A 144,179-nucleotide genomic window follows, 5' to 3' on the forward strand; every position below is an offset into this window, starting at 1 on the left:
GTGAGCCATGGTTCAACAAAAGGTCACAAGAGATTGAAACAGAGAAGTTTCTCTCTCATAGGTCCCGGAGGAAGTTCATGGCACAGTTCGAGGGGTTACAGGGGGGCAGGCAGAGAAAAGGGCAGGACCTGGGCACATACTTTTATTAGATTCAGTGGGTGGAATGCTTTTGGGGTTCCTGTGCTAAGACCAGATTGGTCAATTTAAACAAAAAAGAGTGGGGTTTGGGTGAAGTTCTTAGGTGCCCTCAATGGAGGTGCTGGGAGGCAGGCAGACTGCTGATGGGGAACTCATACCAGGAACTTGCACTGCCTGTGACTCTGGGGCTGTGATCTAGGGTGTGCACTTGCACTGGGGCTGGTGTCAGTGTGAGACCCCTGCAGGCCCCTTGGTGACACGAAATGTCTGCTGAGGCGCAATACCATGGAAGAGCCAAGCTATACTCTCTCTCATTTTGTGTCCCAGGGCATCAAGACCACCCAAAACTCTGCTTCTGTCTCTGCCCAGTAGCCCTCTGTCCAGGCAATCCCCAGATTCTAGGACTGAGCTTTGGCAAACTTCTCCAGGGAAAAAGCAGCTACAGACTCTTACCTGCTCTTTCCCTGGTTGCCTTCTTCACAGAAGCTTCCAAGTCTCAGCCTCTGTTCTTCCTGGTTCCTTCAATAAGTCACTGATGCATTTAAACAGTTGTGTGTTTTATGTTTCTTATTTTGTATTTTTCCATTTTTTCTCAGTGGGAACATTGGTGTACTCTAAGGTACCCCATCGTATCTTGAAATGGAAGTTGACTTTTTTCACATTAATCTTTATAATTGAACCGGGTTTTAGGGGATCGAAGTTTTCTATGTGTCGCTGAGTGAGTTCAACCAACATTATTTCTTAAATACCTTTCCCTTTTGGTAACCAGGGCTATGACTACTTCTAGAATTCTCATGAAAATAATTAGAAATGATTAAAGAATAAATGACACTGTAAGCTGTGGACTAGGCAGTCATGCCTACCCTTACCTGAAAGAAAAGATAATGCATTTTTCTTCTTCTTTTCACATGGTTGAAAGGACTTCAGACATCTGGAACAATAACGGTAGCATCAAAATGGCGACCTCAGCTTCAGAATCATCCACCTATGACCTCAAATTTCCATAGTGCTGCACAAGCTTTCAAACTTCACCATGTGTTGGATGAACAGAAACGAGGCTTGAAATATGATTTTACCCAGAAACTCAGAACATTTGGAAACTGATGTAGCACAAATAGCTATTAAAGTATAGAAGAAGGAACAGAAATTTAATTCAAAGTCAAAACCTGTTTCCAATTGGACGGGGTGGGGAGAAGAAGCCTACATTTCCTAGTAGCCCTTTCCCCAGATCTTTACATGCCCAACATCCTCCTCTACCCAAGAGAAGACCCTCTCCAGCCTGGGAATCCCACTACTCACACAGATGGGGAAGACCTTTCAGGCTCTTTGGAAATGTTCTTTTTCCCCTCTCTGAGTGTATGAGTTCTCTTTGATCTTTTAGGTACATTCTTTCATGAGTCTTCTGTTTTAAGGCTCAAAGGGGAGGGAAAAAAAGTTTTTAGTAACTAGTTTCAAATCAACTACTGGAAAACTTTTAAATGCTTTATTTACCTGCATTACATCTTTTCCTTCCCATTACTTCCTGTCTGTGCACATCCAGGTGCCGATGACCCACAGAAAACTATAATCTTTAACCTTGAGATCAGAATCTCAGGGCTCTGATGTGGCTCTAAAAACAGTTTAGGATGAGCCTTATATATATATTTATTTGGAAAGGAGGGAGTAAAACTGTCTTTATTTGCAAACAGTGTGACTGATTGTGTAGAACTAATCAGTAAATTTAGCCAGGTTACAGAATCAGCCCTTTTTAAATGTATTATTTAAAAAAATTTTCACTTGTAAGGTAGTACACAAGCATACTCAGGTATTTTGAAACTAAAAAGCCTCAAAGTTCAAACACCTGGAACTAAAATAATGCTCTATGTCAATTATGTTGCAATTTTTTAAAAAGAAAACAAGCCCCAACAGTCTTGTTGAAGAGTCTCTCTCACCGTCCCCCTGCCCCTCCCAGACTGAGGACCCCAGGGCAGCCAAGTTCAATTCTCTTCTCTGCTTCTCCACCTCATAGGTAATGTGCTTAGAATGCAGTTCCTCAGTTTATGAATTCTGTTCAGCATCAACCCGTGTTTTGTAGGCGAGGCCATGGTCTTACCCTCCCTTTCCATTCCCCCCTCCCATTTTCCCAACAGAGTGAAATTTGAATTTGTGGTTAGATCAGCAGTCATGGTTTGCCTTTATAGTTCTGCATTAATCTTTTCTGTTGCTTATACAGGCAGTATACTTTGTTTCTTTTTCTGTATGTAAGTTTTTATTCTTCCTATAGTTAATTTATATTTTTATTTGCTTAGTTTCTGTGTATCTATCACTATATATATATATATTTCTTAATGCTGTGACATACCTGTCAAATAACTAAATAATTAATTTTTCCTAAAAGACAAACACAGCACATCAATCAGTTCCCTCTTCCCCTCTCTAGAGATTTCTCTCCCATGGCTTTCAACCTTGCTGGAACATGGACCTGCTGTCCAGGGCTGCCGCACAGCTGTCATTCCGGAACATTCTTTCACTGCCCCCTGGGAATTTCCGTAGGCTCCTAAATCCTCTGTTTCCTGTATTGCATGTCTTCCTTTTTCTTCACTTACTTCCTCTTTTTTCTGGACCAGATTCTCTAGTAGTTTCCTGAGAAAGAGTAGACATAGGAGGTAAAAGTTTTGAGCTTCTGAATATCATAAAATACCAGAAATAATCAATTGTGTGCCTGAGAGTAATGTTTTAGGTGGGAAAGAATTTTGCCTCAAACCTTTGAAGACTTTTCTCCATCATCCTCTAGTTTCCTGTGTTTTGTTGGGAGTTTGATGCCACTTGACACCTAAGTGGTGTTTACTTGCTTGTCCTTTGTGGGAAGATTTTAGGATCTTCTCTTCACCTGATGTTCCTAAATTTCACTGATGTTGTGATTTGGTGTGGGTCTTTTCTTGTTTCTTGGGCTGGCCCCTTCAAATGAGGAAAGTCTTATCTTTTAATTTGAGGGGGATTATTTGTTTATACTTTCTCCATTTGCTGAAACTAGCAAACAAGTTTCTAATCACATCTTTATGGAACTGTTCAGACCATAAGGCTCATTTATGGCAAATAGTTTGCATGACCTATGACTTTGGAGAATGAGGTATGGGGAAAGAAATCAAGTATAAATCTAAAGAATGATTTATCTTACCCTTACTCGGTTTCTTTCCTGTATAAATCTTGCTTTAATAATTTTTTAGAGTGAAGAAATTCCTGTTGTTTTACTTCCTTTCCTCATTGGATGTTAATCCTTCTAATAATAATAGTGACATTGTGATTGTTAATAGCAATGACTCCTGTTATGAGTATTATTATGACTCAGGTTCCTCACTGTAAAATCAGGATCACAGTAGAAACTATTCCTTAATGTTGTGAATACTAAGGGAGTTTCACACATACAGTGCTCACAACCAAATACTGTACAGAGTAAGTGCTCAATAAATAATGCCCCTCTTTATCATAGTTTTTGATTCGGTACATGTAAGACTAGTATTATCTGCATTTCACAGGGAAGGGAACTGAGGCTCAGAGAAATTAAGTCACTTGTACAAGGTGGCACAGCTAGCAGGGGCTCTTCCTGTTCTGCTGTGTTCTAAATGTCACACAGCCATCCTAGTTTTAATTATAGAACAGATAATCATTATTTAAACTCTTTTGCAAATAACAGTTAAGGCTTTGGAGGAAAAATTATTTGGAAAATGGATTTAACTTACTTTCTACTTAAAATTCTCATTAGAGGCCACCTTGTCTTTGCGTCCATGTGCTTTTTCCTACCTATGGACACAACTCCCTGGCGCACCCATCTTAACACCTCACAGTGTGGCCAGTCAGGGTTGGGTCTCCAAACACTAGAGGCTGTGGACCTCCTTGAAGACACTCAGGAAGCACATAGAGATCTTTACCCCAAGTACATCAAGTGCCTGCTATGTGCAGCCTTGGCCTGGAACACACCTTCTCCACATGTGCTATTCCATGACATCACAGATAGCCCTGGGTTTGTCTCAGTTAAGGCTGGGATGATTTCCAGCTGTGGACAGGGAATACTGGTAACTGATGCCTGCAGCATGTGTTCAGCAAGCGAGACCCGGCATCCTCTCCAGGAGAGTCAACAGACTGGCCATCTGTGTTCTTTATGACACTTCCCTAAAAGAAGAGACTCCATGTGTGACTGTACAGGCAGTGACTGCATTTTTCCAGTCAGGCACATGAAGTTCAGCCCCTCGAAGCTCTCCTGAAATAGCCCTACATCATGGCCAATGGCGATGGACAGGGAGGCCTGGCTTGCTGCAGTCCATGGGGTCACAAAGAGTCAGACACAACTGAGCAACTGAACTGAACTGATGGCCAATGACACTGGGTGCTGAACACCTTGCAGACCCTCAGACTTGCCCTGGAGAGCCAACTCTGCCCTGGGCCCAGGGATGCCCTGGATGCTTGGCCCCCCGGGCTGCTGTACAATTCCCTCTAGTTTGGGACCTGGAAGATGTTCTTTTTTGATAAATTTGGACCCACTTTTGGACAGGCCCATTGCACCAGGCAGTTTTTGAACCAGAAATAATGTATTAGGTTGACCAAAATGTTCATTTTGGCTTTTCCATAAGATTTGATGGAAAAACCCAAACGAACTTTTTGACCAACCCAATAAATTACCATGAGAGGAAAAGTACTCTTGCCTCTCTCCCCATTGAAAACCTCTTAGAATTTTTAACAAATGGAAAAAAAGATCCAGCACCATAGGAGGTGCTGGGCTGTCTTGTGATCCTGAGCACATATCCTGGAAAAGAAAATGCCTGGGCAATCAATTCCAGATACTGGAAATACAAGAAACAAAAACACAACCTTCTAAATACTGGTCAATCTGTTTCCTCATCCTCACGCATCCTTTTCTCATGGTAAATCCAGTTTCTCAGGACTGCCTTTGTGGTCTTTACACTAATGAACCACCTGAGAGTCTGGAAGCCAAAGAGTCAGGCTGAAAGAACAGATGTCATTTCTATATGTGTTCTGACTCTTCTGGCCTCAAGATTTACATTCATGATACTGGACAGATGGATAGGCCAGAGTGAAACAGAGTGGAGACAAGGGTCTAAGTTAGGTGAGGCATCTGCCCACCTAATCCCTTTCCCCACACTTCCTCCTTAACATCTCAGCTCAATGAGGTGGTCATTTCTGTTCTCATATTGTAGGTGAGGTAACTAAGTCACTTAGAACTTCACCAGAGCACATAGAGGAGGAGCTGGGATTAAACTCAGTCCTGTGTGTAGTGGCTTCCCAGATGACACAAGTAGTAAAGAACCCGCCAGCCAATGCAGGAGACTTGGGTTAGATCCCTGGGTCAGGAAGATTCCCTGGAGGGGGGCAAAGCTCCCACTCCAGTGTTCCTGCCTGGAGAATCCCATGGACAGAAGAGCCTGGCAGGCTATAATCCATAGGGTCACAAAGAGTTGGACGCAAGTGAAGCAACTTAGCATGCATGCACCACCCAAAAAGTCTGTATAACTACCTGAGTCCCTCGTGGGAAAATATCAGATTAATAAAACTGCAATCCCAGGACTTCCCTGATGGTCCAGTGGCTCCCACTGTGGGCTCCCAATGCAGGGGGCCTGGGTTCCATCCTTAGTCAGGGATCTCAGTCCCATGTGCCACAACCAAGACCCAGGGCAGCCAAATAAATAAATAAATAGAAATATATATTAAGCAACAACAAAAATGTTTTTAAAGAGAGAAAAAGGCAATCCCAGAGGTAGGCAGGGAGATGAAAGAACTTTTCATTTTTGAATTCTAAATGTCACACAGCCATCCTAGTTTTAATTATAGAACAGATAATCATTATGTATCAAAATTCTTCTCTGCATAACAGTTGGTTTAAGGCTTTTGAGGAGAAATTATTTGGAAAATGCGTTTAGCTCACTTTCTACTTAAAATTCACATTAGAGCAACTATTTTAAGTACAATGAAATGCCGTTTTAATAATTTCATAATATATTTTTGTGATGGATAGCTACTTTAAATTTATATGCCAGCAATGTAAATGGCCGTAAGTGATTTTTCATCATCGTGAATGAACGAATGGTAAGTAGCTTGAGATATACCAATGCGAGGGCGATGCAGGCATACCATTTATAGTTGATTAAACTAAAAGGATGCTAATCAGTCTGTATATTTAATACATCACCCATTGGGAAAGGAGGTTGATTTGCTGAGATAAAAAATTGTTTTTGAGAGTTAGAATGAACTCTAACAAGGACTTGACTTTAATAAGTATTTTGGTGGTGAGAACACACAATTACAGTTGCTAAGGCTTATTAGTTTGACCTTAAGAAATAACTGTACCCTTAGAACCAAATGAAGGGAGGTCTGGGAGGAAGTCTTTATAGGATTTCCCAGTAGACAGACTGGCAATTGATTTTCTCCTCTGGCATAAGAAAGACTGACACTCATGAAAATATCAGCCCTGAAACTTGGTGCTTGTATATTGGCACCTAGGCTCTACATCATCAACTCAATGGACATGAGTTAGAGCAAACTCCAGAAGACAGTGAAGGAGATGGAAGCTTGGTGTGCAGCAGTCCATGGGATTGAAAAGAGTTGGACACAACTGAAGGATTGAACAACAACAAGGCTCTACACTACATTTTTTTCCTTTATTTTTATTAGTTGGAAGCTAATTACTTTACAATATTGTAGTGCTTTTTGCCATACATTGACATGAATCAGCCATGGATTTACATGTATTCCCCATCGTGAACCCCCCCTCCCACCTACCTCTCCATCCCATCCCTCTGGGTCATCCCAGTGCACCAGCCCCGAGCACTTGTCTCATGCATCCAACCTGGGCTGGCGATCTGTTTCACACTTTATAATATACATGTTTTGATGCTGTTCTCTCAGATCATCCCACCCTCGCCTTCTCCCATAGAGTCTAAAAGTCTGTTCTGTACATCTGTGTCTTTTTTTCTGTCTTGCATATAGGATACTTGTTCCCATCTTTCTAAATTCCATATATATGTTAGTATACTGCATTGGTGTTTTTCTTTCTGGCTTACTTCACTCTGTATAATGGGCTCCAGTTTCATCCATTTCATTAGAACTGATTCAAATTATTCTTTTTAATGGCTGAGTAATATTCCATTGTGTATATGTACCACAGCTCTCTTATCCATTCGTCTGCTGATGGGCATCTAGGTTGCTTCCATGTCCTGGCTATTATTAACAGTGCTGCGATGAACATTGGGGTGCACATGTCTCTTTCAGATCTGGTTTCCTCGGTGTGTATGCCCAGAAGTGGTATTGCTGGGTCATATGGCAGTTCTATTTCCAGTTTTTTAAGGAATCTCCACACTGTTCTCCATAGAGGCTGTACTAGTTTGCATTCCCACCAACAATGTAAGAGGGTTCCCTTTTCTCCACACCCTCTCCAGCATTTATTGCTTGTAGACTTTTGGATAACAGCCATCCTGACTGGCGTGTAATGGTACCTCATTGAGGTTTTGATTTGCATTTCTCTGATAATGAGTGATGTTGATCATCTTTTCATGTGTTTGTTAACCATCTGTATGTCTTCTTTGGAGAAATGTCTGTTTAGATCTTTGGCCCATTTTTTGATTGGGTCATTTATTTTTCTGGAATTGAGCTGCAGGTGTTGCTTGTATATTTTTGAGATTAATCCTTTGTCTGTTTCTTCATTTGCTATTATTTTCTCCCATTCTGAAGGCTGTCTTTTCACCTTGCTTATAGTTTCCTTTGTTGTGCAAAAGCTTTTAAGTTTAACTAGGTCCCATTTGTTTATTTTTGCTTTTATTTCCAATATTCTGGGAGGTGGGTCATAGAGGATCTTGCTGTGATTTATGTCAGAGAGTGTTTTGCCTATGTTCTCCTCTAGGAGTTTTATAGTTTCTGGTCTTACATTTAGATCTTTAATTCATTTTGAGTTTATTTTTGTGTATGGTGTTAGAAAGTGTTTTAGTTTCATTCTTTTACAAGTGGTTGACCAGTTTTCCCAGCACCACTTGTTAAAGAGGTTGTTTTTTTTCCATTGTGTATTCTTGCCTCCTTTGTCGAAGATAAGGTGTCTGTAGGTACGTGGATTTATCTCTGGGCTTTCTATTTTGTTCCATTGATCTATATTTCTGTCTTTGTGCCAGTACCATACTGTCTTGATGACTGTGGCTTTGTAGTAGAGCCTGAAGTCAGGCAGGTTGATTCCTACAGTTCCATTCTTCTTTCTCAAGATTGCTTTGGCTATTCGAGGTTTTTTGTATTTCCATACAAATAGTAAAATTATTTGTTCTAGTTCTGTGAAGAATACCATTGGTAGCTTGATAGGGATTGCATTGAATCTATAGATTGCTTTGAGTGGTATACTCATTTTCACAATATTGATTCTTCCAATCCATGAATCCATTTCTCCATCTATTTATGTCCTCCTTGATTTCTTTCATCAGTTTTTTTATAGTTTTCTTTGTTGATTTTGAATTTTTAAAAAGGCTCTTCATAAAGCTTTACTATTAGACGTAATTACATCAAAGGGGAAGTAGTTTAGCCTTGACCTGGCAGCAATGCAACCTTTTAAAAATCATATACTTGTGAAGCAACATGAGATTCTACTGATTCTTCTGCCATAAAAAAATTTTGGCTGGACTTCCCTGGTGGTCCAGTGGTTAAAACATCGCTTTCCAATGCAGGCGGTGCAGTTCCATCCCTGGTGGGGGAGCTAAGATCCCACATGCCTCTAGGCCAAAAGCCCAAAACATAAAACAGAAATAATATTGTGACAAATTCAATAAAGACTTTAAAAACGACCCACACTAAAAAAAAAAAAAAAGCTAAAAAAATTTTGGCCGAAATCTTTAATTGCAATGACTAGAGGTGAATTAAATAACATTTTTTTAAAGGAAGTCTACTCTATTTTCACACAGCTAATTTTTTTGAGGCACCCAGGATTGCTTTACAAATTGTTTTGATCAGATTTTGTCAGTAAAGAATCAGGTTTGTTTCAATGAGGGGGTCAAGCTCTTTGATGTGTATTGATCACCTTTGACAAAACACGTTTGCAGTTAATTGTTATAGCAATGTATTAGCTGATTTGGACATTGATAACTTTTCTTGGGAAGAAGAAAGGATAAATTTAGATGTAAAATTAGTTTAAATTGTTAATCCATAATTTATCCTTGAGTGTATTATTTTACAATTCTATGATACTTTACAAACTGGAAAAAAAAAAACCCAAAGCTTTATTATATAGATACCATTAAAGTCATTTCATTTTCTGTACTTTCTACATTTTACCAATTTTAATTGTAGCCCTATTATGATGTGTTATGGTAAAACCAGGCAGATCGTAATTTTGTCTGATATTTAAAAATGAAAAGTATGTAGGATTTAAAGTTTCTAAATATTTCAGGGACAACATTACACATATATGGAGTTCATTTATTTCTTTTTCAGTATGCATCCCAGTAAACAGCTACTGAATGTTTATTCAGTATAAACCACTGAGCTGAGTCATGATGTGGTTACAAAGAGGAATAAAATATAGCACCTTCTGCATGGGGAGTGTTTGTTAGGCTAATTATTTAGCTGCTATAACAAAGAGATCTAAAATACAGTGTTTTAATTAAAATAGAAATACATTTATTTCACCTCAGCCCATAGGCATATCCAGAGCTATGGGAGTGTTCTGCCACCCTGAACCTGTGGTTTCCCAGATTGATTGAACCATCAGATCTCCCAGCCAGAAGGAATGAGAGGTTCAGAACAAACACCTTGCAATTAAGAGGATGACCCAGAAATCACATATATTATTTCTGCCTGCTTCTGTCATTGGAGTGAATTTAGTTTTGTAGCCACATTTAAGGAATGTAGTCTCTAACTGGCAGGGGAACCCAACTAGGGAACTCCATCGCTGGTAAGAATGGGAGCTCAGTAATTAAAAGGGTCAAAATAATTTTTAAAAATTGCAGTATATTTGATTTACAATGTTGTGTTAATTTCTGCCGTACAGCAAAATGAATCTGGTAGATACATACACACTCTTCTTTATATTCTTTTCCATTATAGTTTATCTCAGGATGCTGAGTATAGTTCCCTGTACTATACAGTAGGACTTTGTTGTTTATCCATCCTATATATAGTAGTTTGCATCTACTAATCCCAAACTTCCAATCCGTCCCTCCCCCACATCCCTTCCCACTTGACAACAAGTCTGTTATCTGTATCTGTGAGATTGTTTCAGTTTAATAGATAAAACTTCATCTGTGTCATGTTTAAATTCTGTTATACATCTAAGTGATATCATAGTGTATTTGTCTTTTTCTGACTTCTTTCATTTAGTGTGATAATCACTAAGCCCATCCATGTTTCTGCAAATGGCATTATTTCATTCTTCATTGTGGCTGAGTAGTATTCCATTATATATATATATATATATATATATATATATATATATATATATATCACCTCTTCTTTATTCATCTGTTGATGGACATTTAGGTTGTTGCCATGTCTTGGCTTTTGTGAATAGTGCTGCTATGAACATAGGGGTCCATGTATCTTTTTAAATCGTAGTTTTGTCTGGATATATGCCCAGGAGTGGGATTACTGGATCATATGGTAGTTCTATTTTTGTTTTTTGAGGAACCTCCATAGTGTTCTCCATCGTGTCTACACCAACTTGCATTCCTGCAAATAGTGTAGGAGGGTTCCTTTTTCTCCACACCATCTCCAGCATTTGTTACTTGCAGACTTTTTTAATGATGGCCATTAATGATTGCTGACAGGTGTGAGGTGATACCTCATTATAATTTTGATTTGTATTTCTCTTAATTGCTGACCACGTTGAGCACTTTTCCATGTGCCTACTGGCCATCTGTATGTCTTCTCCGGAGAAATGTTTATCTAGGTCTTCTGCCCATTTTTCAGTTGTGTTATTTGCTTTTTTGTTGTTGAGTTGTATCAGCTGTTTGTATATTTTGGAAATTAAGCCCTAGTCAGTGACATTGTTTGCAAATATTTCCTCCCATTTCATAGGTTGTCTTTTCATTTTGTTTCTGGTTTCCTTTGCTGTGAGAAAGTCTGTCGTCTGGTACTGTTTTTAAAGTCAAAAGTATTTGCTGTTGCCTTTGGGGAAGAAACCTCACTTGTTCTCTGGCACAGGAGCCTAGGACTTGGAGGGTCGGTCAGCGTTCTCTGCGCTCACCTCATCCTGTCCTGTCTGCGTCCAGCCAACTTTGCTTCTCCCCAGATGCTTGTGAAGGTCCCTCAGGGCCCCACCCTTCGCAGTAAGTGACTCTCATTATAAAAGCAATTTGAGAATGGGCAATGGGATGTCCTCCAAACTACCATCCTCCCACACTGTCTCCCCCACCCCCAAACTTAAACTCTTGTTGGATCAGAATTAATACCCTGGGCACCATGAGCATCTCCAGTGGATCTGTAGAGGGAATGGCCCCATCTTTTGACATGCCACGTGTCTTCAAGTCAAAGGTGATCATTTCACATTGAAGAGAACAGACTGTGTGGGTCTGGTTTTCCATCTTCTTTAAAAGACTTGTAATGAGAGCCAGGTGGAAAGTTTCTGGCCTGTGATACTGCGCTGTACATGGGGGAGTCTAATCCATGCCGCCCATCTTGGTTCTTTGTCATGATGATTATTCTGGGATGCTCTGAGCTTTGGTTTGGTCCTTGACTAACCACGGAATTGCTACATGCCCTTCAGAGGTATTTTACTGTGCTCCTCCATGTCTAGCTGTACTACTGTTATTATATGATATCAGATTTCTCCACAAAATGCTTTTGCCATTGGCTATTCATTTGTGTGCAACAACAAGATGATTTACTGCACTGAATCCACTCTGTAGTATTTGGTGACCTTCACTGGGAGTTCAGCGTTCTTGGCAGCATCTTTCCCCTTGGCCACAGAGGAGTCCTGTGTTTCCCTGAATCCTTCCAAGAGTTGGGAATGCAACAGCAGCAGCCGAAGGAACAACAGACATGAATTCAGAAAAGTACAGGAAAAGAATGATCAGCTGAAGCAGTTCTCTTTTGATGCCAAACATTGTATAGGGTTCAGTGATAGGTTGGCTGCCACGTGGCAATTTTGAGCAGGAGAAAAAGAACCATATGTGTATTGACGTGTGATTTCATATTTTAAACACAGATGATAGATTTTTCACTACAGATTTGACTCATTGGGCCATATGAGTGATTACATTTACATGCTGAAATATATAATATATATATATATATATATATATATATAATTTTATTAAAGTATAGTTGATATAGGCTTCTCTGGTGGCCCAGCAGTAAAGAACCTGTCTGTAGTACAGGAGATGTAGGTTTGATCTCTGGGTCAGGAAGATCTCCTGGAGAAGGAAATGGCAACCCACTCCAGGATTCTTGCCTGGGAAATCCAATGGACAGAAGAGCCTGGGAGGCTATAGTCCATGGTGTTTCAAAAAGAATCGGCTAGGACTTAGTGACTAAATAACAACAACAGCTGATGTGCATTGCTGTGTTAATTTCTGATGTACAGCAGTGTGACTGAGTTATATATATATATATATATATACATATACCTGGGCTTCCCTGGTGGCTCAGTTGGTAAAGAATCTACTTGCAGTGCAGGAGACCAGGATTCGACCCTTGGTCGGGAAGATCCCCTGGACAAGGCAATGGCTACCACTCTTGCCTAGAGAATCCCATGAACAAAGGAGTCTGGCAGGCTACAGTCCATGGGGTCACAAAGAGTTGGACATGACTGTGCAACTAAGCATGCATACACACATATATACACACATTCTTTTTTATATTCTTTTCCCTTATGGTTTATCCAAGGATATTGAATATAATTCCCTATGCTATACAGTAGGCCCTTGGTGTTTCTCCATCCTAAATGTAATAGTTTGCATCTGCTAACCCTAAACTCCCAGTCCATCCCTCCCCTGCTCTCCCCCTTGGCAACCCCAAGTCTGTTCTCTGTGTCTCTGAGTCTGAGAAACCTCTATTATGTTTTTAACCAGACACAAATAAAACTTTAGAACTTCACAAAAAGAAATTAATCTAGTGGGTGGATGATGTCAGCACCTAAATTTCTGTTAATGCTTTCAAAGTGGGCTTTTTAAAAATGCTTTTTTAAAAAAATGTTCCACTGATTAGAAAACCAACGCTTGTTGAGGTACACAGCGTCTTTGAGCGAGCATTCCAAAAAAATGAATATGGCCTCTGGCCTGGATGTTTCTCTCCTCAGCATTCCTAGCTGACGCAGCCACATTTCTCCAGTTATATGTTCTGTTAGCCTCCAGACTCCTGGGCTGTCCCACCCTAACGCATTGACGTTGCCATACTACCATAAAAGTCCGCCCTGTGAGTAATATTTAAGAAACAAAGCAAATGGGCTGCATCAACATAAAAAGGCGGCCTCCCCTCCTGGATGGAAGAAAACATACCCTTCATACTCTGGCTGCCAGAGTTCCCGTCTTCCCAAAAGGAAGGTGACTTCCAAAGTGTAGAAAGCTTCATCCCAGAGCACAGAGACAGCCATGATCTCTGCTTCTGTTTTTAACTCTTTCCCCGAGGGTATTGTAATGCATCAAATCTTAACTCTAAAGCTGTGTTTGAGATCAAGAGAAATATTTAAAACATTTGTGCGTTCAGTTCATGATTCAGAGATTTATTTATAAGCCTGTTGATTTGAGGACACCCAGCTTTTGCATTTAAACTGCCGAAGTGAGTCATGTTTGTGGGAGGTAATTACTACCAGAAAGTACAACTGACTTGTAAGCTTCTTTTTAAAATGTCCATTCACAATCCACAATTACTGTAAATAACGGGCTATCAGGAATCTTGCTCAGTTTTATGGCTGTATATCTTTATTAAGCGTGCATTAGGCTATACCCAAACAGACTTGTGTCACAGAGGGATTCTTGAAGGAAAAGTGAGTCCCCTTTTGAAAGTATCAGTATAGGTTTCTGAGGATGTAGAATTGGAAAGATATATCTCAAGGTCTCTTTTGCATTATAGGGAACAAAGCTGAGAAAACAGCTGGCTCAAAAGAGAAATAACAGATTCCCGTTTGTGGAAAGTGTATATGTGGTTCATGCATCTTTAAAGACCAGATCCAACCCACTATCGTTATGGCAGGCACCTCCCTCTTTAACACCTCAGTGCCTCTCTCTGGCTGAGGCCTTGTCTTCCTGGGGGGCTCTCTGACTCTCCGCTTAGAGACTGTTGAAGCCCACGCCCCTCTGACTAGCAGCAGAGTGGGAAGCTTCTTCTGGTCACAGTGCCAGAGTTTTTGAGAACATCCTGTGGTCCAAATATCCGTGACAGGGGAGGAGGCCTCACCAGGCAGTGTCTGATAGCTCCCAGAAGGTGTCTGGAGAGCCAGTGTTGTACAGAGGAGAAGGAGTCGGGGAGGATTTGGTGTCTGGATTCAGTTTACATAGGGGACAGGGGTGGAAAAACACCAGGACAAGGTAGAATTTCCCTAGACCAGCTCTGGCCCACTTGCTGGTTTTACTCAGCCCTAGCTTTGCCCATCTTCAACTTGACCTTACTTAGCACAGCTCTGCCATGACACCAAGGCCTTCTGGTCTCCCCTAAAGCTCCCTTGACACCTGACCAGACACACTTATTTTGGTGGGTTTGAGACTCAACCAGCTCTATCACCAGCTTCCTCAGGCTGCCTATGACTCAGCTGTCTTCTCAAACCTGTTCACAGACACTCATTCATTCTTCACTCATTACTCATCATTCATTCAATAACCATGCACTGTCTCCCCTCTGTGTGCCAGACATGTTGGGTTCTGGAATGTACCTGGAATGTAACCTAGCCACCGTCTTTGGGGATCACATTGCTTGGCTGGATAGACAGCCATGAAAAGTGGCACTTTCAAAACCATGTACTTAGTGTTGGGGTGAGTGGGCACTCTAGGGACACATTAGGAAGGTGCTCTACCTGATTTGGGAAAGTTGAAAACACTCCCATGAAAGTTGATAACACCTTCATGACAGCTCATGTTTAAGCAAAGCTGTGAAGGAAAAGTAGGAGGCAGGAGACCTACAAGGAACAAAGGAAAAGAGAGAAGGTACAATAATCTATGAGGAAGGAAAGGAACAAACCAAAGTCTGAGATCCAGGCAGATACAGTTCAGAGAAGCATGATGAGTTCACAGTGGATGGGGCAGAAAGTGGAACAATTAGTGGAATGATGACAGCACCAGGGTGGGGAGACCAGACATGAAGGGTCCCAATTACATTCAATGTTAAGGTGTTGAATCAGTCGGTGGATGAACCCCATGTACCATGTTTCCATTAAGGCAGCCATTTCCAGATTTGTCGTAAGCTTGTGTCTAAGCATTCAAGTTTAATCCCAAACAGTTTAGTGGACTCAAGAAAGCCATTTGGCTGGCTTCCGTGCCCTCCTGTCTGTCCACAGTTAACTGAGGCTGTGACCAGGGCACGCGCACTGTTTGTGTCCTTGACTGGTGGTCTTGCCCGATGTGACCTCCTATGTTCAAACACTCTGAACTCCATCTGGGCCCACCACATAACTTTCAGAGCTTCTATTTTATGCATTTTTATCAAAATGTCTCTTGGTTAATTTTAACTCAAAATCTGGAATGTATACGAATATAGGAGCTTACCATTCACTCCACAAATATTAGAGTAACTACTATGTACAAGAGAATGTTCCAGACAATACAGTAATGACTGAAAAAGACTCAGCCTCCAGCTTTACAGAGTCAAAGACAGACAAATAAACAAGACCTCAGAAAGTGACAGTTGTTATACAGAAAACTATTATGAGATAATGTTTGTTCTATAGAAAAGGTAAGAAGAAGGGTCTGAGGGTCTATGTTGTTTTACTTTAGGACTGTAACATACACACACACACACAAGAATAGATGCAGGCTACCACACTCTAAGCCTGTATCAATGTAAGTTTCTTAATGACCTCAGGGTTCCAAAATTAGAGAATTCACGTAACTAGTTACAGATCATAGACTTGGATAGTTATGTTACCGACGCTTGTCAATTTCAGTTTTTCAAGAATCTTCTGATTTTGAGTTTATTAAATTCAAGGTGTGATTATAGTTTTAGCCTTTTAGTGGAATAAAGAGGATTTTGCCATAATCTTATGGTCTAAATGCCCCTGGTTTATTTTTTTAAGGTAAAGTCTTTTAAATGTATTTATTTATGGCTGCACTGGGTGTTTGTTGCTGTGAGAAGTCTTTCTCTAGTTTTGGCAAGTGGGGGCCACTCTCTGGTTGGGGTGCAAGGTCTTCTCATTGCCATGGCTTCTCTTGTTGTGGAGCATAGGCTCTAGGCATGTGGGCTTCAGTAGTTGTAGCTCATGGAGTTAGTTGCTCTACAGCATGTGAGATTGAACCAGGGATAGAACCCGTGTCCCCTGCATTGGCAGACAGATTCTTAATCATTGGACCACCAGGGAAGACTGCCCCTGGTTTAAATCTGTGACTTGATGCATTTCTGAATTAGGATTTTGCTTTAAGCAAATGATAGTTAAGCACTTCAACATTTATATTGTGTCTTAATTTTCCATTTGAAGGATGGAAAAACATTACAATCTTTTGGATGACAGTAAGGACTTTGTTTACTCGGAGGGACATAGGTCCTCCTGTATATGCCCAGTAGGGTGGACAGGAAAGAGGACTAGAGAAGCAGGACTTGAAGAAAGATGAGCTGAAAATTTCCAGAATTGTAGGACAGTCTGAATCCTCAAGTTAAAGGGACACCAGTAGCAAGCAGGATGAAGAAAAAATAAGTACAACATAGTGAGGCTGAAGAACATAAAAAAATAAAGAGAAAAACAGGGAAGAACAAATCTGACCTGACCCCTCTTTCTTTTATTTTAACTTTTATCTTCTGTTGCCTGTGCTTAGTCATGCTGGCCCTGCACCCTTTTGGAAATAGTAGTTCATATAGCCTGAAATATGTCCTATGCTCAAGGTTCTGACCTTTAAAGATGTAACACTTTTCCATTCATATAGAGATAAAAAGTTGCAGAATAGAAAATAACATTTGTGTTGTTGGAGGTTTACAGTAACTTCGCGACCTGATCTACCTGGACAGCTGTAAGAACAAAATATTTATACAAAGAAGAGGTTTCTTTGAAAACAAAGAAGTTTTCAACAACTGACTACACCCTCTTGCCTTTAAAATGCTCCCCTTGCCTTTAAAACTGCTTTGCTGAAACCCTCCTGAGAGTTCAGAGTTTGGGGGGCACAAGCTACCTGTCTGTTTGCATGGCCTCTGCAATAAACTTTTCTCTTTTCCAACTGTAACATTTTGGTTTGTTTGGCTTCCCTGTGCATTGAACACACAAACTTGTGTGCAGTAACAAAAACTTTAAAACCATCAGAGATAAAAGACAGATTCCATGCAATGTAGCACTCAGTAGACTGACAGTGGACATGTCATTATTACAACAATTGTGGGGAGACAGTAATATCTTTATGACCCAGGAAAAATTAACCTCCATCTAGGATTTTAGACTGCAAAACTATAAAATGCAAAAATAGGCATTCCCATAATTGCAAAGATTTAGAATGTCAAACAATCACAATATATATAGAGAGGATATATTTTTAAAAAATGAACCCAGAGAAAAAATATAGACCAGCTAACAGTGAACACCAATGTTGATAGGAATAAAAGGCAATATTAATATATTAACATTTTTAGTTTATAGTCTATCTTTTAATCTTATATCTAATAGTCTAATATGACTACTAGAAGCATTTTTATTGTTGTGTAGGATAAACCTGAAGTTCTAGATAACAGTATGAAGTATTTCATGGGAGAAGTTTAAACTACTGACCAACTTTACACTTAGCTTTAAAAACATCTTAACGGGCTTCCCTGGTAGCTCAGTGGTAAAGAATCTGCCTGCCTACGCTGGAGATATGGATTCAGCTCCTGGTCTGGGAAGATTCCATATGCCATGGAGCAGCTAAGCTCATGTGCCATGCTCTAGAGCCTGTGAGCTGCAACAAGAGAAACCACTGCAATGAGAAGCCCACATACTGCAACCAGAGAGTAGGCCCCCCACTTGCTGCAACTCGAGAAAAGCCACATGCAGCAATGAAGACCCAGGGCAGCCAAAAATAAATAAATGTTTTAAGATATTTTAAAATTTTAGTGGTAATCACCAAAAGAATAGAATCTATAGTTTTCAAACAAGTAGCAGGGAGAAATTGGAAGATGGAAGACCAACAGGAGACAGAAAAGAATATTGCAAAAGAAGTGATGGTAAACTAAAAGTACTAACGTTAGAAATATATGCAATAAATGAACAATCACAATAAATGCAAACGGATTAAGCCAGAAGTCAGAAAACTTCTTTTCTGTAAAGGACTAGGTAATAAATATATTCAGGTACTACGGGTCACATACAATGTCTGCAATTCTTTAAAAACCTGAAAATCATCCTTAGCTTGTGTACAGCTTGCAAGCAGTGTGGGCTTCCCTGGTGGTTCAGATGGTAAAGAATCTGCCTGCAGTGTGGGAGACCTGGTTTGATCCCTGGGTTGTGCAGATACCCTGGAGAAGGGAACAGCTACTCACTCCAGTATTCTGACCTGGAGAATTCCACAGACAGAAGAACCTGGCAGGCTACAGTCCATGGGGTTGCAAAAAGTCAGACACAATCCCTTTGCAAGCTGTACAAAAACAGATTTCAGGCCAGATTTCACTCTTGAGAGTAGTTGGTCCACTTGTGAATTAATTTTTATCAGACAAATATTTTTTCCATGTATACTTGTTTATTTTTTATTGAAGTATAGTTGATTTACAATGTTGTGTTAGTTTTAGGTGTACAACAAAGTATATCATGTATTGTTTTTGTTGTTTAGTTGCGAAGTCGCCTCTGACTCTTACAACCCCGTTAGACTGTAGCCCACCAGGCTCCTCTGTCCATGGGATTTCCCAGGCAAGAATACTCGAGTCGCTTGCCATTTCCTTCTCCAGGGGGATCTTCCTGACCCAGAGATTGAACATGCATCTCCTGTACTGGCAGGCGGATTCTTTACTATGGAGCCACCAGGGCAGGCCCTATATCATATATATGTGTGTGTTACACTGTGCTCAGTCACTTTATTCATGTTTGACTCTTTGTGACCCCATGGACTGCTTTTCTGTCCATGATATTATCCCATAAAGAATACTAGAGTGAATTGCCACTTCCTCCTCCAAGGGTTGGATCTTCCCAGCTCGGGAATCAAACCTGTGTCTCCTGTGCTCCTGCATTGGCAGGAAGTTTCTTTATCACTGAACCACTTGGGAAACTCATCACATATATTTAATTTTTCATATTCTTTTGCCATATAGCTTATTGCAAAATATTGAATATATAATAGATTCTTGTTATCTGTTTTATATATAGTAGTGTGTATATGTTACTCCCAAACTCCCAATTTATCCCTCCCTCCCACCTTTCACCTTTGGTGACGATAAGTCTGTTTTCTATGTCTATGAGTCTGTTTGTGTTTTGTGAATCAGTTCATTTATGTCTTTATTTTTTTGGTTCCACATATAAGTGAAATATGATATTTGTCTTTGTCTGACTTACTTCACTTAGTATGATAATCTCTAGGTCCATCTAGGTTGCTGCAAATGGCATTATTTTATTATTTTTTATGGCTGAATAGTATTCCATTGTATACATGTACCACATCTTCTTTGTCCATTCATCTGTTGATGGACATTTAGGTTGCTTCTGTGCCTTGGCTACTGTAAATATAGTACCGAAGTGAACACTGGGGTGCATTGCATGTATCTTTTCAAATTATGGTTTTCTCTGGATATATGCCCAGGAGTAAGATTGCAGGATCATATGGTAGCTCTATATTTAATTTTCTTTTTTTTTAATTTAGTTTTTAAAGTAAACTCCATACTGTTCTCCATAGTGCCTGTGGCCAATAATGTAGGAAGATTTCCTTTTCTACACCCTTTCCAGTTTTTATTGTTTGTAGACATTTTGATGGTGGCCATTCTGACTGATATGAGGTGATGCCTCATGGTAGTTTTGATTTGCATTTCTCTTTTTGATGTGATGGCAAAAGTGGTATTATTTCCTTAATTTCCCTTTCCCATCTTTCTTTGTAAATGTTTAGAAATGTAACAGATTTCTGTGTATTAATTTTGTTTCCCACACAGACAAAAATTTTCAGGGTGGAATTTTTAAAGTCAGCTCTATCTTTCTGACAAGAATCTTAAAAAATCACATAAAAGATTTATAATAAAGGGTGAGGAAGATACTCTATGCATATACAGCTGACCCTTGAACAACACAGGTTTGAACTATGTAGATCCACCTATATGTGGATTTTCTTCAATAGAAAATACCACAGTGCTGCATGGTTTCTGTTTGGTTGAACTGGGGATACAGAACCACAAATAGGGGCTTCCCAGGTGGTGCTAGTGGTAAAGAACCCACCTGCCAGTGCAGGAGATGTAAGAGATGCGGGTTCGATCCCTGGGTTGGGAAGATTCCCTTGAGGAGGGCATAGCAACCTGCTCCAGTATTCTTGCCTGGAGAATTCCATGGAAAGAGGAGCTACACCCCATAGGGTTGCAAAGAGTTGGACACGACCAAGCAACTTGGCATCCACACAACCACAAGCAGGGAGGTACAGTGAATAGGAGGACCCAGCTGTAAGGTAAATGCAGATTGAGCAAAGCGTCAGTGACCTTAACCCTGGGATCACTCAAGGGTCAACTGTATTAACCAAAAGAAAGCTAGTTGACAGATCTCAAAGCAAGGATTCAGGTGCAGGTACTTTATTTGGGAGATGATTCCAGGAAACACAGTTAGGGAGAAGGGAAGAGAAGGAAGCCAGTCAAAGGCATCATCAGCCACCTAGCACCATGGCAACTGAAGCTCCACCCCTTGGGGACTCTGGGAGACAGAGCAGAAGGCATATCAGAGCTTCTACCTGAGGAGCAAGGGAGCAAGAGTGTTTAGTGATCAACTACCCAACTATCCAAAATCACTGCAGATGGTGACTGCAGCCATGAAATTAAAAGACGCTTACTCCTTGGAAGGAAAGTTATGACCAACCTAGACAGCATATTAAAAAGCAGAGACATTACTTTGCCAATAAAGTTCCATCTAGTCAAGGCTATGGTTTTTCCAGTGGTCATGTATGGATGTGAGAGTTGGACTATAAAGAAAGCTGAGCGCTGAAGAATTGATGCTTTTGAACTGTGGTGTTGGAGAAGACTCTTGAGAGTCCCTTGGACTACAAGGAGATCTGATCAGTCCATCCTAAAGAAGATCAGTCCTGAGTATTCATTGGAAGGACTGATGTTGAAGCTGAAACTCCAATACTTTGGCCACCTGATTTGAAGAGCTGACTCATTGGAAAAGACCCTGATACTGGGAAAGATTGAAGGCAGGAGGAGAAGGGGACAACAGAGGATAAGATGGTTGGATGGCATCACCAACTCAATGGACATGAGTTTGGGTAAATTCAAGGAGTTGGTGATGGACAGGGAGACCTGGTGTGCTGCAATCCGTGGGGTCACAACTGAGCAACTGAACTAAACTGAACTGAACCCAACTATCATCATTGAGCACTGGCTCTGGGGATGCTGGCTCTCTGGCTTTCTAGGCTTGCCTTGTGGATAAGGAGAGTACCCTGCCACAGCCATAAAGAAAGCCTTTGATCCTAGACATGAAGCTGAGGGTATATGAGTGGGGTAAGGAGTGCTTTCCACTATACCAATACAACAGTATTAATATGAGTCAAGATTGAATGTAGGGCAAATGGCACTAATAGGTATAAAATGAGAAATGACATAACAATAGAGGGATAATCCACCAAAAGGCCAAACCAATCACAAATTAGTTCAAGACACAGCATCAAAATATGCAGAGCAAAAACTGACAGAATAGCATGGATAAATTGACAAGTGCACAATCACAGTTGAGGATTATAACAAACCTCTGTTAGGAATTACTACACTAAGCAGACAGAGGCTAGTAAGGGAAGCAGAAGATATGGTGGGAAACAGTCCACTGTGATGTGTGCCAGCTCAGCTGCTCAGTCATGTCCAGCTCTTTGTGACCCCATGGACTGTAGCCCACCAGGCTCTTCCGTCCATGGGGTTCTCCAGGCAAGAATACTGGAGTGGGTTGCCATACCCTCCTCCAGTGGACTCCTGGCCCAAGGATTGAACCAGGTCTCTTTGTGATACTTTATTAAATCTGCCAAGTCTCTTTTGCCATGTAAGGCAAGGCAACATATTCACAGATTCCAGGATTAGCACATAGACTTCTTTGGGAAGGGTCACCATTCTTTCGCCACACAAACTATGCAGACTTTTGCACCATGTATATTGGAGACAAAGAGATTCATTAGTGTACTCTTGAGATCAGGGCAAACATATGAAAGGGCAACCATAGACCTATTTTACTTATGGGCATGGAGGCAAAACATTCTAAGTAAAATTGTAGCAAATGAAATTCAGCAGTATTTATGTTCAGGTTGGGTTCATTTCAGGAGCAGAAGGGTGGTTTCAGAAGGGATTCCAAAATCTTTTGATATAATGTGCTACATTAAGAGATTAAAAAACCTTTCTGGTCATCTCAGTAATTCCATAAAAAGCTAAAAAAATAAACATTCATCATTATTTCAAAAAATCTTAGCAAAGTAGAAATAGAAGAGAACATTCTATACCTAATATTTAAAACCTACAATAATCACATGTATTGAAAACTTTATAAGCATTCTCACTAAAGTCAGGGACGAAAGACAAAAGATATTTTGTGTCACCACTCCATTCAGGAATGTACTAAAGGTTTTAGACCGCCCAACAGATTAATTAAAAGCATAAAGAATTGGATAGAAAGACATGAGCTATGTTTATATACATATAAATCCTAAGAAATAATTTTATTACTAATAATAAACCAATATAAAATTCTAAAAGTAATTTGAAAGTTGGTGCACATTTTTGGATATAACCTCAGCATAATCAATAACATTCCTCATGATCCATTAGAAAAGCAATATGCAAAACATACTTTTTGCAACAACAATGAAAACTATAATTTACCTAAGGCTAAATCTAACAAAAATGTACTTGATAATTAAAAAGAAGACACAGCATTATTGAAGTAATGGAAGTCTCAAATAAATGGAGAAGTCATAAAAACCATGTTTGGGATTGGAAGGTTTACTATAGTAGAGATAGCAGGTTGCTCCAGATCAATTTATAAATTCAATTTAAAATGTAATTCCATTTAAAATATCCTCAGAGTTTTATATAGAACTTGATGTGTCCTTTATATGTGGAGAAAAGGACAAGAATAGCCAAAAAAATCTTTAAAGAAGAGCAAGGTAAGGAAGAGATCAATACTGTTTGTAAAATTACAATGATTAATACAGTGTGATGTTAGCACAAAGATAGAGAAGGTACCCAGTGGAACAGAACACAGAGTTCAATTCCAATCATCCTGGAAAGCTTAATATTTGTCAGAAGTTGCATTACTGATCATTGTGGTAATAAAATGGTGGTGGGAAAATTAGCTATCTGTATGGAAAAATGTAAAATTTACTTCTTACCTCATTCCCCTGGCTGGATTTTAAACTCAGTGTGTAGAGCATTATTTTTAAAATTTAGAAGATAACATAAAATCCTTAAGACCTCAAGGTGGAGAGAGAACGTCCTTAAATAATATACAATAGCAGTTAAGGAAAAAGTTGACAAATTTGACTCCTTTAAAATATTAAAACTCTTTGCAAAAGTGTTAGTCCCTCAATTGTGTCCAATTCTTTGCAACCCCATGGACTGTATAGCCTGCCAGGCTCCTCTCTCCATGGGATTTCCCAGTCAAAAACAGTGGAGTGGGTTGACATTTCCTTCTCCAGGGGATTTTCCTGGCCCAAGGATCAAACCCATGTCTCCTGCATTGTAGGCAGATTCTTTACCACCTAAGTCACCAGGGAAGATCCATGTGTTAAGTCACATCAGTCATATCTGACTTTTTGTGATGCTGTGGACCATAGCCTGTCAGGCTCCTCAATTCATGGGATTCTCCAGGCAAGAATACTGTAGTGGGTTGCCATGCCCTCTTTCAGGGTATCTTCCCACCTCAAGGATCAAACCAGAGTCTCTTATATCTCCTGCATTGGCAGGAGGGTTCTTTACCACTAGTGCCACCTGGGAAGCTGCTCCATGAAAAAAGATGCTATTTAATATAAATGTAGTTAAAACACAGAATGAAAGAAAATGTTTACAGTGTTCCTAGTTGACAAAGAATTGGCTGTCAAAGTATATAATGATTGCCTTCAAATTAAAGAGAAAGAACTGACTTGATAAAAAAAAAAAACAGGCAAGGTTTTGGGGGGTTGGGGAGAAGGAGGGATGAATATGTGGAGTACAGATGACTTTCAGGGCAGTAAAAATACTGTCTGACACTATCATGATGGATACATGTACTTATACATTTGTCCAAGTCCATAGAATCTACAGTACCAAGAGAGAACCCTAATGTAAACTGTGGACCTCATATGATAATGATGTGTTAATGTAGCTTCATCAGTTGTAATAAATGTACCTCTTTGGTGGGGAGGGGTTGACAATGAATGTATGGGAACTGGGGGTATATGGAAAATTTGGGTACCTTTCCTTCTAACATTGCTATGAACTTTAAACTGCTCAAATAAATTTTTTTAAAAGGTCTTACTTTTTAAAAAAATAGGCAAAGTTATATGAGGTGACAGTTTATAAAAGAGGATTGCCTAATGACCAATAAACATGAAATATTGTTTCACTTTTACTGGTAATCAGAGACACATAAATTTTTTTTTAAGTTGCCATTTCACATCATGAGGTTAGAAAAATATTTAAAGCCTGACAGTACCACATGGTGACTTGGATGTAGATCAAGGAGAACTTTCAAATATTTCTGTTGGAAATGTTAATTTGTACAAAATATTTGGAGAATAATTTGACAATATCTAGCAGAGATGAAACTTGACATTCCCTGTGTCCCAGCATTCCACATCCTTTCTAGAGGAATTCTTGCAGGTTGTGGCACAAATGTACTTGTACAGGGATGTTTGTTATAGCGGTGCCCGTAATGACAATAGTATGGAAATCATTTGAATATCCATCAATAGGAGAATGAATAAACAAACTGTGATACAAGCAAGTGAAAAGGAACCCTACACAACTTAAAATGAAAGAACTAGAGCCACAGGTATCAATATTGATTAATCTCAAAAACATAATGCAGAAGGAAAAAAAGTTGTACAATGATATCTAGAGTATGATGCCACTTATGTGAAGCTATAATCCTTCAGAACAATGGTATATAATATTACAGAGCGCTCTAAATAGGCAGTAAAGTTCAAAAACTTAACATGAGAAAGATAAATGCCAAATGATTGACAGCAACTATCATTAGGGATGGAGAGAGGCGAACAGGATCCAGAAAGGACCCATAGGGGTTTCCACTTTATCTGCAATATTTAATTTCATGCAAAAAAAATGTGAAGCAAATAAAGTAGTACGTCAACATTTTTGATAAAGCATGGGGGTACCATTGTGCTTCCTGTTTTGTGTGCATTTCTGTGTCCATTCATTGAAAATGAGTATCTTGCATGTGCTAAACATTGTTTTAAAAACTAGTGGAAGTGCCAAATACCAACATGAATCAGCCATTTGTATAAGTGTTAGTTGCTCAGTCATGTCCAACTCTTTGCAACCCCACGGACTGTAGCGTGCCACGCTCCTCTGTCCATAGAATTCTCCAGGCAAGAATACTGGAGTGAGTTGCCGTTCCCTTCTCCAGGGATCTTCCTGACCCAGGGATTGAACCCTGGTTTCCTGAACTACAGGCAGATTCTTTATCATCTGAGCCACAAGGGAAGCCCTTTAAGAACTAGGGATAAAGCAAACCCTTTCAGCCTCCTAGACCTTATATTCAAGAAAGTGTTTAAGATATTTCATGTTTTTTAAAGGGAAAAAAATGAGCAAGAGAAAGATGTAGACGTGAAGACAACGTTTTGAGAAAGATTGGTTGGAATTGTGTAGATTTGGTTGTGCTTGGTGATCAGCAATTTATGGTGATGAGCTGTCTGTTCAGTAAAATGATTTTCTCTAGAGGGATTCCACTGCTGGATTGTAAGCAAGTACAAGAAGAGTGTGACTGGGTTGGTTCAGAGTTTTTTGCCAGGTAGGGAAGTGCAATTAAAAAGCAAAGATTCAGAGAGGTTTCTGGGAAGGTGGCAGAGCAAGAAGCACCAGGAACCTGTGTCTACAGCTAGACAGCAATTGCACTGGTAGAATCCACTCAGTGTAACTATTCTGTAACTCGAGTCTAGCAATATCTAGGGAAAGGCTTCATGGTAAATTGAGGTTAAGCTCAAATCAGTTTCAGTTCATAGTGTGGTAGCAGCTATATATCCTCCATCTTTCCAGCCCCCTCCCTCCCACAACCCAAGCAGCTTGTGTGTGTTCAAGGAGCAGCTTGTGCAGCTTTCAGGAACCAGAGGTTCTGTGCTCTGATTGCTGCTGCTGCTCATAAAGGTGCCGATGAAGAGGTGAGCAGGCATTGTTGCAAGCCCCTCCCACTCTGGCTGAAGTGACTTCCAGAGCATTTAAAGGCTGCTCCTTCTTTTTCTCTTTGTACACTTTTGGGAGCTGGACACTAAAGACTAGAGAATTCAAAATAACTGCACGTATGGGACAATTAGAAAGTTACCACACATATCCAGGGAAAGGCACAGATTCAGAAAAGACTTGAAAAGACCCTAAGTAGTTTACACCTCAGGTTGACTCTCACTTAGCATGGAGACAGTGTAAAAGAGAGAGAGAGAGAGAGAGAGAGAAAGGCGGGGAGGGAGAGAGAGAAAGAAATCACAAACCTTTAGAGAAGGGGGAGAATCTGATTTCCATATTTAGCACATCATTAGATGCAGTGTCCAACTTGAAACAAAAAAATCACAGGGAACACAAAGAAATAGGAAAGTATCACCCATTCAAAGGGAAAAATAAATAAATCAACAGAATCTGTCCCAGAGAAACAGCAGATGGTAGACCTACTAGACAAAGATTTAAAGTAGCCATCTTAAAGTTACCTCAAAAAAACTAAAGAAAGGTGAGAAAGTGAAGAAAATGAGGTATGAACAAAATGGAAATATAAATAAAGATATATAAAATGTTGAAAAGAGAGAGAGAAATTCTAGATAACGTGTGGAAGCAAAACAAGCGTTCAGATAAGCAAGAAGTGGTATATACATAGCATGGAGTGTTATATAGCTCTAAAAAGAAAGGAAATTCTGACATATGCTACAATAAGGATGAACCTTGTTAAATCATGTTATGTCTATGTGGAAGTTTTATGTTGCTTCTCTTACTCGGTGATTTTATTTTACTTATTTATTTTTAAGGCTAGCTTTTGTTTATTAATCTTGTATGACAATCTTTGTTTTTTTTTTTTTCATTTATTTTTATTAGTTGGAGGCTAAATACTTTACAATATTGTAGTGCTTTTTGCCATACATTGACATGAATCAGCCATGGATTTACATGTGTTCCCCATCCTGAACCCCCCTCCCACCTCCATCCCCATCCCATCCCTCTGGGTCCAGTGCACCAGCCCCGAGCACTTGTCTCATGCATCCAACCTGGACTGGTGATCTGTTTCACACTTGATAATATACATGTTTTGATGCTGTTCTCTCAGATCATCCCACCCTCGCCTTCTCCCATAGAGTCCAAAAGTCTGTTCTATACATGTGTCTCTTTTTCTGTCTTGCATATAGGGTTATGGTTACCATCTTTCTAAATTCCTTATATATGCATTAGTATACTGTATTGGTGTTTATCTTTCTGGCTTACTTCACTCTGTATAATGGGCTCCAGTTTCATCCATCTATTAGAACTGATTCAGATGTATTCTTTTTAATGGCTGAGTAATATTCCATTGTGTATATGTACCACAGCTCTCTTATCCATTCATCTGCTGATGGGCATCTAGATTGCTTCCATGTCCTGGCTATTATAAACAGTGCTGCGATGAACATTGGGGTACACGTGTCTCTTTCAGATCTGGCTTCCTTGGTGTGTATGCCCAGGAGTGGGACTGCTGGGTCATATGGCAGTTCTATTTCCAGTTTTTTAAGGAATCTCCACACTGTTTTCCATAGAGGCTGTCCTAGTTTGCATTCCCACCAACAATGTAAGAGGGTTCCCTTTTCTCCACACCCTCTCCAGCATTTATTGCTTGTAGACTTTTGGATAGCAGCCATTCTGACTGGCATGTAATGGTACCTCACTGAGGTTTTGATTTGCATTTCTCTGATAATGAGTGATATTGTTGCTCGGTGATTTTTAAGAGATTGAGTAGTGTGATTTTTTTTCCCTCCCTTTCTAAGCTGAATTCCTATTTCCACCTAAGGCATGCCTCTATGTATTGGCTACTATTGTATTTCAAAAAGTGTTTGAGACACTGTGCAGCATTCCTTAATTCTTTCTCTTACTTGTCACAATTGCATGAAAACATTGTGACTTTTTTTTTCTCTTAGCTTAAATAAACTCCAGGATTACTGGGAGAAAATATGCTAAATGAAATACATCAGAAATGAAAAGACAAATACTGTATGATTCCATTTACGTGAAGTATCTAGAGTACTCAAAAATCATAAAGACAGGGGACTTACCTGTCCAGTGGCTCAGACTCTGCTTCCAATAGGGGAGGTACAGATTTGATCTCTGATCAGGGAACTAGGATCCCACATGCTGTGGGGCTCAACCAAAAATAAGTAAATAAATAAAATAGCCTATTTAAAAAATCATAAAGGTGGAAAGGAGCTTAGTCATTTCCAGGGACTGGCAGGAAAGAGGAATGGGTGTGTGTGTGTGTGTGTGTGTGTTTAATGGGTACACTGTCAATATGCTTACAGGGCCATACGTTTTGGTAAAATTTGAAATTTTTTAAAAAGATTTTATGATTTTTTTTAAAAAATCACCATTCCCTTCTTACTTCCTCATTGCTGAAATGGCCAAAGGTATTTTTGCCATCCAGCCAAGGAGAAGCTGTGCTGAGGATACATCCAGTTGGGTTTACTGAGAGGTACATGTGAGGCTCCCAGATGCTGCACCATGGAATGAACCAATTTCCACTGGCAATGGTGTAGGAGTGATTTCTAGAAACATCACCACGCCGTTTGCTGACTCACTGGGCGTTGGTGCAGGTACCGAGCAGAGGCTTTATCATGACAGGACGGTGCCCGGTGGCACTCAGCACAGGAAGTGGGTGAGCACCAGAGAAGACACGAGATGTGAGGTGAGCAGAGCCAGAAGCCAGTCAGTGGAAAACTGTTCTAATCAGACACGTCAAACTGTAAACTGAAGATTTGGGTCAGAGCAGTGCCTGGTCAAAACAGAACTTTCTGAAGTCAGGAATACTCTCAGCAACACAGCATAAGTAGTTATACAGATATCACACATGTTTTTTTTTTGTCATTGTTGATAATTGCTCAAAATAATAGAATGTATAGGTGCAGCCTGGTGGCCAGATGACAGAGTGGGTACATCTATATGTGAAGCTGTATGTTTTATTCATTTCAGTTATCAACAATAATAAAATTGTGACCAACATTATAGAAGAAACACTGGATTATCTTTCCATTTTCTCTATAAAAAATATTACACTTAAATAACCCTGACAGGTAGTTACTTTGTGAAAATGTTACTTTTCTAGATTTTATAATGTCTGTGGTCTTCATTAACTTATTAAAACTTGATTTTTTATTTTGTTTTGATTATTAGAAGCAAATAATCATTTTCACATTTGACTTTTACTAATCACTGTAATTTAGTGATTTGTTAACTATTTTCCCCAACTGTTTAAACTTTAGGTCCTACAGAACCTGGACCTACCCCAGGACAACTTAATGAGTGTGATAAGAGGAAAACTTAAGAGGGGCAGAGAGAGTTCTGGAAAGGAAGACATTACTAAAGACAGAGGTGGTTCAAGAAGGGTTTCAGCTGAGCTGTGGTCAAGTGGAAGGATCTGAATTTAGAAATATGGCAAGTGGGACTCTAAATGAAGAAGGGAATTCTCCATGTCTTTTGTTTTTACTTTAATTTTTAAATTGGAGTATCATTGCTTTACAATGTTGTGCTAGTTTCTGTTGTACAACCATGTGAATCAGCTACAAGTATACATAAATCCCCTCCCTCTTGAGCCTGCCCCCAACCGCCCCCCCCCCCCATCCTACCCATCTTGGTCATCACAGAGCACTGAGCTGAGCCCCCTGGGCCATGCAGCAGGATCCCGTTAGCTCTCTTTTTACACATGGTAGCGTATATATGTCAGTGCTAGCCTCTCAACTTATCCCACTCTGTTCTTCCTGCCCTGTGTCCTTAAGTCCATTCTCTACCTTTGCATCTCTCTTCCTGCCCTGCAAATAAGTTCATCAGTACCATTTTTCTAGATTCCATATATATGTATTATCTTTGTAGCTTTTAAATAATTTCTATCCCTGGATCTGCCCACTCAAATATTCCTAGTCTGTTACTGACCCATCTCATCTACCTTCACATCCTTTCTGATTCCACATCCAAAAACATGTTTTGTGTACATGGCTTCAAGTAACAAATTAGTGGGAACTTGGTGAGTGTTAAGGAAGAGACTTTCCCAGGATGGATTCTGGGTCGGAGTTCAAACCAAGAAGTTTGTGGCACCCAGGCCCTATGCCATGAGTGATGCAGAAACAAAGCAAACTCTCTCCCCTTCTCTCAGTTGTGGTACAATCCGTGAACAGATTGTCAGAAACAGAAAAGTCCTATTTTTAAGCTCTAGGCTAGAGTCGCCTTCATCCATGAGAAGGAAACAATCATAATATTCAGAAGTCAGGGCAAGAAATTTTCACATGGGACAGTGTGGCCTAGATGGGGCTTCCCAGGTGGCTCAGTGGTAAAGAATCCACCGGCCAATGCAGGAGATGTGAGTTCCATCCCTGGGTTGGGAAGATCCCCTGGAGAAGGAAATGGCATCCCACTCCAGTATTCTTAGCTGGGAAATCCCGTGGATGGAGGAGCCTGATGGGCTAAGGTCCATGGGGTCGCAAAGAGTCAGACACAACTGAGGGAGTGAGCACACATGCACGCACACACAGTGTGGCACCACATCCTGAACTTAAGATCATGGACTTCAGAACATGCGTGTGCATATGTGTGTGAGAAAGAGACACAGAAAGACAGAGACTGAGAGCAGCCATGTCCTGCACAGGGACCCTGGAGGAAGCGCCACTCCCTTCCCCTCTGCAGCAGCTCAGCCTTCAAAAGTCCAGTGACTCACCGGCACTTCCAGGGGCCCTGGACTTTGGGTGACTTGGCCCTGAGCAGGTTCAGCATGAACCTAGCTGACATGAGTAGGGAAAGACAGCATCAGTGACATAGAGGGTCAGCCCCTGGGATCTGGAGACGAGGCTGGCGGCAGGTGGAGACTGCTGAGTAGTTGCTGAGTCCTAGAAGGAAGAACCGAGAGCCTTAACTCCTGGAGATGAGAGTCTGGGAGCAGTGACTTGGGACCAGGAATTCCTTCCCGCCACTGGCTGATGCTGTGGGTCCTGCTGAATTGCAGCAGAGCTCTTGTCATCTGACCAGAAGGCTAACCTCATGTCACGCTAATGATTGACGTCCTGCTTCCTCCTCACTCCTGCCCTGGTTTTCCGGGTCCCCGAAGGTTAGGGACTGAGCTCTGGCCAGCTCAGAGCTGTAAAATGTGTCACCATGGCCATGTGTCATCCCTGTGCTCTGCCAGCCTTTAGGACATCCTCCTTCTATATGACTTCCAGTGAGAATGCGGAAGACACACCACTTGCCAGGGGTTAAACCTTACAGTCAGAATATCTATTTGCCATCTGATGCAATCTCCCCCTTACAGCTCTCCTCCAGGATGAGTATAGTCATCCATTGTATAGGTAAGTGAGCAGAGACTCAGAGGTGGTACCTTGTGTGGGTCCCACGGATGATCATCTTCATTCTGGTTTTATTCTTCTGTATCTTAACTTTCATGAAATGTACTTTCTTGGTCATTCTTCAGAACTGGGGAGAATAATAGCTACAGGATTGTTTTGAGGCTTAAATGAAATCCTCAGTATGAAAGTGCCTGAAGTGAAAGTGAAAGTCGCTCAGTCGTGTCCAGCTCTTTGCAACCCCATGGACTATACAGTCCATGGAATTCTCTAGGCCAGAATACTGGAGTAGGTAGCCTTTCCCTTCTCCAGGGGGTCTTCCCAACTCAGGGATCAAACCCCAGTCTCCCGCATTGCAGGCAGATTCTTTGCCAGCTGAGCCACAAGGGAAGCTAAGAATACTGGAGTGGGTAGCCTATCCCTTCTCCAGCGGGTCTTCTTGACCCAGGAATCGAACCAGGGTCTCCTGCATTGCAGGCAGATTCTTTACCAACTGAGCTATCAGGGAAGCCTACCATGAAAGTGCCTACCACAAGGTAAATACTTAAATAACAATTTCTTTATTTCATCCTATTCTAACTTCTGCATAGAAAACCAGCTCTGCTGACAGAATCTGGACTGGCCACACACCTGGTCCAGCACCAGGGCATGTAGTAGGTTCTAATAAATACAAAGAGCTTCCCTGGAGACTCATCTGTGAAGAACCCACCTGCAATGCAGGAGACCCAGGTTTGACCCCTGGGTGGAGAAGATCCCCTGAGAAGGAAATGGCAACCCACTCCAGTATTCTTGCCTGGAAAATACCGTGGAAAGAGGAGCCTGGCAGGCCACAGTCCATGGGGTCACAGAAGAGTCGGACACGACTTGGAGACCAAGCAACAACAATAAGCACAACCTTGGGTGGATGGATGAACTAATGGATAGTCAAAGGAAGCGTTATATTTCCATTTAGGGTCTGCAAAAACCTAAAGACCATCATTTCCCCCCTCTACTGGGCTTCTCTTGAGTCTATAATCGGAACTCAGATCTGCTCGTTTGCTGGATTTCTCTCTCCTCATTCATCCTCACAAGTTCACAAGAACACGCTTCTCTATTTTACATGTGCCTCATTGCCAGGTTCCAAGTACTCCTAGCTTGCCTGAACCTTTTCTTTCCACGTTGCCATCTTGATATTCTGGACCAAAGAGGCTGAACAAGACAGGATGTGTTTTGCTGAGCGAGGAGGGGGTCCTGAAAGGGCAGGTCTACTAAGATGTAGATTTGTGTGGACGTGGGGGCCACTCTACTGCAGCGTGCTCAGACTACCTGCTGGCTCAGCACCTTTCCAAATAAGCAAGTTTGGAATCAGAGGAAAGAGCTTTGGATAAGTAGTACAAGCAAGAGTTCTGTAGTTGCTTCGTCCACTAGCCAGAAGTTGCATTAAGGAAATTTATTTCAGTGTTTTGGAAGCATGAAGATTTTAGTTCAGTCATGGAGACTTCCAGTCATCATTGTGCTCAGTCAGCAGATTCAAAGACTGCTTAGAGAGGAAAACCCAGGGCCCTGGGCCATCCGTAAGACCAGGCACACCCACAACCATGATAGGAGGTCCTCCATTGAGCAGGTTAGCAGGTTGCAAGAATGACATCTGGTCATCAAGGCAAAAACCACCTCTGGAACCTGATTAATCTATAAAATTAAGAATTTAGAAAGGAATAAAAAAGTCCACAAAAAAAATTTACTAAAGAAGGTTGCAGTGACCAAGGAATTCCTTGCTCTTAAAGCCCTCATGTCACACAGCTGGGACCTCTTAGTGGTCACCTGGAGACTCCATTCTGCCTCACGCTCTGTGATCAGGTCAGGGGGAATGGGGGAATCATTTAAGTACAGTTTGGGGGCATTCAACATCAGGCCAGCCTTGGTGTCCTGCTTGCTCTCACCTTGCAGTCTTGAGTCTGGTAAGTGGAATTTCTTTTACCTTATGCTTTTTGATCAGTCTCACCTTATGCTTCTGTGAGTCAGAAGTTCCAGACCTGCATCCTTATCTAACCCTGCATACTTCAGCCTACCTGCCTTGGCATTTTCAGGACTGGAAGCTTGCCTTGTTATCACAAGAATTTGCAGGAATCTGACTCCCCTGTTGCCTGTCAAGCTTAAAGTAGTTTTAGCTCACTTGGAGCTGAAATCTTCTAGGAAAACCTGCATGAACCCATCACATCAACCAAGTTTTGCACCACGAGCCCATCACACTCCATCTGACCAAACTTGATGTGAGACTGCCCTCTGATTGTGAAAGAGTAGAGTTGGGTAGATTAAACCATCCATGCCCAACCTTTCTGTCTGCATATAGAATCTGGGGGCTTGTGTGGAAGCTACTGGAGCAGCAGGACATCCAGGAGTCTCAAAGACATCACAGAGTGTGAAGAAAACAAAACGAACACTTCTACTCCTGAACTAACATTCATTCCAGGAACTAACTAACATTCCAGGAAGCCTGGCTTCTAATTCTGCATGTGTTCATCCACATCAGCCTTCCAAGATTTTGGCCCTGCATCATATGCCTTCATTTCAAAGAACCAGTCAATTAAGTAACTTAAACTGCTGTGAAGCAATAAAAATTTCCCTAAACAATAACTATACAGAGGATCACTTCCAAGATTGAGATTTTGTTATCTCATTGCAGGCATTCTAAACTAAGCCCTGGAGGAACATTTTACTGCTAATAAATAATCATTTGTTGTAATGTGTGTTATTGCTGAGATAATAGGCTATGTCAATATCGACTCATGTTATTATAACTGGGAAATAAGACTGGGGAGTGCTGCTGTGTGTCTCAGTATGGAGGAGAACCAAATGTTAATTTTCATAGTGTCATGTTTGGTTTAAATTATCTATTCTAAAATAAAGGCATGTATTCACCTTCAACGTAATGGATTCATTTGCTATCCAGCCACAGATGATTTCTATTAAATTTGTCTCCAAACCAATTTTATTTGATAGGACACAGAAGAACAAAAACAGTCCACAACTTACCAGTTGATAAATACATTTAAATTCACTAAAAGAGAGTGTTGATGAAATCTTTATATTAAAAAAAAAAAAGAGCATCTCTGTGACAACCTAGAGGGGTAGGATGGGGTGAGAGGTAGGAGGGAGGTTCAAGAAAGAGGGGACATATGTGTACCTATGGCTGATTCATGTTGATGTATGGCAGAAAAGAACACAATATTGTAAAGCAATTATCCTCCTATTAAAAATAAATAATTTTTTTAAAAAGGAAAAAAGCATCATAATAAACTTGAAAATTAATATCATGTGTTAGTTGCTCAGTCATGTTGACTGTTTGCAACCCCATGGACCATGACCCACCAGGGTCCTCTGTCCATGGGATTCTCCAGGCAAGAATAATGGAGTGGGTTGCCATTCCCTTCTCCATGAGATCTTCCTGACCCAGGGATCGAACCCAGGTCTCCTGCATTGCAGGCAGATTCTTCATCTTCTGAGCCACTGGGGAAGACCTGAAAATTAATGTCATAAAAGATCTAAAAAAAAATTTAGCTCAGATTCTTGTATGTGTTTCCTCCCTACTGAGCAGCATTTCAAAAATGTTTTTTTTTTTTTAATCCTGAATCTTGTAGATATTCCGATTTTTAAATATTGTCAACTTTTCAGGTGGAAAATCACAGCCTCTGATTGATCTCCAAGGTCCAATTTGAGTTTTTAATTCACCAAAGGGATTGCTGAAAAATTAACTATTTTTTCCCATGATTTTAAAGAAAGCATTTTTTTTTCTAAATAAACTTGGATGGAATGTTATACATGAAATAATTGACATAAGAAGAATCTAAAGCCACTCCAAGTTTTCTGTTTCTAACTTTATGATCAAGCACCCCTAAAGCCGTATAACTTAGTGGGGATTAATAGGGAGTGAGTCAGCCATAAATAATCAATAAAAAGAAAGCAACTTAGTACAATGGTCTTAAATCCAAGTTCACAGTTTGCCTGACAATGGACAGTCCAGTGAGGTTCATAGTGGCCAAGATATAAATCTCCACTAAGTAAGCTTCCTAAAAGAAACACTAACCCAACTATATTCTAGAAATTGTGATGTTACATAAAAAGGACTTTGAGTTTGCTGATCTTTGTAATAGTGGAAAAGCATTAATAAATGGATAATCATCCTAAAAATTTTAGGTTTTTCTTTTCAAACCATGGAGTAAATTTGGCTTAGGTCACTGACCAATGCTTCAGCAAAGTGACCAGGACTTGAAGGAACGATATCCCAGAGAAAAAGGACATTGAGGAAAGTTCAGCATTTGGCATCATTTTTCTCTGACCTTTTCGAAGCTCAAGCTGTGCAGGTCAAAGTCTAGGAAACTAGGCAGAAAACCCTGAAACACAGTGTGGAATTTTCAACAATCTCATGGTCCTTGAGAAACAAAAGTTGTATTTCAGACTCTGTCCGGGGGGTCAGGGCACAGTAACCTTCACCTGGAATCCCTGAGGGTTAGTGTACTATTAATATTAAGCCTGTGGGTAAACCAAGCCTTATAAAGACCTCCAGAGCACCTCACATCAGCTCAATCTTGATTGGACTGAACTCATCTGATCCCATTCTGGCTCAAAGAGTAGAGGAAAGCTTCTTTTGAAGAAAAATAATAGCATCCAAGGCCATAAGTTTTTAAAAGTATAGTGTCTAACATTAAACAAAATACCAGGTGGACTCATTCGTGACTCAGATTATCGATCAGACACATGCTTAAAAAATAACGGAGATTATCATGTTAAAAAAAAAAATCAAAATCAAGATAGAGAAGTTTCCAGAGTACTAGATCATTAAGATCAGCTGGAAATCCAAAAACTGAAAAATATAATAATGTAAATTAAGCTATAAATATATATATTTTATGATTAATTATATACAACCAAAGAGAGGATTAAGGAATGTTAATGATGTGAGAAATAAAACTAACCTAATTAACAATGCACCTAACTTGAGAATATACTTGTTCTCAACTCATATATGCCAAATTCGATCAAACCTGATAATTTGCAAGGTCATAAGTCTTTTTTTTTTTTTAAGGTCATAAGTCTTAACAAATTTTAAAAGATCCAAATCATGTTCACTTACACAGCAGAATTAAACTAAAAATAAACAAACAGAAATAATCACTAGAAAATCCTCAGGTAAGCAGTTCATTTAAAAATAAACTTTGGGTCAGGAAAGAAATCCCAACAGAATCAAATGACATTTTACACTGAATGAAAATGAAAGTATGGCATATCAAAATATGTTGGATGCCACAAATGCTGTGCTTATAGAAAAATGTACAACCATCAAATCCATATGTTAAAGAAGAAAGTTTAAAAACCAGTGATCCCACTGTCCAGCTAAAACAAAAAAATAGGAGGGGAAAAAAAAACTCTGAGCAAATTAAGCCTAAGAATGTATGTGGAAGGAAATAATAAAGATAAGAGCAGAAATTAATAAAATATAAACTCTAAGTACGATAGAGGAAAATCAACAAAGCTGAGATTTGGTTCTCTGAAAGACTAAGTATTTTGAAGATTGAAAAAGGAAAAAAAGAGGCCCTATAATCAATATCAAGAATTTTTTAAAAAGGAAGTCACTACAGATCACAAAGATATTTTAAAGAAATAAGAGATATTAGAAATAAATTTAGGCACAAAATCTACCAGGAAATGGACAAATTCCTAAGAAAATACAGCTTACCATAACTAATACAAAAAGAAAAGTGCAAAATCTGAATACCTGTTTAAAACTTAAATATGTAATTAAAAGCTAAATTTGTAATTAAATACCTTTCCATTAAGAAATCTCCAGACACAGATAACTTCATTTGTGAATATTTCCAAACCTCAAAGAATATATACCACTCTTATAAAAACACTTCCCAAGAATAGAAAAAGAGAAAATCCATCCCAGTTTATTTTTATGAGGCCACATCAGAATCTTGATATCAAAGCCTGGCAGGAATAGTACAAGGAAAGAGAAGTAAAGGCTGGTTCTTCTCATGAACATAGGTGCATGACCCAAACAAAATTTTAGCTGATTGAATCCAGCAATTTATAAAAACAAAACCAAAAACACATCATAAAAAGTTGGGTTTATTCCAGGAATGCAGAGTTGATTTAACACTATAAAAATCAATAAAATGCAATTTACCATATTAACTGAATAAAGGGAAAAAAATTGATTATCATGCCAGATGCAGAAAAAGCATTTGATAAAATTCAAGCCCCAATGATTAAAAAGAGAAGAATTTACCAAAGTCTATACAGAATTGGATGAGCAAGTATATACAAAAAACTTAGAGTAAGCTTCATACTTAATTTTGGTATATCAGAAGTTTTCTTCCTTAAGTCAGGAACAAGACAAAGATGCCTAATACCACTTTTAATTTAATGTAATAGAGGTCCTAGCCAGTACAGTAAGGCAATAAAAGAGTAGAATGCTTAGAAAGGGAGAAATCAAATAGTCATTATACATAGACTATTCAAATAATATACAAACTATTATGATTTAGAAGTTAACTTAGGACACTAGATAAAAGATCAATGCAAAAATCTCCTTTATTTCTGTATGTTAGTAATAAAGATTTAAACATGAAAAACTTAAACATATCATCTGTAATAGCATCAGAAATATCAAATATCTAGGACTGTAACTAATAAAAAATATGCAGGGCTTCTATTTGGAAAATTACAAACATTCATGGAAATAAATTAAAAATACCTAAATATGTGGAGATTTACACTGTAGTAATGGATTAGAAGACTAAAGTTGTTAAGATAACAAATCTCCACAAGTTGATTTATAGAGTAAATGCAAACTCAATGAAAATGTCAGCAGATATTTTTTGGTGTGGAAATCAACAAGCTGATTTGAAAATTTGTGTGAAGATATGAAAGTCTAGAAATAACCAAAATAATTTTAAAGAAAACCTATTTGTAGAACTTATACTCTCATACATTAAAACTAATTATAGGTTATTGTAATAAAGTCAGTGTGGCATTCACACAGGGAGAGACAAACTGAGAAATGAAATATAACAGAAAGTATAGAAAGAGAACCAAATAGATAGTCATTTGAGTAAATGACAAAGATGATTCTTATGTGCAGTGAGAAAAAGACGGTCTTTCAGTTAATGGCGCTGGACCGATAGAATATCCAAAGCGAAAAAAAGAAATCATACTCAAAATCAATTCTAGGTGGATTATATATGTCTATAAGGAAGGCAAAAACCAATAAAATTCTAGGATAAATTACAGGAAAATATCTTCATGCCTTTTGAGGTAGAGAAAGACTTTTTAAAAGCACTAAACATAGTGTTTAGAAATAAATAATAAACAAGTAGATAATACATAATAATTGATAAATAGGGCTACACAAAGTTAAAAAACTGTTGATCTAACAACAATATTAAGAGTGAAAAGGCATGTTAAGAAGTTGGGAGATGATATTTTGCAATACACATAACCTAGAAAGGACACATATGTAAATGTGTAAAATATATGAAAAATGTTAAAAAAAAAACCTCTTAGATAATAGAGAAATGGGCAAAATATATAGAGAGGAACTTCATAAAAAAGATATCTAAATGACAAGCATATGAAGAGGTGCTTAAAATCATTAGTTATCAGATAAATATAATTCAAATAAGATACCCACCTGCAGAGCTATAATAAAAAGGCCAGACAATACTGGGTTTTGGCAAAGATGTGAACCAAGCAAAACTCTCATATCCTGCTTGTGGGTGTGTAATTTGATAAAAACCACTTTGGAAAACTGTTTAGCATATCAATAAAAGTAGAATAGATTTATACCCAAGGAGCCAGCAATTTCACTTCTTAAAAGATTAAATTGATAAATACCTACTAGCAAGACTGATTAAGAAAATACACTAGCCATTATTATAATGAAAAGGAGACATCACTAAAGATATTTCAGAAATTGAAATTAGGATTCCAGAATATTGTAAAAATAATTTATGCCAAAAAATGAAAATTGAGGGGGAAATGGCCAATTTTCTATAACAAGACAACTTTTCAAAACTCGTATTAAGAAGAAATAAAAAAATCAGAGTAGTCCTGTAATTACTAAAGGTATTAAATCTGTAGTTAAAAACTTCCCCGCAAACAAAACTCTATGTCTGTATGGCACCACAAGTGAATTCTACCAAACATTTATCTTAAACAATGAATAAAATCAAGGAAACCATTTGACCTTACACGATGCTAGTAGATTCTCTTTTAAGGGAAATGACACTGTGATCTTTGAACAAGGGAGAAGGAATTTGGTCCTAGAATAAAAAATAATTTTACAACCATGATAAATATTGTTTATTAATTTCCAATATTAGAATCAATCTATGGGCAAACCTCGAAATAAATATTTAACTATCATGTAGCAGCAAAATGTACATAACATCAACTTTGACAGTAAAATTGTTGTTCAGTCACTAAGTTGTGTCTGACATGGTGTTCGGGACACCATGGACCATCTGTCCTCCACTATCTCCCAGAGTTTGCTGAAATTCATGACCATTAAGTCAGTGATGCTATCTAACCATTTAATCCTCTATCACCCCCTTCTCCTTTTGCCATTGATCTTTCCCAGCATGAGGGTCTTTTCCCAGCATGAGGGTCTTTTCCAGTGATTCGGCTCTTCACATCAGGTGGCCGAAGTACTGAAGCTTTAGCATTAGTCCTTCCAATGAATTTTCAGAGTTGATTTCCTTTAGGATTAACTGGCAAGATCACCTTGCAGTCCAAGGGACTCTAACAAGTCTTCTCCAGCACCACAACTGGAAAGCATCAGTTCTTCAATGCTCAGCCTTCTTTATGGTCCAGCTTTCAGATCCATACATGACTGCTGGGAAAACCATAGCTTTGACTATTCAGACATCTGTCAATTAACAGACGTCTCTGCTTTTTAATATGCTGTCTATGTTTGTCATAGCTTTCCTTTAAGGAGCAAGCGTCTTTTAATTTCATGGCTGCAGTCACTGTCCACAGTGATTTTGGAACCCAAGAAAATAGGATCTATCAAAAGTGGAAGTTTAAAATTGTAGGAAAGGAAAGAGGCAGTAATACCCTCATATCGCAAAGTAAGGAATCAATATACACTGCTGCCAGTTGATGGATCAGGAAACAAAAGTCCAGATATAGCATTTAATTTACAAAGGTAACCAAAAGAAAGGAGAAAATAACAGTAAAATTATCAAATATTGAGAGAGGAGGGAAAGGAGATAAAATAGTCAAAAATGTGCTTAAATTTTCTGTACTCTGTCAACTAGTTACATAGTATTTACAAATATTTACATAGCATTTGCATTGTATTAGACCTTATAAGTAATCTAGAAATGATTTAAAGTATACCAGAAGGCTGTGTGTAGGTTATGTAAATGCTGCATCCTTTTATGTAAAGGACTTGAGCATCCTTTAATTTTGGTACCCACAGGGATCCTAGAACCAACCCCCTGCAGGTACCAAGGGAGAACTGGATGACTAACAGTTTAGAAAAAGATAAAATAAATACATGTGTATATATTCTTACAGGATGGTCATGAGGATTAAATGCAATGAAGTATAACAAGTACTTGAGAAATAGTAGGCTTTCAATATCTGTCAGTTTTTCCTTTTTATTGCAGTTGCAATCTGAACATTGATTTGGTCCTTTGCTCTTCTCCTCTGTTGGATAGCTTGGTCTGTTGCCATCACACTTTACATTTCTTTATAGTAAGAATATTTTAACTTTTAATCAAAATTGCCCTTATTGCTAAATGGCTTGCCTATTATTTTTAGAGAATTCCCATTACTTTAAATAGTCCAGAGAGATCTTTAGGAGAGGGATCTTCAGGAGAAGCGCTTAACAGAGCACCTCAAAGCATTCCACAGAAAGAGCTGCTTTCCTTCCCATGGAAATAAGATAAATGCTCTGTTTCTATGGTTACTATTCTTCTTTTATTAATGCTAAAAATCTCCAGTTTTAGCTTCCTAAATAAAAGTAAGGAGATACGCTGATCTTTAATAGCATGAATGTATCATTGACATTTTCCAGGCTACTGTTATTTAACTGCACTGGTTTTTTTTATTATACTATGGTGCAGCCAATACTGTCAGACATTATACACACAAACTCCACTTTTCAAGAGTTTCTCAAACTGCTAAAAAGCTGCACGCCTGGCAGGAACTTCCCCCTAAAATGTGCCATCCATCAGGGTCTTTTCAAATTATAGGTGATTATTTAGATTCTGATCTTTACATTACTAGTCTACACAGTACATGAAGTAGAACCTTTCTCCCCTGAATATTTACCAGTTTCTTGAGATTCTTCACTTAACAATGTGGGTTATGCTATAGCCTGGACATGTCTGACTCGTGTCAACTTTCCTTTCCTTCTTATTATGATCTTGATTGCCTGGTCATTTTAAGTAAAAAGTGACAGATATATTGGAAAGGTATCTGAGGGGTCAAGCCAGACATTTACACTTAGTTTCGGGGGCTGGTACATGTGCAGAGAAGGACTGAAGGATGGTGAAGTACCACATTGTAAGCACATCAAGCATGGCTTCATGCAGAAAGCCAAGAAAAGGGCAAGCAGGAGAGATAAAGCATGATCCTGTTTATGAAGTTCAAGTTCAGGTGGAAGCTCTCTCTGCTGATAACAGTCAGGTAGGCTCCCCTTGGCTCTCAGCCATCTCTGTTTTGACATCAGCACAAGTCTAATTGTAGTTCTTTTGTAAGTGACCTGTATTTTTTTTTCTTTGGCTGCTTATAGGATCTCCTATTTTTCTTTGGTTTTCCTGTGATTTTTTCAAACATTCATCTCGGTTGGAATTCACGGGACTTATTGCATCTAACGGTGGATGTCTTTCAACAGCTCTGAAACATTCTGTTTGAACAGTGCCTCTTCCACACCCAATTATCTCCCTGTGGCAACCAAATTATGCACAGGTTAAAGCTTCTAACTCTATCCTCCTGGTCCCTTAAAGCCTCTTTCACATTTCCCATCCCTCTTCTCTCCAGATGTTATTTACGTCTTTGGGTTTATCTGCCATCCGCTTTTTTCTATGTATATCAGCTGTGTCTAAACTGCTACAAAAGCAGTTCATTGATTTTATTATATCCACTTTAAACATATTAAGTGAGTTATTCTGGGCCAGTTATTTTCAATTCCTGAAGCATTTGGGGATTCGTTTCTGTTTTGTGTTGTTTCTGGTAAATTTCACCTATGACATCTTCTTTCCTTGAGAGTTTTGTGAATGTTGCCTGACAGTCTGGGAAAGTTATCTGTGCAGAAATTCTCCCAGGCTGGATTGGAAGCTGAGTTCCTCAGGAGAGGACTAGCCCTTGCTCCTCAGAGACACCAATCCTGAACCATTTTAAATTAAAATTTCAACCTGAGTTTTCTGTACCGCCCGGGTAGGGTGGATTTAGACTGCTGGCTTGTGGGTGTGAATTCTCAGGGGAGGAGCTGTTGTTCAGCTGCTCAGTCATATTTGACTCTCTGTGACCCCACGGACTGCAGCACTCCAGACTTCCCTGCCCTTCACCATCTCCCAAAGTTTGCTCAAATTCATGTCCGTTGAGTCGGTGACGCCATCCAACTCTCTCATCCTCTGTTGTACCCTTCTCCTCGTGCCCTCTATATTTCCCAGCATCAGGACCTTTTCCAATGAATCAGCTCTTCACATCAGGTGGCCAAAGTATTGGAGCTTCAGCATCAGCCCTTCCAATGAATTTTCAGTTGATTTCCTTTAGGATTGGCTAGTTTGATTTCCTTGCTGCCAGTTCAGTTCAGTCGCTCAGTCGTGACTGACTGTGACTCCATGGACTGCAGCACACCAGGCCTCCCTGTCCATCAGCATCTCCTGGAGTTTACTCAAACTTATGTTCATTGAATCCTTGCTGTCCAAGAGTCTTCCCCAGCACCACAGTTCAAAGGTTTCAATTCTTTGGTGTTCAGCCTTCTTTATCGTTCAACTTTCACATCTCTACATGACTACTGTAAAAACCATAGCTTTGACTAGATAGACCTTTGTCAGCAAAGTAATGTCTCAGCTTTTTAATATGCTGTCTAGGTTTGTCGTAGCTTTCCTTCCAAGGAGCAAGCGTCTTTTAATTTCATGGCTGCAGTCATCATCTGCAGTGATTTTGGAGCCCAAGAAAATGAAGTCTGTCACTATTTCCGTTATTTCCCGTCCGTTATTTCCCGTCTATTTGCTGTGAAGTGATGGAACTCGATTCTATGATCTTCATTCTTTGAATGTTGAGTTTTAAGCCAGCTTTTTCACTCTCCTCTTTCACTTTCATCAAGAGGCTCTTTAGTTTCTCTTCACTTTCTACCATTAGAGAGGTATCATCTGCATATCTGAGGTTGATATTTCTCCTGGCAATCTTGATTCCAGCCTGTGCTTCATCCAGCCCAGCATTTTGCATGACGTACTCTGCATATAAGTTAAATAAACAGGGTGACAATATATAGCCTTGACATACTTCTTTCCCAATTTTGAATCAGTTCATTGTCCATATCTGGTTCTAACTATTGCTTCTTGACCTGCATACAGGTTTCTTGTAGGCAGGTCAGGTGGTCTAGTATCCCCATCTCTTGAAGAATTTTCCACAGTTTGTTGTGATCCACACAGTCAAAGGCTTTAGCATAATCAATGAAGCAGAAGTAGATTTTTTTTAATTCCCTTGCTTTTTGTATGATCCAATAGATGTTGGCAATTTGATTTCTTGTTCCTCTGCCCTTTCTAAATTCAGCTTGTACATCTGGAAGTTTGTGGTTCACATACTGTTGAAGCCTATCTTGAAGGATTTTGAGCATTATCTTGCTAGCATGTGAAATAATAACAATTGTGTGGTAGTTTGAACATTTTTTGGCATTGCCCTTCTTTGGGATTGGAATGAAAACTGACCATTTCCAGTCGTGTGACCACTGCTGAGTTTTCCAAATTTGCTGGCATATTGAATGCAGCACTTTAACAGCGTCATCTTTTAGAGTTTGAAATAGCTCAGCTGGAATTCCATCACCTCCACTAGCATTGTTTGTAGTGATCCTTCCTAAGGTCCACTTGACTTCACACTCCAGGATGTCTGGCTCTAGGTGAGTGATCACAGCATCCAGGTCATTAAGACCTTTTTTGTACAGTTCTTCTGTATATTCTTGCCACCTCTTCTTAATCTCTTCTTTTTCTGCCAGGTTATTTGTTTACTCACATTTAAAATGACACCAGCTTCCCTAGTGGATCAAATGGTAAACAATCTGCCTGTAATGTGGGAGTGAAAGTGAAAGTGAAGTCGCTCAGTCATGTCCAACTCTTTTCGAATTCCTAGGTCGGGAAAATCCTCTGAAAAAGAGAATGGCAACCCACTCCAGTATTCTTGCCTGGAGAATCCCATGGACAGAGGAGCCTGGCAAGCTACCCTTCATGGGGCCCCCAAAAGTCAGACACAACTAAGCAACTAACACTTTCACTTTTCACTCAGTTTTTAGTGAGGAGGGTCCTTCAGGATATCTTATCAATCCCACCTCTGGAAACAGAAGCCCCAAAGCCTGTTCTGTCGAAGTTGATTATTTTCTGCTAGTTGCTAAGCTGGAGTTTCCACAGGGCTCCAATTTCATGAATGCATCATTCTACAAGCTACTACATACAAATTACTACCAGAAGAAACGATTCTGGGCTTCCCTGGTGGCTCAGTGGTAAAGAATCACTTGTCAGTGCAGAGACATGGGTTCAATCCCTGGTCCAGGAATATCCCACATGGCGCAGAGCAACTAAACCCGTGCACCACACTATTGAGCCTGAGCTCTAAAACCTGGGAGCCCTTCAGCTACTGAAACCACATGCTAAAACTACTGAAGCCTGTGCACGCTAGAGCCCGTACTCTGCAATGAGAGAAGCCACTATAATGAGAAGCCCGAACACCAAAACTAGAGAAAAAAGCCCAGCAGTGGAGACCCAGCACAGCCAAAAATAAATAAATAAAAAATTTTAAAAGGAATGATTATTTCTTACCTAACTTCAGAACTCAATTAGGCAGGTGACTGAGACTTATTTAGGGGAGTGTTTGAGTGGGGAAGCCTCAGTGATATGGGAGCTATATTTTCACATTTTAAAATGGCTCAGACGTTCTTCACTGTTGCCATTGTTGGAACAGTGGGAAGCTTGGAATGGGGTTTATAATGCAATCATTCTTCCAAATGCATAACATGGCACCAGTCCGAGCTCTTATAACCAGCTCCGAAATGAGCAGAATGGTTCCAGATTCTACTGCAGTCGGGGAAAGTGGGAAAGTGATTTGTTGATTTATAGGGAATGATAGAGCCTGTTAAAGTTATTGTTCGAGTTTGTTCTGTCCATCATCTTTCCTTTCTCCCCCTCCTGTCCTAGTTCTTTCCATCATATTTTTACAAAAGTCACTGGTTTGAAAATTCCATTTAGAGATCAATACCAGCATTCATAAGTCAAGCAAGATGAAACTATACATCCCAGTTAGCTATTTTCCAGAATTAGAATCTTCTCTTTTATAAAGGATCTGTTTCTTAACAGTTATTCTATAAGTCTGGAAGGCAATCAAATTAAGAAAATGGAAAAAAAATACTTTGTAATAATTCTCTGTAAATTAGGAATTCGTAAGACATAGTTAATGTTAATAGAATTCAGTTAAGATATGTTCTCTTCTTAATTTCTTGGGACACCTGTGAATGCACTGCCAAACTGTTATTTATAACTTGCTTGTGTTCTGTTCTCCCATCTTATCCCCTTACTTCCTCACCCACCCAAATCATCACTATCCTGAATTTTATGTTAATTCTTCTCTTGACATTTTGGTTTGTAGTTTTATCAAGTGCCTTCGTATGTTTGAAGAATGTATTGTTTGTCTTGTTAATGGTTTCCTTTGCTGATTTTTGTTTTTATTTTCACTACCGTAGGAGGTGGGTCAAAAAGATCTTGCTGTGGTTTATGTCAAAGAGTGTTTTTTTCCTATGTTTTCCTGTAAGAGTTTGTGCCTTGTCTTACATTTAGGTCTTTAATCCATTTTGAGTTTATTTTTGTGTATAGTGTTAGGTGGTGTTCTAATTTCATTCTTTTATATAATCCTCAGAATGGGAGAAAATATTTGCAAATTAAGCATCAGACAAAGGATTAATCTCCAAAACATACAAGCAGCTCATGGAGCTCAATATATATAAAAAAAACAAACAACCCAATCAAAAAATGGGCAGATGACCTAAATAAACATCTCTCCAAGGAGGACTACAGGCGACCAAGAGGCACATGAAAAGATGCTCAACACCACTAATTATTAGAAAAATGCAAATCAAAACTACAACGAAGTATCACCTCATATCAGTCAGAATGACCATCATCAAAAAGTTTACAAGCAATAAATGCTGGAAAGAGTGTGGAGAAAAGGGAACCCTCTTACAGTGTTAGTGGGAATGTAAATTGACAGAGCCACTGAGGAGAACAGTATGGAGGTTACTTAAAAAACTAAACCTAGAACTACTCTGTGTGGGGAGTGTGTGTTGGGGGTGGGTGTCTGCTCAGTCGTGTCTGACTCTTTGTGACCCCATGGACTGTAGCCCACCAGGCTCCTCTGTCCATGGACTTTTCCAGGCAAGAGTACTGGAGCCGGTTGCCATCTTCTACTCCAGGGGATCTTCCCAATCCAGGGATTGAACCTACATCTCTTGCATCTCCTGCACTGGCAGGCAGATTCTTTACTACTCTACCACCTGGGAAGCCCAGAACTACTGTATGACCCAGTAATCCCACTCCTGGGCATATACCCTGAAAAAACTACAATTCAAAAGGACACATGTATCCCTATATTCATTGCAGCACTATTTACAATAGCCAGAACATGGAGACAACCTAAATGTCCAACAACAGATGAATAGAAAAAGAAAATACGGTGTATGTATACGATGGATTATTACTCAGCCACTAAAATGAGACAGGTTCATTTGTAGAGATGTAAATGGACCTAGAGTCTGTCATACAGAGTGAAGTAAGTCAGAAAGAAAAAAACAAATATTGTAGGTTAAAACATATATGTGAAATCTAAAAAAATGGTACAGGTGAACCTCTTTCCAAGGCAAGAACAGAGATGCAGTCATGGAGAATGGACATGTGGACACAGCAGGGAAGGGGAGGGTGGGACAAACAGTGAGATTAGGATTGACATACACATACACTGCCATGTGTAAAACAGGTGCTCGTGGGAAGCTGCTGTAAGCACAGGGAGCTCAGCTCAGTGCCCTGTGATGACCTGAGGGGGGGTGGGGGCTGGGGGGAGGAGGCCCACCAGGGAGGGGGGATATATGTATGGGTATGGCTGATTCACTTCTTTGTCCAGCAGAAACAAACGTAACACTGTAAAAGTAATTGTATTCCAATAGAAAACTTAAAAAATAAAATACATTGTAAATTTTCGGAGCACTCTGTGATAGAAATGGTCAAAGGACAGTGAAAATCCATTAGAAGTTGAAGACATTTGAGCTGAGTTTTCAGAAACCATCTACTTATAAAACATGGATTAGAAATGTGCTCTCTAAATTAGAAAAACAATCTTATCTGAAAGTAAAAAAAAAAAAAAACAACAACAACAAATAAAAAAAAAAAAAAGAATAAAAAACCACCACCACCAAAAACCAATGTATTGTGTAGTCTCACTCATTGTGGAACTTTATGAAAAGGGTATGTAATGTTCTGAAATGTGCTCCCCAGTTGTTGCAGAGACAAATCACAGCAGCTGTTGACTCTCGGCCCTGCCTTGTCTGTATGTGTGCTAAGTTGCTTCCTTCATGTCTGACTTTTTGAGACACTGTGAACTGTAGCCCTCCAGACTCCTCTGTCCATGGGATTATCTAGGCAAGAATACTGGAGTGCGTTGCATGCCTTTCTCCTGCAGATCTTCCTGACCCAGGGATCAAACCTGTGTCTCTTTATCTCTTGCATAGGCAGGTGGGTTCTTTACCACTAGCACCACCTGGGAAACCCCAGCCCTGCCTTCCTTATGGACAAACTGGAGGTTCGTTTTGACTTTAGTGGAGAGGACATGACAGGGCAGGACTAGCCGTCATTATGTGCGTGTGTCTGTGTGTGTTTCTAATTTTTAATTTAAGTTTATATTGGAATATAGTATTGGACGAGCAGTGTTATGTTAGTTTCAGGTGTAGAGCAAAGTGATTCAGTTATACATATACTTGTATCTATTCTTTTTCAAATTATTTTACCATTTAGGCTATTACAGAGTACTGAGCAGAGTTCCCTGCTCTGTATAGTATGTCCTTATTGGTTATCTGTTTTAAATATAGCAGTGTGTACATATCAATCTCAAACTCCCAATCTATCCCTCTGTAACTGTTTGTTCTCTGAGTCTGTGAGTCTGTTTCTATTTTGTAAATAATTTCATTTGTATCATTTTTTTTTTAGATTCTGCATGTAAACAATATCATATTATATTTATCTTTGTCTGACTTACTTCACTTAGTCTGATAATCTCCAGGTCCATCCATGTTGCACATGGCATTAGTTCATTCTATTTTGTGGCTGAGTAGTATTCCATTGTACATATGTACTACATCTTTATCCGTTTATCTGTCAGTGGGCACTTAGGTTACTTCCACATGGTGCTATCACTGGCCTTTCATCTGGGCAGTGTTCCCATTTCAAGGGACTTACTCTGCATTCTAGCTCCCCCAGGAAAATCATGAGCTGTCTTAAAATGAGATCTGATTCTCTGCCATGCGCCAAGGGTAGCATTCAAAGAAAACTAATATTCTTTTTTTTTTTTCAAAGAAAACTAATATTGTTGAATAAATTCAACTCAGTACTCTGAGTATTGTTTCAATGTTTGCTGAAAATTCTCTTGTTAAAAGAGTCTCCTTTAATCTCCTAATGGTAACACATCCACAGGTGACATGCCTGATCTCTCCAGTCTCTGAGGTCTCCCCATTGTACATGGGCTCAGTGAGGTAGAATTTTGACAAAAACTCTGGGGCTGGCAGAAGAGGAACCATAGATTTTTCTCTTTGGAAAGATCACAATATTTTTCTGTAGGGAAAGTGTCTTCTTAGCCCTTGTTGTTGTTCATTAGCTAAGTTGTGTCCGACTCTTTGCGACCATGGACTGCAGCATGCCAGGCTTCCCTGTCCTTCTCCATCTCCCGGAGTTTGCTCAAACTCATGTCCATTGAGTTGGTTATGCCATCCAACCATCTTGATGTCCTCTGTCATCCCCTTCTCCTCCCACTTTCAATCTTTCCCAGCACCAGGGTCTTTCCCAATGAGTCAGTTATTTGCATCAGGTGGCCAAAGTATTGGAGTTTCCGCTACAGCATCAGTCCTTTTAATGAATGTTCATGGTTGATTTCATTTAGGATTGGCTGGTTTGATCTCCTTGTAGTCCAAGGGACTCTCCAGAGTCTTCTCCAGCCTCACAATTTGAAAGCATCAGTTCTTCAGCACTCAGCCTTCTTTATGGTACAACTCCATGACTACTGGAAAAACCATAGCCCTTAGCCCTTACCCTTGAGAATAAAAGACAATGCTCGTTAAGTAGCTTGCTGCTGCTGCTAAATCGCTTCAGTCATGTCCAACTCTGTGTGACCCCATAGACAGCAGCCCACCAGGCTCCCCTGTCCCTGGGATTCTCCAGACAAGAATACTGGAGTGGGTTGCCATTTCCTTCTCCAATGCGTGAAAGTGAAAAGTGAAAGTGAAGTGGCTCAGTCGTGTCCGACTCTTAGCGACCCCATGGACTGCAGCCTACCAGGCTCCTCCGTCCATGGGATTTTTCAGGCAAGAGTACTGGAGTGGGTTGTCATTGCCTTCTCCGTAAGTAGCTTGAGTATCAGTGAATTTTCCATACAGTAGGTCCCCTATATACAAACCTTCAAGTAGTAAACTTTCAAAGATGGCAAACATGTGTTCACATGTCCAGTCGCGTTAAGTTAGTTCCCGTGTCTGGCACCTGTTGTCACCCATGTGCATCCGCTACAAGTGGTTGCGCTTCTGTGAGCTTTACTGTACAGTACTGGATAGCAGAGTACCTTTATTTCAAGCCCAGGATCTACCCAGACATCACTGGATCATTTTTTCAAAAGAGCAGATAGAACTGAATCCAGCACAGAATCAGAACCTGTGCCATCCACATCCGACATGAGAGAAATGGCAACTTACCCTCCATCTCCTATTGCTGACGATCCTTCAGCTTTGCCATCTCCCACCTCCTCTCCCTCCGCCAGTCAGGAACTCTTCTTGCCTGTTCCCTCGATGCCTGTGTGCCAGCTGTCGTACTCGAGGCTGTACTTTTCGAGGTACTGCACTGGAAGATTAAAAATGTTTTCTTTGTGTTTGTTTTTGTGTTTTTTTATGTTATTATTTGTGTGAAAAGTGTCACAAACCTGTTAAAACCCAGTACTATACGGCCAATTGTGTTAGTTGGGCACCTGGGGCTAACTTTGTTGGACTTACAAGCAAATTGGACTTAGAAACATGCTCTTGGAATGGAGAACTCATTCATCTCTCGGGAACTTACTATATTTGACTTAATTCCCCAGGGGTCAGAGGTACACTAGAATGACTGATTTCCACCTGAGTGAGGATCAACCCCTGCCACAGCCACTGCTCACAGTAAACATTTATTGAGCATTTACCTGTGTTAGGTAGAATAGGGAAAAAGGAGAACAGAATGGCAGTGGCTAAAAGACCTGGAAGGGAAAAGCCTGCAAAAATAGAACAAAGGAAGGTCTGAGGACCAGAGTGAGAACCTCAGGTAAAACAACACTCCTGGCCGGCCCAATTTACATAAGACAGGCCCAGGGACAGAAACATATAAAAAGAGGAGCCAAAGCACTCTTCTCCCCTTTTTTGCTCCCTCTCTCTCCCGCGCGATGGGGCGCTCTTCTCTTCACGTCTTTGGGTCGATGGGCCCTCACGCCTCAAAGATGGATTTTCCTGCTATTATCTAAATAAAATAGAGCTGTAACACTGAGCGGTAACACTGATTTATTTAAGAGCTATAACACGGTCCGTTCGAGACCTGAGAGCTATAACATGGTCTGTCCTCTGAGAGCTGTGACCCGCCAAGGGGGCTTTAATGTCCGTCACTCCAAATCTTTGTTGTGACGAGACAAAGAACCGAGGAGCATACACTCGCTTGACACCTGCATTTATGAGTATTCAGGATTTCTGTGTTCACGACAACCATATGAAGTAGCTATATTCATCTTCGTCCCACAGAGGGAGAGGTCAGGGCCGGGCAGTTTGTCAGGAAGGACGCCTGCTCCCACCATTAGGGAAACCATCAACACTCCCCACCTCCACCTGACAGTCTGTCACAGTTGGACTCAGCCTGTGAACAAACTGCAGAACCAGGGGGCTTTGGCAGCAACTCCTGGGTGGAGGGTGGTGGTTGGGGTGGGGGCTGGGTAGGGAGACGGATGGTAGGGTAGTTGGATGCTGCTGCCAGCAGGTTATCAGATGCCAGACTGACCCCTGAGTCCCTGGCCCCACCCCTCTTTGAAAGGTGAAAAGGGTGTCAGTGACCAACATTTTTTTCACTAAAAAAAAAGTTGAGGGGACTTTCCCGTCAGTCCAGGGGTCAAGACTCTGTGCTTCCAGTGCAGGGGCTACAGATTTGATCCCTGGTTGAGGAATTAACATCCTGCATGCTGCATGGTGCAACCAAAAAAATTAAAAATTAAAAAAATATTTGTAAACCTTTCTTCAACCAGGCTCTGGGCCTCGCAAGCTTGTCCCTCGGGGAGGAGGTAATGACAGAGCAGGAGGAAAAGGTTCAGGTGACAGTAGTCGCATGGCATTGGCCCTGAATGGCTCCAACAGTTTCTGAGGTCTTCACTGACTGGCGCTTCCCCCTCGAGGTCCCCGGCTAATCAGCCCGATGAAAGGTGACTGGCCGTCCTGTGCTCCCTCCCTGGCTGAGCCCTCCCCTAAAGGCACAAGTGCAGCGCCACCCCCCTCCTCCCACACCCCACCTCCCCCCAAGAGACTGAATAACAGCCACGTAAGCACCTGTCCAGAAGCTACCCATCATCCTAATGTTTGATTCGCTGTCACCCACTTGCTCGCAAACCTGCTGTGTCATTTGAGGGCTTCCTTAGCACTAAGCAGATTTACCGCAAGGCAGTCATCACCAGAGAGAAAATGAACCTCTCCTGGCTGAAAGGCACAGAGGAAACCATGTCCACCCCACCCCCTTCCCGGTTTCTTCCTTCTTTTTATTGTCTGTTAGGTATTGTTCACTGTGAATAAGATTTCCTGCAGCAACTGGCCTCCAGAGGCCAGGTCTCCACTTAGAACCTGTTTACCTTAAAGGGTGTAACATTTTGTCTGTCAGTTTCACTGCTGGTAGCACCCAGCCCTAGTTCTCTCTGAAATGTGCATTTGACTTTGTGGCTGTAGGAAGGTGCTTTTATAACGGAGCAAGACTCTGCAGCTGGTGAGTGCAGAGACCAGGAGTTGTATGGGGCTTTCCCTTTCTGTTTACCAGCATCATCATCCTGAGTTTATCAAGGTCTGTCTGTACGTGACACCACCCCGGATGTTACCTTTACCTGCCACTGATGAAGAGGTGCCCAGGTCTCTCCTCTGGGATCCTCTAATTTGTAAACTATTTGCTGAAGATAATAACACAGAAATCTGCCAACAAGCGATGGTTAAGTAATAGTTGATAGACATTGTTGAACTAATTGAGTGTTCTGGAAAATAAATTTGGCATGACCATCAGAACAAATTTTCAAAGAATTGGAGTTCCAGACATAGCAAAAGTGTGCCAGAGATCGTGCGCCTTATTCGTTGATGAAATCAGGAAACATTTGTGGAGCTTGTAAAAAGCAGTTGTTGTTTTTTTTTTCCCACAAGAGCATAGCTGCAGAGTGAGCTGACAGAGAGGTCAGTGATTGCTCAGAGCTTAAGGATGACCATCAAGGAATAACTGATGAGGGAGACATTTGAGGAAGTTTGGAGAAATGCAGTCACCTTAGATTTTATAATTGCCAAGAACAGGATGTGGTGTGTAAGCCATTCCAGGAAACGGGACTGGAGTCAGAGCCTGGGCTGACCATCGGACCAGGGCAGGTATCCAGGGGTCCCAGGGGAAGAAAGGCTGCAGGAGGAAGCAGTTAGGGCTGCAGGGGAGAAAGAAACCTGAATTGTTAGCCCCCCCTCCAACCCCGCCATGAACCAGGCTCCACCACATCCTGAGAACTGGAGAGGCGGCGATCAGGGCCACAGTCCCGGGTGAGCAGAAACACTTGGACGGGTTACAGGACAGAAATACAGGCACAAGGGAAACTTGGGCTAGGGGATGGGTGTCGCCAGGTAAAGCGATTGGTTGCAGGATGCCCAGGGAGTAAATGCAGTCTAGAAAGGGGCCTGAGGGGGCACACACAGGAGCCACAATGAACACACCTCCTCTCCAGAACACCAGTGGCTCAGCCTGACCCAGAGTAGAGGCTTGTGCTGTGTCATGCTGCTGCCTGAACTTCTTCCAACCGGGGCGGCAGGGGCTTTCTGGGTGGGAACTTCGCTGCTGGAACCAGCAGCAGGAAGGGCAGGAAGTCAGGTGAATCATGAGAGAAGAAAGAACACCTGTCACAGGAGAACTGGCCCCCCCACCCCCCTGGCCTCCAGCACTGTAAACAATCCCCTGGGCACATCTCAGAAAGAGTGGAGCCATAATAAAGCCCCCAGCACACAGACTCAGGCGAGGTCGCCAGAGCCTAGAAGTAAGAAAGTGCTCAGAGAATGGTGGAGAAATGTCAGAATGACACAGGGGCCAACCTTCAGTGGCTCCCACTGGCCAAATCTGGGATATTTTGATCATCAAGATATATAATGACATTAACAGATTATAACTCAGTGAGTGAAACAGGAAGGTGTGAGTCCACACTCACATAAGTAAATGATCTCGGGACGAGGAAAAGCCCTCCTTACCATCAAGTGCTGACTCATCGATGCAAAATGAATGATAGGTTTAGAAAAATCACCATTTGCCAACACTCATAGTAATGATTTATTCAGGCGAGGATCATCCATGAAAGCTTAAGGAAGTGGTGAAAGTTTGAGGCAGAGATTTACATAATCTAAAAATATCTCCCCACAAATACCTTATTAATTACTAAAGGGAAAAGTGACATCTTTCCAGCGGAAAACCTGACAGACTCCATGTTAACCAAGGCACGGGAGTGAACACACCCTGTATCCAATAAAACAGAAAATCCTTCAAACCATATCCAGGCAAACCACCGTCATCCCCACCGCGGGGTCGCCAGTCCCCTCATCACTGTGCCCCTGCCTCCCCTTGTCCACACAGAGGTCACTGTCAGCACGGTAGTCTGAGGGGTCCTGTTAAAATGGGACTGTCACCCAATGGCATCTCTTGTCTGAGCAAACCTTCTCACACCCTCGTCTTGCTCACAGCCAAAGCCCACGTCCCCATGGTGGACCGAGGGTCACGTGTTGTGTCTCAGCCTCCCACTGCTGCTGTCCCTGCCTCTTCCAGGCTCAGCAGCTGGCTGTCCCTTTAACGCATCAGGCACGTCCCCATCTCAGGGTCTGGCCCTTTCTGCTCCTTCCCCTGAGAGTCTTCCTCCAGATTCCTGTTGAGCCTGCTCCTTCATTTCCTTCAAGGCGTGGCTCAACCCAAACCTCTTTCAACACTGCTTTCCCTGGAAACTATTTAGAATGGCAGCTTCCCTGCTTCCCACCCGGGCAGTCCTGCAGTCTCCCTTGCTTTCCCTCCAGTGTATCTGCAGACACTTTCTAATGTACCAAGTGATTAGTTATGTACTTCTGTTAACTCTCCCACACTAGCGTTTTAAAATAATCACATCTATTTACTATTTTTGGCTGTTCTGAGTCTTAACACTGCTGTGAGAGCTGCTCTTTAGTTGCAGTGCACGGGCTTCTTACTGTGGTGGCTTCTCTTGTTGGGAGCACAGGCTGGAGAGGGCACAGGTGTCAGCAGCTGTGGGTCTCAGGCTGTACTGCACAGGCTCAATAGTTGTGGTTTAGTTGCTCCTTGGCGTATGGGATCTTCCCAGACCAGGGATTGACCCTGTGTCCCCTGCATTACAAAGCAGATTCTTTACCAATGAGCCACCAGGGAAGCCCGCCCAGATTAGCATTTGAGCTGGGAGAAATATATTCTGAGAAACTAGAACACAGTGGACATTTAATCCACACTTGCTGAAATGTTGAGTGATTATGTACCTACTATAGGCCTCACCAGGACTGTGTATGTACATAGTATGGGGTACAAGATAACAAAAACTGAACAAAACCAAATAAAAAACATTTGCCTTGGTCTCTAGCTCTTCAGAACCTGAAGATTTCATTGGAGAAGTGAAGCAAATACAGCTAGCATCAGCGCGGCATCGGGTGTGAAGTTCTTGGTCCCTTGTGCCCCTGTGAGCTGGGTTCCAGGAAGGGAGTGTCCCAGGGTCTGATATTCTTGAGGGGGCGGGGGGACTGTTTGGGGGAGAGGCAGAGAGAGGGACACCCCAGACACAAGGAGACATGCTGAGATGCTTCTTCCAGAGCCTATGTGGGGTGATGGGGGCCAGGGGGCCAGGCCACGGGGAATGCAGGCACTGAGTGAGCGTGAGTGAGGAGTGAATTCGGAGCGTGAGTGAGGCCAAGCTGCAGAGGGCTTGCGGCTCCCAGGGCTCTTCACTCCCCAGCCCCACCCGACTCAGCCCATCTTGCCTGTCCTGGGTCAGGCTAGCTAGTTAGCTAGTTAGCTAGCCTCCTGGGAGCACACCTGAGACAAGACTGAGGCACGTGCTGCCTTCCTGGGAGTAATCCCATGGGCAGTGAGGCAGGGAGGAGAAGGAAGCTGATGCTGGTACCCAATCATAGCCACGGGGCCAAGCCTGCTGGGGACGTGCAGGGAACAGGGCTCCGGGGATTCTCTCTCTGTTGTTCCTGTGCGGATGCTGCTGGGATGCAAGAGCATCACCTCCCCCAGCACTTGCAGCACTGCCCCCAGCAGAGCCCAAGACAGCCAACCTCAGAGAGCTGTAGGGTATGGGGGCCCAGGGATGGGGGAGCAGCAACAGGGACCAAGGAGCTGGAGGAGGTGCCAGAGCATTGGCTCATGTGGTCCATGCATTTTACAGTAAGGAGATACATAGGTTGTAGGCACCGTGGCAGGGCTTTTTTTAAAAAATAGAGGTTATTGAGAATTCTCCATGCATCACCACAGTGCCTAGCCCAATTCAGAATTCCTGTGAACCTGGTCCCTGATACTCTATAAAGACAAGGAAAGAGCTGGCCCATCTAGTAATGCAGACGGATGGGACTCGACCATCCTCCTGGCTAAAGACTATAAATAAGAATCAATATCACTTGTAAATCCATGGCTGATTCATGTCAATGTATGGCAAAAACCACTACAATATTGTAAAGTAATTAGCCTCCAACTAATAAAAATAAATGAAAAAAAAAAAAGAATCAATATCACGGAGCCTGGACAAAGCATTCTCCCCCGTGACGACTGACGGGGGCAAAGAAATGAAGCACTAGTCACCCCCTAATTCATTCACAAGGGCAGTGGCACTTGTAATTAGCATTCATATTTCAATTCCATAATTTTCAGGTAAAAATCTAGAGCCAAACCCACATGTCTCCTGGCTGACCGTCCTTGTTGTTCAGTTCCTCAGTCATGCCTGACTCTTTGTGACCCCATGGACTGCAGCATGCCAGGCTTCCATGTCCCTCACCATCTCTTGGAGTTAGCTCAAACTCATGTCCATTGAGTCAGTGATGCCATCCAACTATCTCATCCTCTGTACTGGCTGACAGTACATTTTGTGTTTTTTTTTTTTTAATTAAAAAAATAAAACTCCTCTTTCTTCAGTTTTGGCTGCACTGGGTCTTCGTTGCTGCGTGCAGGCTTCCTCTGGTTCTCTGGTTGGCTACTCTCCAGTGGCAGTGTGGTGGCTTCTCTTGTTGTGGAGCAGGAGCTCTAGAGCTTGTGGCTTCAGTAGTTGCGGCGCACGGGCTTAAGGCCCTGTAGCATATGGGGTCTTCCCAGATCAGGGATTGAACTTGAGTCTCCTGCTTTGGCAGGCAGATGCTTACCTACTGGACCACCAGGGAAACCCCTGACATTTTCAGGAGGATAAAAGGAGATCACAAGGCTCCAGGAAGCTCTGTGCCTGAAGGGAAGCTGGGAATCTCAGTGCAGAGGGGAGGAGAGGGCTCTGAGGGTTCTCAGTGTCCTGGCTGGTAGACCCTGCGGGCAGCAGCTTTGACCTCGTAAGAACCAGGTCTCCAAGGGAAGAACAGTCAGCATAGCAGCCTTGCCGACTGAGAGGGAAACGTCCTTGAACTCAGGAGGTCTGTCAAACCATTTCCATCAGGAGCGGCCCCACCTTCCACCTGCTGGTAACTGGAGAAGACTGAGGCCCTGCTGGTTCTGGAGGATTTTTCTGGATTCCTGGACCTGCCAGGAATGTGACTTTGAGGGGCAGCCAGCAAGGCCTGCGGCGTGGGAGGCTGAGGCATTTCAGCAGCTGCTCGCGGCAGCGGCACATTTTCATTGTCTTGGGGCAATTACCGTGGAGTTGAATTGGGTGAATGAATCAATGGCTGGGAGGAGGGAGGAGCCACAGTTTCATCTCTTTCTTTAGGCTGCTCGACCAGGTCCTGCCCAGGGAGTGCCCTCCTGTCTTTGGAGCTCTGCGCCCAGGGTGCCCGGAAGGAAACCCTCTACCCTTCCCCACAGCTCTGGGCACAAGATGAATTCCCTGAAGGGAATGGCGCAGCGATGCCTGGTGGTGTGCATCAGCCATCCTCTGCACCTCATCCTGGGCTGTGACTTGAGGCCTCCGGAGGCGCCTCCCCTCCAGGCAGCAGCACCCCCACACACACCGACCCCCAACACTGCAGGACCTGGTCTGGACTCGCCCACACTCTGCTGGCCTCCTCGGCCTTGTTACTGTCTGTCTCGGAACCTTGCCTTCCCTTCTTCAGCCTTCCCATTCGTATTCAGATAAGCACCCCCTCACTGGTCCTCTTGGAAGCTGGTTCTATGGGGAAGGACAGGGAGGCACAGAGAGGGTTGCAGGTTGGTGGGGGACACACAGCTGGTGAATGGAAGCGATAAGATTGAGAGTCAGGACTTCTGACTCCAGTCCTACCGCTCTTCCCATTTCAAGGGTCCTTGCCACAGGCTCCCACTTAAAACGGCTCTCACCTGTGTATTAGGGAAGGGATGGGCATTCCCCTCATGCATCCCTGGGTGGGCTCTGTTACCTGAGGACAGTTCTGAAGATGTGTGGGAGAGTGGGGGTGGGCAGTTGGAGGGGGGTTCCCAGGTGGGAAAGATGATGAAGACAGGGGTAAACAGCAGCATCACTGACCAAGCACCCATCACAAAGTTCAGCGAGTTATAAGCACATTTTTCAGATTAATCCTTGGAACAACTCTATGGTTTGAGTAATACAGTTGTCCCCATTTACAGGTGAAGAAGCTGAGGCATACTTAAATACCATGCCCTGGGTCCCCAAGTGGTCAACCAGGGCCGCACACCTCCAGGCCCTGCTACTCCCGAGTCAATGCTCTCCTGAGTACTGTGAGGTGCTGGGCACTGACCTCATATGTTCACCCACTGACATGCCTCAGTCACTCAGTGGACTCTGGGCTGTTTCTCCCCCATTTTACCGGCACAGAGTCTAAATAACTCGCCCAAGCATGCAAGCCACCAGAGCCAGCTGGACTCTCAGGGTCATGATCTAACCACTCACATTTGTTGCTCTGCTGCAGATGTAGTGAGCCACATGCCTCCTTTCATCCTCAAGGTCATGGGTGAAGGTGGATATGGTTCAATCGACGCCCTGTTCAGAAACGAGGTCCTATTTGGATTATTGATGATAATGATTTAAGGCAGAGGGTTTGCTTGGCAGGGACTTGAAAGAGCCTTTGCTTGGTCCAGGCTTCGGATCCTCTGAGAAGCACTGTGCTTCTGGAACTGTGCCGGAGGGGGCTTCACAGGGGCCTGCTGTTACCACCTTTAAAGTAAAGGTGAAAATGGAAGAGAAAAATTTACACACCTCCATTTCTCTAAGGGGCTTCCTAGGTGGCTCAGTGGTAAAGTCGGTGGGGAAGATCCTCTGGAGAAGGAAATGGCAACCCACTCCAGTATTCTTGCCTGGGAAATCCCATGGACAGAGGAGCCTGGTGGGCTGTACTCCTTGGGGTTGCGAAAGAGTCGGACACAACTTACTGACTTAATAACAAGAGTTTTCTAGGAGTGTTTATTTCCATGTGGTTATTTAGTCACTCAGTCATGTCCGGACTCTTGTGACCCCATGGACTATAGCCTGGTAGGCTCCTCTGTCCATGGATTCTCCAGGCAAGAATACTGGAGTGGGTGGCCATTCCCTTCTCCAGGGGATCTTCCCAACCCAGGGATTGAACCCAGGTCCCCTGCACTGCAGGCAGATTCTTTACCAACTGAGTCACCAGGGAAGCCCAATATTTCCATGTTCCAGTTAACCAACAGAATAGCATTGGGCCAGTCCAATAGTTATACACTGATTATTGGGTCAGTGCTGCTCTCAAAGGGTGGTTTTGAACCTGAGCTGTTCCTTCCACAGTGGGGAAGCAGCGCTGCTGTCCCTTGGTACAAAACTTTCCTGAAAAATAGACAGTGGTTTTCACAGAAATCAGAACGTTTTCCAACAGCATCAATAATTAACTTCTGTTCCTCACCCTCATCCCCTGAGGAGGATGCTTTTAAGGGAAGATTGTCCAAAGAAAACAAAGAGATCCAGGTGGTGGTGACATCACAGGAGTCCAGGACCTCCCTGGAGAAGATGCCTCTTGAGGTTAAAAAGACATTAGTCAGGTAGACCCACTCTCAGGATCACACCTATCAATATTTGATAAGAGCTAAAGCTGAGAAGTGCAAACTGACGAAAAGCTCATCTTGCTTGCTCACTGCCAAAACAGTGCAGAGGGCTAAGACCACACTGGCTACACCTAGACGGGGGTCCATCCATCCATTCTTACCCTCAGTCAAGAGATTTGTTTAGCTACACATAAGATGCTCTTCTTCATGCTGGAGCTGTATCAAGGAACAAAACAAAGACCCGTCATGATGGTATTTATAGTTTTGTGAGTGAGGAAAAATAATATATTTTACATATATATTTATATGTATATGTCACATACGTATGACATGGTTCAGATGGTAAAGAATCTGCCTGCAATGCAGGAGACCCCAGGTCGATCCCTGGGTTGGGAAGATCCCCTGGAGAAGGGAATGGCTACCCACTCCTGTATTCTTGCCTGTAGAATTCCATGGGATCGCAAAGAGTCAGACACAACTGAGCAACTAACACTTTCAATCTATAATATAATAGTATATACTGTAATATTATATATAATTTAACAATAGTAGATATATTAAATGGTTATTAACTAATCAAATTATTAACTATCAAATCTAAACTTAATGTAAATATTAAATTATATATACATAGATATGTGAAATCTCAGATAGTGATAAGTGCTATGAAAAAAATATAGCATGGAATAAAGCAGCTAGGGGTGAGCCAGGGGTGTTATTGTTTAGTTGTGGATGGTGTCGGGGAGGCCACTGTGATAAGGTGAGCCGAGACCTCAAGGAAGAAGGGGAGGGTTGTGCTGCTCTAGGGGAAGAACTCTCCAGGCAGACATTCCAGGGGCAGAGTCTCTGAGGGGAACAGGCATCGTGTGTGTCTAAGGAGCCTCAAGAAGACCCCAAGGCTAGCACAGAGGGAGCAGGAAAGAAATGTCAGCAGGTGAGGCCAGGGAAGTGACCAGCCCCTGCATGGCATGCTGTGGACCAACGTCAGGACCTTGGCTTGTATCTGGAATGAGCTGAGATGCTTTGGCTGGTTATTACCCGAGGGGTGACAGGACCCTATCTACTGAAAACAAAACAACACAGGAGCACTCTGATTGCTGAGTAGAAAACAGACCCAGATCTGGGCATACACACTGAGGAAACCAGATCTGAAAGAGACATGTGCACCCCAATGTTCATCGCAGCACTGTTTATAATAGCCAGGACATGGAAGCAACCTAGATGCCCATCAGCAGATGAATGGATGAGGAAGCTGTGGTACATATACACCATGGAATATTACTCAGCCATTAAAAAGAATTCATTTGATTCAGTTCTAATGAGATGGATGAAACTGGAGCCCATTATACAGAGCGAAGTAAGCCAGAAAGATAAAGACCATTACAGTATACTAACACATATATATGGAATATAGAAAGATGGTAACGATAACCCTATATGCAAAACAGAAAAAGAGACTCAGATGTATAGAACAGACTTTTGGACTCTGTGGGAGAAGGCGAGGGTGGGATGTTTCAAGAGAACAGCATCGAAACATGTCTATTATCTAGGGTGAAACAGATCACCAGCCCAGGTTGGGTGCATGAGACAAGTCCTCGGGCGTGGTGCACTGGGAAGACCCAGAGGGATCGGGTGGAGAGAGTGGTGGGAGGGGGGACCGGGATGGGGAATACATGTAAATCCATGGCTAATTCATTTCAATGTATGACAAAAACCACTGCAATAATGTAAAGTAATTAGCCTCCAAAAAAAAAAAAAAAAGACAAAGAAAACAGACCCAGAGCAGCTAAACAGAGCTGGGAGACTGTTTCAGAACACTTACTGATAATTCAGTCCAAAGGTGATGCCAGGTGCTGCCGACAGGCCAAGTACCATGCAACCAAGAACTGACCACTGGATTCAGCCATGGGGAATCCCTGGTTACATAATCACGGGCAGTTTCAGGGGCGAGAATGCTGGGCTGCCCCAAGTAGTTCAAGAGAAGATGGGAGAAGAGGAACATGGCAGTAACAGAAGAGGGGACATGGGGCCAAAAAAGGATACTGGGGTGGGGGGTGGTGAACAGCAGGCTCTTCAGGTGCTGAAGACAGGATCCCATGAAGGGTGACTTTATGGGAACAAAAGGAAACAGAAGCTGGAGAGATGTAATGGGGCTGGTCCTCTGTTCCTCTGCAGGGGCAGAGCTTAGATAGACACTGTTAGAGATGGTTTGCAGTTATGGGAGAGAAGGCAGTGTAGATGAGTGGGTAGGTAGGTGAGATGGTAGGGTGTGAGGAAGCCCTCTTCTGACTGTCTACTTTCTCACTGGAATAGAAAGGTCACATTCACACAAAATCAGCAAAGGGTGAATTTGGAGATCTGAAGAAAGAGGATCTGATGAATTCCAGAGAAGAGAGGTTTCCCTGATAGCTCAGTTGGTAAAGAATCCACCTACAATGTGGGAGACCTGGGTTTGATCCCTGAGTTGGGAAGATCCCCTGGAGAAAGGAATAGCTACCCACGCCAGTATTCTGGCCTGGAGAATTCCATGGACTGTATAGTCTATGGGGTCGCAAAGGGTCAACACAACTGAGTGACTTTCACTTTCAGAGAGAAAAGAGGTTGTGAAACTTTCTCCTAGGAGAGCAAGAGAGTGAAGGGATCACAGAATCCTCTTAGGGATTTGCAGGCACACAGAGGTCCTTCTTGAGTCTGAAAGATGGTTGTGTGTTTTTTCTCCACCCACGCTAAGTCCCCAGGTTCAAGTACAATACAGTCGGAAGGTTGGATTCAATGAGAGTTGGGATTTTTCTCGGAGGAGCAGGACATATGGAGTGAGATCATAGGTTATAGGATCAATATAGTGGGGTCAAAGCATTGCTAGAATTGAGTACTAGAGGGTGTAAACTGTAAAGATAGGAGAGTGGGTTGCCTGAAGGCAAACTGGACTTCATTTGCCAACAGAAGGAAGATATGCTGGTTTCCTATTGCTGCTGTCATAGGTTATCACAATTTATTGGCTTAAAACAATACAAATGAGGGACTTCCCTGGCGTTTCAGTGATTAAGAATCAACCTGCCAATGCAGGAGTCATGGGTTTGATCCCTGGTCAGGTAACTAAGATCCCACATGCCATGGGACAATTAAGCCCTCACACCACAACTAGAGAGTCCCACATGATGTAACAAAGATCCCACATACTGCAAATAAGACTGATGCAGCCAAATAGATAGATAAATATTTGAAAAAATAAAACAATACAAATGTATTATTTTATCATTCTTAGAGGTCAGCATTCCAAAGTGGGTCTCAATGATGGGCTGAAGGCACTCTGTTGGCTGGGCTGTGTTCCTTTCTGGAGGCTCCAGGGGCAAGTCCACACCTCAGCCTTTTCCAGCCCACAGAGGTCACCCACATTCCTCAGCTTGTGGTCCTCTTTCTTCATCTTCAAAGTTGGCAATAGTGCGTCGCGTTCTTCTCACATAGCATCATTCTGACATCCTCTTTGACTGCCCTTTTCCACATTAAAGAGTTCTTGTGGTTGTCTGAGGCCCATCTGGGTAATGCAGGATACTTTCTCTGTGAGGTCAGCTGCTTAATAACCTTAATCCCTCTTTGCCATCTAATGCGCCTTATTCACAGATTCTAGGAATCAGAACATAGATATCTTTGGGTGTGTGGGTGGGGGGAGGGGCGGTGTCATTATTCTACCTACACAGGAGGAGTGTAGACAAGGTAAAGACAAAGTCTAGGTATGACCATGGGAGTGAGGGCATGAGTGGGGGCAAAGGTCACATTATTGGAAGAGACAAGGTTCAGGAAATGAGAGGCTAGGCTGTTGCAAGGAGTGTCTGAGAGAATACTGAACACACCCAGAATTAGAATGGAAATAGTATTGGAGAGAATGAAAGTTAATAAGGAAATAAAAATCATTAATGAATGGAGAGTGAATTAATGAATGCTTCACCTGGTGAATTGCTTCATATCGAGTTTCCTTTCTGACATGCCAGCCTCCTCTCTGTATCGAGGGAAAAACATTTTCCAAGCTCTCCTTCTTTGGAAGAAGTTTCATAAAAGGTAAATGAATGAGAGAGATTTTCATGAATGCAGAAGTCCCATATTCCATGTCTCAAGGGGAGCTCTCATAATTGTATTGTTTCGTATTTTTCAAAATGTTTAAACATCTATTGTCTTCATATGTGCTGAACTGTGAAGTGGAAACAGACAAGCCATGTTGTTCCTCTTTCTTACTTTGGAAAAGAAGAGATTGATTTATAGCAAAGAAGTGGAAACATTAAATCGACCCTGTGCCCATTCAGTTACTGAGCTGAGTTATTGAATATATTGCAAAAAATACAATAAAATGTATCATCTAGTTTCTGTCCTCCAAGATGTGGAATTCTCGGGTCAAAAACCCCTTGGAGAACCTGATGAAAGATAATTTTTTGCCCCTAAAAAGGCACACACACACAAAATTTTACTTATAATTTCATGACATCCCCAGTTTCCCTGGAGTCTTAAGGGGTCCACACATCCCAAGATAAAAACCTCTTGTCTAAATGCTGGAGTAAAACCATACTCAGTAGAAATGGAGTTAGCAACAGTAAGTCACAAGGGAGGGTATGATAAGGCACCAAATGAGTGGTACAGAAAGCAGGAGTTGTGAGTCCTGAAACCAATGCATCGCTGAACTGGGGAATAATGAAATAAAGACTGCATGGGATCATAAAGAATTGAGATGATTACATGAAAAGCGGAGAGACAGAATTTTAGGCAAAAAGAGGGAAAAGGGAGAAATTGGAAATTAGTTTAGAATGCTTGGGGAACTATCAATAGACCAGTCTGACTGTGAAATGGGAGCAAAATGACTTCTATGGTGTATTTGTGAAACAGAAATAAAATTCTTGATGGAAGGAGCCCTCTAAACATTATTAATATGGTAGATGGATTTGTTTCAGGATAAATTAATGTTGTCATTGATTCTGTAGAGATTTCTAAATATGTGCTAAACACTTTTTAAAGGTCTCTTATCTTTAAAAGAAAACACTGAAGCAGAAAAAAGTAACTTTCTACTAATCCAAGTGAGAAGGTTCTCCTAAGATCATATAAGAGCTCCTTGAATGTTACATTTTTTCCTATGACTTTCATGCATCTTTTAAATGTTCTTATTTTTATCTGAAAAACAAAGGCCTTTGTTTTTAACCAGGGTAAATAATGCTTTCGTTGCTTCAAGAGTTGAGGTAAGATCCGAAGCTCATCTTTTGTTCCTCTTTTCCCTAGCCTTCTTTTGCTTTCTACTAGATATGAGCGGCCATGTGGTCAGGGAGGAAGTAAAGTGGTCAGTGCATTTTGACTGCTTTAAAGAGAGAGTCAAATCTTTGACGAACACAATATCAAATGCAAAACAGATGGACAATGGCTAATAATTCTATCTAGAGCTCTGAGTTGCTGCACTGGAATCCAGATTGGAGGCATCACAGGGAAGAATCCTCTACAGGATTCATCAAGGGACTGAATTAGACTAAAATGAGATCCAGTTTCAGAATGTGGAAACTATGATGAAATCCCCTAAAAGCAGGTTTTTCTGAGTTAAATTCCCCTCTAGCAGTATAGCCATTGAGAGTAATTACAAGCATCAAAGAATCATAGAATGTTAGGACTGGAATGGATCTCAGTGTCCTCCAGTCTGACTCCATAAGTGATGCTTTCCTTTCCTCTCTGACATGCCAGCCTCCTTTCTGAAAAGACCTCTGGAAAAGGGCTAAGTCAGTGGTGTGCTGGGAAATGCTTACCAACTGGATCCCCAAAGGGGGGGGGGGGGGAAGGACCGTGACTTGTAGCTTTGCCAGTTTCCATGGTGTAAATACTCCCTCTATGACCTATTCAAGCTTTCAACATGGCATCACCATTATATCTCCACCATACACATATGATAGAAATAACCTCAGGAACACAGGTAACAGTAAAACATAGTAAAATAATCAGGAGGAAGTGATAAACTTGGAATAATTTTACCTTTCAAAAAGTATAATTATAATGTTATAAGATTTAACTTATAATAATGTAATAGTTTGGCCCTTGGAGCTAGAACAAACTGGCTCCTTTGCACCACTGATAAGAGCCCTTAAAAAGGACAGAGTTCACCCTCCCAAGGAAGGCTGTCAGCTGGTTCTGATCCATGGCGACTCCCCGCTGTCACTGCCCAGCATTCTCTGCTCGGCCTGTCTTCTCTTCCTCACTTCCATTTCTCTATAGTTGCTTCTAACAGCCAACACCACTCAGAAAAATAAACTCCCAACTGGAGTAGTGATCTAAATGCACAAATACAAATCTTAAAGAATTAGGAGGTAGTTGGATGTTTTGGGGGCAGGATAGACATCTTAAGAACAGTATAGAATTGAGGGATTGGGGGCAGGAGGAGAAGGGGATGACAGAGGATGAAATGGTTGGATGGCATCACCGACTCGATGGACATGGGTTTGAGTGGACTCCGGGAGTTGGTGATGGACAGGGAGGCCTGGCATGCTGCGATTCATGGGGTCGCAAAGAGTCAGACATGACTGAGCGACTGAACTGAACTGAGAAACTATGAAAAAAAAAAAACGGATGAACAGACTTGATTTAATAATTTAAGACCTTTGTATAAGAAAATATATCATTACTCAAAAGTTTAAGGAAAGTCATAGAATGGGAGTTAAGTACTATATCTAGCAGGTTAGTAGCCACATCTGATATAAAAGCACTTAGAAACTAATTAGAAAAGATACATGCACACCCATGTAAATTACAGCATTATTCACAATAGCCAAGATCTGAAAACAACCTAAGTGCCCATCAAATAATGAATGGATACAGAAGAGACAGTGTACATATACGATGGAATACTACTCAACTGTGGGGCTTCCCAGGTAGTCAGTGGTAAAGAATCCACCTGCCAATGCAGGAGATGCAAAAGACGAGGGTTCAATCTCTGGGTCAGGAAGATCCTCTGGAGGAGGAAATGGCAACCCACTCCAGTCTTCTTGCCTGGAAAATTTCATGGACAGAGGATCCTGGCGGGTTACAGTCCATGTGGTTGCAAAGAGTTGGACACTAAGTGAGCACACACACATATACACAGCACTACTCAACCATAAAAAAGATAAAATCTCACATTTGACCTTAATGGTACTATGATAAGTGAAATAAGTAGACAAAGTAAGACAAATACCGTATGATTTCACTTATAGGTCGAATTTATAAAACTAACAAAATAAGTAAAGAAATCAAACCAAACAAAAACAAAAGGTTGATACAGAGAACAGAGTAGTGGTTACCAGCAGGGAAGGTGTGGTGTAAGGGGGTTAAGATGGCGAAATGGATTAATGGGGTCATTCATATGGTAATGGCTGGACACTAAAATTTTGGTCATGAGCTTGCTGTAAGGTACACAGAAGTGAAAATATAAAGTTGTACACATGTTGTACACATGAAACTTATGTAATGTTGTAAAGCAATGTTACCTCAATAGAAAATTAATTAAAAGCTCTTAGAAATCAAAAGGAAGACAAAAATACAATTGAAAAATGAGTCAAGGAAATGAACAAGTAGAGATCACAATAAGATGATGAGATAACCTTTTCACCTCACAGATTAGTAAACATTAAAATGTTTGATAACCCCAGTGTGGGGGAAGCCATGGTAAACAGAGATTTACACACTGTTGAGTGTAATCAATGCAATAAACTTGAAGAGGGAAAACACAGTAACATTTAAAACAGAAAAATAAGTATAAAAATATATATCCCTTGACACAACAGTTTTGTTATGAATTTATTTAAAATTTTAAGATTGAGCTAAGGTCTGTGTACAAAATCTTTTTTTCACAGCATGGTGGTACATTCATAATACTGGAAACAATAAATGTTCTTTAATAGGAAACTTGGGCTTCCCTGGTGGCTTAGACGGTAAAGAATCTGCCTGCAATGAGGGAGACCTGCGTTCAATCCCTGGGTTGGGAAGAACCCCTGGAGAAGGAAATGGCAACCCCTCTCCAGTATTCTTGCCTGGAGAAATCCCATGGGCAGAGGAACCTGGCAGGCTACAAGTCCATGGGGTCACAAAGAGTCAGACATGACTGAGCATCTATCACTCACTCATTAGGAAGCTGGTTAGAAACCTATGGGATTGCCACAGAATATAGGACCATTAAACTGTTATTTAAAGATATGCATGTGAAATAAAAATGGTTTCCAAGACTACGTCATTAAGTGGAAAAAAGATACCAGGCATAGTGTTTAGAATTATCCCACTTATGTAAATTTAAAAGGATATGTGTATATATTTGTATAATCATGTGTTTTATCTGGAAAGAAATAAAGGGTACTGTGACCAGTACTGTTGGGTAGAGAGACTAGAAGTTGGAAGAGGAACGATGTTTACCTTTCATTTTCTATCTCTTTATATTTAAAAAATACCAGGTTCATGCATCACCTTTACTTAGAGAATAAACTCTATTTTCCCCCCAGAAGTAAATGAGTGTCTTAGTTCTGACTCTCCAGAAACAGACATCAGGACAAAGACTTGAGTGTGAGGGTTCATTTGGGAGTTGAACTTGAGAAACCTGAGTAGGGGATGGAGGAAGGGAGCCAGGAAAGGGAAAGCTGTCACTCAAGAGTGTGCTGTCAATCAAGTTACCACTGAGAGCAAAAGAATGGCTAAGATCCAGTGAAAAAATCAAAACACAGAGTTAACCCTTCAACGGGTGCTTGTCCATTAGCTCCTGTGGGTCACTGATTGAAATCTGCTCTGGGGCATTCCTTCCATGGCTTACACAAAGACAGAGAAGCTCTGGTGGCCCCGGGAAGCCTCAGGCAGAGGTGGGGCAGCCTGCCTGGGGATGGTGAGTGGAGGGATGTGAGTGAGGCACTGGCTACATCTGCTGCAGAGACCACAGCCACAGGACCAGACCCTAACACATCAATTTGTTGTTGCTTAGTCGCTCAGTCATGTCCGACTCTATTGCGACCCCCTGGACTGTAACCCTCCAGGCTCCTCTGTCCATGGGATTTCCCAGGCAGGAATACTGGAACTGGTTGCCATTTCCTTCTCCAAGGGATCGTCCCAACCCAGAGATCAAACCCGCATCTCCTGCATTGGCAGGCACATTCTTTACCACTGAGCCACTGGGGAAGCCGAGTACATCATTAGTATATGCGTATTTGCTGACCTAGGAATTTTGGCTAGAATCTCCCTCCTGATACGTAATAATCTACCTCAGCCTGATTGAAAAATATAGGAAGACAGATTTTTATTATATAATTGTTTTTGATTTTTTAAAATTGAAGTATAATTGATTTATAATGTTGTGTTAATTTCCGCTATACAGCCAAGTGATTCAGTTATTTCTTTCTAAAATATTCTTTTCCATTATGGTTTATCACAGGATACTGAATATAGTTCCCTGTGCTATACAATAGGACTTTGTAGTTTATCCATTCTATAGATACTAACCTGCATCTTCTGACCCCAAACTCCTACTCCGTCCCTCCTCCACCCCTTCCCCCTTGGCCACAGCAAGTCTATTCTCTATGTCTGAGTCAGTTTCTGTTTCATAGAGGGTTTCTTTGTGTAATATTTTAGATTCCACATAAAAGTGATATCATATAGTATATCTTTCTCTTTATGACTTACTTCACTTAGTATGATAATCTCTGAGTACATCAGTTCAGTTCAGTCACTCAGTCTTGTCTGACTCTTTGTGACCCCATGAATCGCAGCATGCCAGGCCTCCCTGTCCATTACCAACTCCTGGAGTCCACTCAAACCCATGTCCATCGAGTCGGTGATGCCATCCAACCATCTCATCCTCTGTCGTCCCCTTCTCCTGCCCCCAATCCCTCCCAGCATCAAGATCTTTTCCAGTGAGTCAGCTCTTCGCATGAGATGGCTAAGGTACTGGAGTTTCAGCTTCAGCATCAGTCCTTCCAATGAACACCCAGGACTGATCTTTAGGATGGACTGGTTGGATCTCCTTGCAGTCCAAGGGACTCTCAAAAGTCTTCTCCAACACCACAGTTCAAAAGCATCAATTTTTCGGCGCTCAGCTTTCTTTACAGTCCAACTCTCACATCCATACATGACCAATGGAAAAACCATAGCCTTGACTAGATGGACCTTTGTTGGCAAAGTAATGTCTTTGCTTTTTAATATGCTATCTAGGTTGGTCATAACTTTCCTTCCAAGGAATAAGCGTCTTTTAATTTCATGGCTGCAATCACCATCTGCAGTGATTTTGGAGCCCAAAACAATAAAGTCTGACACTGTTTCCACTGTTTCCCCATCTATTTGCCACGAAGTGATGGGACCAGATGCCATGATCTTAGTTTTCTGAATGTTAAGCTTTGAGCCAACTTTTTCACTCTCCTCTTTCACTTTCATCAAGAGGCTTTTTAGTTCATCTTCACTTTCTGCCGTAAGGGTGGTGTCATCTGCATATCTGAGGTTATTGATATTTCTCTCAGCAATCTTGTTTCCAGCTTGTGCTTTTTCCAGTCCAGCATTTCTCATGATGTACTCTGCATATAAGTTAAATAAGCAGGGTGACAATATACAGCCTTGACGTACTCCTTTCCCAATTTGGAACCAGTCTGTTGTTCCATGTCCAGTTCTAACTGTTGCTTCCTGACCTGCATACAGGTTTCTCAAGAGGCAGGTCAGGTGGTCTGGTATTCCCATCTCTTTCAGAATTTTCCAGTTTATTGTGATCAACACAGTCAAAGGCTTTGGCATAATAAAGCAGAAATAGGTGTTTTTCTGGAACTCTCTTGCTTTTTCGATGATCCAGCAGATGTTGGCAATTTGACCTCTGGTTCCTCTGCCTTTTCTAAAACCATCTGGAAGTTCACGGTGCATGTATTGCTGAAGCCTGGCTTGGAGAATTTTGAGCATTACTTTACATCAGTGATGCCACAAATGGCATCATTTTGTTCTTTTCTGTGGCTGAGTAGTACTCCATTGTGTACATGCACCACATCTTCTTTCTTCATTCCTCTGTCGATGGACATTTAGGTTGTTTCCATGTCTTGGCTGTTGTGAATAGTGCTGCTATGAACACTGGGGGGGGGCATGTATCATTTTGAATTATAGTTTTCTCCAGTACATGCCCAGAAGTGGGATTGCTAAATCATATAGAGACTCTATTTTTAGTTTTATGAGGAACCTCCATACTATTCTCCATAGTGGCTGTACCAACTTATGTTCCCATCAACAGTGTAGAAGGATTCCTTTTCTCCACACCCTCTCCAGCATTTATTATTTGTAAACAGAATTATTTTCAATATAGTAGAACAAAAACAAAAACCCAATGTGAATGTGAAGCAGTAGGGGATGAACTGAATGCATTGTGGTGGATCCTCTGTAAGAAGCCAAGAGAAAAAGTGAGATATATCTTGTTAACTTTCATGACAAAAATCTCTGAGACACATTACAATATCTGTATAACAATATCTGTAGCAGGGTCTCATTTTTGTAAAGGAAAAATCAAGCAGGTAAAAACACAAAGTCCCAATCCTATGTGTATGCATTTGTGTGTACACAGAAAAAGGTCAGGAAAAGTAAACAAATTGCAGGAGTGAATGGAATTTAAAGTATATGTTGTTGTATATTTGAATGCATTGTTATATGTTTTAATTTACTGTAATACCCACATTATATTAAAAGGGGGGGCTAGAAATAATATATATTTCATAGATCACTGCAGAGACTAACTGAGGTAATACATGTAAAATTCCTAACACAAAGGCCCACATATAGTCAATCTTCAATAAATGATTGGTGTCAAAGGAGATGACTTTTCCAGGCTGGAGAAACCTTGGATGTGAAGTGAGTCAGACATTCTCCACCTCCTCCCACATCTCTTTATTGGCCCATCATTCAGAACTACCAACAAGAGCCTCCTGCCAGCCAGGCATTGGGGATGCTTCAGGGAAGAGGACCAAGCTCTACCTTCGCAGACTTGCATTCTAATAATCAAATAAACATGCATCAGCCACGTGGTAATGATGCTCTGGAAGAAGATAAAGTCGGCAGTGGGGGTAGGGGTGTCCGAGGTGGGGTTGCTATTGTTTACAGATGGTCTCTTATAAAGTGGTGTTTGAGACTTTGAAGATGTCAAAGGAGAAAGCTTTGAATATCTGAAGAAGATCCCCTGGAGGAGGAAATGGCAACCCACTCCAGTATTCTTGCTGGGAAAATCCCACAGACAGAGGAGACTGGTGAGCTGCAGTCCATGGGGTCACAAAGAGTTGGACACAATTGAGCGATTGAGCATGCGCGTGCACTTGTGCGCTCACACACACACACACACACACACACACACACACACACACACACCCCTGAGAAATAAGCTATCTGAGAATAGGGAAGAGCAAGTGCAAAGGCCCTGAAGCAGCTGTACTTGGCCAATTTGAGGACAAGCCAGGACACTGGTGTGGCTGGAGCAGAGTGGGCCCAGGGGAGAGGGGAGAGGTAGGCAGGGAGGTCTCACAGGTAGAAGGTTCTAGAGTGTGTGGATATGGATGGACTTGTGGCAAGGCAGGGTAGTTCCACAGAATGAGATGTAAAATGATCGGGGGGTGGGGTGGGGATTAAGCTTGCCTTGATGTTTTCACATCACTGGTCATGGTGCACAAAATGGACTGGGAGAGGGGAAAGTGGGCAGAGGAGATGGGATGAAGGTCCTGCTTTACAAGGTGGGAGAAGGAAGACCATGGCAGCAAGTATGGAGAAGGAGGGGAGGGGATCTTGTGAAAAAGAGCTAAAAGGTGAAACCAGCAGAACCTGGAAATTCACTAGATGTGAATTATAAAGAAGAGCTTTAAAAAAAAAAAAAAAAGGAGCCAAGAATGAAGCTTAGTGACAGAAACTGCTGCAAGAATGGCTCTCAGTCTTGGGGAAAAGGACTGCCCAGGATGGAAGTCTCCAGCCTGTTGACCAGCCACATCCCTTTCTATCTAGCACACACTTGAATTCTCCAGGTGCACCAATTACTGAGTTACTCAGAATGCTTTTACCCTACTTGGCTGCCTAGGGAACTCCTCTTCATTCGTCAAAACCCAGCTCAGGCATCACCACCACCGTACAGCTCAAATGAATCATTGACTCTTCTGCATCACTTTCAGCCTCATGCACAACCTAGTGCACAGCTTCCCAAACAATGTGAAGTAGTACATTGTGTGAGCAAATAGATGCTAGGTGTGCCCTTGAACTGTCCAACTGGGCCTAGAGTAGATGGAGCCCCTGGCCAGTCCCCTTCAGCTACCAATATAGCACATCCATGGACCCTAGAGTACCTCACAAATGCTACCATTTTCTGTACATCCCACACTCTGGGGGAAGAAACGGATGCACTAAGGATGTTATGTTGGAACTTTTAGTCTCAGTTTCCAGTAAGGCCACAAGCAATAGATAAAATATTACAAAATGTGCACGTAAGTTCTTCAGTTTCACACTTAGCCCCAGGGTCATGTATAATAAACTGTGTGTGTAATATCAGAAATAAAACCATTTTCTTTGTTAAAAAAAATTCCAAAGTGAACTGCAAGATTTGCAAGGAATGCTTATGAAAACCAGTTTTCTACTGTCAGTCCACCACCCACCTCCAGACTATACCAGATAACTAAAGGGCCAAGAAAAGAACTGCTGTGAACAGAACTTGGAGGAAGAGAGCTAACCTGTGGGTTCCACCTGAAGAATGGCATGTCTCCCTCAAAACAACCTGCAGGGGCTTTGAGGAAGCATGTGGAGGTTTAAACTATGTCCCCGAAGCTGCTCTGAAGTTTATTTCCATCTCTCCCCAAAGGTCACCTGCTATACCACTGCTTCCCCATCACCCAGTGGAGTGTAACTTCTTCCTTACCTGTGCCAGTTAGGTGTGACTTTCCTTCTTCATCTTGGTTCACTTAGAATTCCTCGCATGTGGTGGCACAGGTGTCCTGATGTCTACGTCACTACCTTGCTACGTCTGTTACAGGTGTCGCCACACCTACGTCATATGTCCCTACGTCATATATCACTACGTCTGTGTTACGGGAGTCACCACAGCTACATCACAGGCACTACGTCTGTGTTAGGGCATCCCCACAGCTACGTCATACGTCACTATGTCTGTGACATGGGCGTCCCTACATCTGTGTCATACGTCACTACATGCGGGATACAGGCGTCCCCACAGCAATCTCACTACATCTGTGATACGGGCATCCCCACAGCTACCTCATATGTCACTGCGCCTGTGATACGGGCATCCGCACAGCTACCTCAGGCGTCACTGTGTCTGTGATACGAGTGTCCCTACAGTTATGTCATACGTCACTGCGTCTGTGATACGGGCGTCCGCACAGTTACGTCATACGTCACTACGCCTGTGACACGCGCATCCCTGCATCTACATCATACGTCATTCCATCTGTGATATGGGCGTCCCCACAGTTACATCACAGGTCACTATGTCTGTGATACGGGTGTCCCACAGCTATCTCATACGTCAGTACGTCTGTGACATGGGTGTCCCTACATCTACGTCATACGTCACTACGTCTGTGATACGAGTGTCCCTATAGTTATGTCATACGTCACTGCGTCTGTGATATGGGCGTCCCCACAGTTACATCACAGGTCACTACGTCTGTGACACGGGCATCCCTACATCTACCTCATACGTCACTGCATCTGTGATATGGGTGTCCCCCAATACGTCATACATCACTGCATCTGATACGGGCATTCCTACTTCTATGTCATTCGTCTGTGTTGAAGCATTTCGGGGTAATGAGGATGCTTACAACTATCACCAAGAACTGCCTCATGCCTCCCTCTGAACCACTGCCATGTAAGTCATCCACATGTTGCTCGGCCTATGGGGCTGGCTGAGCTCTGGGACCAGCCAGTTTCCAAAGTGGGACTCTATTTAGCTGCAAAGGGAGAATGTAGTGGCACCAAGCTTAGTCTCCAGCTCCAGCCGTTTGCAGGCACCCCAGGCCTTTCCCAGCCCTGCCTCTCATGCCCTTTGGTTTCTATTCAGCTGCTTCTTCACTTTGCACCTTCCTGGCCTTGGGGTCTTGCTTCCCAGGCCTGATGCCAGGGCTCCTGGGCTCTGCTTTTCCCACCTGGATCTCTGGTCCCCACCTGCCCAGCGGCTCTGGATCCTAGGAGCTGTAGGATCTGCTGACCGAATCTCTACTAATGGATCTTTCTGGCCATCCCTGTTCAGCTGCATCCCAGCCTGGTATGGTTGGTCATGAAATCTGGAAGTAATTCAGGTGTTATTAGAAATGGTAGGGGCAAATAACATAGCACTTATATGGGGAATCTAAAAAAAATGATACAAATGAACTTATTTGCAAAATAGAAATAGACTCACAGACATAGAAAACAAACTTCCAGTTACCGAAGGGGAAGGGGGAGGGTCATGCGATTAAACATATGCATTACCATATATAAAATAGAAAATCAACAAGGTCCTACTGTATAGCATAGGGAACTATATTCAGTATATTTTAATAACCTATAATGGAAGAGAATCTAAAAAGAACCTATAATGGAAAAGAATCTAAAACTGAATCATTTTACTATATACCTGGGACAAACACAACATTGTTAATCAACTACATTTCAATTTTTAAAAAGGTAAAATTAATGATAGGGACAAAGTTAGGAGGTGAGAAAAATTATCCAATGCCAAAGATTACAGAATGGCAACTCACTCCAGTATTCTTGCTTGGGAAATTCCATGGACAGAGGAAACTGATGGGCTACAATCCATGGCGTCGCGAAAGAGCTGGACACAGCTTAGCTACTAAACAACAACAAAAGATCACCTGAGCCCAACTGGAAAGACGGTGTTTCTGAAGACCTCAGAAAAACATTGCAAGCTGTCTTCTGGCTTAAGTTGTCTGTCTGCAGCTATGATATGCAGTCATGACTGCCCACACCATTATTTGAAGACTCAGATAGTATTAAAAATGTATAATAAAGTATGCTTCACATTGGTAAAACTCTGGAAACAAGAATAGAATTTTATTGTTTAGTCTGGCAGAAATTACTAAAACAATCATAAATGAAAACCACGTTCCTTGATTCTGTGAGCTACGAGCACGAAACGCTCTTAATTCCAAAGGTTTTGGTAAACGGGAGATTACTTGCAGTATGTGAATGGAATGATTTCCTCTTTGCCAAACTACACACGAGGAAGTCTCAGGTACCTACTAGGCATCTAAGCATAATGACCAGTAGGGAATTAGGTATACTTCTGAAATTCGGGAGAAGAAACTTGGCTGAATACATCCATTTGCAAACTGTTAGCTCATGGATGGTGTATTAGTCATAAGTCAGGGTGAGAGCCCAGAGAAACAAAATAAGAGTTCAGGATTGGAAAGCCGGGAGTACAGAAAAAAATGTTTTATTAAGTTAGAAAACCATACATGAGGAAAGGCGATAACCTCCCTTATGAAGTATTTGCTGCGTTCTCCCTCTATGGATGGGCCCACTGATATTCCTTCACTTCCTCCTTATCAAATACAAACCCCATCACGCTCCTCGCCTGGGGCATCATCCTCAGAGATCAGCAGAGGATGGCTGTAGGCAGGACTACAGGAGAGGCAGAAACTCCCAACCCACTTTTTCCAGATCCCAGTTCTAGGATCCAGGCTCTGCCCATGGCCCTCTCCCCTCACAGAGGGAGGGAAGGTGCAGAGTTTAGGAGCTCAGGGTTCTGGGAGGAACCCTTCACATCTCCCCTGGCACAGGGCAGGCACCGGAGTGCCCCTTCTACTTGAGGCACCTGCCAAAGATTCCCAGGGCCTCACAGAACCACCATCTTCTTCAGGCCTCATACCACCTCTGCTTTCCCACTGCAGGAAGAGACATTGGTACCATGACCTCGGGGCCACCCCAAAGATGCCTGCCCTTCCCTGTCCTTCAATGAGGGACACAGGCTTTCATCCTCAGAGATGGGGCTGCACTGTGACCTAGAGCTTCCCAGTCTCTGTGCCAGTTGTCAGTGTATCAATAAACTGATGCCCTAGGGCCTTGGGCACCTGGGCACCTGGAGCATCCCTCACCACCCCTCAACATGGTCCCAGCAATGGTATAAATGTGCCCATTCCCTGTGGCAGCCATGACATGCAGATAGTCTACATGACAGCAGATCATTCTAGTGAGTAGCTTCTGCTGAGGATGGGTCAAGGTTCTGCCAGAGGCATCTCCACCCACTCAGCTTTTTAGCCAGAGCATCACTACCTGCAGGAGTGGCAGCTGGCATGGAGGGCTGGGGATCCTACTCCATCCCCGGTGCTGGGCCAGCCCAAGTCCTGTGGGGCCCTCCGAGCTTTTGAAGTGGAAGATTTCCTCATCAATCTAGCCACCCAGAATCCTCCCTGGCTGCTTTTTTCTCTCTCTCCCATTTTTACCCAACGCCAGAGTCTACGTCAGCCAGCATCATACCTTCCCCTACTCTGACCCTATGCTGGGGACTCAGAAGCAGGGGTGGGAGCCCGGGGCTATGCCCTTAGCCCTGGTCACAGGTGACACTGCCGCCCGTTAATGCTTAGCAGGAAGACTTCAGAACTGACAACCATGCTCAGTTTTAAGAGGTTTAGGAAACACGTTCCCTACCCCCCCAAAAAAGAAATGCAGGGATATTTTTAAATGAAAATGTGCTGTATTTCTATTTCTAAGCAAAAGCTATATTGCTTTCCCAAAAGCAGTTTTCAAACATTTCAAAAATGTTAGTGAGTCAAAAATCTCCTTTTATTCTTTCTGTTTTCTCTCACTCTGAAAATACATACATATATATGAGCACACATTACCCTTGGAGGCATATTTTCTAGGATGTAAATAACAAAGGGAAGAAGGCGTGTGGCAGTTGGAATCCTGGTTCTTGAAAGAGATGGATCTGTGCCGAGCATTTCAGCACAGCGTTTAGCACCCTGTTCCCTGAAAAGCATCTGTTCCCTTCATCTGCATCCTTCTCATCCTCCTATGCTCGCTGACCTGACCTGTGAGGCAGTTGGGCCAATACACCATCCTTACACCACATGCTTGGAGAGGTCCCAGGACTGGCATGTCAAACGTGGGACCAGGTCATTGCCTATCCCAGCAAAATGAGTTCATATCCATTTCAGGCTCATTTTACTGCTGTTTGTTATAACTGTTGTCCAGAGGAACTGAGCAGGTTTGGGTACCACGAGGCAAAATAAAATTTGAAATTTTAACTTATGTTTATTTCTTAAAATCATTAAGAAATGATGTGGTATGAGGACTTTTGTGCTAGTCTTTGATTCTCTCCCACGAAGTCCAGGAGGACTGGGTGCCCTTGCCTTGCCCTTGGGGTGCCTAGTCTCTGTCCCTGTCCACAGAGGCCGTGTGTTTTGCCCACGGCGGGGCTGTGTGGAGGATCCCGGCTGCTGTTGCCTGGGACATTCCATCACAGACGCTCTCCTAGCAACATGGTGATGCCAGCAAACCCAACAATGACCTTTTGTCTTTAGCTCTATAAAGCCTTTGGCCATGAGTCTCACCAGAAAATTCAAAGGATTTTCTTTGCAAGTGAAGAGTGATTTCTAGCTGAAGCTTTGAATCCATTGCTTTCCTCCAACCTGGAAATACAAAACTAGGCCCACACCAGATTGTCGCTTCAGGTGCAGGCCGTATCCAAAGAAGCTCCCTGGATGGGGAGAAGATTAGTCTGGACAGTCCCAGTCCTTGCTCTGTTTAGGGACCCAGCTGCATAACACCAGCAAGCCATTTAACTCTCAGATCTTACTGTCCTCATCTCCACAGGTGAGCAGTTACTTCTTAACAGTTCAGGGTACTTCCTAACCATCCACATTTCCTGGGCTGATGCTTGTTCTCCTTTGGAATCACAGTCTCTGGGACTGTACTCTTCACATGTGACTTTTAACTAAAGGCAAACATGATATTAGCCAAACAACTGTAAAAACACTTAGGTAATTAGCATTCTAATTTTGCTTACTTGGCACAAGAGGACCAAGGCACACCTAGAATTGATATGTTATGTATATGGCGTGGAACATTTTTTTTCCCTAGTGAATTTTTTTAAGAAGCTAAACCAACCCATTTTCTTTGTTGTTTCTGATTAGCTATCCTCTACATAAGACTGTAAATCATGCACTCCTATTGGTAAAACCCTTTTGAGCATGTGCTTCCAGTATTTGCACTTTAAATATTTTTAATATTAATATCTATATTTGTATATTATGTTATATTTTAGTATGAACACATTATGAATATGCTTCTAATACTAAAACAAAATTTTAAAGGGAAAAAAGTTGAAATAAAATTTAAAAATTTTGATTAGAAAGAACCCAGCAGCTCAGTCATGGACTCATATTAGAAGTCTTTCAACCTTCTTTCTTTCGGCAGTCAGCCCACTGTTTGTAATTTTTTTCCTAACACTTTGCTATGTCTTCTAAAGGGTTTTCCAACTAAACAGAATGTTTTCATTTTTCATCATTGCTTTATGTAAATTATTTCTCTATTGCAGTTTCTCCAATGGTGTATTTGCTATTAGGTAAGAAATCTCAAAAGTGGTTTCTAAGTATGTATAAAAATTCAGGTCATTATTTAAAAACCCTGGATGGAGAATCATACAATTCTACAAACAAAACCAGAAGCTTGGTTGTTGTTGTTGTTTTTAAATATATTCTAAAATTTTCATTTCAGATAGTTTGCTAACCATGATAATTTTGTTTTTATCATCTTCTACTATAGCAAGTGTTAGTCGCTCAGTCACGTCCGACTCTTTGTGACCCCATGGACTGTAGCCCGCCAGCCTCCTCTGTCCATGGAATTCTCCAGGCAAGAATAGAATGGGTTGCCATTCCCTTCTCCAGGGGATCTTCCTGACCAAGGGGTAGAACCCAGGTCTTCTGCATTAAGAAATGCTATCCACTTAGGTCAATGTTCACTGTCAACAATAATAGATGTAAAAAGCTATACTTCAAATAGCTTTTCTGTAAGAACATTTTAAGAGAATTTTGGAGTTACAAAAGGATCACTAAGATAGAATGAAGAATTCCCATTACCCTTCATGTAGCTTCCCTTAATGTGAACATCTAATATAAACAGTAAATTCATCAAAACTAAAACATTAGCATTAATGAAGTATTATCAACTACAGACTTTATTTGAATTTCTCAGGCTCTTCCATCAGTGCCTTTTTTCTGCTCCAGGATCCCATCCAGGGTACCATGTCACCAAAACAGTCAGCAGCCAATGCCATATCATAATTTTGTGAAGATTTGTCTAGTTAAAACTAAATGATATTTGGCATGCCAGTTCATTGAGGAGCCCACTGCTTCTGAAAATAAGCTTCTGAAAGCAAGAGCAGCTTTGTCCTTATCCTTCCTACTGTGGAGTTAGGGCTCTGTTTTCTAATGGGCTGGAAATGAGGCAGTCTAGCTTGTGAACTGAATAAGGGGCCAATCTCTGTTTATTAAATATTGGGGAAATCTTTTTTTCTTCCCTGTTTTTCCTTTTTTAAAGACAAAAAGTATGTATCTGTAAAACTTCTCAAATTTCCTCTCCATAACAAATATCCCTACTATAAAGAGAAGGCCAGGGTCTTTTGTACCCCCTGGAGCACCTACTTCCCATTTTGGTGAACACTGCTATATATTCATGCTCCTTTGGCTGTCCAGAGACTCTGTCCCAAACTCATGCTGATATTTATTTATTTTGGCCATGCTGTGCAGCATGCAGGATCTTAGTTCCCCAACCAGGGATCGAACCTATGCCCCTTGCACTGAAAGTACAGCGTCTTAACCACTGGACAGCCAGGGAAGTCCATCATGCTGATATCAATAAGGGCTAAGATAGGAAAACTGGATGGTTTCAGTGTCTTATTCTCCCCTAGTTAATTCATGTATGTCTGAATTATTGGTCTATAATAAACAATTATTGAGTAACCTCTTAAGGCAGTGAGTACACACAAATTTCCCCCAGAAGCACCTCTTAGACCATCCCTCAATCAACTGTTAAAACTTCTGGTACTTTTGGCAGGGTGGTGTGGAGTATGAAGTCCAATAGCCCTCAGGCACCCCGTAAGTCACCACAAACTATTGCCACTGGAAATTAAATGCCTGTCCGCTATGTCGTTCACTTATTGAAGGAACAGCTAGTGTTGTGGATACTGCTCTGTGCTGTCCAATCCCCTCTTCAAGAAGGAGGAACTTCTCCCCCAGCTGCTGACGATGTGCCAGAAGCCCCTTACCATCACCCTCCTCAGGGATTGCCTCTACTGAAGAAAACTGCCTCACCCAAGGTCCGCTTTCTTCTCGGACCAGCCAGCGTCTGGTGCCTGATGGATGGTGGTATGGTGGCCTGGCCCCTCCTCCCATCTTGGGGCAGCTCTGAGGGGCCATCCAGCTTCCAACTCCCCCCACCTCCCAGGATTGGCTTTGCTGGGACTCCATCGCAGACGGCCTTCTGCCTCCCTCCAGTAATGCTTCTCCCGCTCCCTTCCACAGGCATGCCTCCTAATAGATGTTCTTCCCACAAGAGTCTCAGCTCAGAATCTGCTTCCCAGAAAAGTCACCTAGGCTAGTCCAACAATCCAAAAACAAGGTACAAAGAAAGATCAATATCTCCATGCCTGAAGATGTTTCCAGAAATGGTCCTGTGTGTCAACGTGCACATGAAATTAAAAGACGCTTACTCCTTGGAAGGAAAGTTATGACCAACCTAGACAGCATATTACAAAGCAGAGACATTACTTTGCCAACAAAGGTCTGTCTAGTCAAGGCTATGGTTTTTCCATTGGTCATGTATGGATGTGAGAGTTGGACTGTGAAGAAAGCTGAGCACCATAGAATTGATGCTTTTGACCTGTGGTGTTGGAGAAGACTTTTGAGAGTCCCTTGGACTGCAAGGAGATCCAACCAGTCCATCCTAAAGGAAATCAATCCTGAGTGTTCATTGGAAGGACTGATGTTGAAGCTGAAACTCCAATACTTTGGCCACCTGATGCAAAGAACTGACTCATTGGAAAAGACCCTGATGCTGGGAAAGATTGAAGGTGGGAGGAGAAGGGGATGATGGAGGATGAGATGGTTTGATGGCATCACCGACTCAATGGACATGATTTTGGGTAAATTCTGGGAGGTGGTGATGGACAGGGAGGCCTGGTGTGCTGCAGTCCACAGGGTTGGAAAGAGTCGAACACGATTGAGTGACTGAACTGAACTCATGTGCAGATTCTTTACCATCTGAGCCACTAGCGAAGCCCACAAATACATGTCGGCCATTTTCTTAGAGAAAGTGTATCATCCTACTTGTTGTTTAGTCTCTAAGTTGTGTCTAACTTTTTGAGACTCCATGGACTGTAGCCCACAACCTCCTCTGTCCATGGGATTTCCCAGGCAAGAATACTGGAGTGGATTGCCATTTTCTCCTCCAGGGGCTCTTCCCCATCTAGGTATTGAACCTGCATCTCCTGCATCGGCAGGCAGATTCTTTACCACTGAGCCATACTTCTTTGTTTATATCATATTTTAAATCTTAAAATTTATTTCTGCATGGTGATACATAATGTTTTTAAATTACTGCCTACTATGCCATTGTATGGACATACCACGTAATAGCCACCAGCTGAGTGCCCACTATTCACTGGGCACTCTTGCAACCTCTTTGTATTTATTCAATACATATTTATTGAGAACCTATTATGTACCATGCACTGTTGTAGGTCCTACAGATTCTAGCAACTATTATCTCAGGCTTCACTTCAACCTTAAGAATTAGCTACTATTATTATCCCAGTTTTACAGAGGAGAAAACTAAGGTTTAAGTAATTTGTCTAAGGTCACAGGATTAGTAAGTAGTGGCACCAGAATCCATAAGCAAGCAGAGCTGGTCTCCAGGACTTCTGCTCTTAGCCCCTCCATTAGCATCCCTCCCCAAGTCAGCTTTGATAGGCAGTCAGACTACATGCAGCTGGCAGCAGTTATAAACAACACTGCAGTGAACATCTTTTCTCAGGCATCTTTGGGTTCTGTCTCCCCACTTTTAAAAAGCACTGGGAAAAGGAAACAGGTGAGTTCATTATATTGTGAAGAATACCTGTTAACAGTCCCAGGCCATCACTCCAATAATTTTAAAAGGTGCCTTTCTTCAAAATTGGGGATTTAAGGAATCAAAAGATACTACATTCCATTCTTAATATGAAAATCTTGAGTTAAGCCTTTAAAATACTTCCATGCAGGCCCTGTGTGTTGGATGCATATTTGCAGATAGGGTAATACCTGGATTACCATCGCCAGCGTCTCTGGTGGGAAGTGGAATGTTTTTATTAAAATTCTCTTGTTTGTGTTTCAGGGGGGAAAAAATGAAAGCAGATCTACAAGCCAGGTCTGGTTTTAATCAGAGCGTAATCTTTATGAGACAACGCCAGGCTGAGAATTTTTCAATCTGATATTTTGAAAGAAAAATCCATGTTTCACAATGATACAAGCCAATCAGCCTTAGAAGGATGGAAAAAAGAAATCTCTTGCATAAAAGAGAGGCAGGAAATTCCAGAGAAGTTTCACAGGGAGGAGGGAGAAACCCACAGTCTGTATCACTATTTGTGAGGTTATTTCTTCCTATAGGATAATACCTGGTTTTGTTGAACAACCAAAATTCAGTTCAGAGGAAATATCGGACTTCTGTCTCCCTGAAGTGGGAACATAACGATTTACTGAACATATTACAAACCCACAATGTGTCCCGTGATCCATTGGCCCTTTAAATCAATATTTTGTCCCCTTCAGGGACTCTTCCCATCGTGGTCATAGATCCATCTCATATTAGATGATTTAATGCCTGAGTAATTTGGAGTGTCTCTGTAGATATTGCTGAAATTTTTATATTTTCATGTGATGGTACATTCTACTGATGGGGGGGAAGTAATTTGGCAGACTTCAGGGTGAGTTGTTGAGATTTATAAGCATTTTCATATAATGCTAGGCTAGAGTGGGAATAGTAAAATCTCAGTCTTTCAATAAGCTGCAAAACTATTAATGGATTTCTAGGTCATGTTGTTCAGGGTTAACACTCGGTGGAATATATTTTTCATTAAATATGAAAGTGCTCCAAGTATGTTTTATACCAGGTGTGTTAACTTCACTGTTTCCTGGAGTGTCTATAATTTCAAAACTAATCGAGTCTTCTTTTATATGCTTTTGCATGAATCCTGGCTTTCTTTTGAACCGTCATAATGACTCAATGAAGGAGACTAAAAACTGGCAAGAAAAAGCCAATAAAAGCATAAAGTCCAAAGTTTCAGAGAAAGAGGATTTACGAAATGATTTACAGGATAGTTCCCTCAACCAGAGCTTTCAACGTTACATTTATTCAAAAATACCTCATTTAGTGTTTACTTGTGCCAGTTCCATAGTATAAATCAAATCTCGAAGTTTCAATGAGCAAATCAAGCACCATTTTAAAATTCATCCTCAGAGGACAGGAGTGTCTCTTTTCTTTATCCCATTGTCTTATCTCTTTCCAAAACAAGAAATTTAAATTTTTGTGTAACTAAAATCGTTACATGTCCAAATATCATAGAACTTAAAACTCCGTCTGCTTTGGCTTATGCATTTCAGTTTCCTAACTCCACTGCAAAAAGAAAAAGAACACTGGATAAATTAAAATATCTCATGTGTTCCTATTATTATTCTGCATTTATTCCTCTTTGCCACTCATTATATGTGGGCGCTTAGATAAATACGATTGTCTTTTCTTCTGTTGCTTAAATCTGTCTATGAAAAGTGGAAAGAGCTCATCTATTATTTAAGTTACTTTTTCTATAACTGTTAATACATACATGGACCTGAGCAAAGAGGTTGATAGAGTGAAGGTCCGCACAGATGTTCGCCTGTTTCAAGTCCCAGCTGAACTCTGTATAGATGTGTAATAGTGAAAACACATTGCCAGAAACAGCAGGTCTTAATGCTATGATGATAGTGTATCAGCCGACCCCTGCCTTTTGGGCACCAGGGATCGATTTCCTGGAAGACAATTTTGGAAGGGGGATGGTTTGGGGATGGTTCAAGAGTATTTCATTTATTGTGCACTTTATTTCTTTTATTATTACATCAGCTCCACCTCAGATCATCAGGCATTAGATCACAGAGGTTGGGGACCACTGGTGTAAATGGTACTGTAAGAGGAAGAAATACTCAAATATTTTCAGCAAAAGGATATTCTCCTGGTTTAAAAGATGCCTCTTAGTCTCTGAATCCTCTAGGGCCCACAGTGGAAAGTCAGTTTCATCCTGCTTTGCTAAGCGTGCATCAAGCTGATGTTTATCGACTGCCCTGATTTTTCAGTATAAAGATTGGGAGCTTGAGCTTTCCTTCAGGTTATGAGTCCAGCCTCACTCTGCCAATGCCTGGGTTCTTCCAACTTCAGTTGCCTGGCTCTGACTCTTGAGTTTGTCATGGCCTCAGTGGCTGTCTCTGTGAAGGGAGGAAGTGGAATGGAAGAGAATTTTAGGGGAGCCCTTCACAGGAAGTCAGGGAAAAAACTTGGGAGGAAAATAGTGTCAGGCTCTTGCCCAACAGGCCTCCACTGCTGAACCTACATCCATGTATTTGTTTAATATCTGAATTGATGTACTTTCAGAGTTATTTCATTCTGAAATGTTGCCTTATTTTGTTGTTCAGTCTCTAAGTCGTGTCCGACTCTTCACAATAGCGTGAACTGCAACACCCCAGGCTTCCCTGTCCTTCACGGTCTCCCAGAGTTTGTGCAAACGCATGTCCGTTGAGTCAATGATGCCATCCAACCATCTCGTCCTCTGTCGCCCCTTTCTCCTCTTGTCCTCAATCTTTCCCAGCATCAGGGTCTTTTCCCATGAATGAGCTCTTTTCATCAGGTGACCAAAGTTTTGGAACTTCAGCTTTAGCACCAGTCCTTGCAATGAATATTCAGAACTAAGTTCCTTTAGGATTGACTGATTTGATCCCCTTGCTGTCCAAGGGACTCTCAAGAGTCTTCTCCAGCACCACAGTTTGAAAGCATCAGTTCTTCAGCACTCAGCCTTCTTAATGGACCAACTCTCACATCCATACATGACTACTTATATTGCGTTATGCATCGCAGCTTATGGAAGATAAGCTCTGTGATGATAAAGTGAAATCACACACATACCTGAGCTATGGGCAATGTGTATTTTAAAAACAAATACATGGGGAAACTTTCCTGGTGGTCCAGTAGCTAAGACTCCATGCTTCTAATGCAGGGGGCCCAGATTCAATCCCTGGTTGGAGAACTAGATCCCACATGCCACAACTAAGAGTTTGCATACCTCTATTAAAGATCCTGCATGCTGCAGCTAATATCCAGCACAGCCAAATAAATATAAATATACAAACAAAAACACAATTACATGATGGGGGAATATGGGAAAGACACAGGGAACAAAAGAATTGATCAATAACAGGTGTCCTGCTTAGAGAGATTCACTGAAGGAATTGGCTCACGGTTGTGGAGATGAGTAAATCCAACATTTACTGGGAAGCTGGTAGGTTAGGCTGGAAGCTCAAGCAACAGTTACGTTGCAATCTTGAGTCCAAAATCCACAGGGCAGGATGGAAGGACAGAAATCCTGGCAAGATTTGTGTGTTAGGGTCTTGAGGCAAATTTCTTCTTCTTCCAGCAACCTCGATATTTGCTTCAACTGATTGGATGAGGCCCACCCACATTATCAAGGGTAATCTCCCTTTCAAGTCAACCGATTGTAAGTGTTAATCATATTCCAAAATATCCTCACAGCAACATCTAGACTAATGTTTGACCAAACACCTGAGCACCATAGCCAGGCTGACACATAAAAGTAACCCTCATGGTACTTTCCCTGACTATAAAGGAGGAGACTGGGGCTTGAAGAGATTGAGTAACTTGTTCAAGGTCAAATCATTAAGAATGAAATAATATCAGACTTTAGACTGTGCAACCTCAATGTTTCTGCTCTTAATCACAGACCCCAGCTGCTTGCTTAGAGTAATTGCTAAATTAGACAGGGAAGAGGCTCTGAAAAAGAGGCACCTGAACCTGGTGGCTTTTGATTTAAGGCAAAGGTTTTAAAAACAGGGCAGACAAGATGGAGCAACAAGGGCCAGATTTGCCCTCTTGTCTAAAATAGCTGGTAACAAAGGCAGTGCATATGAAACAAGAGTTTGAAAGACAGACATCAAGTAGGTAAAGGACAGTGATCCTTGAGAGATGAGATATAAGCCAGGGGCTGTCTAATCACCCCAGCCCTACAGGAGGGTTTCCAAGGGTGGGCCAGGGAGGGAAATCCAGGCAGATCCCAGTGGTCTCCCTGAGTTGACAAGACAGAGCTGAGGGTCTGGGAAGACCAAGGTGGCTGGAGTTGGTGGGACAGGAGGGAGTCACATGACGAAAATCTCCAGAAGCATCCTGAGGATATTCCCTGAGGCTTCCTCTGACAGCCTATCAGCAAATGTTTATGTGGAAACTCCTGAGGCTGGGGGAAGAAGCACCCAAGAGATGAAACTAACCACTTTGCAGAGATCATACAGGAGCAGAGCAAAAGAGGCATAATCAATGGAGCTGTGAGCGGAAGTTCCAGAAGTGTTTGCCTTGGTGATGAGGTGAAATTAGACCTGGGCTCCATTCTCTCTGGTTCTGCCTATGTGTGTGTGTTAAGTCTCTTCAATCATGTCCAACTCTTTGCAACCCCATTGACTGTAGCCCACCAGGCCCTTCTGTCCTCGGGATTCTCCAGGCAAGACTACTGGAGTGGGTTGCCACGCCCTCCTCCAAGGGTTCTTCCCAACCCAGGGGTCAAACTCATGTCTTCTGTGGCTCCTGCATTGCAGGCAGAATCTTTGCCCTGAGCCACCCAGAGAAGCCCCTGGTTCTGCCTAACAAACCTTAAAAGCAAACTTGAAAAGACTGAACCATTTTCAGGTAATTTAACTGTGCTCCAGAATAGGGTTCAAGAATAGTTCTAGGAACAAGAAAATAGGTAGCACCCCACAGGGTAAAATTCACAGTGTCTGGTATCCAATCTAGATTATGAGGCATGCAGAGCAACAGAAAATTTTTACCCATAATCAAAGCAAGAAATAAGCTCATAGAAACTGACACACAGACATCTATGGAAATGATATAGATGTTGGAATTACTAAAGATCTTTAACAGTTATTATATCTGTTTTCAATACATTCAAGAAATTGAAGGAAAGATCATGCATAATTAACAGAGACTTGGAAAATACAAGAAACAGGGACTTCTCTGGAGGTCCAGTGGCTAAGACTCCATGCTCCCAATGCAGGGAGCCTGGGTTCAATACCAGGTCAGGAAACTAGATCCCACATACCATAACTAAGAGTTTGCATGACATAACTAAAGATCCCATATGCCGCAACTAAGACGCAGTGCAGCCAAATAAATAAATATTTTTTAAAAAGAAGATATACAAACTGAAATTCTATGAAGACTACAGTATTTAGAAACACAGTGGATGGGATTAAAATAGATCAGACATGGCAGAGGAAAAGATTAGTAAATTTGAAGATGTAACAATAGAAAGTAAATATAATGAAATTTGGAAAGAAGACAGCCTGGAAACAATATACAGTATTTATGCACTCTGGGACAACTTCAAGTGGTCTAATATATGTGTAGAAGGCAAGTTAGCAAACTAGGCATTGAAGGGAATTCCTCTATTTGATGAAGGTTATCCAGAATGTGTAGCTACCCTCATAAGGATGACAAAGCACTGAATGTGTTCCTCTGAAGATTAGAAACAAGACAAGGATGTTCACTCACCACTTCTATTCAGTATCGTCCATGGAGATTCTAACCAGATCAATCAGTAAGGCAAGAAAAAGAAAGAAATGGCATTATAATTGGAAAAGAAGTAAGCATTGATGACATTATCATCTATGTAGAAAATCTTACAGAATCTGCAAAAAAAAAAAAAAAAAAACCCAAAAGAACTAATAAGTTACTTTAGGAAGGTTGTAGGATGTAAGATCAATATATAAAAATCTGTTATTACTGAATACTACCAATGAATGATTCACTATTGATATTTTTTAAATTCCATTTACAATAGCATTATAATGTTAAATTCCTAGGGATAAAGCTGGAAAAAATTATTAAGAATTTCACACTTCACACTATAAAACATTGCTGAGAAAAATGAAAGACCTAAATAAATGGAGTAATTTACCAGTTTCATGGCTTAGATGACTCAACATAGCAAATATATCAAATTTCCCCCAAATTAATCTGTGGGAAAAAATGCATTCCTAGTCAGAATTCTTTTTGTATAATTTGGCAAACTGATGCTAAAATTCACTTGGAAATATAAAGAACTTAGGGAAATAAAAACAACTTTGAAAAATAGGAGGAAAGATTGCACACTACCTTATTTTGATATTTATTATAAAACTGTAGTAATTAAGATACTGTGTTATTGGCATGAAGATAGATAAATAGATCAATGGAATAGAGTGATTACAATCTGTGATATTGGTGTCAAGATAGACAATAAGATCAATAGAAAAAAATGGGGAGTCCAGAAATAAACTCGCATCGATAAGGTCAACTGAATTTTTTTACACAGGTGTAAAGATAATTCAGGAAAGAAAATATAATGTTTTTAACTAACAGAGATGAAACAATTGCATATTCTTATGCAAAAAATAATTCCAGTCCAATCCTGCCACTTATGCAAAAAGTAAGTCAAAACGGATTGGAGACTTAGCCATAAAAACTAAAATTACAAAATTTCTAGAAGAAAACGCAGGAGAAAATCTTGGTGATCTCAAGTTAGGCAGAGTTTTTTTACATTCAACAGCAAAATAATATCACATATATAAAATTGATACTGGACTGCATCAAAATTAAGAAACATTTTTCAAAGGATGCTGTTAAAAAATAGATAAGTTACAGAGCAGAAGAAAATGCTTATAAATCACATATCTGATAAAGAACTGATATTCACAATATATTAATAACTCCCTAAGCTCAGCAATGGACTTCCCTGGTGGCTCAGAGGGTAAAGTGTCTGCCTGCAATGCAGGAGACCCAGGTTTGATCCCTGGGTTGGGAAGATCCCCTGGAGAAGGAAATGGCAACCCACTCCGGTACTCTTGCCTGGAAAATCCCATGGACTGAGAAGCCTGGTGGGCTACAGTCCATGGCGTCACAAAGAGTCAGACACGACCGAGACACTTCATTTTTCACTTGAAGCTCAGCAAAAAGGAAACAAACAACTGCATTTTTAAAATGAGCAGAAGATTTGAACATGCAATTTATCAAAGAAAGCATACACATGACAAGATACTCAACATCATTATGCACTATGGAAATGCATGTTAAAACCACAGTGAGATACTCTTGTATGCCTATTAGTATATCTATACTTAAAAAGACTGACTCTATGTATTGTTGGTTAAGATGTGAATGAACTAGACCTCTGACACACTGCTGGTGGGGATGTACAATGGCACAAATACCCAGAAAAAGTTTGACACCTTCTTAAATTGTTAAACGTGCACTTTATAAGACCCAGCCTTTCTACTTCTAGATATATTATTGCTGTTGTTTAGTCACAAGTCATGTCCAACTCTTCTACAACCCCATGGACTCTAGCCTGCCAGGCTCCTCTGTCTATGGATATCCCAGGTAAGAATACTGGAGTGGGTTGCCCTTTCCTTCTCCAGGGGATCTTCCCAACCCAGGGATCAAATCCAAGTCTCCTGCATTGGCAGGCAGATTCTCACCTTTCTATGGCCATAGGCCTTTATTTCATCTAGATATATACCCAAGTGAAATAAATGCCTGTGTTCATGCAGAGTTGTGTATAAATATTTTTAGCAGCCTTGTTTGTAATGGCCAAAATTAATTAATTAAAATAAATTAATGAATTAAAATAGAACCAAAAACAATCCAAATGTTCATCATCAGGTGAGTGGATAAAAAAATTGTGGCATATATATACAATGGAATACTACTTAGTAATAAGAAAGGAATGAACTATTGATACATAGAAGGAAGGAAGTGTTAGTCACTCAGTCATGTCCAACTCTTTTCGACCCTATGGACTGTAGCCCACCAGGCTCCTCTCTCCATGGAATTCTCCAGGCAAGAATATTGGAGTGGGTTGCCACTTCTTTCCCTAGGGGATCTTCCCAACCCAGGGACTGAACCTGGTTACCTGCATTGCAGGCAGATTCTTTGCCATTTGAGCCACCAGGGAAGCCCCCATTGATACATGGAAGGACCTGGATAAAGTCCGACATAGTCATGCTGGTGAAGAAGCCAAACCACAATTAGTACAGACGGTGTGACTCCATGGATACCATATTAGAAAATGTAAACTGACCTGTGGGGACAGAAAGCTGATGGGTGGTTTCCTGGATTAGGAGGAAGGAATGGGAATGTTTACAAAGGGCCAGGTGGAAAGTTTTGGAGGGATGGACATGTTGGTCACTTTGTGGGGTGGTTTCATGAGTGCACACATATGTCAACATTTCATATTGTATACTGTAAAAACATATAATATATTGTTAGGTCATTGTACCTCGGTCTTTAAGTTGTAAGGCTATAAAGCTGTTAAACCCACAGGTCTTGCTGAAGTGACATGGCAGTGGCTCTGAGACTGGAAGAGGCAAGACTGAAACAACATAATCACTCGGGAAGATGCTGAGAAATGCAATTCTCCTTATGCCTAGAACCTGCCTTAGAGGCACCAATTTTACATAAATATAAGAATTCTGGTCTATTAAGGGTTACTAGAAGAGGAAAGAAGTGGAAGCTGTGACAGATTTTATCTTCTTGGGCTCCAAAATCTCTGTAGACAGTGACTCCAACCATGAAATTAAAAAGACACTTGCTCCTTGGAAGGAAAGCTATAACAAACCTAGACAGAGTATTAAAAAGCATAGACATCACTTTGCCAACAAAGGTCTATATAGTCAAAACTATGGTTTTTCTAGTAGTCATGTATGGATATGAGAGTTGACCATGGAGAAGGCTGAGCCCTGAAAAATTGATGCTTTTAAACTGTGGCTCTGGAGAAGAGTCTTGAGAGTCCCTTGGACTGCAAGGAGATCAAACCAGTCAATTCTAAAGGAAATTAACCCTGAATATTCATCAGAAAGACTGATGCTGAAACTGAAGTTCCAATACTTTGGCCACCTGATGCGAGGAGCTGACTCATTGGAAAAGTCCCTGGAAGGTAGAAGGCAGGAGGAAAAGGGAACAGCATAGGATGAGATGGTTAGATAGCATCACCGACTCAATGGATGTGAGTTTGAACAAACTTCAGGAGATAGTGAAGCACAGGAAATCCTGGCATGCTGCAATCCATGGGGTCACAAAGAGTCAGACATGATATAGTGACTGAACAGCAGTAACAATGAAGCTAGTACATTTGAGACTTTTTTGTTACTTGCAAAAGGACCCTTGGTTCCTGCTGCTCTGTCATCTGTCAGCTGGGTGCCTTTGTGCAGTGCACAGGCTGCACAACCATCCATAGCAGCCCTGATCCTATAGACCACATGGTGTGATAGAAGCAGCACTGACCACCAAATCTTGGTATTAACCATATGGCCTTTGGTGAATCACTTAAAAATTCCTCATAACTTAGCTTCTTCATCTTGGATTCCAGTCCTGTGGGGCTTGGTTGAGATAAGGACTAAGATGAGGCTTTAAAAACAGACATGGGCCCCATCAATGTGTTCTGGCCAGAAAGTGAGGGTAAAAAGTCTGGCCTGGAGTTCAGGAATTAACATTCCTCTAATCATAAGAACATCCAAGGACTCTTTATTAAGATGTACATTATGTGACTAAACAGGGCTGTCTTGGATCAAACTGTGAGAGGCATGTGTTCCCACTTCTACCTGCACTGCTCGCTTCTGGGCCTTTTTCCTTACAAGCATCACACCCAGTTCCCCCATCACACCCTGGCTGCCCAGGGCCCACTTGGAATTCCCTCCCTGAGTAATTTGCTTCCCTGAATTCCGAAGTCAGTCCATTCCTTGTCTCCATCCTTCATCCCTCAGCGTAGAGATCACAGCGGGGAGGAATGAGGATTACTAAATAGACTCTCACTCAGGTTTGTATATATGTCCAGAGTTAGCTCTCTTAACTGTAACCTTTCAAGAGACACTTATTTTAAATGAGATGCTTTTTTACTCCAAGGAGTGACTTTCTAATGGAATTTGGTATCAGCTAGCTAGATCTTTAGGCATGGGATTGAGAGGGTCTCTTTAGAAACAAATCTCCACATTTAGTGCCCAAATCTTCAAAGTGGTCTCAAAAATGTTGTCATTTACATGGAATTTTGGGCAGGAGAAGTTTCTTTCTATATAATTTTTATATCTGTTTCTGTGTAACTGCTACAAACTCTGCACAGGAAACAATGGAATCAAACATGCACATTTTTTTATGTTGGATACACTGGGTCTTTCATTGCTATGGGTGGGATTTTTCTAGATGCAGCAAGCAAGGGCTACTGTTGGTTGCAGTGGGCGGGCTTCTCGTTGTGGTAGCTTCTCTTATTGCAGAGCATGGGTTCTAGGCATGCAAGCTCAGTAGTTGTGGCTCATAGGCCTAGTTGCCTCTTGCCATGTGGGATCCTCCCAGACCGGGGATTGAACCCATATCCCCTGCATTCGCAGGCGGTTTCTTAACCTTTGGTCCACCAGGGAAGTCCAGACTTCTTTTTTAAACACACAAATCATTAGGTTCAGATGATTTTGTTTTCTTTTTAAAAAATATTGATTTAATTTATTTATGTGTTGGGTCTTTTTTGCTCCACTCAGGCATTCTCTAGTTTTGGAAAGTGGAGGCTTCTCTAGTTGGTGTGTACACGCTTCCTATTGCGGTGGCTCCTCTTATGGTGGAGCACGGGCTCTAAGCGTGAGGACTCAGTAGTTGTTGCGTGAGGGCTTCAGTAGTTGTTGCACATGGACTCAGTTACCCTGAGGCATGTGGGGTCTTCCCGGACCAGGGGTTGAACTGGTGTCCCTTGCAGTGCGAAGTGGATTCTTAACCACTGGACCACCAGGAAAGCCTAGCTGGACTTTTTTTAGTATATGAAACTGATACACTGATTGAAGGCTGCTGCCACACCTGTTACATTGTTTCAGATGCTGCTAGTGCCTGAAGTTCAAGTTGGTAGGTAGTTCCAGTAATTTAGCTCAATATACTTGTCAGTGACCTAGAGGATGAAGTGAAGGATAGTGTGAAAGAATCTGCTGATGACTCAAAAGTGTTTAGCTTGGTAAGAGCCAAGGAGGATCTTAAGATTGTTCTAATATACTGGATGACTGAACAAACGCAAAGACTGATAACATTTTACAGAGAAGGTCAAAAGGTAATAGATATTGAAACAAATAATTTAAGCTCCACATAATTTAAGTTGTACACACTGATGGACTTAGAATTTATGTTAGTTTCAAAGGAAAAAATACTTTCTGTAGGAATCAAATTAATAAAAACAATTTCCATAAAGCTATCTAATCTGCAATGGTCCAGAAAAGGCCAAAAGAGTCTAGAAGTATACCCAGAAAATGCAGGGGAAAATACAAGAAAACGTGCAGTGGATGGGACAGGGTGCCGGCCTAACAAGTTCTCTTCAGCTAATTTGGTCCTGATGTTTTCCTCCAGTTGTCTCCAGCCCTAGGAAATGAATCAAGATCTGTCTAAACCAACCAAAGTATGATTCCCTGGACCAGCGTCAGTGGGATGACCTGGCAGCTTATTAGAAATGCAAATTTACTAGGCTCCATTTTGAATATAGTAAACCAGAAACTTTGGTGCAGGAACACAGCAATTTGTATTTTAATAAGGCCCCCAGGAGATTCCAATTCATGCTGAAGTTTGAGCACCACTGGTCCAAACCCGTTATGATAATCCCATTCCACTTTGCCAATGATTATATTAAGGATAAGAGTGAACTCCCTTTAGGCCAATGAGATACAGGTAAAAGTCTGCTGGGGGATTCTAGGCAATATATTTCCTGAAAAGAGGAAAGACCTTTCAGCCTTTGGCCTTAGTTCTGTGAGGATGTGATGTCTGGAGCTGCAGCATCCATCTTGTGGCTATGAGGAGGCACAGTTGAGGACTGCAGGGCAAAATATATTGTTTATGCCATCGAATTGGCCAACCTTCCCACGACTCTATATCCAGGATGTCTTCCTGTGTGAGAAAGTAAACCTCATTTTTGGTCAGAAATGCTATTCCTTGCATCTGAAACCATCCCTCAAAAGCACATCCCTTTCTTCTTCACTGTAGTACAGAGGAAGAAAACCTGAGAGAGTAAAATTTCACAAATAGAAACAAAACAAAACACAAATCTCATACCTCTCACCTTAACAGGTGATAGCTATATTCCCTAATCTTTAGTTAATATGTTGTATATTCGTTTTTATTCAGCTCAAGAGAAAAAAAATATTTTTGGCCCCTTGGCATTCAGAGATCTTAGTTCCCTGAACAGAGACTGAAATTGTACCCCTGCAGTGGAAGCACACAGTCTTAACCACTGGACCACCATGTGTATTCCCTTATCCTAAAGCAAGTGTATTATTGAGCCTCTCTGCTCTTATATATTATACTAATGTAACAAATACTTACTTTCCTCACAGTTTTTGTAAAGTATCTTTAGTAATGAGCTATGTGCAAACATAAAAAACCCCTCTGGCAGTCAGCACACCATCCATCCAGTTCAGGGCTGTATGACCAAAAACTACATTGGGAAAAAAATTTGAAGGTGTGATCGTATTGATCTCAACTTTGAAAAGTTAAAGCCACACACAGTGCACTTTCATTTCCCCAAATCCCATTATGAATGACCATTTGTGAATCGACTCAACTCTCCACATTGTTATTCATATTATGAATTAAGAGATCATGCAGTAGAGGTAAACCTCAACCTTAGAATCACTTTCATGAGAAATAAAATGGCAAGATAGATGCATGGATGGAAACCTACACAGAGAGGAGGCAAAAGGTATTTTTTGTGGATTGTGTCTTCATATCCTGGCAACACACATTGTGTGGGTCTGTCAACAAAGCCACAAGAAAGAGGGCAGAGAGTGGAAGAATCAGCCTGATGAATGCATCTTTTTCTGTGCACCATCCAGCTTAACGTTCGACAAACTTTTTACAATGAAGCCCCTCCAATAACTAACTGCAAACACAGATGGGGTTGTCAGCATGCCCTATAGGTCAGGAAGCTTGGGCTTTGCAGGACTGACAGCAGGAATTGGTCCAAAATCAACTGTTCTCCGTTGAGAATTCCCTGTCAGCTGTTGAAGAAGGCTGGCTCTTTGAGGGCTGAATTCAGTCCTCAAAGAGTGCAGAGAGGAGGGAAGACCTCTCGGAGACAAAAAGCAGACTCCACAGGATTTTAGGGCTTAAGACCAATACCTTCCCCTGCACTCGGAGGCATGAAAGAAGCCAGCACATCTGGAGCCCAGATGTTCCAAGTGAGTCTCCCTCTGAGCAGAGGCTGTCCCAGTCCACCCTGGAGCTCAGAGCTAGTCACCAAAGAAGGTGGCCTTGCCCCACCGTGGAAAGTGGAAGAGCACTCCTGGTTGCAGTCTTTATCCAGGCTGGAGCCTCAAGTTCAAGGTTTCTGTGCCTCTATTTCCTCTCCTTGGAAGGCAAGGCTATTCTGGTCTCCTGGTAGAGTGAGGATAAAGTGGGACAAAGGATGGGAAGAGCAATGATTGGCTGGTTTTATATATATATATATATATAAATCCCCCTGGGGGAAACCCTGTTAAGGACCCAGACAAACCGATTTCCCAGATTCTTTTGCAGCTAGGTGGGGGTCATGTGACTCAGTCCTGGCCAATGGGTTGGAGGCAGAAGAGACATGCATCACTTCCATGCTAAGCCCAGAAAACCCACCTCAGCCATCTCCACCATCCTGCTGTCCTGTCTCCTGGTCACATGCAGAGGATCCAATAGATGACCCCAAAGCCAGAGAGCTTTGTGGATGGAGCTCAGATTCCTGATCAACTGTGTAGAAGCCTGCCTTCCTAAGTGTCTCAGATTGTGATGGAATGAAAAACAAAACTCTGATTGTGCTAAACCAGCTCAGATTTGTTGCTGCACCAAGCATTATTTATCCAACATAAATGCAGGTTCTGAGTGTATCCCCGAGAAAGCAACTGAGAGGGTGACGGAACCCGGGATTGGGGAGGGGAGGCAGAGGCGGCAGATACATTTAGAGGGATGCTCGCGATGTCTAGGTGGCATGTGGTCTCCCACTCACTTAATGATCCTCCCTTATTAAGGCTTTTATGCTCTGGATGAACCACTGTGAGGCTGCCCCGTTACCCCTCGCCTCCAGCCGGCTGTCAGGGTCTATACAGATAGCCAAGGAGTTATATTATTAAACAGACTTCAGGGAGTTCAGGGTCTGAAAGAAATTAGCCTAGGCAAATCGCCACCAAGTAAGTTTGTCTTTTTTTGAAAACAACATTGGCAAACAAACACAAGCCACACTGTTTCTCAAAACCTGTGTCTTCATTGCCATTGAATTCATCCACGGTTGCTTGTTGACAAGTGGAGGGAGGATCGGAGAATGTACATCAGGTTAATATCAATTTTATTTGGCTTAGTAGTTAACCTGAAAGATTTTTTTGTATATGAGCTCTACAGAATTCTTATTCCAGAGATTGCAATCATTTTAGATAAATACTTTCATGCAAAAGATTCTGCCAGTTATTTTTTAACACATGAATAACCTGATCTGAACAAATTCATTTCTGATGATCAGATATTACCTCACTTTTGGGGGGTATTTTTATTGTGACAAAATATACATAGCACAAATTTACCACTTTAATAATTTTTAAGAGTACAGTTCCATGGCATTAATTATATTCACAGCGTTGTAAGCCATTATCACTATATATTTCCCAAACTTTTTCATCATCCCAAACAGAACCTCTCAAAACAATTAAATAATAATTTCCTCTTCCTTCTTCTTTCAGCCCTTCATAAGCTCTAATCTATTTTCTGTCTCTAAGAATTTTCCTGTTCTAGATATTTCATGTAAGTGGAATTACAAAATATGTGTCCTATTGTGTCTTATTTTATATAGCCTAATATTTTCAAGGTCTATCCATGTTGTATCATGCACCAAAGCTTTCCTTTTTATGGCTGCATAATATTCCATCATAGGCATATATATTATTTACTCATTCATTTGCTGAAGGTCATTAGGTTGCTTCTGCCTTTTGGCTACATTTGTGAGTAATGCTTCTATGAACATGGCTGTATAAGTATCTTTTCCAGTTTCTACTTTTCAATTATTTTGGGGTATATACTGAAGAGTGGAATTGCAAGGTCATACAGTAATTCTACACTTTGCTTTTTGAGAAACTACCAAACTGTTTCCCATGGTGAATCTGCAAAATTTAAAAACCCAGATTAAAGAAAAAATGTAGAATAAGGCTCTCATTATCCATGGGGATGCCTGAGTGATGAGAGTGCCAGCTGGCCCTGGAGCCCTCATTAGCACAGAGCATGTATCTCTCAGGTCAGCTGTATGTGCGCAATCACATTAAAGCCTTCATACCTGAGTGATGCCTAGATACAGAGGTAAATTGCCAAGAAGCTGATAAAGCTGAGAGCCCCTCACTTGCAGTGGCTCCTTCCACATTGCTGGGAAGGGCCCTTGCAATGTGGTCATTTTAAAAAATTTTGCTAACAGTAAGATATTTGAACTCAAGTCAGTTAAGACCACTGACTCCTTTCACTCCAGCTTCCCCTTGTATTGGGTGGTGTTGGGATGCCCGTGAGCATTTGGAGGAGGTTGGTGATTTACTCTGGAAGCCACTGAAAGAAAAGAATCCCAGTTTTTCAGTCAAGTAAGTCTCCAAATAACTATTGAATGACACTGCAGGAAGCTAGGCTGAGAGCTTAATGTGGTTGAGACCTGGTTCCTGCCCTCTAGGAGCTTCAAACCTTGCCTGCGGTGGGAGGGGAAGCAACACTTAAACACACATTAATATTTACAATAAAAGTCAGAACATGCAAAATGCCATCACAAGGCCTGACGGGTCCAAAGGAGGGAGGGATGACGTGGAAACAGGAGTCAGGAAAGCATTTGTGAGTAGGGTCCATTTGGAATGGGCCTGGAGGGGAATGTTTCCCCCAGTAGAGAGTGGACTAGTGGGAATCAAGGTGTGAAAGGCAGGAGAGTCCAGGCTCTAAAGACATGAAACTGGAAAGGAAATTTGGGACCACATTTTAGAGCAGGGGTCAGCCAATATTTTCTATAAAGAGACAAATGATATTTTAGGTTTTCCAAGCCATGTAGGGTCTGTCACAATGACTCAGCTCTGCCACCATAGCATCAACACAGCTATAAACAGTATGTAAATGAATGGGAGTGACTAGGTGCCAATAAAACTTTATTTACACAAATAGGCAGCAGGCCAGAGCACCCAACTAAGGAAACTCGAGACCATGAGAAGCCACTGGAAGTCTGTGAGCAGGAGAATGACATGTAACATGACCAAAGGTATGTTTTTGGAAAAGAAATCTGGCTATAGAATAATACTTGAATTGGAGGATGTGGAATTGAGCATGGAAATAACTGTTGAGGCTGTTAAAGTGTTTGGGGGCAGAGACCAGAAATTTTAGGTCATTTAGAGCAGAAAGAGAAGGCTGGCTTGATGGGGCATGGAGTCTTATTGGGGGAGAGAGAAATAGAGGGAGAGCTGGGTTAAAAGGGGGTCTGGGGGACTGGGATTTAGAGGCTGCAGGGAAAGTTTGTGAGTGATGGGATGAAGGGATTGGGGTTTGTTGTTCCTGGTTGGCTGTCATGATGGCTCAGTGGCAAAGAATCCACCTGCAATGCAAGAGACACAGGTTCAATCCCTGGGTGAGGAAGATCCCCTGGAGGAGGAAATGGCAACCCGCTCCAGTATTCTTGCCTGGAAAATCCCATGGACAGAGGAGCCTGGAGGCCCACGGTTCATGGAGTCACAAAGAATGAGAGTGACTGAGCATGCCTGCCTGCACATGCCCCGGGAAGGTGTCTGCACTCTGGGTGGAGTGGTGGGCAGCTCATGTCAGGTGATTGAGGCTCCTTTATGCTGCCCAAGGCCACGTGGAACACGGTTGCTGTGGGCTCCATCCAGTCTAGCCCCCAGGGCTTCCAGCAGACAACACCTGACTCTCTGTGAGTCTGGCCAAACCTGGGCTCCAGGCAAGCGCCGCCCGGGATCCCTGAGCCCTGAGACATCTCGGAGGACAGCCAAGGACAGCCAGGGCAACCCCATCAGGGGCAGGTGGAGGCCGTGCCAAGTGACCCTGGCAGCTGCGTAGATGGGCCAGATTGCTTCCTAATTACATTGTGCTCAGACAAGACAAAATCGTGTCTCTTAAAAAGCATGTATGTGGAGTCGGGGTGCATCCAGAGAAGGTCAGGCCTCCTGGAAATCAGGAGCAGCCAGTCAGGTTAGAGAGTTCATTTGCATCCCGGGGACTCCGTGTGTGACCCAGTGGCCCATCGGGGACGCATTCTGGAGGAGCAAATGCATTTAAATGGAGCGGGTGATTCTGAAAGAAAATGTGCCATTTCACCGAGAATATCTCATCATTTCTCCCTGGAACTTAATATAATACCCTCCTGGAAAAATCATCTAAAGATTGGGTTTTTGCCCGTGTCCTATAGCAAACCCTCTCCCCGCTGCTCTGCGTGCTGAGACAATTTAGTTGAAAAGGAGCCACCTCAGAATTTGCCACATTTCTGTTTGACAAAGAGGCAGTTTACTCACTGGTTACATGCTTTCTTGCTGAGACGTGAACATTAGGTTGGCAGATATTGAAAATGCTATTTTGATACTTAACGCACTTTCTTGGGAATTTATTTTAGAAGCAGAGTAATAAGAGTAATCCTCCTAGCTTAGAAATATAAATATGATGCTACCACTTGGGGTTATTTATTTCCAAGGCAATCAATGAGGAAGCGTTAGGAAATATATTCAGAGTGATTTCAAACCTGATTCCAGTCAAGTGAGTAATCTTTCCATTTTCTTTCCATATGTTACATGATTTAAAAGAAAGAAAAAAGATGAAATGGTAAAGAATTAAAAGGCACTCTGGAACTAAGACCATAAATATGAATATAAGACTGTCCATTTTTTTAAGGAATGAAATGGCTTTAATTATGCTGAAACAAATGTTGATAGTGAAGCTAAATACTGTTAAGCAAAATGATTTTGTACATATATATGCATTCTTTTTATATTCGTTTCCATTATGGTTTATCACAGGATATTGAATATAATTTCCTGTGCTATACAGAAGGACCCTGTTGTTTATCCATCCTATATATATTAACTTACATCTGCTAACCCCCATCTCTCACTCTATCTCTCCTCCACCCCCACCCCCTCGGCAACCACAAGCCTGTTCTCTACGTCTGTGATTCTGTTTCTGTTTTATAGATAAGTTCCTTTATGTCATATTTTCGATCCCACATATAAGTGACATCACATGGTATTTGTCTTTCTGACTGATGTCCCTTAGTATGATCATCTCTAGGCCCACCCATGTTGCTGCAAATGGCATTATTTTATTCTTTCTATTCCATTTATACATTTATTCCTTTGTATGTATACCACATCTTTATCCATTCATCTACTGATGGACATTTAGGCTGCTTCCATGTAAATAAATTATAAATAAAATACTTACTAAAATAGGCTATTGTAAATAGAACAGGCACAATATTTTGAATACAGCTGGTGGCTCCAGGACTTTGGGAAACTCTTGCAGTTTTTTTCCAAGCTGAAGGGTCAACCAGCTGGGATCCGTGTCTTCAGCCTGGCCGCAGGTCTAGATCAAGTCCATCCCCCAGTCATTTCAGTACTTGAGTTTCCATGGTACTTACACACCATGGGCTCTGCCTGTATTTGTTGGCAAAAGAGTTCAGAAGTGATTATGAGAAGGGGCTACACGGGGGTCCTTTATGTTTCCTTCACACTAGGGCCATCAAGGAGAACAGACTTGTGGAGGTGCTCGCCTGGTTAAGTCAGGCACAGAGAGAGAAATCACAGGGCAGAGAAACCCTCTTTCTGATAAGATCCTCTGCCTGCACTATGTTAAAGGTTATTTCGGCTAGGGTGGGGGATGAACTTGGTGGAATGGGTCAGATGGGTGGATCAAGAGTGGATGCTACCTAGAGACCCAGGTTGGCCATGGGCCTGTGGATACCTGCCCTTGAAGGTATCCATCAGAAGCAAAGGTTTGGAAACCAATGGCCATGTCCTTGTGTCTGTAACCAGCTACGTGGGACTGGATCTCCTGATCGAGTCAGCTCCTTTGGGCTCTGCTGGATGTGGCATGACCAGCAAAGTTCAGGGTGAACTGGACACACACCCAGTTTTGTGTGCTATTGACCTTGGAATGGAGACAGGCACCTTCCCATCCATGGAGCCTCCTTGCCTGCAGGCCTGCTCTGCCGATGATAGACTCATCCACTGATAAGCCAGGCAAGGGGTAGCCTAGGTGATGCTGTCCTCATTTTCCTCCCTGTCCCTTTGGTGCCCTCCTAGATGGCGGCGATAGTGGTTTGGTCGCTAAGTCGTGTCCGACTCTTGCAACCCCATGGACAGCAGCCTGCCAGGTTCCTCTGTCAATGGGATTTCCTCTTGTTTTTTCTGGGACCCAAGGACCCTCCTGCTCTTGGCCACTCCTTGCCTCTCCCCACCACCAATTGCCTACAAAGCTTAACCTCAGGCAAGAATCTGCACATCATTATAATCTTCATGGGATGTTTTCCATCTTCTCCTCTTGGCAGAGTCCTTGGTTCAGATGGTAGAATTAAAAGTTTTGTTTCCCATTTGAGGGTTTCAGGCAGCAAACTGGCAGAGGAGGACATATAAGGAACATGTCTGCATGCAGATGGCAGCTCAGCTTTGGCCCCACTGTATCCACACCCTGGGCATACACACTTGGCAATATTCGGAGACATGAGACCACAAGATAGAAATACACTTATTCTTAGAAAAGACATTTGGATGTGAAAAGCCAGTTCATCTGTGCAGATTTGGGTGAATTACATGGCTGGAACCGCAGCACGTGACGTTCAGTAACTGAAGACGAACGGAGATAATTCCAAAGTCACTCTCAGCAAAGATGAGGTATCTGTCACACTTTGGATCACAGACACCTCCACATGCACTCTGCCTCGTTCCCTTCCAGTTCTGCTTCAACCTACTTTCCCAGCCCCAGTCGACACCGTGCTAGAGGCTGTAGCCTGAGAAAGGAAGTGACCCTCTGAGATGAGAGGGTTTCCCTGGTGACATCCATCCAGCTGGCCACAGTGGGGGCTCGTCTGGGGCCCACACAGTCAGGCCATTGGAATGTGCCAAGATCAGCAATGATAAGGTCTTTGCACAGAATTCCTTCATCACGAGAGGCAAGCAGGCTGGACTGAGATAGATCTGAACCCAGCCCTCGCTTCTAACATCTTCAGCCAATGGAACCGAACTACACTCAGAGAATAGTCTGACTGAAGAGACAGAGGAGAGAGAAAAAGAAAGGATAAATCAAGATCATGGCTGAAAAACTTCAGATACATTTGCAAATCAGACCGAAGCAGCTATATCAGCTAAAAGGTCAAAGCATCTTATAGATAAAGTCCCAGTGGCTTTGGTGCTGGAAAGTGACTCCTGCCAGAAAGCTCCACTCAGATCTACAGAGTGATGGCTTTTATCTGTTTAGCCCTACACACTCCCAAACTTTATCATCATTGTCTTCTAATTGGTCTTGATGCCAAGCTCAGGGGCCTAATGAAATTAGCAAACGCAACTCTGAATGGAAAGAAAATCAACTTGTGTTAAAGCAACTGTGAATGGAAAGAAGAAAACCAACTTGTGTTTGGCATTTGATAAAATACCTGTCCTGGAGAAGATTCTTGAGAGCCCCTTGGACTGCAAGGAGATCAAACCAGTCAATTCTAAAGGAAATTAACCCTGAATATTCATTGGAAGGACAGATGCTGAAGCTCCAATACTTCGGCCACCTGATGCAAAGAGCCAATTCATTGGAAAACCCTGATGCTGGGAAAGATTGAAGGCAGGAGGAGATAGGGAGGACAGAGGATGGGATGGTTGTATGGCATCACCAACTCAATGGACATGAATATGAGCAATCTCCGGTAGATAGTGAAAGACAGGGAAGCCTGGCATACTGCAGTCTACGGGGTCACAAAAAGTTGGACACAACTTGGCAACTGAACAACAGTGATTGGATATGGAGCTCCAGACCTGGTATTGCTGGATTTTTCCCACAATGGATGGCTCTGCAGCTGGGAGGGAGAAATTCCCACCTGATACCCATGGGGGCTCCCTGGGTTACTCCAAAACAGACAGAGAAGGTCTGAATATACTGACTTTGGAGAAGTGACTCTCTACCTCCATCTCAAACTGTCCTCTACTTGATTAGCTTCAAGAAACACATGCTTACCAAAGATTAGGCCAGGCATCAGGGCTGTAGCTAGACAGAATACCTACACTGTCTAGAGCAGAGTTCCCCTACTTATTCGGCACCAGGGACCAGTTTCATGGAAGTCAATTTTTCCATGGACCAGAAGAGGAGTGGTGGTTTCAGGATGCTTCAAGCATATTACATTTATTGTGCACTATATCTCTATGATTATTATATTGTGATATATAATGAAATAATTATACAACCCACCATAATGCAGAGTCAGGAGGAGCCCTGAGCTTGTTTTCCTGGAACTAGATGGTCCCATCGGGGGGTGATGGGAGACAGTGACAGTAGGGTTTGCACTCCATGAGAATCTAATGCCACCACTGATCTGACAGGAGTTGGAGCTCAGGAGGTAATGTGAGTGTTGGGAAGCAGCTGTAAATACAGATGAGGTTTCAGTCGCTTGCCCACCACTTGCTTCCTGCTGTGTAGCCTGGTTCCTAACAGGCTGTGGGTCAGTACAGTCTGTGACCTGGGAATTGGGGACCCCCAGTCTAGAGAGTAAATACTGTATTATGATAAATGCTTCATTATAGTGTAATAAATGTTCTTGTGGATGGATGCACAGAACAGGGGTACCCGGGGCACACAGCAGAGAGAACTAATGCTTGTCAAGGGTTGAAGATAGCAGGGGCTTATAAACTAAGAGAAGCCAAGTTCCCTTAAAAAGTGGGACAGTCATCTTGAAAACTATGAACGGATCCATTTTTGAGAGGCATTGCAGGATCAGTATTAGGAGCATGGGCTTTGAAATCTGGATGAGTCTGACTTTGTCACCTGTTGACTGATGGATTTCAAAGCAGCTAAAGTCCTTCTACTTCCCTTTACAATGTGACTTTGCAGCTCCTCCAGTCGAGAAGTAAAAGAGTCTGTTTCTTTACTCCTTGCATCTGACTTTGCCATGTCATTTTCTTTGTGGCAGAAGCTTGAGCACTGGGGCTGTCCTCTCTTTGGGTTCCTGGGACCACCACAGGCATGTCCCAGCAGCCTGTTGTTGGATCAGAGACTATGAGATGCGGCAGAGCGCTCGGATTTTTTTTGTGAGCCCAGCAAGACTCATGGTAGAACCTCCCAGCTCAGTCCACCCAGTGGCTTACCCACAGACTTCTGAGCTGAATAAATGATTGCTGCTGGTTAAAGGAGTTGGTACAACAACAACAACAACAACAACAGAAGAGACATACGCTTGTCCTACCTTTGGAAGGAGAAATATTGGATGGGGCTGGAGAAGTGGGAAAAGATGTCTGCTCATTTAGGGAGACAGGCTGGGCTTTTAGTTATTATTACCGAGGGCAGGGTAATGGCTCCTCTGGCTGGGGGACCAGCCTGGCTGCCCAGAGATGCTTGCCGATACTCCTTGACCATTTCTGTTGTCACATGGACCCTCCACCAACTTGTGCTACAAGCTAATCGTCCTGCCTTTATATTCTCAATCTCCCTACTGGTGTCCTGGACCACTTGTGTATCAGACACACTCTGTGTGTTCATTAAACAAAACAACAACAAAAATACAGCTTGCCTCTCTTAAAACTCTGCTGCACCAAATAGGGAGGAGTTGAAGCTTAGACTTTAGCTTTCACAGCAGATGTTTTTGCATTCATTTCCCCCCCAGGGAGAAGAGGAAATGCGAATTGTTCATTTGAGCAATTTCTATCCCTTTTGGATGGCCCCATTCTCTCTTTCTGTGAAATGTGCATCGCTCCTCAACCAAATTGTATGGGATCATCTTTCCGAAGGGAGAAAACCTAGTTTGCATGCTTCAAATTAGAGAACTGCATTAAAGCGTGTGGAAATCAGAGATGCACACCACCCTGGTCCCAGCCAACTCGGGCCCTCAGGGAGGATGCTGCCTGATGCTTAGCGGTTCCGACGTCCCAAAGAGGTGGCAGGAGATCTAATGACACGTCTAAAGAATGTATAGCTCATTATGCAATGTTTTGAACTTGTCGGTGGAGCATCTTTCTTAGGCAGGTGTATTAGATGAAACTTTCAAAGCCTCCCTCTCCGCACAGACTGTGTTCGGGCCAACTCTCTGGTATCAAGAAAGCAGAAGGAATGTGAATTAAGTTTTCCTTTTTCATCACAAAACCACCTTCTGCAGCCCATGGGCTGGCTCTCTCGCTTCCTCAGCCAGTTCAGTTTCCCTGGAACTCGGAGGCCAGCAGAAAACTCCGGAAAAAGAAACCTCCAGAGTTCCCAGAGGAAATCGGACCACCCGAACCTTTCTAAAAACGGGTGATCACTGACCAAATTACAAGTCAGGATGAGGGGCTCTGGGGCATGCACTTTTCTGAGGTTTCAGAATATTTTCACTGGACTGAGAATGTTTGGACTCAGGCTTTTGATTTTCTGGATCAGGAAAAATATCTGGTGCCATTTCCCCCTCAGGAGAACAGAGCCAAGGGACCACGACTGTCCCGAGGGCTCCAGGGCAGGCAGAACCCTGCTCCCCACCCAGTGCCAGCCGCTCCTGATGCTCCATCCTTGGATGCTCACCCTGCAGCTCCCTGGACAGCCACATCGCTGTCATTTACTGCTGGACTGGCCTTCCAGAAGCCCAATCCCATGGATTTTTGATGACAGGGATTTTCAGTGTTTAGCTAGTAAAGTTGCACTGTTTTTCTCCAGTGGATAAAAAAAGTCCTGACTTCCTTTGTCTCTAATTAAAGACAGATGGGCAGAGGATGACTCGCTCCCTTCATTTTTTCCCTCCATGTGAGCGTGTGGCTGAGAGCAATCCACTTTGCCTGTCACCAATTTGTTGGGCAGTTTTAAACAGGTCACCGATCTCTCTGCAATGTGAGAGATACACACTTCTCCCCATTGGGTGTCCTGGGCTCCTTCCCTGTCGGGTGGTATTTTAGCACCTGTAAAAGTGCTCTGGAAGCAAAACCCTGGGTTGTCAAAATGCCCATCCATCATTATAAGCAAATTTATTCCCTAACACTTGAGGTCTTTAGAACTAACTGGAGTAAGTGCAAAAAAAAAAAAAAAATCTCTTTGAAATAAAAGGGAGAAGGAGTAAAAGTCTGGTCCACACAGTGAGTTAACGACACCCTGGGATTGCAGGTTTTTTCCTACTTGAGAAGCTTTAACTCTGCAGGTGCAAAAGCACGAGGAGAGCAAAGACCTTCCCAGATCACCAAAAGGCAAAACTATTTGCTGCCACTTTGTGCCTTTTCCCCCTGAAATAGGCATCAGCAGAAGTCACCATTCTTGTGTAGCAGGTGTGACTTGTGCCTGAGCGATCCTTCCAAATGAATCAGTGTTTAATTAACATCTCCAGGCAAGAGTACTGGAGTGGGTGGCCATGCCCTTCTCCAGGGGATGTTCCCGACCTGGGGATCGAACCCACGTCTCTTATGTCTCCTGCATAGGCAGATGGGTTCTTGACCACTAGCTCCCCCTGGGAAGTCCTATATCTCCATAAACCTGGGGGTGGGGGGATGGGGCAGGGGGAATTAAGTGCATTGGGCCTTCCCTGGCAGTCCAGTGTTTAAAACTTCACCTTCCATTGCAGGGGATGAGGATTTGATCCCTAGTCAGGGAGCTAAGATCCCACATGCCTCGTGGCCAAAAAAAAAACCCCAAAAAACAAAAAACATAAAACAGAAGAAATATTATAACAAATTCAATAAATATTTTAAAAAATGGTCCACATTAAAAAAAAAAGCTTTAAGAAATAAGTAAGTGCATTACCTAAGGTATTACAAATAAAAAAATAAAAAATGAGAAGTAAAAGGGGAGAGCCCAGAGGGATGGGATGGAGAGGGAGGTGGGAGAGGGGTTCGGGATGGGGAACACATGTAAATCCATGGCTGATTCATGTCAATGTATGGCAAAAACAACTACAATATTGTAAAGTAATTAGCCTCCAACTAATAAAAATAAATGGAAAAAAAATGTATGTGTCCCAAAATGTTGACGATATTTGCCTTAGGTAATTTGGTAACGATCCTTGTCAGAGTCTAAAAAATGAGCTATCCCCGCCTGTGTGACTTACCAGAAACATGCTCAAAGCTTCTCATGTTTAATACACTTGGAAGAGAGTTCACCCACCTGCTAACAGAAGCCCCCAGAAGAGGGTCCCTGGGAGGACGGAGGGGTGACCATGTTGCTCTATCTTCCTCGAATGACTTTTTGCTTTTCTCTTCCGGAAAGAATTCAGAAGCAAAGAGGAAATGTCTTTTCTGTCCTAGAACACAAGGAATCAGGACTGAAACCTATCATAATTCCAGTCCCTTGGACTCGTGTCCCTGCCCCCGAATGAAACCATGCCAGCCATCAGGACCTGCTCCACTGCTTCAAGGGAAGAGGGAAGAGAAGCTGGAAGAGAGGGATCAGAAAAGTGCCTCCTGCTTCATCACACACTGAGCCTGATCAGGTTCTTTGCAAATCGCCACCGAGAAGTCGCTGCTCTGGGAAGTGCTGCTCTGCCATCACTCATGTCCAGAAACCTGGGACGAGTGTAGCTTTATCAGGGTTCATCTGGTGCTTATCACAGTCTTGCTGATGGCCGTACATACTCAGAAGACCCTCAAAACCAAGAGCTGGCCACCCTCATGAGAACCACCCCAAATCCCAGTTTCCACCAAAGGAGATTAAAGCAAAGAGCTGTTTTTAGGGACTGTGTGTGTGTTTGTGCATGCTTTTGTTTTTTTAAACTGTTCAAAGAGTCCGTAGGAGGATTTTTGCTCACAGCTCTGGCCCTCCAGACAGCCCAGGGCCCTCCACCACATCCTGCCTCTCCACTTCCTCCCCCTCTTTCCCAGCTCCAAGCCAAGCTGGGAAGTCTCTCACGACCCTGAGGCTTGGCGGGAGGAAGCCTGAACTTGATACAGCTGCCTTTCCTGGGGCCTGTGAAGCACATTGATCCCTGGGTCTGGGCTGCCTTGCATGCCTATTTTTAGCCTCGTGCTGTAGACCTTTCTGAGGGCTCAGGACATGTCTCCATTTGGGCTGGGCCACGCCAGGGAGGGGTCCCCGTGTGCTGCCGGGGCTGTTGGACACCTGAACAGGGATTCACGCAGCAGTTAAATGTGGTTTGTTTCAACGTCAAAAGGAAGAGGAATACACACCCTTCACCAGCTCCCTCCCTGTCTCCCAAGAACAAAGGTCTGAGTTGCCTCTTCCAGCCCAGCAGCAGGCCCTGGAGGATAGTTACACGGGGTGCTTGACTCTGGTCACACTGCAGAGGCAGAGGGGCCGGAATGTCCCACGCAGGACATTCACAGAACAATCAGGTCAGGCTTGGGCAGGGACCTGCCTCCCCAGCCTGTCTATCCTCGTCCTGTGTCAGGCAAGCCACCCTCCTCCCCACCACATGCCCTGGTCTCCAGCCTTGGCACCCACTGCTTCTGCAGAGCTGAGCTCGCTTGTTTGCTCTGCGCCCTCAAGACCCAGGGTAGACCCCACCACAGCCTCCATCACCTAGGAATGGTTGATGTGTGGCTGTCACCCCCACCCTACAGGGTGCCTTGAGGGTGGCCATGTCTGCTCACTCTATCTGCATGTGTGCCCGGTGGTCAGTGCATGAAGGGAGGGTGCGTGGCCATGAGGAAGGAGGTGTGGTTTGGGGCCAGCATATGACCCCACATAACAGGTTCAGTGAAAGCCGAGCAAATGAACCGACAGGTGACATGCTACAAAAGGACGTGGTTACTGAAGGTCAAGAACCAGCAAATTGCCACAGTTAGAAAATATACACCAGCTAACTCTGGTTTTATTTGTACTTATCCAGATGATTAGTTTAAGTAAGACTTTCTGAATTGACTCCATTCATTCATTTAGAAAAGCCAGGAACCCCTGGTGGCTCAGATGGTATGAGTCCGCCTGCAGTGTGGGAGACCTGGGTTCAATCCCTGTGTCGGGAAGATCCCCTGGAGAAGGAAATGGCAACGCACTCCAGTATTCTTGCCTGGAGAATCCAGGATGGAGGAGCCTGGCGGGCTATAGTCCATGGGGTCACAAAGAGTCAAGCACGACTGAGCAACTTCACTTTCACTTTCCTTCATTTAGGAAACTTATGGCACCTAGACCCAGGTTGGTTGGGCCAATTGTTACATGAGTGAACGTAAAACATCATTTTAGGGACTTCCCTGGTGGTCCAGTGGTTAAGAATCTGCCTGCCAATGCAGGGGATGCCAGTTCGATCCCTGGGCCAAGAACTAAGATACTACAGGCCTTGGAGCAACTGAGCCTGCACACTGCAAAAAAGATCCCATATAATGCAACTAAGACCTGAAACAGCCCAATAAATAAGTGATAATTGTGAAATATTGAATATACCATCTCTGACTTGTCACCATGCCTGCTAAGTCACTTCAGTCGTGTCCAACTCAATGCAACCCTATGAACAGTAGCCTGCCAGGCTCCTCTGTCCTTTGGATTCTCCAGGCAAGAAATACTGGAGTGGGTTGCCATGCCCTCCTCCAGGGGATCTTCCCCAACCTGGGATCGAACCCACATCTCATAGGTCTCCTGTATTAACAGGCAGGTTCTTTACCACTAGCGCCACCATCATTATCACCATATTCAGGTAGAATGTCATATCCAAAATAATCAGACATGACACTTAGAAATGAAAAATAAGAGCTAGAATTCACAAGCTGACATGAGACAAATCATCGCCATTCAACTCAAAAATGACATTCCAGCAGTGACCCTGTGGAATTTATACCGGAACTTGTCACAAGAACTCTTGGATGTTGCGGGGGCGGAGCAGGGTGGGGGTGGTGGTGCTGACAGTCACTAGGTGTAACTACAGAGCCAGCACCAGGAGGCAGGATTTCCGAGCAAGGGACAAGGTTCAGGGACCGGGTAAGTTCAGTACAAGGGCCCCTTAGCCTGGGACAAACTGCAGCAGAGATGCCCCAGCCAGGGTCGGCATGAGAACAGGTGTCCAGCGCAGGCCTGACCCAACGCCTGGGGACCGGCCCTCAGGAGCCCGTGTCACTGCTGGCCCAGGGCAGCTCCTGCCGACGTGGGTCAGGAGGGTCTCACGGCTCCACTGCCCCACAAGGAGGCACTGAGTTCTACAGACTTCTGTGAAGATCACTAGACCCATGGTTCACCACCCAAGGTTGTCATCAGAACTATCATAGGAGTTTTGTTTATTTTTTTTCAAAATCCACATGTCAGGGCCTCCCACTGAACCTGGAAATCTAGAATCTTGGATGAGACTGGGGTGAGGTGGGCAGGCATGCGTGACTTTAGAAGGCTGCCCAGGTGACTTAGATACAGCACCAGCCCCAAGGTGGGCACCTTCTCAGCCTAGCAGTTTTGAGGTCAGAGACCATGGCTTTGTGAGGTTTTATTGAAGTAGAGTTGATGTACAATGTTGTGTTAATTTATGCTGTACTGTAAAGTGATTCAGTTATATATATATATCTTCTTTTTCATATTCTTTTCCATGATGGTTTATCATAGGAAGTTGAATATATCTTCCTGTCCTACACAGTAGGACTTTGTTGTGTATCTGTTCTATGTATAATAGTTTGCACCTGCTGATTCCAAACTCCCTGCTGTGGCCCCCCCTTAGCAACCACAAGCCTGTTCTCTGTGTCTGTGAGTTTGTTTCTATTTCATAGGTAAGTTCAGTATGTCATATTTTAGAGCCCATGTATAAGTGATGTCATGATATTTGTCTTTCTCTAACTTTCTTCACTCAATATGATAATCTCTAGACCCATGTATGTTCTGCAAATGGTGTTATTTCATTCTTTTTATGGCTGAGTAATATTCCATTATATATATGTACCACCTCTTATTTATCCATTCATCTGCCAATGAAGCTTGTTTCCACATCTTACCTATTGTGAACAGTGCTGCTGTGAACCTAGAGGTACATGTATCTTTGAATTATGCTTTTGTCTGGATATATATGCCTTGGAGTGGGATTTCTGGATCATATGGCAACTCTGGATTTCCCAGGTAGCTCAGTGGTAAAGAATCTGCCCGACAATAAATCTTCCTGAAAATACAGGAGCTGCAGGAGGACTCAGGTTCGGTCCCTGGGTGAGGAAGATCCCCTGGAGGAGGAGGCCTGACCCCACTCCAACATTCTTGCCTGGAGAATTCCATGGACAGAGGAGCCTGGTGGGCTTACAGGCCATGGGGTTGCAAAGAGTCAGACACGACTAAGTGACTGAGCATGCATGGTAGCTCTAGTTTTGGTTAGAGACCACATGTCTTCATACTTAGTACAGTTCCTCTCACATCAAGACCTAAAATGATATTTGTTGACTGACTGAATGAATAAATGTGTGAAAAAAATGAACAAACACTCCCAGTGACCATAAGAATTATTGATGGTGCCAAGAAACAGAGAGAAAGACTGGAGTTTCCCACAAAAGATTTTAGTCCCAGTTGTGCGTTAAGTTTTCTGGTTACCCACTCAGAACAACAGCTAAACGTGTACTTTATAGACTTGTGCAGTTAGGCAGTATATGGTATTACTGGGCAAAATGACGATTTGTATGAACATTGCAGAAGAGAGCATACAACGAAAGAAGATTCTCCACCTAACTCACAATTAATTATATCATCTGAGGCTTCATTCTGGCTTTGGAAACAATGGGAACCATAATTACATGTCTAAAGCCCAAAATGGAAGCCCACAAGTGTTTGACAAGGGGAACATAAGGATGATGGAGTGCTTTACCCATCAGCTTGACCACAGAGCAGCCCTGGTGAGTCACGCTTTCAGGCCGCAGTAGGATTTCTCATTACCCTCCATTCTTCTCAGCGAGTATATTGAGCTCGTGGCTACTTGATGGATGTGACTCTGTTTGTGAATTCAGGCTGGCCTGCTGTCTTCCTGGACCTGACCCGTATATAGAATAGCCATGCAAATTAGCATGGGCCTCAGGCCAGGAAAAATTAATCCAGGCTTCAGTGCAATCAAGTAAAAGGTGTCAAAGGGCAACAAAGTGAGGGGGGCGGTGTGCCTGGGGCCAGGGATGCTAACTTTTACAGGTTTCTCTGCTCACCACCTGGTGATTGTGTTTTTTAGTTTTTTTAAATTTTGTGACTAGCAAACTGGCAAAAATGTTAGAGAAGCTGGTGGAAGTCTTTCTAAATCTTATATGGGATGTGATGGAAGTTCATGTTGAAAGTGCAATTAAGGCATTCAGAGAGGGCTTCCCTGGCATCAGGTCTAAGTGGGCCTCCAGGCCGGCTGCCTCGCCTCCATCTCAGCACCCAGCCATGCCTGGACAGCGCTCTCCACACTGGGCTGTTTCACTCACTTGGTTTGTGATGTTTGTCTGTCCCCCCCATTGGATTGAGGTCCCGGAGACTGAGAATCACATCTGTCTTGCCTGCCTCTGATTCCCAGCAAGTGGCACAGGTGCCGCAGGATCACAGGAGATGCTGGTGATGCCTCCCAGCCTTCTTCTAATGACAGCAGGCTCCAGGCTCAGCCAGGTCCACAGTTCACCTCATACCTGACCTTCACTGAACCCCCTGCTGGCCAGCAACTCTTGTGTCCTGCTTGGGTCCAGGGTGTCTTGAACACTCACTAAGTTTTCTTTTAGCCATGCCGGCAAGATGCTAGGTGAAACACCACCCAGAGAAAACAAGACAGAATTCGAACAGCACAGGCAAACTAGAGAAGGAATTGAAGGGACTGGGGTGAAGAGGGGTCTGGATCCAGGGAGTAGATGGTCAATAGAGAGCCAGGTCCCAGGCCATGGTCCCAGAAGGGTTGGAGGTAGAGGGCAGGAATCAGCCTAGACCAAGCATGTGGTGATGGAGACCTGGGCACAGTGATACCCACTTCACAGGATTCCACTTCGAAGCCTGCTACAGGGGCAGAGCCCACAGTAAGAGCTGTGACTGGTATCTAATGAACTCTCAGTCCATGTGCAGGGTCTCCTCCTGGTGGGAGTAACTGACCCAGGTTGGGGACAGGTAATCGTCAGAGCTTAGCGGTCCGAGCAGGGAGGATTTGATGGCTGGGATGGTGTTATCTAGATGGAACCAGCAATGTCCCACGTCTCTGTCAGTCAGCCCCCCTCCCATGAGGTTTGATCGTGTATGTGGTATCACCAAGGAACAATGGCAGAGTGACAGCCAAAGCACCTTGTTACCTCCTGGTGCCCCCAACAGCACGCTTGCTCACTAGTTGAGCTGGGTCAGAACCAGTGGTCTCACCCAGTGGTCCCCAACCTTCTTGGCACCAGGGACCAGTTTCGTGGAAGACAGTGTTTCCACGGATTGAGGGAGAGGGTGGTGGTGGTTTCGAGATGACTCAAGCTCATTACAGTTATTGTGCATGTGCATGCCCAGTAGCTTAATCGTGTCCAATACTTTGCCACCCTATGGACTGTAGCCCACCAGGCTTCTCTGTCCCTGGAGCTTTTCAGACAAGAACACTGGCAGTGGGTTGCCATTTCCTCTTCCGGGGGATCATCCCGACCCAGGGATCAAACCTGCATCTCCTTGCATTAGCAGGCGAATTCTTTACCACTGAGCCACTGGAAAGCTAACATTTATATTATTATGTGCACTTTATTTCTATCACGATTACATCAGCTCCATCTCAGATCATCAGGCATTAGATCTCAGAGGTTGGGGACCCCTGGTCTAGATCTAAGACCCCACAACACAAAGACCTCCTCCCTCACAAAAATATGTAAATGATAGAATTAGCAAATTAAGAATGTCTGTAGGAAGAGTGTGGGCACGTGAAGGCAGCTGAGTCCTGGATGAGGTGATCAGAGGGGCTGCTGCCTGCGGTCACGCCCTTGGATGATGGCAGCCTCTGAATGTCACCATCCTTCAAACATCTCTTCCTTGGAGAAGAAGGATGTCCCACAAGGAAGCAGCCTGGCCAGGACGCAGGTGAACAGGCATAAGCATGAAGCCATGGAAGGGAAGCCATTTGCCCCTATAGCAGTTGTAGTAATAATAATAATGATGATGATAAATATTTAGATCTTACTTGCAGAGTGCAATGAAATGTACTGTTTAACCTTTACAGCGATCATGTTGGTAGCTGTCCTTTGCCTTGAGATAAGCAGATTGCTTTAGTGATTTATCCAAGACCATAAACCTAGGAAGTAGCAGAGACAGAACTCAATACCAAGAGGGCAAAGCCCACCAGCTTTCTGTCCACAACAGAAAGCTGAATTAATCCCTCTGGGGAACGTGATTTAGATATAAGACAAGCCTGACACTGCACCAGTCATCCCAGCCAAGCCCTCTTCTTCCATCACTGGTCCTTCTAGGCACCTTCTGCTGACTCCCAGGAGAGGAAATTTTCTCTCTGGCTCTACCTTTCCAATTATACATAATGTAAACTCTTTCTGGGAATTTCCTGGTGGCCCAGTGGTTAAGAATCCACTGCAACTATTGAGCCCAGGCACTCCAGAGCCCATGAGCGACAGCTAGAGAGCATGAATCCTGCAACTACTGAAGCCCACATGCCACAACTAGGGAGTTTGGGCACTGTAACAAAAGGTCCTGCACGATGAAATAAAGATTCTACAGGCCACAACCAAGACCCAACACCACCAAATAAGTAAATAAATATTTTTAAAAAATAAAATGTTTCTAATAATCAGTTAATTCTTAAATGTGCATCACTAATACAGGATTTATGGCAATCAGTTCAGTTCAGTTGCTCAGTCGTGTCCGACTCTTTGCGACCCCATGAATCGCAGCACACCAGGCCTCCCCGTCCATCACCAACTCCCGGAGTTTACTCAAACTCATGCCCATCGAGTCGGTGATGCCATCCAGCCATCTCATCTTCTGTCGTCCCCTTCTCCTCCTGCCCCTAATCCCTCCCAGCATCAGGGTCTTTTCCAATGAGTCAACTCTTCGCATGAGGTGGCCAAAGTATTGGAGTTTCAGCTTCAGCATCAGTCCTTCCAATGAACACCCAGGACTGATCTCCTTTAGGATGGAAAGGCAAAATGATAGGATACTGAAAGAGGAACTCCCCAGGTCGGTGGGTGCCCAATATGCTACTGGAGATCAGTGGAGAAATAACTCCAGAAAGAATGAAGGGATGGAGCCAAAGCAAAAACAATACCCAATTGTGGATGTGACTGGTGACAGAAGCAAGGTCTGATGCTGTAAACAGCAATATTTCATAGGAACCTGGAATGTTAGGTCCATGAATCAAGGCAAATTGGAAGTGGTCAAACAGGAGATGGCAAGAGTGAATGTCGACATTCTAGGAAGCAGTGAACTAAAACAGACTGAAATGGGTGAACTTAACTCAGATGACCATTATATCTACTACTGTGGGCAGGAATCCCTTAGAAGAAATAGAGTAGCCATCATGGTCAACAAAAGAGTCCGAAATGCAGTACTTGGATGCAATCTCAAAAATGACAGAATGATCTCTGTTCATTTCCAAGGCAAACCATTCAGTATCAGAGTAATCCAAGCCTATGCCCCAACCAGTAATGCTGAAGAAGCTGAAGTTGAACGATTCTATGAAGACCTACAAGACCTTTTAGAACTAGCACCCAAAAAAGATGTCCTTTTCATTATAGGAGACTGGAATGCAAAAGTAGGAAGTCAAGAAACACATGGAGTAACCGGCAAATTTGGTCTTGGAGTACAGAATGAAGCAGGGCAAAGGCTAATAGAGTTCTGCCAAGAGAACTCACTGGTCATAGGAAATACCCTCTTCCAACAACACAAGAGAAGATCTACACATGGACATCACCAGATGGTCAACACTGAAATCAGACTGATTATCTTCTTTGCAGCCAAAGATGGAGAAGCTCTATAGAGTCAGCAAAAACAAGACCGGGAGCTGACTGTGGCTCAGATCATGAACTCCTTATTGCCAAACTTATGGCAACAGGAACCATCTAAATATATGGGTAACGTTGTAAATAAAAGGGTACATCTAGGTGCCAGGATACATAGAGCAATGAAATGGACCTTGGAATATGGTTACTTATTGCAACAAAAAGATACCATTTCAAATTACTTAGTGGAAACATGGATTATATAAATGATGATAGAATAAATGATCAGATAAGGGAAAACTCAACTGAATCTTTACCTTAGTCTTTATCATCAACATACAGATGCCTCAAAAATTTAAGTATAAAAATACAAAGCCATGAATGTACTGGATAAAAGCTATGACTATTTTTATAATCTTGGAATGGGGAAGGGACTTTTCCATCCCAAGATTATATTGATACAGTACATGATTTTAAATCTCATGTAGCAGAAAATTACAAGTAACACAGAGAAATAATGAACTGGGGAAAATATCTGCAAACTGTATAACAGACTGAGAGTTAATATATTTACTATACACAGAACTCCTATAAATCAATAAAAGGAAACACATAGCCCAATAAAAATGGGAAAGGAAACACACAAGCTTTTCTAAGGTACAAAAGGGTGTATTTTATTTACTTATTTACTTTAAATTGGAGTATAATTGCTTTACAACGTTGTTGTACAGATTCTGCTGTACAACAAAGCTAATCAGCTATACGTATACATACATCCCCTCCCGCCCACCCCAGCCCCACGCCTCTAGGCCATCACAGAGCACCGAGCTGAGCTCCCGTGTTATGCAGCATCTTCCCACTAGCATCTGTTTTACACATGGTTGTGTATATATGCCAATGCTAGTTTCAATTCGTCCCACCCTCTCCTTCCCCCTCTGTGTCCATGAACCTATTTGCAGGGCAGACGTAGAGAACACATAAGCTTTTAAACAAAGAAGAAATATCAAACATGAAAATAATATGCTCAACCCTTAATAATAAGCATCGTTACACAAGTAACTATAGCGTTATTTGTGTGTGTGTGTTTACTTATCAAATTCAAAGAATAAAGAGACTCAGAGAGTGCCGCTAGCATGCTAGAGAATGGGTTTTCACATGCACTGGTAGTTGGCATAAGAAATGGCATAACTTCTGGAGGAAAGTTTAGCAATATACACCCGAATTTAAAATATACATACTTAGCCCAAGAATTCCAAGTCAAAGTATTCATTTATTTTACTGTGGTAAAAGAAATATATTATAAAATTTACCATTGTAACCACTTTAAAATGTACAGAAGCATTAAGTACATTCACATTGTTGGGCCACCATTACCATCATCCACCTGCAGAACTTTTTTCTCTTCCCCTATTGACACCCTTCACCTATTAAACAACTGTGTTCTTTTCGTCTCTAGCAATTTGACCACTCAAAGAATTAATCTTAACAAGAAAATTGCATTAAGAGCTACATATATATGTACAAAAGATGTAGGCATTCAAAAAACATTTCTTGAGGACCTACTCAAGGTATGCTAGGTAAAAAATGAGATAGACCAGGTTACCTGACTCATGCACAAGTCATGATCAAGAGAAGGTAGACCATGAACAAGTGCATAAAGAAGAGAGCATTAAGTTGCCATTAAGTTTGAAGAAAATAAACAGGGACTTCCCTGGTGTTGTAGCAGTTAAGGATCTGCCTTGTAATACAGGGGACGCCGGTTTGATTCCTGGTCCAGGAATTAAGACCCCACATGCCGCAGAACAACTAAGCCCACTCAAGGCAACTAGTGAGCCCTCTGGAGCCTATATGCTACAAGAGGGTCTTTGTGCCACAATGAAAGATTCAAAATGCTGCAACTAAGACCTGATGCAGCCAGGTAAATAAATACTTAAAAAAAGAAAATAAACAGATTTAATCATATGTGGTAGTGATTTGCAGGGATGCTTGGGGGGGGGCAGTAAGAAAAAAGTTCTCTCAAGCACTATTTATAAGAACCAACAAATTAGAGCACCCAAGCAACATCTCTGTGAAGGTGGAGAATCCATCTGGCCAGATGTCATTATGTGCCAGTTTATTACAGACCGCAAGAGACTTTCTCAGAACTAACTCCCTTAATTCAGGGTTTTCTTTTGTATTTTCCTGGAGGGCAAAAGTTTCCAACATTTGGGGGTAGAAAATAATGTAGCAGGGGTCCACGCCAATGCTGCTTTATTCCAAGAAGGAATGCATAGATGACAGTTTCAAGTGTTTGATGTCCAACCCCTCCTAAAACTGTAACATAACAGCCGGCAGATGAAGAGGCTGATCTAAATCTCCTTTCTGTGGTTTTACTTTTGTTCTGGCAGACTGAGCAACACTAAAAAAAAAAAAAAAATTACAGCGCGTGCATGGGAAACATTCTTCCCTTTTTTCTTGAGTAACGGACACGTTGGAGAGCCAGCGTGAGTAAGGGGCGATGGCTTTGCTGTGATAAACACAAAAAAGCATCCAGGGCCTGGCCTACCCTGAGCCCAGGCAGGAAATTCAAGGGTAATATAACACTTTACTGTTAAGTAATACCATTGGAATAAAACCATGTTTGGGATGACTTTTGGCTCTCACTTGGAATTTCTGTTTCATTTGCTTCCAGAAAGAACTCTTCCCCCATAAAGTTCTTAACTTGCATTTCAAAAGATTTTGTAGCTGTATAAATAGGATGTATGCGAACTGGCCTTGAATTGAAGCTGTATGTCATAGAACACGCAGAAAAACACATCCAATCCAGGACCTTGGTTTTCAGGATGGACTCCAGGGCAGCAGCTTCAAGCAGTGGAAGTGCAATTCACAGGTTAGAGACCTCATTCTGCTTCCTGCTAGCAGTGTGACCTTGCGTGGATTCTTTGACCTTGGAGCCAGTAAAAGAGGAATAACAATAGTACCCACTCAGAGGGTTTTGTGAGGATAAAATGCAAGAATATGAAAGGCTCAGTGCTAGCCTGCCGTACAGCTTTTTCCTTCTTTCCCCGGCTTCATAACTGAGCTGGGCAAGACTGGCCTCGGCGTAGAAAAAGACTAAAATGGAAAACCAGAATTTATTTTTGTCTGAATAACTTGGCCATGGTTGGACTGTTTTTCCCTGTTGGTTTTAAGCCATATTTCTCCAGTGCTGCCTCCTAGGCTGAATTTCTGCATGATTGAAACACCATCTTCAGTTTCAGAGGAACTCAGGTGAACTGAAGCATCTCTATATAACTCGGATGGTGCAGGAATCAGACCCACGGGACAGACTGGTGAAGGATCTGCAGGTGTTTAGTTGGGAGAAGACTGGGGGTGAGGATGTGGGGAGTGTCTCCAAACATCTGAAGGGTAATATCATGTGAAAGAGAAATTTGATTAATTCTCCATGGTTCCATAAGTGGAGGCAGATTCCAGTTTTATGGAAAGAAAACCTTTTAAAAAAAGAAATCAGATTGTCAAGGAAAGATGCTGTCTTCTGATGTAAGGAATTCCAGAGGGATCCTATCAGGGAGTAGTTCTTCACTCCCTGGGAGTCCCACAGGGGATTCTGCATCAGAAAAGAGCTGAGTAAGCGCCCTTTCAGGTTCTTTTCAGGTCGGGGGGCTGCAGTTCAGGTAGCTACAGAAATGCAACATTTTGCTGCAGGCACTTAAGGAAGCAGCCCTAGGAGCTGCAAGGAGCTCACAGATTGCGCTTATGTGAGAATTTTAACCTTTCATAACAAAAGTATCATGCCACATTGGGGGGAAAAAAAGCCTCTAACTGTAAAAAGCTAGAAAGGAAAACGTTCCTAGTTTAGGTATCATATTTTACAGCTTCCATCATATTTTACAGGTTCCTGTAGACACAGGGACCAAATGAAACTAAACCACGATCTTGGGCATCAAATTACACTTCACTTTTACCTTTTCCCCCTGTGATTCTGACATAAGTGATTAAAAATGAACCCGAACCTTTGACCTACCCATTTGGTTTGTTTTTTTCTTTTTTCTCTCTCCTCTTTCTGTTCACCTGCAAACCTCTGTCTGCTAGTCGTTTCATACAGCCTTGGTCAACTGCTTTCAACAGCTAGACATTAAAGCCACTGAGAGCATAAACAGGAAGCTGGTGTTTAGGTGGGAGTTCCTAGGAATTTTATACCACTGACCACAGAGGCCGAGAGAGAAAGGAAATAGGAAAAATGGTGTAAATACCTGGGTGACTAATGACGCGCGGCTCAGCTGGCTTTTTTGAACACTTAACAGGAAGTCTTTCCAGGGGAAACACCCTGCACATTTTTCGGGACCCCGCGTGGCACGGAAAGGCCGTATCGGGGCGTTTGCTGGTAACCCAACAGACTCTGCCCACGTCTCCCAAGACGCCAACTCGATTTGCATGCGTGGTGCAAACCGCTCGCAGAGCGCCAGGCTTCAGGCCTGGGATTGCAAAGGCTTGGAGGGCCACCCCCTTCCCGGTTCACACCGCGAGCGCCTAAGAGGATTTAGAATCAAGTGGGCACGTTTGCAGGCCTCGTTGTGAAGCGGCAGCTGGAGCGCGGCGCAGCCCCCCGCGCCCCAGGGCTGCATTGTCCTCCGAGGGGCCGCCGCCGGGCTCCTTTGTGCGCGGGGCCGGCCCTGCCCTCCCGCCCGGGGCCCCGCGGGCCTCCTCCCCGACCTCTCCCCCTCACCCCCCCACAACCACGCAGACGGCTCCCTCCGGCCCCCGACCCGCCGGCTGCCGCGGGCCCCGCGCCGAGGAGCGGGCAGGGCGGGCAGACCATCTGCACCGAGACGGACTGCGGCCCCGGAAGGTCAGCGCCCCGACGATCGCCGTCTGAACAGCAGGCCACCCAGGCCTCCCAGCAACACAGGGACATCTGCTCCCCTTCATTCAGAACCCGGGTTCCGATTTCATCAACTCCCCCCACCCCCTGCTCCCGGCTGACTCGGGCTCCCGGGAGTGCAACGGGGACGGGAGGGGCAGAGCAGACGCGCCGGCAGCCCCCTGCTCCCCCCTTCGGAGCCGAGCAGCTGAGTCCGGCGTGGCGGGGGAGGGGGTCACCCACGTGACCGGGCTGACGTCGTGTGGGGGAGGGGCGGTCAGGCCAAGGGGTGGCCCCGGCGGCAGGGGTCGCAGAGACTGAGACGCGCAGGTGCGTCCTGGGTTTGCGGAGGGGTTGGACCGGGGGATCCTACCCTGCTAGGAGAGATCGGGCAGCTCCGCCGCCTACCCCGCTCAGGACAGATGGGTTTAACCGCCCCCCTCATCCCAGGCTGGGAAGAACCGGTGAATGCGCGGGAAAGTTTGTAGCGAGCAGAGGCAGGCATTCCTCGTGCGGGGCTCCTGACCCACAGTTGTAAAGCTAGCGGTCTGCGGGTAAGGCCAGGCTCTAGCCTGGATGGTTGACACCTAAACTCGTCCTGCCTTTTCTGCTTTTCGTTTGGGCGAAAAGATGGAAGGATGAAAGAATTGCATTTCTGTTGCGTTTCCACCGCTTGATCACAAACGCCCTGAACACAGAAAGGCTGCATCTTATTCATCTTTGTCTCCTCCGCCTCCTGCAAATATTTCGAAGCTAAATTAACGTGCAGAGGGGTGCGGGGTATGGTCCTTAGGACCTTTGAGCGTAACTGCTGTCCTTTGTTATTTGACAAAAACCAGGGCATTGTGGGGCTTCCCAAGTGGCGCTAATGGTAGAGAACCCGCCTGCCAAGACAGAAGACACGGGTTCAATCCCTACTTCAGGAAGATCTCCTGGAGGAAGGGATGGCAACCCACTCCAGTATTCTTGACTGGAGAATCCCATGGACAGAGGAGCCTGGCGGGCTACAGTCCATAGGTTTGCAAAGAGTACAACACGAGTTAAGCGACTTAGCAGGCTTCAGGCGCAGGACATTGTGGAGAATAAAGTGTGGACGCAGGGAGGTGTTAGTTCATTGTTGCTCCCTCCCTCTCACCATCTTCCCTGCTTTACTTCCTTCCACAAACATTTGATGGACGGTCGCTGTGAACCAGGGACCAGGCAGTGGACTAGATCTGAGAAGTAAAGAAACAGGAGTCCAGGCTTCAAGGTGCAGACATTCTGCCGGGGGACTGTGCACAGGTAAACAGCCAATCAGGATTCTGGGTGATGAGTGCTATTGACAGGAATAGGGGATCCCTAAAGCTAGCTTCGAGAGAGGGAAGGGGTCTAAGCAGATGTGGGAGGGCAGGTAGTTTATTGGGAGAAGCTCTGTGGCCGACACAGTTCCCCCTGTGCGGATTCCTCTCAGGTGTGTTTACCTCCTGGTCAGTTTTTAGGCCTCAGGTGAAATGTCATTTCAGTGGCACCTCTCTAAGATAAGGTTTTCTTTTTAAGTGACCTGCCACACCTGGTACTTTTTTTTGTTGTTGTTGTTTTCATATTCATGGCAGGTCCAGTTGGGCAAAGTTCATCATCCTTACTCAACTGTAAGCTTCTTGAGGCAGAAACTGGCCTTTTATTCACAGGCAGAGTCTCCATACCCAGCCCAGTGTTCCCTAAATATTTGGTGGGCTAATGAATAATCAGACTTTCTTTAAGTTAATGAGAAACTTGTTCCTGGAGTTTCTGTTTTTTTAAAAAAAAAAAAACTTTATTTATTATTTTTATTTATTTTTTGGCTGCAATGGGTCTTCGTTGTTGGTCTCCGACTTTCTCTAGTTGCTCCAAGTGGGGGCTACTCTCTGGTTTCAATGTGCATTTCTTCTCATTGTGGTGGCTTGTCTTGTTGCAGAGCACAGACACTAGAGTGCATGGACTCAGCAGTTGCATATGGCGGGCTCCAGAGCGAGGACTCAGTTGTGATGCATAGGCTTAGTTGCCTGGAGGCATGTGGGATCTTCCTGGACCAGGAATCGAACCCATGTTCCCTGGATTGGCAAGTGGACTCTTAACCACTAGACCACTAGGGAAGTCCCAGAGTTTCTGTTTTGGATGTGGGGACAGGCTGCAGCCCAGTCTGGGTACCCCCAGGGGAACCACCAAGAAGAGAGTGACTGGGGTATAGAATTTATTATTTCGTGGTCTTCAGCTTGCTAATTTCAAAACTGTTTCTGCAACATCATCGTGAGGCAGGGATGCCATCATGAAATAAGTGTGCCCTGGCCAACAGGTTTCTGAGCTGCAAGGATTTTAGAGCCTCAACTGGTCTCGTACGCTGTGTTCAAACCAGAAATATCTAATAACACTTCAGAGCTGGGAGTGTGGATGGAGTGAAACCGTAACTTTGCTCCTCAGCTTCCCCCATCTCCTCCTGTGTCCTGGGAGGATGGGCCGTGGGGAGAGATGGATAGGATTAACTTGCCTTCATCAAGGTCAGCTCCCTTATCTTGGCCACTTTGTTACATCCTGTGACAGATCCTTTCCTTGTTTTTTGATGATAAGGAGAGAATCAAGGACACAGATTAAAGAGTCAGGCTCTGGTGACTGGTGCTGCGTGGGTTAGACTCTACCATTAAAAAGTCTGCTACTTCTTAGCTGTGTGACTTTGGAGGCCTTCCTTAGCCTCTCTGTGCCTCAGGCACTTTGTAATGAGAGATAATAGTATATACTGTTATACTTTTAAAAATTCTGTGTGTACAGTTGGCCTTTGAACAACATGAGTTTGAAATGCAAGGGTCCACTTAAATGCAGGTTTTTTTCAATAAGTACAGTATTGCATGGTCAATGCATTGGTTGACCCTCAGATGCTGAGCCGTGGGTAGAGAGGAACTGAAGATAGGGAGGGCAGATTATATGTGGATTATATGTGGATTTTCATGGAAGGTCAACTGTAGACCTTCAGCATGGAAGGGTGGGGCCCCTAAACCCCTGGTTGTCCAGGGGTCAACTATATTAAGAATTCTCATGATAGGCATCATTTTGATTTAAATACTAATAGTTGCTTAATTAAATGTTGAATTTAATTTAATTCAGTTCAGTTGCTCAGTCGTGTCCGACTGTTTGCAACCCCATGAACTGCAGCACACCAGGCCTCTCTGTCCATCACCAACTCCTGGGGTCCACCCAAACCCACATCCATTGAGTAGGTGATGCCATCCAACCATCTCATCCTCTGTCGTCCCCTTCTCCTCCTGCCCTCAATCTTTCCCAGTATCAGGGTCTTTTCAAATGAGTCAGCTCTTCGCATCAGGTGGCCAAAGTATTGGAGTTTCATCTTCAGCATCAGTCCTTCCAGTGAACACCAGGACTGATCTCCTTTAGGATGGACTGGTTGGATCTCCTTGCAATCCAAGGGACTGTCAAGAGTCTTCTCCAACACCACAGTTCAAAAGCATCAATTCTTTGGCACTCAGCTTTCTTTATAGTCCAACTCTCACATCCATACATGACCACTGGAAAAACCATAGCCTTGACTAGATGGACCTTTGTTGGCAAAGTAATGTCTCTGCTTTTTAATATGCTGTCTAGGTTAACATAACTTCATAAGTTGTGTGTCAGTAGAGGGGGTCACCGGGGACTAAGTCCTGAGAGAGGAGATTTTCTTTGCCGCTGCCTTTGGAACTCAAGGGATGCCTTCTGCACCTTCATCATTGATTGCTCTTCCCTTCAGAAGTATTCCAATTCTCTTACTTTTCATTTTTTTCATATAGTTCATCCTAAAGGAGATCAGTTATGGGTGTTCATTGGAAGGGCTGATGCTGAAGCTGAAACTCCAATACTTTGGCCACCTCATGTGAAGAGTTGACTCATTGGAAAAGACCCTGATGCTGGGAGGGATTGGGGGCAGGAGAAGAGGATGACAGAGGATGAGATGGTTGGATGGCATCACCGACTTGATGGACATGAGTTTGAGTAAACTCCGGGAGTTGGTGATGGACAGGGAGGCCTGGCGTGCTGCAGTTCATGAGGTTGCAAAGAGTCGGACACGACTGAGCGACTGAACTGAACTGAACTGATAGTTGATTTACAATGTTATGTTAGTTACAACGTTATGTTAGTTTCAAGTGAAAGTTGCTCAGTCATGTCTGACTCTTTGGGACCCCAGGGACTATACAGTCCATGGAATTCTCCAGGCCAGAATACTGGAGTGGGTAGCCTTCCCCTTCTCCAGGGGATCTTTCCAACTCAGGGATCGAACGCAGTTCTCCCACATTGCAGGCAGATTCTTTACCAGCTGAGCCACAAGCGAAGTTTCAGGTCTACAGCAAAGTGATTCAGTTACATATATATACACACATATATATTGTTTTTCAGATTCTTTTCCTTTAGAAGTTATTACAAACTATTGAGTATAGTTCCCTGTGCTCTACAGCAGGATTCCAGTTCTTTACCAGCATTTACGGAGAGCTCTCCCACTTAGTAAATTTAGTTGTGATTCCATCTCCCTTTATTCTCAAAGAGAGAAGCAGAGTAGCATCTATCGAGATTCAGAAATTTTGCCCACAGTCCATTTCCTGATTTAGTAGCCAAGTGTTAAGTTCCTCTGCATCAGGGTTGTGATCCAGAAGACCACACTATCTTAAACAATCGACCGACTTACAACAAAAAGTAAATAGGATCTTCCATTGCTTGTTGCAGCTTAATTTGACCATGAAAAAAAAAAATCAGCGCTGGATTACCAGAGAAGAAACATTTTCAGGGGCTGTAGGTAAGAAGACAGTGAAAAAAATGGACATTGTTTAGAAATTGCACTTACACCAGCCAGCCTCAAAGAAGGCTGCTTCTGGAAATTCAGAGATACTCCGAAAATGACTGTAGAAATGGTTTCTTATCCATATGTGTAATATGAACAGTTTCACTCCTTCAATTATTTATTTTCTGCAAAGGACACTGACTTGGGTGGAGCTTGCTAGACTAGATATTTGGAGTAGGTCTGTTTTCAGATATAATCTCCGAGGCATTCAGGAAAGCATCATACTGTGAAACAGGAAACAAACGACATACTTTTTCAAATATTGTCTGTGTGCATAGATAGACTCTCAGTGCCTAGAACCTTGTGTGGCTCACATATTGTTGCATCATCATCACAGTGATAAAGATGAAAAGATTTTAAGAAGATGCTCTTTATTAAAAAAATTCATTGAAGTATAGTTGATTTAACTTTTACTGTATAGCAGTGACATATATATATACACACACACACACTTTTTCATATTCTTTTCCATTATGGTTTATCACAGGAGATTGAATATAGTTCTTTGTGCAAGACAGAAGGACCTTATATGTATATATGTATCAGTTCAGTTCAGTTCAGTCACTTAGTCATGTCCGACTTCTTGTGACCCCATGGACTGCAGCACACCAGGCCTCCCTGTCCATCACCAACTCCCGGAGCTTGCTCAAACTCATGTCCATCGAGTCGGTGATGCCATCCAACCATCTTATCCTCTATCGTCCCCTTCTCCTCCCTTATATATGTATAAAGGTGTGTATATATATATATGCTTTTCATATTCTTTTCTGTTACCATTTATCACAGCAGATTGAATATAGTTCCCTGTGCTATACAGGGCCTTGTTGTTTATCCATTCTCTATATATTGATACAATACTTGGCATCTGCTAATCCCAACTCCCAATCTTTCCCTCCCCCACTCCCACTCCCCTCTGGCAACTACAAGTCTGTTCTCTATGTCTATGATTTTGTTTTTGTAGATAGGTTCATTTGTACTGTATTTTAGATTTGCATATAAGTGATATCATATAGTATTTGTCTTTCTACTAAGAAGATGCTCTCAAAGCAGCATTCAGTTTTAGTCGTGGAGTACCTCTTGGGTACCATCTCAGTGTCTTTGGGCATCTCTTGTCCTTTATTACAGCTACTGATGCAGGCTGTGAGCAGCTTCCTGTGGGGGCAACCTAACAGGCCCTTGCCTCTTACCCACACGTCACTTCTCTGCTGAAGCTTCTAGAGTCTGTCCTGGAGCTTCTCTGAGCCACATGGGGGCCCATGCATTGCTTAAGCCAGAAATTTAGGGGACTAAGTTTGTGGTGGAGAGGTGGGGGGGCAAACCTTTGAACATTAGAGCGTAAGCACTTATGGATAAATGCATTCCATTCTTCCCCAGCTGCTGAGAGGGCTGTTGGATGATGGCCCTCAGCTGTTAGCCCCTGCGGTTTGTCTCAGCTAAAGAAATCTGCCTGGGGATCTGAGGATCACAGCTCCTTCCAGAGACAACCTGCCTTGAGTGGGCCTCTTGCCCTAACTTGGGACAACTCTAAATGGCTGCCCCATGTCAGAGCTCCACGTGGGTTGGCTGCTGACTGGATCGCACCTCCACTTTTCTCTCTAATCTTGCTTCCCCCTCTCCCATCTAAAGTATTGATCCCAAGAGTAGTCCTTAATCAACTGCTTCCCTGGGAACACGACCTACAACAGTCGGTAAAACCTGGGTCACGACCAGATGAGATCATTTATATTTGTAGACTGGTGAGGTCAATGAATGAAAAAACTTGGGCTATAAAAAGTACTTCATCTTATTAATACCAAAGTATTATAAGCCTCTTGTCAGTTGACTTTTTTTTTTTTTTAGCTGTCAATTGATTTTGATTAAAATACACATATAAGGAGAAAAGGGAACTCTTTTTGAGAATTCCTAAATACTTTCAGTCTGGGCACATCTGCATTCAAATGCCAAATTTCCAACCCTGCTTTCAATTCCCATTTTGGATTTTAGCCATTTCATAAAAGAGAATGCATTTTTACAGAGCTAAGCTAATGCAAACATTCCCTGGAGTTCTGATACATGGTCAGAAACTTTAGGACATTTGTGAATTCATATATTCACATCTGAAATCCCAAGGTTTTGCACCTGCTTTGCATGCATGGCCTATATGTCAGCTCGATCAGTTCTTGAAACTGAACCATGCCAATAAGGCAGATGTACAATAACTCAGATCCATGCCAAGACTTGTATACGGTAGACAATTGTAGAAACTTAAAAACATTCAGTTTTTATCAACCTCTATAAATATTTTCTTGATTTATGACTCCATATTCACCCAATAGCAGCTTCATGAACTCTATTGAGGTTTGAGGGGACTCAGGGATGATCAGAAAAGGTAGAATTGGTGTCCCCCCCTGCTATCTGTTTGCACATGTGTGCACTTAGGTCTGAATGCCTGGACAGATCAGCAGGGCATGTTTCTCTTCTTCATCCCTTCAAGTTCAGCTCTCATCTCATCAGAAAGAAACGTCTCATCCCATCTTGGATCCTTTGGGAAAAGAACAAAGTGGCTCCTCCAAATTCATTAAAAAAATGTTTTTTAATTTATTTATGACGGCTGTGCTGGGTCCTGTTGCTGCATGGGTTCTTCTCTAGTTGCAGCGAGCTGGGGATACTGTCTAGGTGCCGTGCTCCGGCTTCTCGTTGCAGTGGCTTCTCTTGTTCCGGAGCACAGACTCTAGGGTGATCGGGCTTCTGTAATTGTGGCATGTGGGCTCTAGCACGCTGGCCCAGTAGTTGTGGCACGCAGGCTTAGTTACTCTGTGGCATGTGGGATCTTCCTGGACCAGGGATCCAACCCATGTCTCCTGCATTGGCAGGTGGATTCTTTTTACGGCTAAACACCAGGGAGGCCCCTCCAAGTTCTTTGATGAGCAAGTTATTGATCTAAGTGGTTCAGAAAACTTCTCCAACAAGTTTGTAAACTCAACAGTGATTATGTGTGCGCTCAGTTGTGTAACTCTTTGCAACCCCATGGACTGTAGCCCGCCAAACTCCTCTGTCTGTGGGATTCCCCAGGTAAGAATACTGGAGTGGGTTGCCATGTCCTTCTCCAGGAATCAAACCTGAGTCTCATCAATGCACACAAGAGGACTGCTGACAGGTGTCATGAGCCTGAATGGCTTCGTCCCTGGGCCAGTTCGGAGGAGGATGCCATGGACATTGGGCACATCTCTTCTTTGGACTTGAGTAAAGAACTGAGAACTTTCCCTCTTTTCAGATGCTCCCTCTGCGGTAAGTGAACCAGCTTTTCCACTTGATGTCAAGCTTCTCAGATCTTTTACTGGAAGGAGCACGAGGGCTGAGTCATCGGTGGATACTGACATTGCCCATGGGCCTAGTGGCCCCCACCTTCCTGCCATTCCAGCTCTGCTCTTCCTGGCTTGCATGATTCTATCAGTTCTAAACATCTCTGGTTAGCAGGACGGTAAGAGCAAACCCTATCATGCTCCCCAGCTTTGAAGGCTCTGACAGGTGTGCCTTTCTTCTGCCATTGTGGGGGCTGCAGAGGTGGGTGGACGACGCAGAAGAGACCAGGAGAACAGAGGAGTCCAGGGGAGTGATTGAGCCCAGGTCCTGTCAGAGCCTGAGTCAGAGCTCACTGCTGCCGGGCCCTGTGCTTCCTCAATTAGGTTAGCCCGTCTCCCTCACAATTGATTTAGCCTGTGCCCAGGGAGATGGTCTCTGGGAATATTGAACCCAGCCCTCCTGTTTGCCTCATCTGTGTGTGTTTGGATGCCAACATCCTTGCATTGGTACTTTTCCTCTTTCTTTCAAGCACATTTGCCCTTTCCCTTTGACTATTCCATTGAAAAGGTTGCTGTTGAAAATAATAGTAAACTTTTGCAGCACAGTAAGTCCCCTACATACGAATGAGTTCCATTCCAAGAGTGCGATCATAAGTCCAATTTGTTCATAAGTCTAACAGTGTTTACCATGTTTATTCTTCAAGCTTTCATAAAAGCTTTCAGCTTTCTCTTGAATCAGCACTAAGCCTAACAGGACTCAACCCTGATGCTGATCCTGCATCTATTCACTGAGACGTTTCTCCATCTCCTCCATCCACTTTTCCCTGCTTCTTTGATAATATTGTCAACATGAGCACAGCAGATGTCGCATGTTCCATAGTCTTGTCCTTATTCTTTAGAATCCTGCCGATGGTTGAACAATTCATGAGAATGAGCTATGTCTACCAGCGTTTCGCCTCTCGGCACTCTCAATTATGTTCACTTTTGTTTCCATCATTGTCGCTTGGCACTTCTTAGTAGTACCAGCTACATCACTGCTGCTTTTAGACTTGCTTCCAGACATCCTGGGCTTGAAATAAAGACCCTACACTACTGTACTCTGTACAGTACAATAAAGTACACAAAAGCACAACCCCTCGTAGAGGATGCACACACGTGACAATGTATGCCAGACACATGAATGAACTTATATGTTTGGACATACTAACACATGGTAATCCATGGGATTACTCATGTAATGTCCATGGGATTTCCCGACAAGAATACTGGAGTGGGCTGCCATTTCCCGCTCCAAACAATGACAATAGATACGAATATTTGGAGGGATATCTGAATGGGAAGTGTATTAAAATAAGCTTTATAACCACTATCAGACTTTTATATTTGATTTCCGACTGAGTTTTAGTCTGTTTGAGAATTTATCTATCAGGGACTTCCTTGGAAGTCCAATGGTTAAGACTCCACACTTCTAATGCAGGGGGCATGGGTTTGACCCCTGGTTGGGAAACTAAGATGGCATATGGCACATAGCACAGCCAAAAAGGAAAAAAAAGAAAAAGAGAGAGTAGCATTTACCCATCTTTATATGCCTATAGTTAACGAAACTAATAATAGCAACTTTGTAATTATGTATAGTGCTTTATAGTTCACATCTAAAGTAAATGTCAGTCCTCTGAAAAACTGTCCCAAATCTCCAGTACTCTAGTATTTATTGAAAAAAACCCACAGATAAGTGAACCTGCACAGTTCAAACCTGTGTTGCTTTACCGTCAACTGTAACTTACATTACATGCCTGACTCAGCAGATTTCTCCAAGGGGGATCTTGGTTTTTTTCATTTGCAGGCTTTTGTGATTTGCCTCACAATAAATAAATGAGATAAATGAATGAATGGAGGAATGAATGGTATTCCTATATTAAGTATTTGACAAATACTTGATTATGATAGAATAAAGAAGAATAAAAGCAGATAAATCTTGCTAATAGCCATGGAAAAAATATTTGTGGGAGAAAGTTTGGAGTTGTAGATAAAACTAAATCTCTAAATTTTCCTGAGTACCTTTATCCCTAGGATAGATAATGAGGTTTCAGAGGTGTTAATCTGGGCCAGCCCGTCTGCAGTGTTGTGAAATTGATTTAATTCCGTCCCATCTTTCCCTAAGACTTAGAAAGTATTCCAGGATTTGAAAAAATATAGAACAAATAGCTGCAATGTAATTTGTAGAGTATCAGCTTCTTCTCTGCGTATTTTCTCCTTCATGCTTAAATGTTACTCTCTGAGTTATGCACTATAATAATAGATCCAACCAAAAAAGTGTTTCTGGGACTAATGCATAAAATATGTGCATGCAATTTGAAGGCTGAAAAATGGTTCATTCTTGGGGGGAAAAGGATTCATAAGAAAGTTACTGCCATTCTGGGGAAACAGAATGTGATTCTTTACAAGGTTAGCTGATTTTAAATACTGATTTCCAAACTGTTCAATAAAATATGAATACTTATTATGGCAATCCATATCACACATTACGCATCCTATTTTGGGGGTGATATGTGCCTTCTTGAAGAAATTTACACTAACTAGGTAATGTCAAACATTATAAAGTATGTGGAAATTGAGTCTGAAGTTCTTCTTCCTTATTGGTCTCCCAACTAGATTCAACCTCTAGGAAAAGACTAAAACTATAAACAGTACTTAGTATCCATGGTAACATGCCTAAGACGGTAATTATTTTTTTCTTTACATTTTTAAATTTCAGAGTTTAATAGCATATTATATGCATTGCCTCAGGCCCACAGTTCCTCCAGTTGGTCATTAAGTATCAGGGAATACCCTCTCTACCAGTCATTATTGCTAAAATAAAATACCACTTACAAGCCCTGGCAACAAAAGATCTACTGTGGCAGTGGCAGGCACACCTTGACTGTCTAGCGAGTTGGCATAGAAAGCAAGAACCCTCAGAGTACCTGGCCCAGGAGCCCAGCCGTGTCCTGAGAGCAATGTTCACTGGGAAATCTTTTCAGTTGCAGTTAATTAGACTCAAGAAACACCTCCATCCTTCAGGTGCATCCACCAGATGAAAGGTCCTGAGTTCACGTTCTCATCTGGTCACTGACAACAGGAGCAAAGCATTCTGGGTGTATCCAACCAATGTACGTTAATTCCATCTGACTATGGAGAACTACTTTCTGATGGGCCAATTAGGTAGTGAGGATTTTGTACAATTTATTATTTCTTTTAAGGAAAACTCATATTTACAACAAACCAGATGATTGAGAAGGTATAAAGGCAGAATTTACATAACAGAATCTGTCTGATGTGAGTTCTATACAGGCTGAGTGGTGACAGTATTTTTAAGTAATCCAGAAAATCCAGTCCAAGTTGAAACCAAAACTCTTTTCTGAATTACAGAGACTCCTTTTTTCCTTGGTCCCTGAACACCTGGGTGACTGACTCCAGACAGGTGCCCCTCTTGTGGCTTCGGTTTGCCTGCAGAGGCAGTCTCTGTAAACCCGTCCCCAGATGCCTTATGCAAACAAAAGGAAAAATATGTGCTGAAAACTAGAGCTAATCTAGGAAGTTCCAAATTTAGATCAGATTCTTTTCTTCCAAGAGTTTGTTTGTAAATCAGTTTTTGGAACCTGGGGCAAACATTTTCCCGTACATGCGGCTGTGTAAATGTCACCCTCATGGAAATGAACAAGAACACAGGAGCAAGAGCATCTTTTATCAGCTGTGTTTCTTTCACTCTTTTTCAGCTACATTATGGATTAAGTGGGTCGTTTTTCTAGGCTGGTCTGGGAGCTGGACCACCATGTGTAATGGTTTGTATGGGAAATTAGTTAAACTCAAAAATCTAGCTGGGAGGAACTCTCCTCCTGCTGCCAAAACTTCAGGGGGAACAGGAATTCTCTCTGGTGGTTCTGATAACACCACCTACAAGCAAGAAAGGGCAGCTCTTTCAGTATAAGGGACATTCATAAATTTGGTGTTTGTACTTTGGGAACTGCCAGCACTTAATTTAGAAAGCATTACAACTGTAATTGGCTGAAGTTGAACTTCAGAGTTTAGACCAGGAAGTTGAATTAAAAAACATAAACAATAAAGCAAAATATAGAACCTAGATTTGAACAGAGATAGACCCTGGAAGGAAGAACTTCATAGCAAGACTGTGAGCAAGACCAGTGTTCCAGGGCCAAACAAGGCAATGCACTCATTTCTTTAGTAGCAAAAGAGAAATTCAAGAGGCCCTAAACCACAGATTGTGATACAGACCACACAAATTCTCTGCTTTTCTTTGGTCCCTGTCTATGCTGTCTCTAAAAGTTAGAAAGTTCTGAGTAGTCTAAGCTGTCTTGAAATCATGTGACCATCCCACTCCCCATCTGTGATCCACACCCAGCAACTTGCCCTACCCCCAAAAGCTGTGCATAGCAAAAGCTCTCCTTCTAGACATTCCCCAGTTGGTTTTGCTCCCAAATGGCAAGAGTGATAGAGAATTTTTTTTCAGCCAGAATGTGTGTAAATAAATATATGTATTTAAATATAATATATTATAGATATATATATATATATCCATTCTTTTCTTTATATTCTTCTCCATTATGGTTTATCATGCATACATGCTGTGTGCCTAGTCGCTTCAGTTGTGTCTGACTCTTTGTGACCCTATGGACCGTACCCTGCCAGGCTCCTGTGTCCATGGGATTCTCCAGGCCAGAATACTGGAGTGGGTTGCCAGGCTCTTCTGCAGGGGATCTTCCTGGCTCAAGAATCAAACCCATGTCGCTTATGTCTCTTGCATTGGCAGGCAGGTCCTTTACCACCAGTGCCACCTGGGAAGCCCCATGGTTTATCATAGGATATTGAATATAGTTCCCTGTGCTATACAGAAGACTTTATTGTTTATCCATCCTATATATGTAAAAGCTTACATCTGCAAACCCCAACCTCCCACTCCATCTATCCCCCAACCCCCTACTCCTTGCCCACCACTAGTCTGTTCTCTATGTCTGTAATTCTGTTTCTGTTTCATAGTTACGTTGATTTGTGTCATAGTTCAGAGTCCACATACAAGCGATAACAATATTTGTCTTTCTCTTTATCTGACTTACTTCACTTAGTAAGAGAATCTCTAATTGCATCCATGTTGCTAAAATGGCATTATTTCATTCTTTTTTATGATTGAGTAGTATTCCACTGTGTATATTACCATGTTTTCTTTATCGATTCATCTGTCTGTGGACATTAGGTTGTTTCTATGACTGGGCTATTGTGGATGGTGCTGTTATGAACATAGGGGTGCATGGATCTTTTTGAATTATAGTTTTGTCTGAATATATGCCCAGGAATGAGATTGCTGGATCACATGATAACTCTAGGTTTAGTTTTCTGAGGAACCTCCATACTGTTTTCCATAGTGGCTGCAGCAATTTATATTCCCACCAACAGTGTAGGAGAGTTCCCTCTCCTCTACACCCTCTCCAGCATTTGTTATTTGTGGACTTTTTAATGATGGTCATTCTGACTGATATGAGGTGATATCTCATTATAGCTTTTTTTTTTTTTGAGTCAAGGAAAATTACTTTATTTGGAGAGTTGGCTGACCAAGAAGATGTCTACTAATGTCTCAAAATAACCAATTTATCAGGGTCTGGAAGCCAGGTTTTTTTATAGATCACAGATGGGGGGGAGGTGAGGAAACAAAATAAAAAGGCCATTAATGTTTCAAATATCTCCTAGAATGGCAAGCCTCAGGCTGGGTGAAGAGTTAATTTCTTCCTTCCTGCCATCTGCATTTCTCTAGTAATTAGCAATGCCTAGAGAATCCCAAGGACAGAGGAACCTCATGGGCTACACTCCATGGGGTCACAGAGTCAGACATGACTGAGTGACTCACACATACACTAGCAATGTTGAGCTCAAAGCTATTTGGAAATCACTTCTCAGGGTTAGTTAACAAAAGGCCCACATAATATGCTGTTTCCACTGTACCAACATACAAAAGTGTGTAAGCCTGCTAGGCTCCTCTGTCCATGGAATTTTCCAGGTAAGAATACTGGAACAGGTTGCCATTTCCTACTCCAGGGAAGCTTCCCAGTCCAGGAATCGAATGCATTTCTACTGCATCTCTTGCATTGGCAGGCGGATTCCTTACCACTGAGCCAGCTGGGAAACCCAACATACAAAAGTGGCTGTATGCACAGCTGCTGTTGGAAGAGAAAGGGAAATAGCAATCTAATGGTTTGGGCAGATTGAAAGCATAAGGTAAATTTACATCAATGATAGGAGATTTTTCCACTCCTTTGGACCTGAAATTTTAAGCATCTGTGGAGCTGGTTCCTGTCTCATTTTTCAGCTTAGTGCTTTCAAATATGTTAATTTCAGACAAATGCTTCTTGCTAGTTTGTTCAAATAATACTTCTTGGATGAACCAAGGGCAGAGGAACAGGAGAGTCAATTTAAAAAATAGATACTTTCCAAACTAATGAGATTATTGCAAGTCTGACTTGGTGGGAAACCCTAGCCTCTGGGCCATCTGCCACTGCAGTAGTGGACTGTGGCACAGAGACTTCCCGGCTTCATGATGTTTGGAAAGCGTGGTTTGTACAAAACAGATCATCAAAATATATCAGTCTCGTCAATGTTCCACCTAGAAAATTCATGGACAGAGGAAAACCAACCACCTTTGTCATCCGCGTCAGAAGGGTTTCCTTTCTCGGTTGGTGGTTTTATGCTCTCGGTCATTTCAAAATGAAATTTGAATCAGGATTGACATACATATACATATATACGCATAGTATGATACATACTATACTATGATACATACATACACATAGTATGATACTATCCATAGTATCACAGTATATACATATTGATCAGTTCAGTTCAGCCGCTTAGTCATGTCCAACTCTTTGCAATCCCATGGATTGCTGCACACCAGACCTCCCTGTCCATGACCAACTCCCAGAGCTTATTTAAACTCACGTCCATTGAGTCAGTGATGCCATCCAACCATCTCATCCTCTGTCGTCCCCTTCTCCTCCTTCCTTCATTCTTTCCCAGCATCAGGGTTTTTTTAAATGAGTCAGTTCTTCGCATCAGGTGGCCAAAGTATTGGAGTTTCAGCTTCAACATCAGTCCTTCCAATGAATATTCAGGACTGATTTCCTTTAGGATGGACTGGTTGGATCTCCTTGCAGTCCAAGGGATTCTCAAGAGTCTTCTCCAACACCACAGTTCATATTGATCCTATGATACAGTATGTATTGATACTACATATAAAATAGATAACTAATGAGAACCTACTGTATAGCAGAGGGAACTCTACTCAATCCTCTATGGTGACCTGAATGGGAAGGAAATGCAAAAACGAGTGGATCTGTGTGTACATGTGGCTGACTCACTTTGCGGTAGAGCAGAAACCAACACGACGTTGTAAAACAACTATACTCCAGTAAAAACTTAAAGAAAAATCTTGAGGTGGGCAAAAGGGATTGTATATGTTATCCTGTCCGTTCTTCCTAAATTTGTGTTTGTTAATGTATGTTATGAGGTAAGTTTTTAAAATCCTCACTGATCATCACAGATAGGCTGGAAGAAGGTCTTCCTGAATCACCAGGGTCTGCATGATGAAACCAATTGGATACACATGAAGTCTGATTGTTTTAAGTAGTTCCACTTGACTATTTATTAGACTTCCATGAGCAACAGTGATTGAGGAAGTTGCATCAACAAAATAATGTGGTTGGTCTTGACTTATCCATCCTCTACTCCACTTGTGCTCTTGAATGTGCCTGGGTTGCATTCTCTGCCTCTAAGAATCACAGATCATCCAGAGGTGGAAATGAGGTAGAGGACTTCCCTGGTGGTCCAGTGGTTAAGACTCTACCTTCCAATGCAGGAGCCACAGGTTTGAACCCTGATTGGGGAACTAAGAGCCCATGTGTAGGGAAAAAAAAAAAAAAAGGAGTTGGAAAGGGAGGAAGGACCATCTAGTTCAAGGATTGGCAAACTCTTCTGTAAAGGGCCAGAGAATAACTATTTCCAGCTTCACAGGCCATATGGTCTGTGTCACAGCTATTCAACAACAGCCATGTGGCCTGAAAGCAGCCACAGATAATACAGAAACAGAGAAGAATGGCTGTGTTCCAACAAAACTTTATTTACAAAAACAGGCAACAAGCAGAACTTGCTGGATATTAGTTTGTTAACCTCCAGTCTAGTCCAGCTTCCTCACTTTACAGATAAGGAAAAAGAAACCCGGGAAGACTGGGAATTTCCCAGAATCACTAGATAGTTCAAAGTGAAGCCAGATCCCAAATCTAGAAATTGAGTCTAGAATCCAGCTTTATTTCCACAATGCTGTGTCAATCTGTCTTATTTCATGAAGCTGCTCCTGCCCTGTCAATGACATAGGTTTGAATCAAAAAGTGGTATTTGAGGAAATTATGCTCTGGTAACATCAATTAATTAATAAAAAGTACTTTGAAGGAGAGATTTTATAGGAGAGTGTCACTAATTATTGACATGACTCTCGATGCCATTGTTATGTTTCAAGGTGGCATTAAAGGAGTGAAAAACTGAAAGATTGTTATTATGTCATAGGGTCTCATTTTAACAAGGTTTTTTTCACTAGAGTTGATTTGAATAAGGCTAGAGAACTCAAGGTTCCCATTCACCAATGAGCAATCAGCCTCCAAAGCAGAAGCTCTTAGTGTGGAATTCAGGAGGCTGATGAATCTCTGAAATTCATGCACAACTTTCTGTGCATGTATGTTTCTTCTCAGGACAGGGTGCACTGTTTTCTTCAGATCCCCAAAGGCAGGGGTCCCAACCTCTGGGATCTAATGCCTGATGATCTGAGGTGAAGCTGATGTAATAATAATTGAAATAAAGTGCACAATAAATGTAAAGCATTTGAATCATCCCAGAACCACCCTGCCTCCTCTGGTCTATGGAAATACTGTCTTCTATGAAACTGCTCCCTGATGCCAAAAAGGCTGGGGACCACAGAGACTTGTGACCCCCACTCCAAGTTACAGGATTCTAGATGGTGAAAGATCCTTGTCCAACCATCCTGCCTAAAGAAAAAATAAAGAAGTTCCAACCAACCAAGTTCCTTTCTTCATGTGTGGCCTCAGTGGCTGGCTCTCTGGAGGGGAGTTATCTGGCCACCAAAAGAATTCCAGACGGGGAGAGAAAAGCAGTCAGGTGGATACACAATATAATCAGAGGGATGAATTAAGCATCACGGGATCCAGGAGCAGTGATGCTCAAAGTTAGCAGACAGGAGCACTGTCTGTTATCAGAATAAGTCTCAGAATAAGACCCCACCTGTGACTGACACTTGGAAGGCAAAATTGAGCCCTCAGCAGCTGGTGTGTGGGCTCCACTTCTGGCAACAGGGTGGAGTGAATGGACTCAGCCACTCCTCCTGGTGCAAACACACTGAAATCCTGGATGGAAGAGAATTTTTTTTAAAAAATGCTGTTTAATGCAAGTTGAATTTAAACAACAACAACAGATGTGGAAACCCTCACATGCCAGGAGCAGAGTGAATTCAAATGAGAATGGTCCGTCTGAGCTGAAGCCACAATGGCCCAAGAGGCTAAAGGATAGACTTAAAAAAAAAAAAAGATTGAATTGATTTATTTTGTTTTTGGCTGCCCTGGGTCTTCACAGCTATGCCAGCTTTCTCTATTTGCCGTGAGCAGGGGCTACTCTTCATTGCAGTATGCCGGCTTCTCATTGCAGTGACTTCTCTTGAGGCTTCAGCAAACGGGCTTAGTTGCCCTGACATGTAGGATCTTCCCTGAACAGGGATCGAACCTGTGTCCACTTCACTGACAGGCAGATTCTTAACCACTAGACCACCAGGGAAGCCCTTTTTAGAATTGACACCAGAGGAGGAGGTATAAGTGAGGTTTCAGTTGAAAGTCAGGACTCTTGAAGGGCTGCTGGTTTATAAGAAAGGGTCCAGGAAACTTACAAAGGCCCAGATAGGTATTAAGAAAGCTTTCTGCACAGCCCTGAGCTCCAAGTAGGAAAAAAAAAAAAAGTCTTGTGAATAAAATTTAAAGTCAATCCTGAACTTCATGTTCAAGGATGGAATATGAACTTACATGACACGCACACATTGCAAATCTCAGGCAGAGGAGAAAATGGTACAAACTAGAGAATGCTGGCTACCCGGTGGCTGCCTGCACAGAACCAGGGCATAAACCTCATGGCCCATGAGCCATAGCCTCCCAGAGGATGATACTGTTCACTGAGGATGAGGCTGTACAAGAAGATACACACAAACTGAACCACCATGGCAGAAACAAAACTCAAAGGTGATTGGACAATCTGGAAGAGATTATAATATTTTTTTTAAACCTCTGCTGCTGCTAAGTTGCTTCAGTCGTGTCCGACTCTGTGCGACCATAGATGGCAGCCCACCAGGCTCCCCCGTCTCTGGAATTCTCCAGACAAGAACACTGGAGTGGGTTGCCATTTCCTTCTCCAATGCATGAAAGTGAAAGTGAAGGCGCTCAGTCTTGTCCGACTCTTAGTGACCCCATGGACTGCAGTCTACCAGGCTCCTCCATCCATGGGATTTTCCAGGCAAGAGTACTGGAGTGGGTTGCCATTGCCTTCTCCTTTAAACCTCACAGGTGTTTATTTTATTTCATCTTATTTTTTAATCTATTGGCTGCACTGCACAGCATGTGGGATCTTAATACCCTGACCAGGATCCAACCCATCCCTGCTGCATTGGTGGCACGGAGTCTTAACCACTGGACCAATAGGGAGATCCCTGGAAGAAATTATAAAATAAACATTTTAAAGATATAAAGTAAGGGTTTGAAACCATTAGAGAAGAAATGGGCAACAGCAACAAAGGTCTGAAAGAAGACCAATTACAGATGACAGAAATGAGAATCATAAAGTGAAAAACCTGTGACACAACCATTTTTATTTAGCTGAGGCAGAAGGCAGATCTGAGGGAATAGCTCTGAATACGGCACAGAAAGTTAGAGGCATCAAAGGGCTGTTTTGAGCGAGTCCATGGAGGCCCGGAGCAGTTGGGCTATGACAGGAGGAACAACTCTAAAACTAGCTAGTAGCTCCCTCCCCCTGTAAAGCACCACCCCTCCACACACACACCAGGGCTGGGGGTCCTGCAAAACCTACTCAAAATTGCTTCAGGAGGGAAGGCAGCCTGAGCCTGAGTGTCCGGGGAGCTCTCGGTGAGCACAGCATGAGGAAAGGCGGGTCGGGGCATCTTCCGACAGGCCTGATGGACCTGCCATCACCTGTCCCCTCAAGGTCTTCCTGTCCTGAGATTAACTCCTCCCTGGAAAGGACGTCGGAACCGTCCAGATTTCTGCCAGTTCCTTACCGGACTTGTGATCCTTCTCCAGCTGAGGAGAGCCTCCTTGGGGCCTTTCAAGGTTTGTGGGTGGTTTTCGAAAACCACCATACTGCTCAGTGCAAGGGCCTGATTCCGGGGCGGGTGCAGCGGGGAATATTCACCAGGCCTGGGTGGATCTCATTAGAGCCCTGGGGACCAGCAGCTATCTCCCCTGAGCAGACCACCCCACAAGAGGGTAAACTCAAACTCCCTGAGAGCCTCCCTCTGTGGGATCCCTGGACCAACAGTCAGCCCCTGACCCACCGCCGGCCTGGCCCGTCCACCCAGAGCTCCGACCCCTCCTGCTTCGGCCCTCAGATAACCGCACGGTCCTGCCAAGCAGGGTCTTTCCAGAAATTGACATCTCTCTTTGCTTCTGTTTGCAGGGAGCCATTCTTTTTCTGAGAACCTGCCATCAAGAACAGCATTAAGGGAAACACACTTATCCCAGGGGTCCTGGAACAACTTCGTTCAGAAGCTGGAGGTGAATTTTCACAGGCCCATCATGTGGGAGACACCCAGAGAGCTGGGCCGATGAGCATGTGGCAGTGATTTGGGTCACACATGCTAATGGCCCAAGAAAATAACACCATTAGTGCCGTAATGGGGCAGCAGCATCTCTGTCCCCAGGACGCCCACTGACTGGAGAGGGACCAGGCCACCAGGTGCTGTTAAGATGCCCTCTGCTCCTTTCCTTGTTCAACATGTACTGGTTCCAAAGTGCATCAGCAATTTGAACCCATGAGGACCTCTGTTATCTGAAACTACATGTGCCATCTAACTGCCTAGACAAAGAAAATGTCTCTTAATCAAATCACTGATTTCCATAAGCAGGGGCTCCCCAACCTCCGGGATCAAATGCCTGATGATCTGAAGTGGAGCTGATGTAATAACAGTAATGGAAATAAAGTACACAATAAATGTAATGCACCTGTATCATCCTCAAACCATCGCCCCAGTCCCTGTCTGTGGAAAAATTGTCTTCCATGAAACTAGTCCCCGGTGTCAAAAAGTTTGGGGACCGCTGTCCATAAATATGTACCACATCATCACAGCCAAGATTTTATTTGGCCCCTGGAAGGCACCCTCAGAGACTGTCAAAAAGGTGGCACAGAGGATGTCAATTTAGTAGAGGGGAATTGAGGATCCAGAAACTAAAATCTTGACTTTGGATATCTGAACAGACATTCCTATGAAATGATATCTCAAGGCCAAATTTGTTATCCAAATCATCCTTATGATAACCCAAAATAAAATTCCCAAGAAACCTTCCCTAAATAGGCTGCTTCCGGCCAAGGAGGATGAGAAATATTTTCAATTCAGCTTTGCTCCTGTGTTAAAAGTCACAGGCAAACTGTTTCTGTAGTCAATGAGAATGTTTTGCACACTTCCAAACTTGTTAAGCGGGTAGGGGTGGTGGTGGTGGCATAGTTGCTAAGTCATGTCCAATTCTTTGTGACCCCATGGACTGTAACCCACCAGGCTCCTTTGTCCATGGGATTTCCCAGGCAAGAATAGAAGAGTGGGTTGCCATTTCCTTATCCCGGGTAAGAGGGTAGTGTTCGAGCTTAGTCACTT

At 42.8% G+C, this 144,179-nt stretch overlaps 1 long non-coding RNA gene across 1 annotated transcript; it reads right to left on the reverse strand.

Annotated features, from left to right (window-relative positions):
• Window positions 1-1,331: 1,331 nt before the first annotated feature.
• Window positions 1,332-75,389, reverse strand: LOC110147888 (uncharacterized). Its single transcript, XR_011489426.1, has 4 exons — window positions 74,886-75,389; window positions 59,904-59,993; window positions 51,310-51,454; window positions 1,332-2,760 (listed from the first exon to the last, which is right to left on the reverse strand). It is a non-coding gene; the product is annotated as an uncharacterized lncRNA (long non-coding RNA).
• Window positions 75,390-144,179: the final 68,790 nt, after the last annotated feature.

This window comes from Odocoileus virginianus, chromosome 9 (assembly GCF_023699985.2).
Source record: "Odocoileus virginianus isolate 20LAN1187 ecotype Illinois chromosome 9, Ovbor_1.2, whole genome shotgun sequence".
NCBI lineage: Eukaryota > Metazoa > Chordata > Mammalia > Artiodactyla > Cervidae > Odocoileus > Odocoileus virginianus.